A 125,959-nucleotide genomic window follows, 5' to 3' on the forward strand; every position below is an offset into this window, starting at 1 on the left:
TATACTTGCAAAGGCAAAGCATTATTTGGCCAGTGTGATCTTTATGGATCTTAATGGATATACTGTAAATACTGATAACGTTTGACTTACAGGTTATTTTCCACAGACACATATGGAAGTCAGTTTTTACTTAAAGTGTATGTCTGGGAAAAATTACAAATATAACATTCCATATATCCCTGCAATAAAAGTTTTATATATTTGGACGTGCTGCAAGTGCAGAAAATTACCTGTGGATCCTTCCAGCAATCCAATGAGCTCCTAACTTCCTATAGTGGACTGACAATTCTGCCATCAGGTTCACTGGTTTCCCAAGAATTGTCATCAGCCTTGCTGGACTACAGAGCACCCCCACCACGTAGTGCTTGATTTACACTGCTCTGTATTTTCTCTGTATATGCAGCATGCATGGTGACACATATAGTAAGTGTAGGTATAAATGGCCCATAGAGTTTCCTTTTGTCTTTCACACTAAACTGCAGTGCATAGATGTGAACCAGCCTAATTTACATTTTTTTACTGTAATACTATGGACTAGTGTGAACAGGCCCAGATATGTACTGCATAATATTTTTAAAATTTTGCCCAGAAAGTACAAAGAATAGAAAGGAGTACAGCTATTTAGGTTAAAGGACATTTATATTGTTTTGGTATATATATATATATATATATATATATATATATATATATATTTTATACCTAGGACTAAACGTAAGCGTTTAAACATTTTTTTCCATATAAATTTGACATCACATTTAAAGGCTAAGTTCCCCTTTAAAAAAACAATAAATGCACATTTTTTACAGGTAAAAAAAAATGGGCATTTATAATTTTTTTCTTAGTAGCCTGGAAAGCATTGCACCCATGATCAGCTGTCTGCCCACACCTTCTGTACGGGCAGGCAAGTATTGAAGACCAGAAAGGTCAATGAACTATGAGAGCATTCACCAGCACCCTTGCAGTTCATTGAGAACTACAAGCTGAATGCTGCAATGGAAGATGGTACTTGTAGTTCATCCATTCACAAAATGTGTGGGCGGGGCCCTGTATAGCCAGCACTGTATTTGAAGTGTGACAACAGATGTGGGGAGAAGCTCCTCTGTCCGCTGTCACAATGGGGGATCGGCTTGTTGTGCCGGGGTGGGGGGAGGGTTTGTAACATATTACTTTAATATGGGTGTAACATGAAGCATGCTAATAAAGGTGAGCTTATCCTTTAGGCTCCATACACACTGGGCGTTTTAATAACGCTGGTAATGTTAGCAGTGTAAAATCATGTTAAAAACTTGAGTTTTTCAGCGTTTTTTTAGAGTTTTTGTATCAGCATTTATCCACGTTTTTTCAGCCTCAAAATATATTTTTTTAAATAAAAAAACCCTCCAAAAACGCTGGTTTGCCACGTTTTACAGCGTTTTGCCTTGTTTTCAGCATTAGAGTGTTTTTACAGCTATAAAACTCCTACTAGTTCTATTTTTTTTTTCAAGCCAAAAAATATTCCAGCCAAAAAAATCTTGATTACAGTCTGTGTGCATGGACACATATGATAACATGCTGGGGAGTTTACTGGCTGTAGAAAAAAAGTGTCAAAAGCCAAAAAAAGCAGCTGTACAAATGTCCCGTGTGCATAAGGACTTAAGCTCAAATTAAAAAATATAACTGAATGTGTCAGAACAGTGGCTTATCCTGCTTCTCCCTCCTGCATGCTTGTTTTGGTTCAAATGGGTACATGTTATTTTATTGGCAGGAGAGAGTCTGAAGGCAAACAGTTTCTGTTGTGTTATCTCATTCCAAAGTCCATAATAATGTGTGAAGCCAGTGTTAATGGTGCACCTTGTAGGTGTAATATTTGAGATACCATGTTTTTATAAGACCACATTGTAAGACAACATAGCACTCCAAATGAAGTTCAATGCTGACATTATATTGATCTGGTCATTAAGTTAAAGTATGCTGCACATAGATCTTGATGTGCATACAGAACACACTTGCACCTTCATCATATACGCTGTATGTCAGGACTGCAAGAAGCATTAATCAAAGTAAGCACCTGCTTAGGGCACCAAGGGAAGGAAGCCCCACAGATTTTTGCATGAGCTATCCTGTCCTTAAAGGCTAATTGCACTTTAAAACAAAGTGCACGAGAAGATTTTTGAATGACCATTTGTATGAACATTTTTACGAGCGTTCATATGAAAATTGTTATAGTACTTTTAAAGACATGACAAATGTAAATTGAAAGTAATTTAAATTTTTGTTTGCTTTTAAAATTAGATTTTTGTATGAAAGTTATTTCCTGAATGAAAACCACATACATAGAAATGTCAAAAATTCCCATCCTGCTCTTTTGAATTTTCTCCTCACTGCTGTCGAAAATAAAATTTGACCCCAAGAGTCATTAAAAAATTGGACGAACAGTCCTCAAATGAAAGTTATCCAACAAAATTGTTGTATGGACAGCTTTTCTGAGATCTACCCACTGTGGCTTCCTTTGTTTACTTCCATCCAGCACTGCTGGCCCTCTCTCTCCTGGTCCCTCAAATGCATTAGAAACCCATAGACTTCTATTGGGCGCATCTACCTTTGTCTATCAATTCCCTCATCATTTCTAAATAAAATGCCTCAGTCAGTTACTTGATTTTGATCCATGCTAAATCTGTTATAAATAAATCAGATTAAAATGTTTTCATTTAAAGCAGAACTCCGGGAAAATTTTCTTTTTCCTATGCAGTGGGGCTGAGCCTGCATTGCATGGGTTAACTGCTCATGTTGTCCAGGGGTGCTCAGAAAAGCTATACTCACCCGATACTTTGATCCTCCAGAAAATCACGCTCCTGGCGTCTAGCGGTGGACTGTTCCTGTCGTTCTCAGATACAGAGCCGATCTATGGGTGTGATGATGCATGGGGGCAAGAGTGGCTGAGACCCATCTTGCTCGGGAGGATTGGTGGGTTAGGTAAGTATACTGTATCTCTACTCTCCTTACCCCTAGACAAAATCGAGCAGTTAACCCAGTGTAATGCGGGCACAGTCCCACTGCATGGGATTTTTTTTTTTTCTTTAATATAGCTGTGGGGACCTAGAAAAAAACTGAAGCAGGATTATACATTTTCAGACTTTTATCTCACTTTGAGCAACTAGTGAGCATTAATGTCCTGTCAGTTTGGCAATTAAGCAGCTGAGCTGAGCACCATATCTGGGCTGTGCTTAGGACAGGGGCGTATTTACCACAAGGCAAACAAGGCAGTTGCCTAGGGTGGCATTTCTCGGGGGGGGGCACTGCCCCCTTGAAGAAGGGACACTTGCAGCATGGGGACCAGGTGGGAGCCAAGAGAGGCTGTGGACTTCTTGATGGTGTATGCAGAGCCCGATTCTCGTTTCCATAGATGTCTGGAGTTGTAAAGGTGAGTGACTTTCTCTCCATGTGGGGGGGGCAAGTGTGTTGTTGGTCAACGTCAGGCTCTCTCCACGTGGGGGGGGGGGTCCTTTTTTTGTGTTGGCTAGGGCAGCACAAAACCTATATACACCACTGGCTTAGGACACCAGTTGCCCTTAATTCCACCCCAATGTATGTTCACCATCCTGGTTGTTCTACTGGCATATTTTTTTAAACTGGGCAAATTTGCTAGCAAAGAGATTACAGTGGTTTTACCTGCAGACTTTTTTGTACAGTTTAAAAAGAATTTGGGGAACTGTATGAATGTAATTTTGTACAGAGCATGAGCAGAATGAAGAGCATTACTTCACTCACTTCATCTTGTTCATGTACGCAATGACAACACTGCAAGATCCAAAGAGATCTCTCAGTTTAGGTATAGGATTTCCCTGAAAGCAAAAGTATTGCCTTCCTCGAGGCATCTATGCAGCTAGGGCTACTTTACCACTACTGCCATGAAAATCAAAAAGTGGGAGAGAAAAAAGGTGAGTAAAGCAGAAAAACATTGCACTCAAAAAAAATGTTAGGCGATTTTACATCACCATGCAGAGAAGCATGCTGGTGTGAAATTTAGGGAAATGGGTATTAGGACCATTTTAAACTCTTGCACTTCAGGTTTCATCCATCATTTAGCTTCACTCATGCCATCAAACCGTCCTAATCCTCAAAATGTGCAAAGATACATGCCATGTTACTAAAGACAACAGGAAAAAGGGTCAGCTGCACACTGGAGGATTGATGAATATAGTGTATATTTATTGATCCATAGGACACACAAAACACCAGGATGCATTTCACACGATGCGTTAAGCAGGAGATCGTGTGAAACGTGTTAACAGGTCCTGTATTCATGTCCTGGTGTTTTGTGTGTCCTATGGATCAATAAATATACACTATATTCATCAATCCTCCGATGTGCGGCTGACACTTTTTTCTGTTTCATCAGAGTTGGTTCTGGCCAGCTCAGTGGATTGTTTCAAAAAAGTCCTGGATTATTTCTTAGATACACAGAATATAACTGGATACTAACATTTATAGGTAAAGTTGATTCAGGGACTATCCGATTGCCTCTCGGGGGATCAGGAAGGAATTTTTTTTCCCAGCAGGAGCAAATTGGCTCATGCTTTGCTGTTTTTTTTTTTGCCTTCCTCTGGATCAACTGTGGGTACAGGATTATAACTTTTTTTTCTATGGTTGAACTGGATGGACTTTTGTCTTTTTTCAGCCAGATTATGTGTGTGGTGGTGAACCCGGGACCTGCACCTGTCGTGGATTGATCTGGATTGTTTGCCTGAGCGGTATACCTCTATTCCTTGTACTAAGGACACAAAGCAATGACACCATGCTACCAGACTGTAGAGCAGCGGTTCTCAACCTGTGGGTCGCGAACCCTTTGGGGATCGAACGACCCTTTCACAGGGGTCGCCTAAAACCATCGGAAAACACATATTTCTGATGGTCTTAGGAAACGAGACATCGCTCCTCTATCCATCTCCAGATGGGTCCGCCCACATGCAGATACGCCCACATACGAGTAAGAGAACAGTCAGCAGTGATGACACCTGACCCCTCTGTCCCAGTCTATCATCTCCCACAACATCTGCCCCACCCATTGTCTGCACTGCTCCCCCAATCATCGCTGAGTGGCGTCATCATCCAAGCTGTAAATGCGAGGCGGGGCTTATCGAGATTAAACTAGAACTTGACCAACCAGACGAGGTGACGTGTCAAAGGGAAGCGCCAATGAAGAAGTTTTGACGTCTTCAGATTGGGAGTGGCCTCTGTCAGGAAGTCGGCTAGCTGGGGACTGGGTGGAGGAGAGGGGAGAGCGGATCCAAGATGGCGGCGGTGTTGAGGTGAGAGCGGGTCGTGTGTGAAGAGAGCTGGCTGCTCTGTGTGGTGGGGATGGGGGAGGTGTGACGCCTTGTATAGCGGGAATGAGAAGAGCTGCTGCAGTTATGAAGTAGCAACAAAAATAATTTTATTGTTGGGGGTCACCTCAACATGAGGAACTGTATTAAAGGGTCGCGGCATTACGAAGGTTGAGAACCACTGTTGTAGAGGCTCATCAAAGGGTTCATAAAAATTCTGGAATTATGGGGATTCTTGTTAACCAGGCCAAGAGGAGACAATGGATCTGTACTGAAGAAATATATTTATTTAATTAATTTATATAGCACCAACATATTCTTCAGCAGTTTACAAAGAATACTGAACCATACATGTCTGTCCCTGCCCAAGAGAGCTTACAATCTATTATCCCTACCATATACCTATACATATACACACCAGGGTCATTTTGGGTAGAAACAAAACAATCTACCAGTATTGCTTTGGGTTTGTGGTGGAAACTAGAACGCATAGAAGACATTTACGAACACACAGTAAAACCAGTAAGGCCACATACAGACTGGGCTTAAAAATGCTGCTTTTACAGTTGTTGGGTGTTTTTTTTTCTGCTTTTAAAGGCACCGCAATGTTAGACCAAGTGTCTATGCACACATAGGTGGTGTATTAGAAGAGATTTTACAGGCAGAAAAAAACCCATCAACAGCATGTTCAGGAAAGGAGCTTTTGGGCAGAAAAAATGTGAAATACACAAAAAACACACCAAATGGTAGGCACATTTATGCATGTTAGTGCATATGCATGTTAATGCATTCTAATTGTCAGATTATTTTAATATTCTGCCAAACAGAATGCATTGATACACATACGCACAAACACGCAAAACACATATGAAATACACGACTTTTACTGTGTTATGTAAGCAGCCTAAAACTGTATGCAGGTAGTGTCCTTGGCAGAAATCAAACAGACCCCAAGCATTGCAATGCACACAGGTACTAAGCACATAGACACCATGAAATAACTATAACGTACAAAATAAATATCAAGATCTCAGTGGACTTCATCTGTAACACAATACTGCTACTACTATACAACCATAGAAACTGATATTATGCCGCAAAGCGTAAAGTAAATGTAAACCCAGTCTCTAAAATCTCATACAATCTTTCAAATATTGATGTCACTTTAAAAGTAACTTTCAATATTTTGAAATATGTAGCCTTCATTAAAGCTGAACTCCAGGCAGATATAACACAGTTCTGTAATCATATATGTATCATTGAAGGAAAAGTATGGAATTTGAAAAAAACAAACACATCCTCACCTGTATGCTGCAGCATCAATGCAATGTTGCAGCTGTCTGACGTTGCCTTTAAAACTGAGAACTGAGTGATCACATAACCGCTGGTCACTCAGGTCTCAGTCTGCTTGGAAAAGAGAGCAGTGACTGTCAGTTATGTCTCTCCACGAGGGGCGGACTGACCATTTGGAAACTCGGGCACTGCCCGAGGGCCCGGGGTCAGTAGGGGGCCCCATGAGATGCCCCTGGTACCTTTTTCATAGGGTTTTTTGAGTTCGGGCAAGGACACATGGGCCCCATGATCCCCTATTGCCCGGGGGCCCCAGGAGTTGTCAGTCCGCCCCTGCTCTCCATGTTGCTCTTTGAGCGCACACTGAAGCGTTGGGAGGGGGTGGGAACAGATCAGAGGCAGACAGGGGCGGACTGACAATTCATGGGGCCCCCGGGCAATAGGGGATCATGGGGCCCCTGTGTCCTCACCCACACCGAAAAAAGCCTATGAAAAAGCCAATGAAAGGTACCAGGGGCATCTCATTGGGCCCCCTACTGACCCAGGGCTCTCGGGCAGTGCCCGAGTGCTCGAATGGTCAGTCCTCCCCTGGAGGCAGAGCAAGCTGCCAATAAGGCAGCTGAGAGGATCCAGACAATATTGTCGGGATCCTTCCAGAGCCTGGAGTGGCTCTGTCACGTCAGCTGGTAGCAGGCAATAGCCTGCTATTAGCCAACTCTGTGTCACAGTAAGTGCACCTCTGTGACCCACAAGAGAAGTATAGCCCAAAAAGCTTTTGTCATACATCCCTTTCAGTGCGATGTTGCAGCTTTCTGACGTTGGCTCTAAAACTCAGAACTGAGTGATCACATAACCGCTGATCACTCAGCTCTCGGTCTGCTTGGAGCGGTGACTGTCAGTCATGGCTCTTTGCTCTGCTCTTTGAGTGTACACTGCAGCCCCAGGAGTGGGCTGACACAGCTGAGAGGCGGAGCCAGGTGCCAACCAGGCAGCCAGGTGGATCCCAACAATATTGTCAGGATCCTTCTATAGCCTGTAGTGGCTCTGCCACATCAGCTGATAGCAGGCAATAGCCCACTATTAGCTAACTGTGGGTCACAGGAGAGCAAAAGTAAGTGAAATCCTGTGACCCACAAGAGAAGTACGGCCAAAAAAAAAAAAAAGCTTTGACCATACATCTCTTTTCAATTTAATCTTTCAATTTAAGAAGTATAGGTACCTGAATTTGACTTAGTATTAGCCTCTTGCAGTGCCAGTACAAATGAGCTCAGAAAAGGGGTATAGGGGCAGCACAATGAACCAATCAGTTCAAGGAGCATGCAAGGAACATGATGATAGCAGGAGAGAGTAGAGCAACAAAAGGGATGAGATTATCATTATGTTGCTTCTACTGTCACTGTTCAGTCACAGAGTAGGGATGAGGAGAAGACCTGTAAGTAAAAGTGAAACTGCAGCAGAGATAGTTCAGGACCCCTCATCTGCTAGACGGGGCTGTGCTGTGAAGCAGAGCTTTATAAGTCCCTGGACTAGATGGTCAGAAATAGAAATCCTTTTAAAGGTAAAACAGCTCCCATATACGTAGTTCATCTGTTTATCTAGTCGTTTGCCTGCAGTTCAACTTTAAAATAATGGCCAGCCCACATGGAAGAAAAATATATTTGAAATATACTTTAAAAATATTCTTCCCAAATATATTGATATATATTTGAAATACTACAATTTTGGCTGTATTCAATATATATATATATATATATATATATATACTGTATGTTGAAATGCGTTTTTTTATATATTACAAAATAGATGAAAAATATTTTTTCAAATATTTTTTTTTAAATATATTCTTCAGATTTTTTTTGTAACATATAAAAAAGTCATTTTAACATATATATTTTACATATATTTGTAAATGCATTCCAAAAATGTATATTAAATGTATTTTTAAAGACATACAGTATATTTGAAAATGTATTTTAAAAATATTTTTTTTTTAAATATATTCTTCAGATTTTTTTTGTAACATATAAAAAAGTCATTTTAACATATATATTTTACATATATTTGTAAATGCATTCCAAAAATGTAGATTAAATGTATTTTTAAAAATATTTTTCATAAATTTTGTAATAAAAATGCATTTCAACATACAGTATATGTGTATATATATATATATATATATATATATTGAAATATATTGAATACGGCCAAAATTTTAGTATTTCAAATATATATCAATATATTTGGGAAGAATATTCTTAAAATATATTTTAAATATATTTTTTCTTCCATGTGGGAGTGATCCTGCAGTGAATAATAAATACATGCAGTCATTGTTTGAGTGCATGCACGTAGACAGGCAGTTGCTGCAAAGAGGCTGTAAGAGATTGGTAGCGCTGGGTTTCAACTAAGGATGGAAAAATGTGAAAACATCATACGTTAAAAACTACACAGTGCTTTAGCAAACTTGCTCATTTAGGGTTTACATCTACTTTAAAGTGTGTATTTGTTTTATAAAGTATGCATAGACGTTCAGCCAGTAAAACTGCTGGTACAATCAAATGTTCCCTCTTATTTCCTCTATAGCACAGGTGTCAAACTGACGGCCCTCCATTTGTTGCCAAACTACAAGTCCCATGCAGACTGACAACTCATGGGGCCCCCGGGCAATAGGGGATCATGGGGCCCCTGTGTCCTTGCCCAAACTCAAAAAAGCCTATGAAAAAGGTACCAGGGGCATCTCATGGGGCCCCCTACTGACCCCGGGCCCTCGGGCAGTGCCCAAGTTTCCAAATGGTCAGTCTGCCCCTGGTCCCATGAGACATTGCAAGATGGACAGTAACAAATAGGACTCCCAAAGGCAGAGGCATGATGGGACTTAGGGCTCGTTCACACTTGACTTTTCTCTAACGCCCCTATAGCGTTTGACAGGTGTTAGACAGGTGTTTAGGAAGCGTCAAATGCTCATCAAACGCTCCCCAAACACCCTATGTGCGTTTTTGAGGCATTTGATAGGCGTTTGCCAACCGTTAAAACCGCACCACAAACGCCTATAATGAAGTTTAATAGTATTAATCCTCCGCAACCGCCTCGCAACTGCCCCGCAAACGCCTACCAGGCATTTGAGCAGCGTCACCATAGACTTGAATGGGAGGCTTCAATGCCTATTGACTCGACATGAGGCATCAATTTTGCCTTGACGCGACACTAATGTTTAAGTGTGAATTTTCATAGGCGTTTCAGGAGCGTTAAAAGCGTTTCCCAAACACCTGTCTAATGCCTGCTAACAAAGCTAGTGTGAACTTGGCCTTGTAGTTTCGCAACAGCTGGAGGGCCGCAAGTTTGACACCCCTGCTCTATAGGGTCTAATGGTATTCATTCATAAAAATAGAGTGGTTTGGGAAAATATCACATTATGGCCTCTAGGACGAATGTACCTGTAGTTTCACCTGACAGATATCTATGTCAGAAGTTTTATATGAATACATCCCTAAGTGATCCCAAGTTACTATGGTACAACAACGGCACCTATATACACAGGCCAGCCATCCTCATTGATAAATCATGGTAAAAGTAATAAATTATACTTAAAATACACAAATACAGATGCCAAAATATATTTGCAAAATGTGAAAATAGACCGAATACTTTATTAATAATATAATTAATGTTAAATATGCATAAAATATATAACTGTATCAGACACTACAATACAACGTCAGCGATTGAATCTGATTGAATCCAGATTTAACACAGACCAACACTGTCACTAATTCTAGGTTAATCACATTTCAGATCTGCAGACCCGGCACAAATGAGCATAGTTAGCACTAATGTGTGAGCGGGGCTGTGTGCAGAGAAATGAAGGCCATCTCTAATGAGGACTGCAATTCATCAGGGTGCGTGGACAGGTTGTTATTATTGTGAATGTTCTCCAGACAGCGTCCTCGCAGGGTTTGCACCCGGTATCTTTTCAGCACAGTCACCAGTATTGCTTTCATCATCACCATAGCTATGTATTTCCCAGCACAGGCACGGGGACCGAAACCAAACGGCTGAAAATGACGATGTGGAACCTAAAAACAAAAGGAAAAACATGTTAGGAACTGGAAGAGTGCTCTGTCTCTTCAGCAGCAACTCTAGACAGTGTTCTGAGTGTTTATGGAGTTTTTATGTTTTTATGTGTCTGAGTGTTTATGGAGTTAGTAAAAACCTGAGAGAAAGAAAGGACTGCCTTTGTGTCTTATTTTTTATAGATCAGTGTCTGGAAATAAACTACTGAAGGTATTAGCACAGTGGCTAAGTGGGCAGCACAGTGGCTAAATGGTTAGCACTTCCGCCTGGCAGTACTAGGGTCGTTGGTTTGAATCCCAGCCATGGCACCACCTGCCTGGAGTATGCATGTTCTACCTGTGCCTGTGTAGGTTTCCTCCCACACTCCGAAGACATGCTGGTAGGTTAATTAGATCCTGTCTAAATTATCCCTAATATGTGTATGAATGTAAGTTAGGGACTTTAGATTGTACACCCCTTGAGAGTTAGGGACTGATGTGAATGTGAAATATATATATGTAAAAAGCACTGTGTAAATTGACAGCGCTATATAAGTACCTATAATAAATAAATAATTAACCTCCCTAGTGGTCTGATTATGTCAATATTTCTGTGCTCAAAATGGTACATTTTTTTGCATGGAAATATGTCGTTTTTTTTTATTGTAGGCCTGTAATTTTTAGGAATAACTCACTGAAATCTGTCCGAACAAGAGTCTAGTAAACATCCCGGGTATGATAAAAGTTGAAACACGAAATCATAAATTATAACATAATAAATATTCATAAAAAATAATAATATAATAATTATAAATTTAATTCAATAATGTAATCAAAGCAAAAACACTGAAATTTTAAATATAGCGCCAAGTTCGCACATCACTGAGCTCAGTCGCAAAATCATTTTCAGTGTCTGATGACGAATTTCCCCACGAATCATTATCTCTCAATTCTGCAAGTGGTTCTGATTTACTATCGCTGTTCTCTAGCTGATCTAAACCCGCTTTTGACCTAAAGGGACGCTTTTTGGACGCCATGGACTTTTCTCAGTTTCCAGGCAGAAAGAATAGTAAAAATGCAGGCAGGGCACAGGACAAAGCACTAGGGACAAAATGTATGTGAAATGGTTTGATCAGGGGCGGACTGACAATTCATGGGGCCCCCGGGCAACAGGGGATCATGGGGCTCCTGTGTCCTTGCCCAAACTCAAAAAAGCCTATAAAACAGTACCAGGGGCATCTCATGGGGCCCCCTACTGACCCCGGACCCTTGGGCAGTGCCCGAGTTTCCAAATGGTCAGTCCGCCCCTGGGTTTGATACAGTAATGTTGTACTATGTGATTTTAGTGTATTGAGTGAATGTCACTTTTAAAATTTTGGAATTTCCCGCCGGTTCCGTCCCCCATATGTCCCGTGCGTCCCGACGTCGCAGGGACCGGAACCCAGAAGACGGATGCTGGCATCGGCTGGAGGAGATGGCCGGGGACGCTGCAGGGGATACATCGCGGGAGCTCAGGACAAGGTAAGTGAAACAGGGATCCCAGAGCAACACTGCAGGGTATTCCCGAATGTAGCTCTGGGTTACCGCTTTTGGTACTGAAAGTTTACCCCGAGCTACACTCGGGAATACCGCCAGGGAGGTTAAAGTGGTTGTAAACTCTTACATATATGAAGTGACTGGCCTCAGGGGATATGCGGAGATTAAATAAATCCTCCTACATAAGTTGTAGCATTATAAAGTACACATTTTACACAGCATTTCTGAGATTCCAGCCGGCAGGGGGAGGGATTCTGACATGAAACACTTCATAGCACAGAGAGGAGAGCTGACTGTAATCTGATGTGAGTCAAGGGAAAGGACACCTCCCCTATACACAGTCTCATGGTGAACCATGCACAGCTGAGGCTGTCAATCACTTGCTGTGTGTGTTGGAGGGCAGTTGGGGCATCTCTTGGGAGGGTGTCAGCATTGACTCTTTTATTCTTCTTCTTCTTCTTATACAGGATTTATATAGCGCCAACAGTTTGCTCAGCGCTTTCCAATGTAAAGGGAGACAATACAGCAACAATACAGTTCAATACAAGAGGGTTAGGAGGGCCCTGCTCCTTGGAGCTTACAATCTAAGAGACTTAGACTCTTAGAAATTACTCATTCAGATAGCAGAGGAATAACAGAGCAGACAGAAATCACACTAGGTTCCTTGGATAGAGGCAAGTACACACTATAGAAGGATATGCTTTGTTATTTTTTTTTGTTTGTTTCAGGGATTTACAACCACTTTAAAGTTGAATTCCAGGTATGGTTTGTATTGTATAGTTAGATAAGGGCTGCCTATAGGTGGACCTGTTCTCTGTCTGTGCATCAGTAAACATGTCCCATAGCCGGTAACTTAGATCATTTAGAGCAGCCTTTCTCAACCTGGTTACCTTGGAGCAACCCTTAAAATTGTTATCAGGTCTCGGGGAACCCTCACTAATGTCAATTCATTGGTGGTTAGTGGGAATAATACAAAGGTTATTGGTGCAATGTGCTGGCTCTGCCAAGGGGCATTGGTCTCGGAACTATGCAGGCATCATCAAAATGTAGGTCAATCAGCCACAGTTCAAAGAACCCCTGGACACCACTAGAGGAACCCAAGATTTCCATGGAACCCTGGTTGAGAATTCTCTGTCAGTGGAAATATCTTTATCATAAATACCAGGAACAGCCCTAGTAAATAAAGGTTATTACACAATAATAAACAAATAACAATAATCTTTGAATGTGTTTTCAAATGTCAGATAATGTATTCCAATGTACATCTTTAACATAAAAGGCCCTTCACATTGTATTACCATTACTATTTTTTAACAAACAGTGTGATGTTGTGACAACAGAAATTAGATTTGTGATATATCTTCCCATATGGAGGAAACATATATTTGAAATTATATTTTTAAAATATTCTTTCCAAATATATTGCCATATATTTGAAATGCTACAATTTTGGCCATATGCAATATATTTCAAAATATATTTCAATAAATAAATAAATATATATATAAATATATATATATATATATACTACATGTTGAAATGCATTTTCATTACAAAATATATGAAAAATATATTTAAAAATACATTTCAGTTATACTGTATGTCTTTAACAATACAAATCTACATTTTTTGAATGCATTTACAAATATATGTAAAAATATATATTTTATAAATACATTCTTCAGATTTTTTTTAACATATAAAAAAGTCATTTTAACATATACTTTTACATATATTTGTAAATGCATTCCACAAATGTAGATTTGTATTTTTAAAGACACACTGTATATTTGTATGTATATTTAAAAATATTTTTTATATATTTTGTAATAAAAATGCATTTCAACATGCAGTATGTATATACAGTATATATATATTTATTTATTTATTTTCTTTTTAAACATATTGAATATGGTCAAAATTGTAGCATTTCAAATATATGGCAATATATAAGCATAAAATATCAGACTCCCTGGAATAGTCCTTGGAGGTTTCTACAATCTCAAAAGAGCCCCATTCATATGACACATAGGAGACACTTCAGTCAGAGACATGCATGTTCTACTTGAACCTACTACACTGCGGGGTGGATTTGCTAAAGACAAATAGACTGTTGCTCCAGAGCCTAGTAAATGAGATGAACTTCACTCTGCAAACAATACCCAATCACATGCAAGGAAAATTAAATATAACAGCATTCTTGCCTGCACATTATTGGATGATAAAAGTCAGCAGAGCTTCATCTCGCTTACTAAGCTCCTGAGCAACTGCACTTGCAAAGTACACAAACTATTTGTCTAGTAAATCCACTCCTGTGTGTTGTACATGGATGCAACATACAAGGAACCATGTTTGCATAGTATGCAGTCTGAATTTGTTCAATGAGGGATATTTTTACATTGTGTACAAAATTAATTGTTGTGGTTTATACAAAGCAGCACTTCTGCTAAATTGATATGCTGTGTAATAACTGGACTAACCAATTGTATAAAATGTAGGGAACACACTCCCTCTAATTGGTGAGTACTCTTCTCCAGTTTTGAAAGATATTATCCATGTTGAAAACCTAAGTCCAAATAAAAAAAGGTTCTATAAAATCAGTATGGGGACATTGCTTACAGGTCTATTGGTACACTGCAAGTGATTCTGAACAATGAGGCTGTCCCCACAGAGACTGGGTACACATGTGGAATATACTGTTCATGTATTTTACAACAGCTACTTCAGTGTTCAGTGGAGATATATTCTTCAACCAGTAGATGGCAGTGTTTGAAGGTGTGTAGCTGCATCTAAGATAAAACGATACCTTTTTTCTCTATAATAAAGTTCCTGTTTCCTGATAGCAGAGAAGCAACAGATAAACACATACAGTATAGACTGTGCACTGTCTGTTCTGTTGGGCTATATACAGAATCTCTAACAGGCACATTGGAGGAAGTTTACAAAACTGGAGCAGATAGATTCTGAAGCAGCTGTGCATAGCAACTAATCAGCTTCTACCTTCAACTTGTTCAGTTACACTTTGAAAATGAAAGATAGAAAATGATTAGTTGCCATGCAGAGCTGCTTCAGATTCTGTCTGCTCCAGTTTTGATAAATTCCCTTACAGAGTTTCCCCTCATAAACATATAATGTAGAATTCAAGCTTCTAAATTTTTAATCCTTTTGTTAGGTCAGATAGTTTTAACCGGTTCCCAACTGTGCTAAGGATGGCTACAGCATGGTTTTGTAATCCTGGGACGACGTCCATGGACGTCATTCCAGAACATGCCCCCTGCGCACCCCCAGTGGTGTGCACTCGGCACCGCCCGTGATCATGTGATATGGTAAACTGCAAGTCATGGCGGCCTTTTGACACAGCAGATCACCGGGTAAATACAGTTGCCGGTTATCAGCTGCACATGCCTTACGCTGTCACAGCATGAGGACAGTACTGCCATGAACCGGCAATTGTCAGTGAAGGGATTGGCACTGATCATCAGTGCCCTGGTGATCAGTGCCACCCACTTGTGCCCAGCAGTGCCATCCACCTGTGTCCTGCAGTGCCACCCAGCAGTGCCACCCACCTGTGCCCTGCAGTGCCACCCACCTGTGTCCATCAGTGCCACCCACCTGTGTCCATTAGTGCCACCCACCTGTGCCCCGCAGAGCCACCCACCTGTGTCCATCAGTGCCACCCACCTGTGCTCTGCAGTGCCACACACCTGTGCCCATCAGTGCTGCCCAGCAGTGCCACCCATCAGTGCCCATATGTGCCCATCAGTGCCACCCATCAGTGCTGCCCATCAGTGCTGCCCATAAGTGCTGCCCATCAGTGCCACCCATCGGTGCCCAACAATGCCAACCCTCAGTGCAGCATGATCAGTGCTGCCCATCAGTGCTGCCTATCAGTGCATCATCATCAGTGCCGCCTATCAATGTCGCCTATCAGTGCCTCCTATCAGTGCCCATCAGTGCTGCCTACCTGTGCCACCTCATCAGTGCCCATCAGTGCTGCCTATCAGTGCAGCCTCATCAATGCACATCAGTGATGGAGAAAAATTACCTGTTTGCAAAATGTTATAATAGAAACAAAGAAAAACGTGTTTTTTTTCAAATTTTGTGCTCTTTTTTTGTTTATAGCACGAAAAATAAGACACCCAGTGGCAAGTAAATACCACCAAAAGAAAGCTCTATTTGTGTGAAAAAAATGATAAAAATTTCATATGGGTACAATGTTGCATGACTGCGCAATTGTCATTCAAAATGTAACAGCACTGAAAGCTGACAATTTGCCTGGGCAGGAAGGGGGTATAAGTGCCCAGTAGGCACGTGGTTAAGTTAGCAAATGATAATGAGACTCATCAGCACAGTATAGACAGGGTTAATTATTATCATCATTATCTCCCCAACCCCCCACATAAACATTACAGAGAAATGAAAGCTAAATAGGATTTTCCAGTCCTGAAGTTTCCAAAAAAAAGTGTTTAAAATCAATTTTTAGATATCTATTTATTTTAATTTATGCCATATGAATGGGATCATGAACAAATATAAAGTAGGTGTTATCCCAATTTGGCTGCAAAAGTGGAAATACACTTTAAATCTCTGGTCTCATGTACTTACAGGAAAGAGGGATGCAACAGCAGCCAGATTATTTCAATTTTCTAATCAGTATTATGATATCTTTTACTATTACACAGAGTATGAAGTGATTGGAATTCTTCTTCCATAAAAAATAAAACTCTAAAAGTAATTTGTCTATCATCTCTGGTATATAAAAGCAATTAACTGATAAATGAAATGGCCTTTTATGGAATGTGCATTCATCCACATATTTATAATAAGGTAGCTAGTTATTAATGAAGGGTTTATCATTAAGATGAATGGAACACGAGCTACTTAATGTAAAGGTAAAGATAAAAATCAACTTCAAAAGTTAATTTGAGTGCAAATATGTACATGATAGCTGGTTTCATTGACAGGAGTTTTTTTTAGTCTCTGTATACTGGAAATCACAGGGAAAAAAGGTAATTTTCTTACTCGGGTCATGAATGTGCTACCCATAATTTCCAAGTTAGAAAGAAATCCACAAGATGTCCGATAGCCAGGATGGAAGATTTGGTTGTATGAGCAATTGGTCAGATTTGCAATTCAAACATAGGAACATAGAAGAGTGACAGCAGATAAAGACCAAGTGGTCCATTGAGTCTGCCCCCTTTTTTGTTTGTTTTACTTTATTTTTTGGGTTTTTTTTGTATGAGTATAGATCTTGCCCCAAACATGTCTCCACTCCACCCAAAAGGGGAAGTTCTGCTTTAAGGACTGCTCCCCCACTCCCCATTAAGGATTGAGACCTTTGGGGGGTGGGGGGGAGCAGGTACTCAATTTTGACAGGTACCCGCTCCCACTTCCGGTCCGATCACTGGAAACAGAAGGTGTCCTCCCTCCCTGTAGTCTTTTGGGACACGTGACAGGAAGCGCAGCGCTACTCACGCATACGCAGTGGGTACCCGGCTGTGAAGCCGCAAGCTGTCACAGCTGGGTGCCCACACTGAAGATGCCGGCCTCCTGGATTACAGGACGGCCGGTGAAATGGGCTGTGGGGGACACACCGCAGGACCGAGGGAGAGGTAAGTGGCTGTTTTTTAAAAGTCAGCAGCTACAGTTTTTGTAGCTACTGACTTTTATTTTTTGACAGCGTGAGTGGAACTCCACTTTAATGTCACTTATGGATGGCTGACTTGCTACCTCTACTGCAAGTTTCTTCCAAGCATTATCTACTCTTTTGGTGAAATAATACTTTCTGCAACTGCTATTAGTGCATGTTCCACTATACAGTGAGGAACAGAAGTATTTGAACACCCTGCGATTTTGCAAGTTCTCCCACTTAGAAATCATGGAGGGGTCTGAAATTCACATTGTAGGTGCATTCCACTCTGAGACACAGAATTTAAAATAAAAAATTCAGGAAATCACATTCTATGATTTTTAAAGAATTTATTTGTCTTGCACTGCTGAACATAAGTATTTGAACACCTAAGAAACAGCAAGAATTCTGGCTCTCAAAGACCTGTTACTGTGCCTTTAAAAAGTCCACCTCTACTCCACTCATTAATCTAACTTAGTAGCACCTGTCTGAGCTCTTTAAAGACACCTGTCCACCCCACAGTCAGTCAGACACTAGCTACCACCATGGGCAAGACCACAGAGCTGTCAAAAGACACCAGAGACAAAATTGTGGACCTCCACAAGGCTGGAAAGGGCTACGGGGCAATTGCCAAGCAGCTTGGTAAAAATAGATCAACTGTTGGAGCAATTGTTAGAAAATGGAAGAGGCTAAAGATGACTGTCAATCTCCCTCGGGCTGGGGCTCCATGCAAGATCTCACCTCGTGGGGTATCACTGATTATAAGAAAGGTGAGGAATCAGCCCAGAACTACAAAGGAGGAGCTGGTCAATGACATGAAGAGAGCTGGGACCACAGTTTCAAAGGTCACTGTCAGTAGAACACTACGCCGTCATGGTTTCAAATCATGCATTGCTCAAGTCATCACATGTCCAGGCCCATCTGAAGTTTGCCAATGACCATCTGGATGATCCAGAGGAGGCATGGGAGAAAGTCATGTGGTCAGATGAGACCAAAGTAGAACTTTTTGGTCTAAGCTTCACTCGTCGTGTTTGGAGGAAAAAGAAGGATGAGTTGCATCCCAAGAACACCATCCCTACTGTGAAGCATGGGGTGGTAACATCATGCTTAGGGGTGCTTTTCTGCGAAGGGGACAGGACGACTGCACTGTATTAAGGAGAGGATGGATGGTGCCATTTATTGTGAGATTTTGAGCAACAACCTCCTTCCCTTAGTCAGAGCATTGAAGATGGGTCGTGGCTGGGTCTTCCAACATGACAACGACCCGAAGCACACAGCCAGGATAACCAAGGAGTGGCTCCATAAGAAGCATAGCAAGGTTCGGGAGTGGCCTAGCCAGTCTCCAGACCTAACTCCAATAGAACATCTTCGGAGGGAGCTGAAACTCCGTGTTGCCCAGCGACAGCCCTGAAACCTGACAGATCTAGAGGAGATCTGTGTGGAGGAGTGGGCCAAAATCCCTGTTGCAGTGTGTGCAAACCTGGTCAAGAACTACAGGAAACGTTTGACCTCTGTAATTGCAAACAAAGGCTTCTGTACCAAATATTAACACCGATTTTCTCAGGTGTTCAAATACTTATGTTCATCAGTGTAAGACAAATAAATTCTTTAAAAATGATACAATGTGATTTCCTGAATTTTTTTTTTAATTCTGTCTCTCAGAGTGGGAATGCACCTACAATGTGAATTTCAGACCCCTCCATGATTTCTAAGTGGGAGAACTTGCAAAATCGCAGGGTGTTCAAATACTTCTGTTCCTCACTGTATATACATTTGGCATGTGATAGGAAGTATACTAACACTGGTAGCAATGCATATAATATAGGAGACCTACAGGATACACAAAACGAAATTCTCAATTTCGCTCGTTGGGCTGCTTAGGTAATAATATTTACTATTGTATTATTTTTTTTTAGAGTTTTTTTTGCCTGTATTTTAGGTAGTGTCATTCATCTAGGAGCATATCTATAAAGCATTGGATGTTATTAAAAAAAAATTCACTGGTGGTGAATCAATCACTGGTGAATACTATAGTAAATGTTTGGTGATTGCCGCATCCACTACTTTATAAGTATGCCTCTCAAGGCCTCTTGCACACTGCTGCCTAGAAATGCAGTATTTTTAAGCATATGGTTGGGGATTTTTTTTACTGATGTAAATGCAGGCCATTGTTTTCAATGCACCTGTACCCACAGGTACGTAATCACATGCTGTGTCTAGATCAGTAAAAATAAATAGATACAGAAATCTGCGCTGCTGGTCAGTATGCACATATATACACAAATACGCATATAGGACACACTCCATTGCTAAAACAAAGCTAGATAATATTTACATGTGTGTATGCATATGCGTAGATATGTGCAAATACACACAAACACACACAAGCCCTATACAGCCCATCCTCGTGATTTTTTTCTGTCAGGAAAGTCTGATGTTCATACATCAATAATGTGTGCAAGTACCCTATAGTATTTTTTGTGTTTGGGTATCTTTTTCTTTTGTGTATGTATAATAAATCTTCATTTAAATACTGATGCTTTACTTTTTTATTGTTCTTGTCTGTTTCCACTGACTCCAATGTCTGTTTTTAATTTGATTTTTGGCAGAACACATCCAAAGGAGAATCTGTATTTGAATCTGTAGAAACCTCAGGAGTTAATAAAAACCTCACTGCACCCTTAAAAACCATGAAGAGCAACCACCCCACTAAAATTATGGGAAATGAAAACACTAGATTTCACACATCTCCACAAATAACTCCTCTTAAACTGCTGAAATGTCATAGAGACAGCATATATATTCTGGTCGGTTCTTTAACATTAGCCGTTACTTGGCAAAGACAGCTTTAATAAAAAATAAACTGTTTGCCAGGAAATGTATTGGTCACAAGATTTCATTTTAATCTCTACATTCTCGTGGGGTTTCTAGATATAAGACCAATATGCTGGTTGTGTTACTGCTAAAAAATACATGATATTAAAATAATAAAACAAAACTAAAGTCTCATTTGGAAAAAAATGCCAGCACGTAGGTTTTTATGGCAGAAGAGATTCTGAATATCTCTATCAGCAAAACATCCCTTATCCCTGCCTGCTTGAAAAGTTCTTCTATTTGTACACTAAATGCCTGGATGCTCAGCTCAGTGTATAATCCTGGCATCTGTATCTGCCAGGAGTAAGAGCCAGCTGCCAGGACCTTATAATTCCCATGTATGTGCAGGAGTTACATCATCCATGACTGGTCAGTGGAGAGGAAGGAGACCTCTAGGCCCAGAAGAAGAATGGAAGAAGATGGCAGACACAGTGATAGAGCAACAAGGTCCTTAATGTGCATACCAACATATTATAAGAAGAGTTCAGGTGGTCCAAAAATAAGTAAAGTTCTGTTTTCAGACTATGACAAGTGACTTACTAAATCAGCTCCTATCTACTTCTTGGGGTTGATATACCAAAGGAAAATAGGCTATTTACTTTGCAAGCTAAGTTGCACTTTGAATGTATATGAGTGGATGATGGAAGTCAGCAAAGCTTCACTTCATTCACTAAGCTCTAGGGAAAATTCTCTTGCAAAGTGCAACTTCCATTGCAAGGTGAACAGGATATGTAACTTTAATAAATCAACCCCACTGTGTATTGTACCTCTATTTGCTACAAACATCCAATCAAATGTGGATATCCCCTCTTTGATCTTTTCAATCAACCCCATAATGCCAGATTTGGTCCATTTTTTATGATTTACCGTTTTCTCAAAGTTTTCCAGGCTGAATTCATTTGGCTTTGGGAAGAATTCAACTTTATGCATGCGGCCAATGTTCAGAATGATGTTAGTTCCTTTCTTCACATAATAACCATCAATCACATCGTCCTCCAGAGCTTTGCGCATGACCAAGTCTACCACAGGCTGGTACCTCATGCTTTCATAGATGAAGTTCTCCAGAACTTTCAGGTTTGGCATGTCACTACTCTGTACTTCCCGGTCACCTGGTGATACATACAGAAAAAGTGCTGACAATGTAATAACTTTCTTAACACCTACAGCATCCATAGCAAATCCATTACTAAAGACAGTCTGAGAACGTATTCACATTCAGTGGAATTTATAAAGTGTTTCTACTACACTCTTTAAAATTCCATCAAGCTTCCACGCAAAAAATGTCAATGCAAGTGACAAATTAATGTATTTGTTTGATAAGAAGTACAAAAATTTGCTGCCAGCACTGCATGTGGTGGCACACTGAAACTAGAGCGTCCATACGGCAACTTTGTCCTTAGTTCAGCTGAGGCTCTCTCCTTGTTTCTGTAGGTCTGTAGTTGGGTGGGTGGAGCCTGATGGAGATTCAGATACACTAGTTCCCTCTCAGGTCAGATCCCCTTGTGATTGACAGAAGGCAGTGGGCAAAACCATGCTAATACGCAGTCTGATCCTGACCATATTATCTACCCAGTGAGCACTGTCAATTAAAAATAGTGAGCAGACCTGATGAGGAATTAGTCCCTTAGCTTTCCCATCAGGCTCCATTCACTCAGCATCACTGGTTGCTAGAAACCTGCCGGATGTGAAACCTACAGAATCTTTACAAACAATAACAGGTGGGAAAAGTAGGAGTTAGTGGTGGCAAACATGGTGCTCAGTTACACAGTAGAATACCTAGACAGGCACTTTGCCTGTCTCTGTACACCTAGTTTGGGTTTTATTATTTCCAGTTTCATTATGTATTAACTGGAGGTAATTTTTTTTAATTTGGTTGCGACATAGTGACTTTTTTAAAAAGTGGCACTATTAAGAACTACATGAATACACTGAACAAGTTGGTAAAGCTACCAAAACTGGAGGCAGGGTTTTTTGAATATGGAAAAGCCCATTTTAAAGGCCATACCATCAGAAAAGTGTTGTAAGGAATGTATTAAATTTCCCCCATTGTTTCTGTGGAAGTGTTACAAAACAGTAACTATATATAACTATAAGCTATCATTATTAAAAGCTCCCTATGCACACAAACAACATTGCCTTTTTTGTAATTTTTTTACATGGTAATGGAAAAACTCTACTGTCATTCCTCTCATGTTTCTAGATTCAAACACATATAAAAAAAATTACCAATATCAATAATTCTTAAACATTTATACTAATTAAATGTTTGTATTGCTGTCTGTGTCCCTTTCCTGTTTACTGCCATCACCGAGCATGAATGTGAAATAAAATCCCATTTTTTGGGTTATCATCAGAACAGGAAAAGAGGGGAATCTTCCAATAGGGACACTAGTTCTGGTGACTCTGGTGAAAACCAGTGATTGCCTCACGTTGGAGGAATATAATATATTTCTTTTGAAGGAAAGTATCATCAATGGTTGGACGTTTGAGGATGACCAGTGGGAGGCTGCCTTGTATTCCGTACATCTTAGTTTGTTATTGGATTCCTATTGCATTTCTCAATTGTATATTCTACTTACGGTTCATTACGCTCCTGCAAAATTGTACATGATGGGGCTATGTCAGGACCCCCTATGTGGCAGATGCAAGTGGGACCATGGAGATACATATGTTGTGGAGATGTCCAAAACTTCATAGGTATTGGGAGGAGGTGGTAACTACCCTTAATTTTGTGTTTCAAACTAATTTAATTCTGGATCCTAAGCAGTGCCTCTTGGGTATTTTAGACTCGGTAACGCAGGATACATTTATATTAGAAGTCCTTTCCAAAGCCTTGTTACAGGCACTTCTGATGCACTGGACCTCGGATACTCCTCCCACTGTTGCTGACTGCAAGTAGCATATGGTTATTATTTTACGATATGATTTTTTAGTTTACCAGCATAGAGGGTGTTTTGGATAAATTTGAGAAACTTTGGGATGCTTGGTTGGCCACTCATGGTTTAGCCCCTTTTGATCTAATAATACATAGGCTGTTGTAATTACATTCAATTGTAATTTGATTATTACTTTCTCAAAGCTAACCTATGCCTCTCCTGCATTCCCTGGTGGGGGGCGGGGTACTGTCTTTTTCTTGGGGGTCTACTGTTGTGGGGATACGCCTATTGTCCTGTATATGAAAAAATTACCATGTCGTCTGACTGCATTGTAACATGTTATCTCTGTAATGTTGCAGAAACTCTTGGATTTCTTGTCTAAGTGATAGCACTGGAAGGTTTTCTTTATTATGTTGTTCGGTTTGTTAATGATTGAGTCTTTGATACCATTCTGTATATGCTTTGTCATTTTGAGATTTGTATGACTTCAACATTAATAAATGTCATTTGTGATTTTAAAAAAAATATATATCATCAATGGAGCAGGGATGGCCAAAACAACCCAACAGGGATCATAACCCTCTCCATCATGACCAACAATGCCACCATCAGTCCCACCCCACAAGCCAAAGTCCTAGGTGTCACTCTAGACTCAAACCTGTCCTTCCAACCCCATGTCCAATCGTTGGCAAACTCATGCAGGCTCCACCTCCGCAACATCTCCAAAATACGTTTGTTCCTAACCCCAGACACTACTAAACTACTCGTTCACTCCCTTATTATCTCACGTCTGGACTACTGCAACTCCCTTCTCACCGGCCTACCTCGTCGCAGACTATCCCCACTTCAGTCTATCCTGAACTCAGCGGCTAGACTCATCCACCTTACTAACCGCTCCGCATCTGCCACCCCCCTCTGTCATTCCCTCCACTGGCTCCCGATTGCCCAACGCATTAAATTCAAACTACTAACACAGACATACAAAGCCATTCATAACGCTGTCCCAAACTACCTCACCGACCTGATACCCAAATACCACCCTACCCATAATCTTCGCTCCTCACAAGACCTCCTACTTTCTAGCTCCCTGGTCTCCACCTCGCATGCCCGACTGCAGGACTTCTCCAGGACTTCCCCCATCCTCTGGAACTCACTACCCCAATCCATCAGACTGTCACCTACCCCCCTCACCTTTAGGCGCACCCTGAAAACCCATCTCTTCAGGGAAGCCTACCCCGCCCTCACTTAACAGCCGATCTCCTCCACTCCTCCTACCACTCCATCCCCCACAGCCACTTCCTCCTGTACCACTATCCCCTCCCTCCTAGATTGTAAGCTCGAAAGAGCAGGGCCCTCGAACCCCTCGTGTATTGTATTGTTACTGTATTGTCTCATGTACTGTCCCCCACTATAATGTACAGCGCTGAGCAAACCTTTTAGCGCTATATAAATACTGTATAATAATAATAACCCTCCCCTACACTATCCAAAATGAGAAAAGTGGGGTGAGGATCTTGTTCATCTGACAAATATGCACACTTCAAAAACCCAGATATTTTTACTTCCTATTTATAAAGATGTTCTCTGATCGTGAATACTTTTTTTTTTACTAAGGAGGGAAAGATTCTGGGACTCACTACTAACAGCTCCTCAACTTTCATGGATGGCATCAGTGATGTAAGGTGTAGATCTAAAGTAGAGTCTGAAATGAACCATGCTAAGAAAGATGGTCTTTGGTGGAGGTGCTCAGTTGTACCTTTCCTCTGTTGCATTACTAGATAATTATTTTTTACTAGAGAGATGGAAACATTCCTCTATGATACAATACATTTCCTTTAAAGAACAAAAATATTTGTATGGCTTTTATCCTTAACTGGGCTTACAATCTTTAAATGTATGTAAAGAAATGCAACAAGCTTTTTATAAACAGAACAAAACTGGACTTTTGTTACTGAATTGCATTTGAATGACAACACAAAGATTAGAAAGATATAATGTGACATAATGGCCACCTTGAGGCACTTATTGGTCATTAAATAGGACAAAGTCACTTTTGCAGCTTTTAGTGTTAAATTTAACATAGTTTTTAAATAAAAAAAATAGTTTTTTGATTTCCACTTCCAACAAACTTCTAAATGATGATTAGAAATGAGCAAACTGATCTTGTGAACTGAAATCTTGAAGTGGGACAATTCAAGGATACTAGATATCTGCACACATTGAATGATTTACAGCTTCCAGTACACCATTTGTATATTTTCATTTCTGTATAATTACATTTTTATATTTTATGATTTGTTTCTCCCAGTACACCATTTTTATAGTTTCCATATAAAAATGTGTACACTCTTTACAGGGAATGTCATCCCAGCAAACAATGTTTACAGAACAAGTACCCCTAAGTGTGTGGCCCTCTGATGTATTAATCAGCACCAAGCTAGTGTCTTCAGAGGAAAGGACCCAAAGAAGAAAATTAGAACCTTGGCCTGGGACAGGAAGACTGAAGGGCAGTCTGGTGCCCAGGAAGCAGTTTGGGAATATGAGGAGGGAGGCTTGAGGCTTCATGAGCTAATTTGGTTCACAGCTTTAGCCTCTGTTATTCCAATAGTTTGCCTGTCATTCAATGTAAAAGAAATCAAAGACTAGAAATAATGGAGTACAATCAGTTTGGAAAAATGATGCCATAGAGGGAACTTATCTATATGCATACATATTGTGAAGGTCAGAAGATTCTGAAAATATTTTTTGTACCTCTGGGACTGGGCAAAGGACAATGGAACGTCATCTGGGCATGAAAGAAAGAAGGGTTTTCTTCACTTTAGGAAGGGGGTCTTTATAAAAGGAGTGATCAAGCTGAGGAATGCACAATAATGTTTGGAGACACAATAATGAGACTAATAGATGAATATTTAGATCCAGGGAGTTGACAAAAAAAGCCACAGAGAATTGTCAACAGATGCCTAAGGGTTTTATTTTGCCTTCCTCTGGACCACAGCTGAAAGAGATGCAAGATGTGAAACCTGATGGACAGCAGTCATTTTTCAACTTTATTAGCTAGATAGCTATGCCTGAAAAAAACACTGCCCCCCTTTTGAATGTTTCAGATGCTGAAAGATAAAAATAAAACACCTATTGAAAAATAAAAGCTATTGTACTAAAAGGGCATTTTACAACCAGCAGACAACAATGAGGATAATATAGAAGGCTGAGATTCCCCAAAAAGATCTGTAATAAACTGAACTACAATTACAGAGAATGGGGTTCATTTACTTAAGGCAAATAGGATGTTCACATTGTAAGGAAAGTTATAATTTGCATGGAAATATTCCTCAGAGTTTAGTGAATGTGGTGAAAGTTCACTTTGCAAGGAATAGCTAATCATGTGCAAGATAAATAAAAAAACAACATTTTGCTTACACATGGCTGGATGAAGGAAGGCAGCAGTGCTTCACCTCATTCAGAAAGCTCTGGGAAAGTATAGCTCCTTGACATTCTTCTTCTCTCAACCCACTTCTCCGTTCTTTTTTCTTTACTTTTTCTTCATCCCCCTCTTTCCCTTTCCCTTTCCCTGACTTATTAACTGATAAAACTTGACAACAAATACTGTTACATGTAATTATGGGTGTTACATTTGTGGTCCTACTTTATAACCTATGTTATTGCTATCATTCTTGGCCTTCTCAAACATTTGGTGCTAAACTAAGTTGTGCCTCTCTTATGTTACTTTATATATGATTGGTAACACATATGACACTGAACTGCTTTCTTGATGTTCTAACAAACATTTATTAAAAAAAAAAGGAAAAAAAGAAAGCTCTGGGGAAAATGCCCATGCAAAGAAAACTTCCCTTGCAAAGAGAACAGTCTATTTGCCTTTAGTAACTCAACCCCAATGAGTTCTTATCCACAAAAATTGTGTTGTATCCATATATTTATGAAACAAATGAATGTTCTATTGTACAACAATGATAATCCTTACCAACAACAGCATGGATTTCATCCAGGATCATCTTTTCAGCCTTTGGATGCTGAGCGATCAGGGTTAGCATGAAGTAGAGCGACACGGACATTGTGTCTGGAGCAGCAATCAACATTTCTACAATGCTCTGGTTCACATTCTCAGCTGTTAGTACTCCATGATTCTACATCAGAAAAACTTCAAAGTTCAATAACACTTTATCACTGACACCTTTTATTAAATGAACAAATAAATTATAATACTGTATTTTTGTGTAGGATTTTGCTTGCACTCTCATCGAGGATTTCTTAGACAGAAATTATTTAAGTGATGGTCTCACATTGCCTCTTTAGCTGTGCTCATGGTGATTCAAGGAGGTAGCTTAACTTCACACAAATTATTCAGATTGAATCAAGTGGACTTAGTTACTGAGTGGATGGGATTTATGCTGATCTCTTGGAATACATTTGGGTTGATTTTCTAAAGGCAAACATGCTGTTCACTTTGCAAGGGTATTTTCCCTTATATTAGTGAATGTAAGAAAAAAATTCACTTTGTAAAGAATATTCAAAGGTTGAACATGATTGATAGTCAGAAGAGCCTCATCACATTTGCTAAGGTTGGGGAAAATTCCCTTTGCAAAGAGAAATTTAACTTGCAAAGTGAACAGACTATTTGCTTTTAGTAAATCAAGCCCATTAAATCATGTTTTTTTTTTTTACTTTTAAACTCTACACACCTGTGCAAAGATTAACTCAGAAGCAAAATCAAGATGCTCATCCAGTTTGTCTGAAGCTGAAAGCCCCTGCCGCTTCTGTTCAATGAGAATTTCAACAGCCTCTTTCAAGTCATTTCTAGGGGACACAAAAATAAGATTACTTTCAGAACTGGTGTAATTATTTTTAAATTGGTATAGTTACATTCACTGTGGGAAGACCTTTGTTTAGACACTAAGAACTCACGCTGATTTCTCATATTTCTTGTAGAGCCAGGAAAATTTAAAGAAAATGTCAGGCTTCAGGATAAGGGTTTCCCATGCATCAAAGTATTTCTGGATCTTCAGGACAATTTCATTTTCTGAAAAAAACCAACATGTACAATTAAACTGTGTGTAAGCCATGTCCAAACATTCACACATGCAATTTATTTTCTTATGTACAATATTGTGATCTCAGCTCAGGGAAATAAAATTAAAGACTATATCCTCTCCTAAATAATGGACATTGAGGGGAAATTAAAATTGCTTAAACGTATCTTTGGAATGAACAATCAACAAAGGAACAGATAACATATAACTAGGTATTCTTCTGTATTGATTTTGATACTGAATATGAATATGAGTTGCTGTCATTCTGTATGGATACTGCTAATTTTCAATAAAAATATGGGCATTGCAGTTGAAACATCTTTGCAAACAAACTGTGCAGAGTTTGATTCCACCAAATATCTCTACAATGGACAATGGACAATGACTAGGTTTTTAAAGGAGAAGCACAGCCAAAGCAGCTAGTTCTGCACTTCTGTCACCCATTTTCAGCTGACAGCGGGCTGAAGCCCACTGTCAGCTGACATCACAGAGCCGGTCCAGACTCTAAAAAGATCCTGACCATATGGTTGGGATCCATCCAGAATCCTGGACCGGAACCTGGCTCAGCCTCTTAGTGATCTGCCGAGAGCCTGAGCCAGCCCCTCCCTCCCCCTCCACAGCACAGTGCTCCAATGAGCGCTGGGGGGGGGAGCAGAGAGCTGGAGACTGACAGTCCTGGCTGTCTACTCAGAATGGAGGGGGAGAACTGAGTGATCACGGTCTTTGATCACTCAGTTTTCTGGACAGAGCCAGCAAGGGACAAATGCAGCATTGGGTCCTGCATCCACATAGTTGAGTATAATTTTTTTTTTTATACAGCCCGTACTTCTCTTTTAAAATATTATCATACCCAAAGTTGACCATACACTAGCAGACTTGTTTATAGATTATACTTATGATTTTCCAGTCATTACTGGGGTGAAATCATTGTTTGTTTTCAAATGACATTCATCAGGTCTCTGTTGGCTTTATGGTATGTGATGAGAATTTTCATATGAACATTCAGCTTAAGTCATTTTGATTGAAAATGAAGTCTAAAAGTAACCTGTAAGGTTTGGATATTAAATATCAAGGATGGTAAGCAGTCAGATTGTGGCTTCCCTTTTATATGTGTGGTATTTTAAAGTAGAAGCAAAGGCAAACCTTTTTGGATAGAGTAAGAACCCTGCAAGGTTCATTTTTACTGAGTCACATCGGGGAGATTTCCCATCACTTCCGGTCCCACAGCCAAAACAGGAAGTGACAGAAAATCCCTCCAAAGTGAGGAAATCTCTGGTTGTCATAGGGTTACCAGAACTAATGTTCCCATTGGAAGATCCCTACTATTCCTGTTCTGGGGACAACTCAAAATTCAGGATTTACTTTTACTTTCACTTTCGGTGATAATGGTAAACAGGTCAATAAGAGAAGGTGAATCTCCCCAACAGGGGCATAGACCACAAAAAAAAAGTTTTGCCTTTAGGTAAACTTTAAGTTTAATTCTATTGATTGTACTTCATTATAAAATGCGTGACTCTTTTTGTGATACTTCTAATTATTATTTTGTATTTTATTATCTTTGATACACTTTAGAAACCATAAGCATTTAGCACAAGTGGTTTTCTGAAGCTCTCTCTTCATTCTTGAATATATATTCTGCAGTGTTTATAAGGGGAACAAAATAAAATAGTTGAACTATCTTTCTTTCTTTCTTTCCTTCATTCTTTCTTTCAACTTGAAAATGTTCCCTTGCAGTGGGATTCACCTGCACTGCAAGAGTTAACTACTCATGTAGGTCTAGGGGCCATAAAAAGTAGATCTACTTACCTGATCTTCCATTCCTTTATGCTGTTAGACTGATTTTGGCAGCATCTTCTCCAGTGTTCTAAGGCACTGGAATCATTAAGACTGATGCAGGGCCCATAGCCCTCCATTGGATGTGAGGATGCCAAGGGACAGTCTATGGCTGGAGCGGAAGATCAGGTAAGTAAAGGTGCTTTTGCTTTGTCTAGACCTAAATTAGCAGATAACCCTTGCAATGCAGACGCAGCCACACTGCAAGGGAGACTTTTCAGATTTTCTGGAATTGGGCCTAAAGTGGGAGTAAACTTCTTTGGTTGATTTTTATCTATAGGTAAGCCTATAATAAGGCTTACCTATCTGTATAGTAAATATCTCCTAAACGTGCACCATTTAGGAGATGTTTACTTTAGAAGCAGCCATTGACATCATTGGTGCATGTGCTCTGAAGGAATGGCATACCCAGCGACTCCAGCATGAATGCCTGGGAGTGACGTCATCGCGACTTGGACATTTATACCTCCAAAGCCGCAAACCCGGAAGGAAGATCAGGTGAAGATGGAAGCACCTACAGTGGTGACAGCGTGCTCCCGGAGGTCTTCGTTTTCAGGTAAATCTATCATAATGTGCTAGTATGCGGTACATACAAGCACATTATGACTTAAACTTCCTGGGGCCCATCTTTTTTTACTACTGTTTTAATTTTTTTTTCTTCTTTTCGGTCGGCTAAATATTGCAATATTTTTTTTTTACATTCTTTGTTTTGCAAAAGACATGGGTTAGCAATCTTAGTGTACAGCCACTTTAATCAGCACAAGGCAGCTCAGACACAGCTGAGGGAGCATATACAGGCCAACAAAAACATTAAAACAAAGAGAAATAAAAAAATCAAAGACCTGAGATATAGACTACAATAATTGGATTTTTTAATATAACAAATTACATATAATATAGGCCTTAATTGTACATTTTTTATATAATTTTTAATAAATGACAAAAAGACAAGGTCCCCATATCGAGCAACCAAAGTTTCGAAGCTGGCTGCCTGCCAGGGTGACAAGCCAGATGCTCTTTGTCCAAAAAAACATTTTTGATGTTGACAATGCAGAAAAAAAAAAAATGAGAAAAAAATGTGGGAAGGGGGGAAAAAGGGACAAATGTGCCGGGAGGGGGGGGGGGGAAGGAAACCTCAACTTGCAGAGGATACCAAGGGTAATAAATGAAGGCCACACATTTTCAGCAGTTGTAGCACTAGATTATTTTTTTGCTATCTCCCCCTACCATCTGATGAAAAATGCCTGTTGTTTCTAGCAGTGAAAAATCTATGTAAATTTTATACACAGAACTATAAACGTCAGAGCATGCAGGGCCAGGCCAAGGCAGAGGTAGGTGCAGTGGTGTATTTTGTTTTTGTGCTGCCTTAGGAAAGACAAAAATTGGGTTTCCCCTTCCCCCTAAGCCCAATTAATTTTTTTTAAAAAAAAGAGGGGCGAGAGAAAGAAAGAGAGAGAAAGGAGAAAGCAGCCGACCATCCCCAGAGCCACAGACAGAGAGATGCGTTCTTCCAGCAATCCTCTGCACCTCTCCGGAACTAAATCAACCAGCCTTCCCCAGTGTTGTCCTTGTGTGAGAACAAGAGTCAGCCTCTACCTACACCCTCCAGAGGTCTGCAGCCTTTCGCCTATCCCATGGTGGAGCTCAGGCAGTGCCTCCACTGGTTCCTTCTTCTGTCACTTGCCATGTGAGTCTTTTCTCCTGGGAAGGGGGGGGCTGTGGCACCCCCTTAAAAATGCTGCCCAAGGCAAACACCTTGTTTGCCTCGTGTTAAATTCATCCCTGGGTAGGAGAGGCTCCCACCTTGGGTGCTCTGCTGGGGGACGGTAGATGGAGAGCATGAGCTGCTCTTGCCTTCACATAACCACAGCCATCTCCTGCATTGAGCAGGACTGAGCTGTCAGCTAATTAAATAAAAGATGGGAGGTCGAGCTACTACAGAATATCATCCTCAATCACACAAAAGTAAATATAAGACTTCATGGGTTGTAGTACCCTGACTTCAGAGTTGGAGCACACAGGGACAGGCCAAGGCAGAGGCAGAAGAGGCCCCCATCTTGGGTTCTCTGCTAGGAAGCGGGGGGGGGGGGGATGCGGATAGAACATGAGCCTCTCTTGCCTGCACATGGCCACTGCCAGTTCCTGCACTGTGTAGGACTGAGCTAATGAGATGACCACATGCCATTTCAATTTCACTTCAGACAGGGCTAGTATGATGAGAAAAGATAAAATAGGAAATTATTTCTATTCAGAAAAAAGAAAAACAATACGCATTTCAGGTTCACTGCAGATAATGATGAGCATCTAGCTATCTGCATGCAACAGCTGTAACTAATTACTATGTAACAAAATACTTATATTGTGTCTATGAATGAGACTCTTGAGGCTCTTGGACTCAGGCCAGGACCTTAACTATGAAACTGAGAAAGGGTCCCAGCATAGGGCACGCGTGGGAGACAGCTTGTTGGGATGAGGAGAAATGTACTGCATATTAGGCACTATGTGGAGGTTTAACTAATGTGAAATAAAGGCAAAAAAAATTACAGATATGATGCAGTCTGTCACCAGCATTAACCAAGCAGCTATTGTTTTTCTGAGAACCTCCTGTAACTTTTTTTTTTTTTTTATTTGTTGATCCTGCTGTTATTGTTCATTTTCCTTTAAAAGACCAAGCTGTGCAACCAAAGTGGAATTTAGAGGGTTGAGAGAAACCATTGACACTGACAAGGGTGCTTGGTCAGTTTTTATTCATGTATACAAAACCTTTATTTTATCCCAAAATTAAAAAGTTACTGTACCTGCTTAAAAGGAGACGTATAGCCAAAGCTATTTTGGCTATACTTCTGTAGGTCACAGGAGTGCAGTTCATTCTGCACTCCTGTGACCCATTTTCAGCCGACAGTGGGCTAAAGTTCGCTGCCAGTTAATGTCGCAGAGCCAGTCCAGGCTCTGAAAAGATTCTGACCATATGGTTGGGATCCACCCAGAAGTCTCAAGCGGCAGCTGGCCCAGCCTCTCAGTGATCCGCCGAGAGCCTGAGCCAGCCCCTCCTACCCTCCCACAGCCTGGCCCTCTGGAGGGGCAAAGCAGAGAGATGGTGACTAACAGTCATAGCGGAGAGGAGAACTGAGTGATCAGCATCATCCACCTAGGTGAGTATAAATGTGTGTTTTTTTTTACAAGTCCATACTTATTTTTTAAAGAGTGTTTGGGGGGAGTTAGACTTTAATTTGCTAGTCACTTATGTAAGGTTCTTCTAAATCTAATAGCCCATCTAACACAACCCTCTCCAATGCTGCAATGCTGTTGTCTAAGGGTGACTCTGTTGCTCCTCCATAGATAGAGAAGCCACCCTTAACACAGGAAGTGTATTACTGGTCAGATCAGCAAGTGAAAAAAAGAGTTAAAAAGATAACAAATACAGCCTTCATATTTAAGGATTGTTAAGCTGCAATATATTGAAATCTTGCTTTTTAGGTTTAATATTGCTTTAAAGTGTTACTAAACCCACAACCGTGAAATCAGTCCATATATGCAGTACAGCATGCTTGTTATACTTACTGTGGAACCTAAGGGGTTAATCCTCTGCAGAAGGTTGTTTGATCCTGTCTTCTCTGATCCTCCCTTTCTTCTACTGTCCCCAATCCATCTGCTGATAGCTCTAGGAGTCACTCTGCACATGTTCAGTTTAGTGTTTATTGATAGAGATTTGTTTTCTTTGGGATGGTGCCAATCAACACTGTCCAGACAGAGGATCAAGGGTTATGCAGCCTCATAGAACAGTCAGAGCAGAATGAAAACTCCTACAAGATTAACCAGTGCTCAGGCAGACACTGATAGAAGTCACAAGACTGCTATATACTGCTGATGAGAAGAAGTATTTAGCAGTTTATATTTACTAAAATAATTGCATTTCCATGTTCTGTGTACTGTGGGAGACCAGATATAGTGAATGCAGGCTCATGGGTTTAGTAACACTTTAAGTCCTGCAGGATTTACCTATTACATCTTTGTTCATTGAGTAGTTAAGTAATGGTAGATGATAATTTTACCAAGCAGTTTTTACTAACTCAATTACATAAAACATTTTGCCATAGTCAAAAAGAATATTTCCACCTAGATTTGACCACAGATTCACCAAAATAAGCTGCATTTGCCCACCACCAGCCCAACCTCTGAATTCTCCATGAAGATCCCAAAGAAAAAACGACACAATCTTTTGCAGTAGCTGGGCTGTGCAGCTCTATAAACTCATTTAATTGTCCACAATGGCTGTTAAACTGTTCACCATTTCAAAGAGTGAATCAATGACTTTAACATCGATTCCTAAGGAAGACCCACTGTGCTTGATCCCACTTGCTCCCTGCTGCACATATAAGCTACACCTTCACTGCTGCGCAAGTGAGCATTTTAGCATCATCTTTACACACCAACCTTTTTCTCCAACTCCCAGGGCTGTTAACAGCATAAATCCCATGAACAGCAGAGGCAAAAACTGACAAGTGAGATTTAATAGAAGCACACATATTTCAGTTTAATAAATATGCCTGTCTCCTTTGCATGTATTAGCCTGCTGCTCTGTATAATTATATTTATTAACCTTTAGTAATTTATTTACAGACAGTTTTTATGTTCCACATTTCCTCTTGCATCAATATGTCTAGAACATAGTGATGCTTGTAATGTTAATGCACTTTGCAACATGGAAAGCTCAAAATCACTATCCAGCCACTTGTAAAAGTAACAGTCTTTATTGGACTTCACAAAACAAGCAAAAGAAACAGCTTTCTTAAGAAAAAATAACGTAAACAATACATAAACCTGGTCTCATGCAAAACAATATGATGGCTCACCGCCAAAATACAATCCCATACCAGGGTTAAGGGTTCCTGTCTATTTCAGGGTTCTGTAAAGGGTGCAGGGGTTCAGAAAACAGACTCTCAGTTGCCAAACAGTCCACATGTGCTCATAACTGTGACCACTCCACTCTATCTGACAGATACCTGCTGGCTGTTTCCTCTTCTTTTTCTGGACTCTGATACAGACAGGTTACCTCTTTTGGGACCACAGACCCTGTAATCAGGGTTTGGAGGCTTTTTCCCAACCAAAGTGCCTCTGAGCCTCCAAATTCTGGGTTCCAAATGAGGACTTACAGATTCTGAAAGAACCATAAACCAGTCCTCTTCTCACCAACTGCACTACCCTGTAACCCCTCATCCTGCATGGGAGAGAACCCCTAAATAATTAAAACATCTCTTGAACTCCCTTAAAGGGACCACCGCCCAAATAGTGGTGCAATATATCTCCCGTCCAAAGCCCATCACTGTCAGTGCTTATTTGAAAAAAATCTAGGCACCTCCTTAACCTTGATCAAAAATATCTAGAGATTATGCATATTTTTAATATTTAGTCTTATAGCAGATTACTTCAATCCCATAGCTTAGTTTTCCACTCCTGCTATTCTGTACATGCACTGGCACCTGCCATAGAAAATGTTGGCCAGCACCAGAGACCCTGAAGACCCCCTGGAGATGTTCCATTATTTTCTAGGAAAGATACTAAAGCATGTCCAGAGCAGCAAAGTGTGAAAGCTGAGCTGTGAAACAGGCACACAATTATTGTGAGGTTCAGTACAGATGTTCTGGCTTACATACCATCTGTAGGAATTCCTAGGAAGAGGTTGTTAGAGGTGTCAAACATGATGAGTCTCATGAGCTTGAGCACATTTACGTTCCCCAGTTGATCAGTGACGTCAGACAGTTTTGCCAGGAATCGTTTGGTGGATTTCATACAGTGTTCTGTAGTCTGGATAAGTCCAGGTCCAGACAGAGCTGAAAGGAGAAGGCTAGAGAAGTAAGAAACTATTCTATGTAATTATTGCAGGTCTAATTGCTGTATACTTCCAAACCAGTTAGTGGATATGAGGCACTAATTCAATATACAGCTATACAATTTTCCATAATTAACTGTCTTTCCTGCAGATTTTGTTCATTAGTGGTTTTTCGTTAGCTTCATGTAACAAATTTTGTGACACACAGTACAGTATAAACAGTTTATAAACAAGCTATGTCTGTAATTCTGTAACTCTAATGGCTGTGTGTATTTTATAGAATGATTTAAATCAGTGAGAGACTCATTTTATATAGTTAACGTGCTGTATTTATACATCACCTATCAATAACCAGAAAGCCACTGTTGCAATGGACTGTGAGATCATCATACATACACTGTATTGCCAAAAGTATTGGGACACCCCTCCAAATCATTGGATTCAGGTGTTCCAATCACCTCCATGGCCAAAGATGTATAAAATCAAGCACCTAGGCATGCAGACTGCTTCTACAATCATTTGTGAAAGAACGGGTCACTCTCAGGAGCTCAGTGAATTCAAGCGTGGTACCGTGATAGGTTGCCACCTGTACAATAAGTCCATCCGTGACATTTCCTTGCTACTAAATATTCCACGGTCAACTGTTAGTGGTATTATAACAAACTGGAAGCAAGTGGGAACAACAGCAACCTGAAGTGGTAGGCCATGTAAAACAAAAGAGCAGGGTCAGCGCATGCTGAAGCGCACAATGCTCAGAAGTCGCCAACTGTCTGCAGAGTCAATATCTAAAGACCTCCAAATTTCATGTATCCTTCAGATTGGCGCAACAGCAGTGCGTAGAGAGCTTCATGGAATGGGTTTTCATGGTCGAGCAGCTGCATCCAAGTCTTACATCACCAAGTGCAATTCAATGCGCTGGATGCAGTGGTGTAAAGCACGCCACCACTGGACTCTAGAGCAGTGGAGACGTGTTCTCTGGAGTGACAAATCATGCTTCTCTGTCTGGCAATCCGATGGATGTGTCTGGGTTTGGCAGTTGCCAGGAGAATGATAGTTGCCTCACTGCATTGTTCCAAGTGTAAAATTTGGTTGAGGGGGGATTATGGTGTGGGGTTGTTTTTCAGGGGTTGGGCTTGGCCCCTTAGTTCCAGGGAAGGGAACTCTTAAGGAGTCAGCATACCAAGACATTTTGGCCAATTTCATGCTCCCAACTTTGTGGGAAAAGTTAGGGGATGGCCCCTTCCTGTTCCAACAGTGCACAAAGCAAGGTCCATAACAACATGGATGAGTGAGTTTGGGGTGGAGGAACTTGCCTGACCTGCACAGAGTCCTGACCTCAACCCGATAGAACACCTTTGGGATGAATTAGAGTGGAGACTGCGAGCCAGGCCTTCTCGTCCAACATCAGTGCCTCACCTCACAAATGTGCTTCTGGACGAATAGTCAAACATTCCCATAGACACCCTCGTAAACCTTGTGGACAGTCTTCCCAAAAGAGTTGAAGTTGTTATAGCTGCAAAGGGTGGGCCAACTTAATATTGAACCCTACGGACTAAGACTGGGATGCCATTAAAGTTAATATGAGTGTAAAGACAGGCATCCCAATACTTTTGGCAATATAGTGTATGTTTAGTAATGCTCCATGCACCTTGAAATAATCTTATTACACACGTTTGTTTGGGTGCATCATACTCACTAATTTAAACACTGACATTTTTCTGATAATATAGCATTTCCTAATCAGTTAGTATCAAGCCATGCAATGCAAATGAATATTTAGCAATACACAACTATACATTTCCCCAAACATGTAATTGTACAGATACTTAATTCAACTTAATTGAAGGGACCTAAATCACAGGCTGTGATATGTGAAATAACTATAGTTTAGAGTTCTCTATATATGCAAATGCTTCACTTTTGAGAATTTAAAAGTCAACTACAGCTAAACTTGAATTTGAATGGCAGCTCAAGCCAAACAGTAAAATTTGTAGCTGAACTGCTTACAGTGTATAAGAACTGTTGTGCCTGTCAAACAATTTTAACATAATCTTTTGATCTTACTGCCCTTGCTGTGCTCTGTAGCTTGGAAGCCTAATGAAGATGATAAAACTATGCTGAGCATGCAGTTTTATGCACTCCCATTGCCTCACCTCCTGTGGTCTTGTGGACTGCTAGTGAACATGGACATACCGGTGACACCTAATCTTAGCAATTGACCTCCTAAATGCTCATCAGTTTACAGGGAAAGCACTCTGACTACATTTTGCAGTGCATGAGTTGGCATCTATCTTGTAGTAACAGAAAATGTTTTGGGAATAAGAATATATGCCTATTCATAACATATCATTCAATATCTACATCCAAAATCAAAATATTATTCATAATTAAAAACATATAAGAAAGGGACTTTTTGTATACCATAATATTACACACCATGAGATTCTGTAAACTCATATTGAATGTATTGTTGTCATATTGAAAAAAAGTATTTACATAAAATATTGGTATGACATTTTACAGTATATCAGACACCTATTCAATTTTCTTTCAACATTACCCCCTTTGTGACTAAGGGTAAAAAAAATCTTAACACCTAAGCACAATTTTGCAGCTGTGACATGTGTTAGCAAAACCGTACATATCATCACTACTTTGTACATCTAGGTGAATTATACTTGTTTTTTTAGGACAAATTGGGCTTTCATTTGGTGGTAAATGGTAATGGATATCTCCTGATTTTTTTTTTCATTATTATCAAAGGAAATCTGCCCAAAATAGTAAAAAAAAACCTTATTTTTCTTTAAATTTAGATGTATATTTCTTGCTACTGCCATAACCTACCACCAAAGAACAACCCATAGTACAACCCAGAAACAAGAGTGCACAATTTTCTTTTTTTTATCCTGCCACTAACTGACACTAATACTAATTAAAAAAAAAAACCCTGACCAGAAAAAAAAAACACCCTGACCCTTGACATTGATCTTTGACCCTGATCTTGACCCAAGCACTAACCCTGGCACAAACCTTGATCTAGGTATTTTTGTTTATTTTTAAATTATTTTTATTTATGTATGTATTTATTTATTTATTTTTTACACACATTTGTTTTTTTTTTCCTCTCTGAAAGGATAGAGAGAGAGAAAACAAGGGAGGCTGGCTTCACAGTAACTGATCACTGTGGTAGCCAATCAAAGGCTATCACAGCGATCAGGTGACCTGGATTCAGGGGTTCTGGGTCCCGATCGTTAGAAAGGGACCTGGAGCTCTCATTGATACTCTGGTCTTTGTGCTGGAAGCACGCCATGCAGCGCTCTCCTAGCAGAAAGACAGGTACGCAAATTAGCGGCCCCACAAAAAAAAGCCCAGTTCTGTGAGGCTGCAAATTTACGTGCGGTTGGCATCAAAGGGTTAATACTCAAGTATCTTGCCACTAGTAATATAGTCATTACAGTGTTGCTGGATTCTCACATAAATTGCATGTGAAATAATTTAGTTTACTCTTACGTTAAGTAATGGCTCACATACAGCAGCAGCAACCCAATATGACTGATTTTCTTAAAAAAAAAAATCTTTGCAAAGACAAAAGACCACTGATTGTTTTTTTTTTTCGTGCCACAGATATAAGCCATAATAAACAGTGAAAATAGCAGAGACAATATAACCAACATGTATTGGAAAGTATATAATAAAGCTATCAACTTCATGCAAATTGCCAATCAGTGTTAAAACGACCATATAGTGGCACACTGTATTGTGTACAGAGTATAACATAATGTCAACCCAGAGTGCCCTAAAACACCTCAAACTACAAACAATTCAGAGATAGGCAATAGACCCCCCCCCCCCCCCCCCCCACAGACACACACAGCTCTTCTTTTTTCTTTGAAAAGATCAGTGTACCTCTGTCTCTTTGCCTCTTGCTGACACGCCCCCTGCCAAGCTTGTCACAGTGTATTTCTGTCTCTATCCCCACTTCTCTAAGCCCATTATCAATACATAAAATTTTGCTTTGTGTTTCTATTTTCAACTGAATGGGTTGTTTTATAGGGTAAAGGTTCACATATGCATAAGGCTTTATTGAATAGGGTGCAGTTTTTGAGGAGAGAGAAAGCAATGGAAAATTAACATCTTTTTTTCGGAGACCAAAAATAGAAATATGTAACAGAATTGCACTACAGGTACTATGTCAGGTCACAATTTCAGAGTTATTGAGCTGGCATCTTGCATCTAAAGACAAAAAAATTGTGTTTTATTGTTTGAAATTATAATAATAAAAAGTAAAAAATTTGACCACAACAATTAAGCCTTTTAGGAAACCCCACAATTGAATAAGAATATTGCATCTGGAAATTAAAGCAGTTTTCAGAAGTCATTTCTGAAGGATAGAGCCAACATTGTATTCCTGAGGGAGAGAGCAAGCAGATTGCATCTGAAAATAAAACACAGATTTACAGGGACTAAAGATAGAAAAATGTTACAGATTTACCCCATAGATGTTACATCTAAATGGATAGACCACAATTTCTGAGCGATTGATCAGACATTTTGGGGTTTATTTACTAAAGCTGGAGAGTGCAAAATCAGGCTCACTTCTGCTTAGAAACCAATCAACTTCCTGGTTTTATTGTCAAAGCTTCATTTAAAAAGCTGAGGTTAGTAGCTGATTGGGTTCTATGCAAAAATGAGCCTGATTTTGCACTCTCCAGCATTAGCAAATGAACCCCATTGCATCTTGACAGCAAAAATTTGTGTCTTTTTTTTTTAAATACTGAAGGTGGAAAATTTTCACACATTTGCACAACGGCTATTCCGCTTGTATGGACATGCTGCAATTTCTGAAGGAATGAGCAGACATGTTGCATCTGGAAATAAAAAAATAAATTCCTTTTTCACAGACTGAAGAAGGACAACATTTTCAGATTTATTGCACAGATTGTGATCCTTTTCAGACAGGATACATTTTCTGAGGGAGAGAGCAATTAGATTGTAGCTGGAAATATAAAATTGTTGCCTTTTTTCCAAGACTGAATGAGGACGGTAAATCTGACCTATCCACAACACAGATTTTAAGCATGTTTGGACAAGCTGCTAAATGTGAGCCAGAGAGCGATCAGATTGCATCCTATAGTAAAAAATGTATTATTTTTTTCCCAGAAAGAATAGGGAAGAAATATACAGATTTTCAGTATGGCTTTTATATTCTTTCATAAGTTTTTGACATATCTTTTGATAAACTGGAAATAAAAAAAACATTTTTTATTTTAAATTTGCAGGCAAATTTTTGTGATTCCAAGCAGACCTTTTGAAGCCTTTTTGGATGATCTGCAATTTCTGAGTGACTGAGTAGGCAGGTTCCATCTGGACATTTTTTTTTCTTGTTAGTCTACCTTTTAGACATACTAATTTTACAGAATGGCATTTCTCACTCTTAAACCTATGTGGATAGGCTGCTATTAAATAAATATTAAATTAGACTGTATTTTTGTGGAGACAATTACATCAATTTGCTGCAGAGTATCTCCTCTTCATTGAAAGAGAAACACATTTGTAGGTAGAGAGTTGACTTATTTTAAAGTAAAGTGGCAGTAAAGTCCTGTTTGTTAATTCAGGCAAGGCTTACCTGTAGGTACTGTAAATATCTCCTAAAGGTGCACTGTTTAGGAGATATTTACGCTAGGAGTGCCGGTGATGTCATCGGTGCATACACTCTGTGCTCTCAATGGACAGTGTGCCATCCATTGAGAGAGCTGTGCCACGGCCGAGACTCTGGCTAACATGCATGGGGATGACGTCATCGTGGCTCAGCCATTCAAGTGTCCACAGTCCACGAACCCAGAAGGAAGACTGGGTGAAGATGGATTGAAGCCCCAGGAGCCATGACTGAGCTCCACTGGAGGGCTTTGTTTTCAGGTAAGTCTTTCATAATTTACTAACATGTGATGCATTCTGCTACATTATGCTCTTAACTTGCAGGGAGAATATTTTTTTGTTTTATTTTTTGCGGTTTACTACCACTTGAAGTCAGAAATATTAAATTCAACTGTATATTTTCAAAGACACAATGTAAAAATTGGATCGATATACAGAATCTCACCCTTTTGGATGTAAGGCAACTTACACAGAGTAGGTGTATATCAATCCAAAATACTAAATCAAAATGTATTTGTACTGAGACACTATATAAAAATTTTACAGATTTGAAGGACAGGCAACTTCAGAAGCAGTCTTATTTCAGCACAGAATATCATCTTTCTTACTAAGAGGCAATTTCAGAAGCAAAGGTTAGGCATATTTCAGGTAGAAAGATTAAATTACACTAACATTTTTTCAGAGATGGTATAAAAAATGAAAAGCTCAAAATCTCATCCTTTTAAATAGGATTTAATTGCAGAAACAAAGAGAAGTTGTATTTCAGCCAAAAGTATTCAATTAGACTGGTATTTTTTTTTACACCAAATCTAAACATTATACAGATTTGCTGCACAGAATCATATTTGAGAGGGAGATAGCAGACATACTCCATCTTTAATTACAAAAAAGCTGTGTGCTCCTTGTATCAGCACAGATTTTAAGACTGCTTTTTATTCCACAAGTTTGAAAATAAATTAGGTGTGCCACATTAAAAGTGCAATTGCAAAGGACTAGTGTAATGGGACCAGTATGAGACAGTGGTGGTGGAAGGCCTACAGTGGTGGCAGTAGACTGGTTGAAGTGCCAAGCCAGCAGTATAAAGAGGTGTTAATGGTGAACAGTGTGTGCTCATGGGGCAGGAGATGGCAATAGTAGCAAGATGTGGTAGTTATTTCAGGCCTGTGGTGAAAGGAGACGCTTATGCTGTTCATTAAAACACTATATTTTGGGCCTTAATCTAGAAAAAGTAATATGTAGCATTTGCAACAGGGGCTTTGTCGCTATCACTGATCTAGCACTGATACATTATCACAAGGTCAGCCAGTCAACTAGGTCTGGGAACAGACAAAGTTTTTTTTCTGTAACGAAGACTCCCACAGCACTAACTTTATGTTCAGAAAGCATGCTGGCTTCTGGGAAGCCAAACAGCTTGATTTTATACTGAGAAAACTCTGGCTAGTGGTCCATCCTTATTACTCAATAATCAATGGAATTATCTGTTGGAAGGGTGTCAACATCTGCCCTTGACCCCATTTTATTGGCCACCATATGATGTATTGCTGCTCTAGCTGTTGTCAACAGAGATCTCTGGCTACTGAGTATGGAAGAATGTTTTTAAAGCCTAATTTAGGCTGCTGCCACCACCACCACCATTGCTCCTCCAGTCACCAACAGGAGGATCCAAGTCACATTGCCCATGAAATGGTATACTGCCAGACTCTAGAAAGAGGTTAACATGTTCCTCTGTAGAAAATAAATAATACGTTCAGTGCTTAATAATCAATTAAAGTGAAAAAACAATGATCATGTGAATATTATCAGTGTCCATATACACAATTCAGTGTTCAGAAAGTATTTGTTGATCCACCACCCTCAAAGAGTGTTCTTGATAGCAGTAAGCCAAATACGTAACAAAAATACCACCACTCTCTCCCAGTGAATTTCAAACTCACCGGAACTATCGGCTGCCACAACGGCAGCATAAATGACTGTAAACCTCAGCCAGTCTCAGATTCAGCTAGTCATTGCAATCAGTGTAAAAAGAACATCCTCTCTAGTGCAGGCTCTAGCAAAATAAGGCTCACTAAGCGCAAAAAAGTGCTTTCCATAGTGTAGTATTTATTACAAAAACTAAATGTGTACAAATAAAGGCAAACACAAATATGCCAGCTTACATTTGTGGCCACTGCCAATCCGGGATCGTGCAGCGGTGTGACATCAGCACTGTAACTCCTCCCCAACGTGTTTTGTCCAGTAGTACGTTCCCTTGCTAGCAGCTTCATTTTGGCAGTCAGCACGGATATCTGGTTTTTATGTTCCTCTGTAGCACATTCTACTGGTCAGGGCAGGATGACCTCTGTGAATTTCCATTCATAATGTAGATTCAGGTGGGTGGCTTTTTTTTGGTGCCATGATTCCTGGGGTCTTTTCGCAGGCACTGTAGCATGAAGGAGTCCATCTGCCACAGATTACCAGAGGTAGACGGACCTAAGTCCTCAGGGTCACTGAGGACAACATTGTCCCACAGTTAGTTAAGGATGAAACCCATCCTAGGATCTGCCCCTTATTCTCCTCCTCCTCAACAGCACCACAACAACCATAATCCTTCTCCTCGTGCACCTCCTGTGCCTGCTGTGATCTCACAGGGATGGAGTCATGATAAGGCAAGCCCTGAGATACCAGAAAGTCCTCTTCCACCTGCTGCTTTGCCTTAAATGCCAGTCTATTATTCCACACACTATCTGCCTCAACAGGAACATCACAGGAATAGTGACACTGACACCTGCATTGTTGCTCACTATTCAGGTTGCCTCCTCAGATGGTGACAATACAAACTATGCTTCCTGAATAAAGAGCCATGGGAGAGAAAAAAACAACTCCTCTGAGCCTTTCCTTATGTCACGTATCTATTCATCCCTGGTCAGAAACCTGTAATATAACATTTTATTTACTTATAATTTTTTTATAGGTCACTGCTGAAGCTAATGTTCCTTGCGTTGAATAAGCCCAAAACTTGTACGTGTAATGCAACTTGCAGCATATATCACTTTAGTTTGAAAGAAATGTTATCATGTAGCTCTGGTAAGGTGACAAAACCTCTTGGTAATGAACAATCACTGTATGCTAGTAATCAAGAAAATGGGTAAATGTTCTGTTGTGAATATATTCCTTGATGTAAATGCTTAGAAGTGACAGTACACAGCTTTTGATCACAGATCACAAGACTCTGCTGATTGCAATATGATTTTGTGTTCACCAGTGATTTCTGTTAATCCCCTTATTGTCCAAGAACGCCTTAAAGAAATTGAGAAAAATCATTCAGAATATATGAATGTGTTGACGGCAGAGTTCTTACTCAAGCTGTATTATGTGAAATCAGAAGTTGAGAAGTACATCATTGCCTACAATTGTGTAACATACTGAAAGGGGATTTATCAAGACACAAAACACATTGACTATGCTAATGTTTGCCACTGCATTGATCTCAGAACATTCATCAAGTCTGCTGCTAAAAAGTGAATACAAAGTAGGGTGGAAAATGAATATGAATGATCAGATGTTAAAAAAACTGCAGAAAGTATTTTACCCATGTCTTTATATGAGTCAGAGTTGTCTTCTCAGCTTTTTGCTCTATAAACTGAGTATAGTTGAACCTCACCCTAGGTTCACACCTAAGCGGTTTCTGCAGTGTTTTGCGTTTTTCAGAAACGCACTACAGTCCATTTATCATGACTTCCTATAGGACACGTTTGCATCTCAGCATTTTTACCTGGTGTGTTTTTTGGAAAGGGTGAAGCAATTTTTTGAGTGCAAAAAGTTTTGTTTTTAGTTCTATAGACTTCAATGGAAATTCTGCAGAAAAGCATGTAGTGCATTTTTGCTGCGTTTTAGTGGCGTTTTGCATTTTAAATCTGCTTAGCAAGAAAAAAAATTGTACAAATTAAACACAAAATGCATAAAAAATGTGGCAAAAACGTAAGTGCAAAAACGCAACGCAAAATGCAATGCAGAAATGGATCAAATCAAACTGCATAGGTGTGAAGCTAGGGTAAGAGAGTATTGCATCTGAAGATGATACATCTCTTTAGTCAAGACTACAGTAGGCAAGAGGAAGGGCAGTGCTTGGAGTAAAAGAACATATGACCCTCATCGCCATCGACTAAATTAAAAGCAATTATGTGCCCCTATTGAGGAAATCTCCCTTCATTTCCTGCCAGTAAAGGAAGTGATGGGAAATCTCTTTAACAGGGACATAGATACAAAGCAAAATTATTTTATTTAGCAAAATAAAGTGCTTTCCTGTCCTGGTGACAACTGAGTCCCTTATTTCATGTCTGGTGGTGCCACAGATGTCTCTAACACCTCACAGACATTCTAACACTTTCTACTGCCTAAACATTTTTTCGGTGTATATACAGTGCTCAGCATCAATGAGTACATCCCTTTTGAAAAGTAAGATTTTAATCAATATTTCAATGAACACAATAACAACTTCCAAAATTATGACAAAACTGAGTTTTATAGAATATTTGTTTCGCTCACTTCATGAAAGTAAAGTTAATAATATAACTTAGATTACAAAATCTTCAGTTTTAGTCAAATTAGTTGATGCAAAAATGAATACACCCCACAACAAAAACTACTACATCTAGTATTTTGTATGACCTCCATAATTTGTAAGGACAGCACAAAGTCTTTTAGGCATGGAATTAACAAGTTGGTGATATATTGCAACATTGATCTTTGAAAAGCCAGTGACTGCTGGGCATAGGATCCCATAAACATGCACATCATGAATTGGGGAGGGGGGCACAGTTTGCCATTTTTACCCTGGTCGCTGGTTGTCCCGGCACTGATTTTACTGCTTTTCTTGTTATAACTAACAAATTCCATATAAATTACTTACCACAAAATTATACTTTTGATTTTCTAAAAGGGGCAGTATTGGGAGGTGGGTAGGAGGTGGAACCAAGGGACACTGTTCAGAGGTGGGTAGGGAGCAGAAACAAGGGGGGACTCAGAAGAGGGGAGTACCTGCACCTATTGTTTGAGAACAAAAACCCATATATACATATATATATATATATATATATATATATATACACACACACACACACACACACACACCGTATAGTATATACACAGTGCTCAGCATAAAGGAGTAAGGGAGTATACCCCAACAAACCCCTTCCCATTTCATGCTGTCAGCAATAGCACCACATGGAAGAGAAATTTCACAAGGCGTGAGAAAGAAAACAATTTCTTTACACAAGTAAGGTGAAGGATACAAGAAGATCATCAAAGCTTAATGTGATATTAACATAACAAACATATCAATCATACTTACCTGCTCTGTGCATTAGTTTTGCACAGAGCAGCTCAGATCCTTCTCTTCTTGGTTCCCCTGCCGATGCTCCTGACCCCTCCCTCCTGTTGGGTGCCCCCACAGCAAGCAGCTTGTTATGGGGGCACCCGCTGCTCCGTGTGTCCATTCACGCTTGGAGCCATGGCTTGGCCCTGCCACCTCTCATATTGGCTCATTGGCTGTGAATGACAGCAGCAGAAGCCAATGGTTCCCGCTGCTGTCTCAGCCAATGAGGAGAGGGAGTCCCAGGATTGCCAAGACTCCACTTCACATCGCTGGGTTGAGAGGGGGCTTAGGTGAGTATTGGGGAGCCTGGGGGGGAGTGCTGCACAGAGTAGGTTTTTTTACCTTCGTGCATAGAATGCATGAAGGTAAAAAACCTTGTGCCTTTACAACCACTTTAACTTATCAGTCAGAATACTGTTGCAAAAGCGATACAAAAATTTAACAAAGATGGAACTGTTACCATCTCACAGAGATATCCAGGCCATCTACAGAAGTGAACACGTCGACAGGAGTGTCTTCTGATGAGAAGGGTTGAAGCAAATCGCTTCGCAAGTTCACTGCGGTTAGCTAAAGAATTAGAAAGCCAAACTGGGGTGATTGTTTCCTGTAACACAATATGGCGTACACTGCAGAGGAATGGCATGCATGGGTGTCGTTCACAAAGGTAGCCTCTCCTTAAAGCTCATGCACAAAAAATTCCACCTAGACAAGCTGAGCATCACTCTCCATCCAGCTTCCATACTCTAAAAAGAGGTTGTTCTTGAAGAATGGAAGAATATAGATGTTGCAATATGTTGCCAACTTGTCCATTCCATGCCTAGAAGACTTGGTGTTGTCCTTACAAATCAATGCGATCATACTAGATGTAGTAGTTTTTGTTGTGGGGTCTATTCATGTTTGCATCAAATAATTTGACTAAAACTGAAAATTTTGTAATCTAAGGTATATTATTAACCTTACTTTCATGTAATGAGTTAAACAAATGTTCTCTAAAACTCAGTTTTGTAAAAATGTTTGAAATTGTTCATTGAGATATTGATTAATATCTTACTTTTCAAAAGGGGTGTACTCATTTATGCTGAGCACTGTGTATATATATATATATATATATATATATATATATATATATATGTATATGTATATATATATAGAGAGAGAGAGAGAGAGAGAGAGAGAGCGCGAGAGTGAGTATCTCACAGAAATGAGTACACCCTTCACATTTTTGTAAATATTGTATTACATCTTTTCATGTGACAGCAACACTGAAGAAATTACACTTTTCTACAATGTAAAGTAGTGAGTGTACTTGTATAACATGTAAATTTTCTGTTCCCACAAAATAACTCAACACACAGCCATTAATGTCTAAACCGCTGGAAACAAAGGTGAGCACACCCCTAAGTGAAAATGTCCAGATTGGGCCCAAAGTGTCAATATTTTGTGTAGCCACCATTGTTTTCCAGCACTGCCTTAACCCTCTTGGGCATGGAGTTCACTAGAGCTTCACAGGTTGCCACTGGAATCCTCTTCCACTCCTCCATGACGACATCACAGAGCTGGTGGATGTTAGAGACCTTGCGCTCCTCCTCCTTCTGTTTGAGGATGCCCCACAGATACTCAATAGGGTTTAGGTTTGGATACATGTTTGGCCAGTCCATCACTGTTACCCTCAGCTTCTTTAGCAAGGCAGTGGTTGTCTGGGAGCTGTGTTTGGGGTCGATATCATGTCAGAATACTGCCCTGCGACCCAGTCTCCGAAGGGAGGGGATCATGCTCTGCTTCAGTATGTCACAGTACAAGTTGGCATTCATGGTTCCCTCAATGAAGTGTGGCTCCCCAGTGCCGGCAGCACTCTTGCAGCCCCAGACCATGACACTCCTGCCACCATGCTTGACTGTAGGCAAGACACACTTGTCTTTGTACTCCTCACCTGGTTTCCCCCACACACACTTGACAGCATCTGAACCAAATCAGTTTATCTTGGTCTCATCAGACCACAGGACATGGTTCCAGTAATCCATGTCCTTACTCTGCTTGTCTTCAGAAAACTGCTTTCTTGTACATCATCTTTAGAAGAGGCTTCCTTCTGGGATGACAGCCATGCAGACCAATTTGATGCAGTGTGCAGCGTATGGTCTGAGCACTGACAGGCTGACCCCCCACCCCTTCAACCTCTGAAGCATTGCTGGGAGCACTCATATGTCTATTTCCCAAAGACAACCTCTGGATATGACGCTGAGCATGTGCACTCAACTTCTTTGGTCGACCATGGCGAGGCCTGTTCTGAGTGGAACCTGTCCTGTTAAACCGCTGTATGGTCTTGGCCACCGTGCTGCAGCTCAGTTTCAGGGTCTTGCCAATCTTCTTATAGCCTAGGCCATCTTTATGTAAAGCAACAATTCTTTTTTTTCTTTTTTTCAGATCCTCAGAGAGTTATTTGCCATGAGGTGCCATGCTGAACTTCCAATGACCAGTATGACAGAGTGAGAGCGATAACACCAAATTTAACACACCTGCTCCCCATTCACACCTGAGACCTTATAACACCGATGAGTAACATGACATCGGGGAGGGAAAATGGCCAATTGGGCCCAATTTGGACATTTTCACTATATATACAGTCAGGTCCATAAATGTTGGGACATCAACACAATTCTAACATTTTTGGCTCTATACACCACCACAATGGATTTGAAATGATATGAACAAGATGTGCTTTAACTGCAGACTGTCAGCTTTAATTTGAGCCAAATACTTCAGAACTCATTGGACGCCGCTTCACAGTGCAGATGGACAATGACCCAAAGCATACTGCAAAAGCAACCAAAGAGTTTTTTAAGGGAAACAAGTGGAATGTTATGCAATGGCCAAGTCAATCACCTGACCTGAATCTGATTGAGCATGCATTTCACTTGCTGAAGACAAAACTGAAGGGAAAATGCCCCAAGAACAAGCAGGAACTGAAGACAGTTGCAGTAGAGGCCTGGCAGAGCATCACCGGGGATGAAACCCAGCGTCTGGTGATGTCTATGCGTTCCAGACTTCAGGCTGTAATTGACTGCAAAGGATTTGCAACCAAGTATTCAAAAGTGAAAGTTTGATTTATGATTATTATTCTGTCCCATTACTTTTGCTCCCTTAACAAGTGGGAGGCACATATGCAAACTGTTGTAATTCCTACACCGTTCACCTGATTTGGATGTAAATACCCTCAAATTAAAGCTGACAGTCTGCAGTTAAAGCACATCTTGTTTGTTTCATTTCAAATCCATTGTGGTGGTATATAGAGCCAAAAATGTTAGAATTGTGTTGATGTCCCAATATTTATGGACCTGACTGTATATATATATATATATATATATATATATATATGTTTTTGTTATCAAACAATAGGTGCAGGTACTCCCCTCTTCTGAGTCACCCCTTGTCTCCACCCCCTACCCACCTCTGAACAGCGTCACTTGGTTCCACCCCCTACCCACCTCTCAGTACTGCACTTTTTAGAGAATACAAAAGTATAATTTTGTGGTACTAAGTAATTTATATGGAATTTGTTAGTTATAACAAGAAAAGCAGTAAAATCAGTGCCAGGACAAAGTCATCCAGCTCCCAGGGTAAAAATAGCAAACTGTGCCCCCCCTCCCCCATTTACAATGTCCATGTTTATGGGATCCTATGCCCAGCAGCCTTGTCAAAGTCACTGTGCAGCTCAGTTTTAAAACTGGCCACATGCTTCTGTTGATGGCTGTCCACTGCCAGCTCTCTCCTGGACACTTCTGCGCTAAGCAGTGTGAGCTGTGTTCACTCTCCCCCACCTACTTCCTGCTAATACAGCACCTGTGTGTCTGCAAACACTACCGCCTGCTTGTTGATACAGGAGCATTGCTCTAGCAGGAAGGAGTAGGGGGAGTGAGAACACAGCCTGCATTGTATCCTGTCTCTCTCCTCTCCTCACTGCTCCCAGCACTATGCTGACAAGAGTAGTGATGCCGTTGTCACTACTCCTGTCAGTTTTGTAACAGGGTGCTAGCACCCCCATCCATACAGTAAACCATTGCACCCAGAGCAGCCACCCCTCCTGCCCACCCCTTGTCCCAGCCATTAGTAAAATAAATCCCCTAAAACCTACAACAATGGCTCACCCTCAGCAAAAATAAACTCCCCAGCAACAATAGCTCCCTTCCCAGCAAAAGTAGATCCTCCCAGCAACAATACACTTTCTCAGCAGCAATAAATCGCTAGCAACAATAGACCCCCTGCAATACTCCTTTAAACAAATCTTGCAGTGAGGTCTGCTGATATACAGTTGTGTTCAAAATAATAGCAGTCAGACATCACTAACCTGATCAATCACTGCTTTTGGTAAAAATTATATTTTTACATGGCAAATAATTTACTAGCAGGTGTAGTAGAGTAATAGAAATCCAACAGACCCAACAGTCATGACATGCATGCTGCTGATTCTGTGTAACTGAATCACTAATTGAAAGGGGCATTTTCAAAATAATAGCAGTGTGTAGTTCTATTAGTGAGGTCATTCATTCTTTGAAAAACAGAGCCCAGTGCAGTCCCAGGACAGAGACAAGACAGATTGCATTGTGTCCTGTTGGAATGCTCTGAAAAATCAGGACATATTTCATTTTTGTGCAGTGCATTCCAACAAATGTTACTGCATTGCAATCCTCTGCCACAAATCAAGTTCAGTGAAGTATCAAGCAGGGGCGGACTGAAAACTCATGGGACCCCCGGGCAATAGGAAATCATGGGACCCCTGTGTCCTTGCCCACACTCAATCCACACCCAAAAAAGCCTATGAAAGGTAGCAGGGGCATCTCATGAGGCCCCCTACTGACCCAGGGCCCTCGGGCGGTGCCAGGGTGCCTAAATGGTCAGTCTGCCACTGGTATCAAGTTAAATAAAGTATAAAAGAAAAGCAAACACTACGATGCATTTCACAATGCAGTGCCAGTGGACAACACACAGCAGCGTTATGCTCACCTTAATGCATGCCTACTGGTGAGAATGAGCCTTCAGAGTGAAAATAAATCCTAAAAATTAATTTTTCTTGTTTGCTACCCTTTTGGCCTGTTCATTTCTAAAAGTGTTTTGTAATTACCCTCCCCCCGTACTTATTTTTGGACTTCAGAATGATTACCCCTTCGGCGCTATATAAATACTGTATAATAATAATAATATTGCAGAGATATACTGTATGTGTTTGTCCTGAAATATACTTTTTTTTTTTTAAATCCAAAAAACTTTTGTTGTCAAGATAAAGAAAATGAAACAGTACTTACAGAATCTACAATGACATTACTGCATCAACAGGATTCCACATAAATAGAACAATGTGGATATGCAGATCCCATAATGGACAGAATAACAGAACTAGTAATTAAATAAAACAGAGACCACAAGGATCCAAAGCCTTCTTGACAATATCATACTTTTCCCTTTTTCCCTTTTATTCCTTCACGTCCAAATGTAAAAATAAATGGGGGAAAGTTCAAAACATGTCTTACAAACAAACATAGTTAGTCTGGCTGAAAAAAGACAAAAGTCCATCCAGTTCAACCATAGGAAAAAAAAAGTTATAATCCTACACCACAGTTGATCCAGAGGAAGGCAAAAAAAAACAGCAAAGCATGATCCAATTTGCACCTGCTGGGAAAAAAATTCCTTCCTGATCCCCCGAGAGGAAATCGGATATTCCCTGGATCAACTTCACCTATAAATGTTAGTATCCAGTTATATTCTGTGTATCCAAGAAAGAATCCAGGCCTTTTTTGAAGCAATCCACTGAGCTGGCCAGAACCAGCTCTTGAAGGAGTCTATTCCACATTTTCACAGCTCTCACTGAGAAGAAACCTTTCCGTGTTTGGAGATTACATTTCTTTTCCTCCAGACGTAAAGACTGCCCCCTTGTCCTCTGTGTTGACCAATAACAATAAAAATAACTACATCAACAACAACAATATCTAGTTCACCTGAGACATCTCATCAGCAAAAAATGGGAGATGCACATGAACTCCCCAAGGGGGAGGAGTGGAGCCACACACCTGATATAAAATATCACACCTGCAGAAGTCGGTCCACTATCAATTGAGGAGGGGCGAGCCCAGGTGTATCCAGCCAACCCTGACATACCTGCTGGAACTTACGACAAGCATTGCAATGTTGAGTTTTTCCCATGGGAGTAATGAACTAACATAATCTATCCATTGCTTACTAGTCGGAGGAGCCGATGATAACCAGTACCTTGCTATCAACTTCCTAGCCAGATATAAAAGTCTAGATACCATAATATACCCTCTAGGTTGGAGTAGTTCTTGGTCCAGTGCCCCCAACAGGCAATGCAAGGGATCCTGGGGAACAGTATATTGCGATACTAGAGAAATAAACTGGAGAACCTCACTCCAGTATCTATATAGCTTGGGGCAGCAGCAGAGCATATGAATGAAATCACCCTGTTGGACCCTACACCTCGGACAATCAGGCGAATCTGGCCTGCCCCACTGGCCTGAAATATACTTTAACCACTTTCCGTCTGGCCCATGTATATAAAGAGCCGGACGGGAGCAGTGCAGGATCAGGTTGCCATTCATAAATGGCGCCTGCCATTTTAGCCTGTGCCTGCTCCCTGGGAACGCGAGGCACCACAATCCAGTGCCCGCTGTGTCTGGATCACTGTATGGGACCTCTGTGTAAGGTCCCGATCATGTGATCACTGATTAGCCAATCAGTGCTCAGATGAATAGTAGTAAGCAAGATATCACTTCTGACATCATTGCTTACTACGTGTGAAATCTGTGAATGATCACCGAGATCACATGGTACAAGGCTATTCACAACAGTCTTGTACCATGTGACAAGCTGTGACCAATAACAGCTCACATAGTATTTCTCAATGGCTGCAAGAATGCAGCCAGAGAGAAAGAGAAATGATTGCTTTTACAGCCTTTAAGCAATCAGTGTAAAAAAAAAAACCCCCACAAGTAGTACAGTGTCACTATGGTGACACTGTACTGCTAGGGTGACAGTATGTTAAAAAAAAACATAAATAATAATATAAAAAAAATTAAAATTAAAAAAAGTTTTAAAAATTATAATTTTTGGTTATAAACTAATTTGGGTTATTTTTTTTTACTAAAAAGATAGCTGAATAAATTCTGGCCAAGATTTATAGAGAAAGATTATTTATTTGCAAAATTATATAACAAAAACACTTTTTATTCAAAATGTTTGGACTTTTTCATTTACATAGCAAAAAAAAAATCCCAGTAGTGAATAAATACCACCAAAATAAAGTTTTATCTGTCTCAAAAAAATGCTAAAAAATTGTATATGGGTACAGTGCTGCATGCCCGAGAAATTGTCATTCAAAGTGTGACAACGCTGAAAGCTGAAAATTGGCCTGGACTGGAAGGGGGTAAAAGTGTCCGGACTTGAAGTGGTTAAAGGATAAGTTCACCTTTGGGAACATGTTACATGATTCACTCGTTTTTAGGGTGGAACATGTAACATGTTCCCATAGCTGCAGCCGCGCCCGCTGCCCCCCTCCCTCTGACAGATAGTACAGGGAAAAGTTTCCCTGTTCTATCTGTCAGATTTTAAAACAGAGGCTCCGCCCCCACACTGCTACGTCATTCATTCACGGGCTTCTGTGGATAAATGAACTGCAGGTCCTGGCAGCCTTAGCGGCTGTGGGCTTTTAGTTCTCAATGAACTACCATGGCACTGGGAAGTACCGTGGTAGTTCATTGAAGCTTCCTGTCAGTATATCTGCTTGACCAGGGGTGGACTGACAGCTCATGGGGCCCCTGGGCAATAGGGGATCATGGGGCCCCTGTGTCCTTGCCCAAACTCAAAAAAGCCTCTGAAAAAGGTACCAGGGGCATCTCATTGGGCCCCCTACTGACCCTGGGCCCTCTGGCAGTGCCCGAGTTTCCAAATGGTCAGTCCGCCCTTGTGCTTGACCGTACATCCCGTACGGCAAGCAGATATTCTGACAGGTCTGCTGGAGACCTGCATGGCATCTGCGAACTACTGATTGCTGGTGCAATGCTTCCCAGGCTCCTTTGGACAAAATGATAAATGCACATTTTTTAAAAATTAACCAGGATCTCAGAAGCAGGCAGACGCCATGATGGCTGTGGGCAACTGAAGCCCGCAGGTATTTATTTCCTGGAATCATGCTGCTGACTATCCCAGCATGAACCACTCGTTCTGGCACATGCGCAGTACAGACATTGCTCGGCGCAACGTGTGTAGTATAGGTTGCCATAACAATGGTTGAAACAGCTCTCATTCGCGTCATTTTCGGTTTCCAAATCCCGCGATTACAGGAAACTAAAGAACTCCTGAGATACAGGAAATGATGTCCCAGGAGACCTTGCAAATTGCCTTACGACTTCATCACCTTGGCGGTCGGGACCAGAACTGCAGGGTTGCAGTGGATTAAAAGGTATGTATAATAAGAAAAGAAAAAAAAAAAATCCAACTTGTTCTTTATTTCACAGGGACTACATAATAAGGTAAAGTATTAAAAATGGGCAGAACTCCGCTTTAACCTGCAAAATATGCGCATTTATTATTTTTTGTCCAAAAGGTGAACTTATCCTTTAATGAATATATCAAACGGCGCTGTACAAACATTTGCCAGCAGATGGCAATCTAATACCCTTTCAACTAGCTCTTGTTTTGCAGACCATGTTAAACAATGGAATTGTACGACTCCAACATCTGTACATCTAAAAACAGCTGTGTGACTTCAAACATCTCAAATATTCCTATGTGCTGCAAATGTGTTCTACAGTCAACGCGCATTTACTATGATCTGTGATTAGTTCTGTTTCAGTGAAGAGCTTAATTATGGCATATTCAAATGATTGTAAATGACTAGGGGGTATAGTTCTATTGATGACAATTATATTTCCCAGCATTGCACAAGTTTATCACTTTTAAAATGTAAATACTTTTTCTTGTGGCAGCTGATTATAGTTAGCCAGTGGTAAGAACCTTGGGCGCACCAGAGGCATCCAATCACATCCAAGAATAAAGAGAAAGGACGTTACTGAACGGTGTATTCTGTAAAGCAGTTCTGATAGCAATGATGATGTGCAACCAGGGGTGGACTGACCAAATGGAAACTCAGGCACTGCCCGAGGGCCCGGGGTCAGTAGGGGGCCCCATGAGATGCCCCTGGTACCTTTTTCATAGGCTTTTTTGAGTTTGGGCAAGGACACAGGGGCCCCATTGTCCCCTATTGCCTGGGGGCCCCATAAGTTGTCAGTCCGCCCCTGTGTGCAACTCATACCAAGCAAAAAAAATGATTCACGATTGGCCATTATTGATACCTGCACTTTAAGGCTCCATGCATTTTTTTTTATAAGCTCAAAAAACACTAGAAAAAAAACGCTGGATGAAAAATGCTGATAATAGCATTTTTGTGCCAGCTTGTTGTAGCGTTTTTGCAGTGTTTAGAAACATTTAGGACTGTTATCGTTTTAAGTACATGAAGAAAAAAAAACACTCAAAAAAGCTGTTAGGAGCATTTTTAGTAGTGTTTTCTTGCGTTTAGAAGCATTCAGCGTTTTTTTTTTTTCAGCTGGGAAAATGCTCCCAAAAACTCTACAAATAACAATTTTTTCCCTACTCTTAAATGTTGAAGCTTGAAAAACACTTCTAGCATAAAATAGTGTGCATGGACACATAGGGCTCATGCACACAGGACGTTTTTGCAGCCACTTTAAGGGGTGCCAGGTGTTTTTTTTTCAGTTCCAAATGACCGTCCATATTATCCCATGTGTCCATGCACACATAGAGGTTGATTTACTAAAGGCAAATAGACTGTGCACCATGCAAGGTGCAGTTACGCTCTGCAACTGCAATTGCTCCAGAGCTTTATAAACGAGGTAAAGATTCACTTTTGCAAGGAATACCCAATCACGTGCGAGGAAAATTGAAAACAAGCACTTTTGCTTGCACGTGATTGGTTGATGGAAGTCAGCAGAGCTCCTGGTCATTTATTAAGTTCTGGAGCAGGGGCGGACTGACAACTCATGGGGCCCCGGGCAATAAGGGATCATGGGGCCCCTGTGTCTTTGTCCACACCCAAAAAAGCCTATGAAAAAAACAATGAAAGGTACCAGGGGCATCTCATGGGGCCCCCTACTGACCCTGAGACCTCGGGCAGTGCCCAAGTGCCCGAATGGTCAGTCCGCCCCTGCTCTGGAGAAACTGCTCCACTTTGCAAAATGCACAGTCTATTCACTACCTTTAGTAAATCAACCCTGGAGACTTTTAGAAGCTTTTAGTGTCAAGGGCTTTTAGGAGCTGTAAAAAAAACACCCACTGCCAGTATGTCCAATAGCAGCAGTATTTCATAAAAAAGAAAAAGGCTTGACACGTCTTAACGCTAGGCAGGTTCAGCACTTGAGCGGTAATTCATTTCAATGGCCAGAATAAATTATTATTCTGGCCAATGAAATGAATTAATGCCCAAGAGCTTGACGCCTGTAAACACCCCTAAACGCTTGTAAAAGCGTTACACACTTTTACAAACATCAGGCTTTTTTTCTGCCAAAGCACTGCTGCCAAGTGGAGCAGCGTTTTTATAATGTCCTGTGTGTATGATGCCATAGGATAACACTTGTAGCTTCTAGGAGCAGACAAAAATGCTCATAATAGCTTCTAGGAGCTTAAGAAAACACTAGTGTGCATGGAGCCTAAACATCTTTGTTGTACCTTGATCTCCCTTATTTAATATATGCCTGACTGCATTGATGAGCAGTACACTACTAGCAATGATATGTATACATATACTGTATATAGAGGACACACCGGCCTAGTGCATTACCATAAAAAATGTTTAATAAGAGATACAAATAGGTATTGTACTCACAAACAGACAGTCACATAACACGGTTTTGACCAAGCTGTTCTTTTATGATGTGCCTTTGACTTTACTGTCATTTGTGAGTACAATACCTATTTGTATCTCTTATTAAACATTTTGTATGGTAATGCACTAAGCCGGTGTTCCCTCTGTTTGTTCTTTCTCCATTCAGTATATTTGGATTTCCCCGGTCTGTTGAGGGCAGCAAGGTGTGCATATTCCAGGACATTCATGATGTGGTCCTAGCCTACATTGAGTCCATCCCCAAGCGCAGGACCACTTGTGTTTGCTGGTTCTTTATATACATATATATGTCACCAGATATCCAACCACTTACTGCAAGGTAGAGGGCATAAGTGCCCATTCTGCCCTCCTACATCTCAGGCTCTGAGTAGATTGATCCACCAGCCAGAGGTAATCATACAGCAGTTTCAGATAAGCCATAACAAGGTAACAATATATTTTAAAAGCTAAGTCCACCTTTTAGCAAACAATATTAAAAGCACATGCAGTATGTTTGCAGGAATACAATATTACATTCATTACTGTTTTGCATAGGAGCTTGCAAGCATTGCATCTGCGATTAGTGGATCGTGGGTGCAATACCAGGCTCCTGCAGACTCTTCCTCCAGCTCCATGCCCATACCAATGTACAGGCTTTCAGCTAGAGAGCAAAGGACTACAGGGGCAGTGATCAGTGCACTTGTGTTCCATTGAGAACTCTCTGCAGTTCATTCATTCAAACATCTCTGTAAATGAACAATGCAGGTGATTTTCAAAAGTGATGGCTGATTTGGGGGAGATGAACCCCCCACCCTGTAACATGTAACCTGGTGCAACTGGTGGACTTAACCTTTAAATAATTTTCTACCTATTCTGTGTACAGTGAAAGAAGAAACAAATATCAACCAGTATCAGAATTCACTGTTCACAATATGATACTGATTGGTTACTATAGGTACTATATGTTGTTAATTCATTAATTTAATGCAAATGACTTGGACTCTTTTATCTGGTTTTGGTGTGGTGCTCCTTTCTGTATTTCTGTGGAAACTGTACATATTGGGGCCAGGGCTGTGGATAAGGGGGTACCATCAGTCCTCCTGTACAGGGCCCAGGTCAGCAGTGGGGCCCAGGCAGCTTGGTGAATTGGATGTGGGAAGGGAGGTTGATCAGCACGGGGGGGGCAATTACTGGAACCGATTCCATGTATGGTTCTCTTTGAAGCAGCTGAAAGCCACCAAATCTGCTGGCTTTCAGCTGTTTCAGAAAGAGCCATACAGTGAATCGGTTCAATGAGTAATTGGTACTGATCACTCACTGTATTCATTCATAGCTGAAGCACAGTAAAATGTGATTTCTTTTTTTTTGGGCGGAGGGGCCTGTCAGGTTGGCTTTATGGGGCCCCGTGGTTTCTAACAGCAGCCCTGATTGGGGCTGATTACTAACGGCAAATATTCAGGTTACTTTGCATTAAAATGTTCTTTTAACTTAGTGAATGTAGTCAAAATTCAGTATTTTTGCTTGCACATGATTGGATGATGAAAATTAGCAGAGCCTTATTGCAATCTCTATGCTAAGGGAAAATTCTCTTGCAAAGTAAATATCTGAATTGTCTTTAATAAGCCAACCTGAGTCTGGTTAGGTGTTCAGCTATGCGATGCTCCATCTGCAACTGCCAATTGTTTTCTCTTCTAATTACACATAGACATGCATGATTTTAGTGTGCCGGTCCAACAGTGTGCTTAACAAAACAGCCTGACCACCAGTTTCTATCAGCCAGCAAAATAAAACCTTTTTTTTTAATTTTCCTGACTTTTTCCCAGAATAACCACAGTCATGAAGATCTTTGTGTGATGTTGATAAAACAGAGACGCTCAGACGTCTTCTAATTTCTATAGGTACCTTTAGTAGTCGCCTATTAATTTGTCCTTACCAAAGAGCCACACCAAAGTGAGCTATGAGCCAAAAAAGTTATACAAAATTTAAAGATGAACTTCAGGAGGATACAAAAAAACATAAGTTTTCAGTTCTGTAACCATTACATCACTGACGTATTTTTAAATGCAAGCAGTATGTATCTTAATCTGACCTGATAAAAACCTCTTGCACTCCCTGTACAGCAGGGCAGGCATATGAGAGGAAAAACAGTACAAGGAGTCAATCAGTTTATGTGCTGACAAAAAGCATGTTGACAGAAGGGGAAAGCAGATTGACAGAAAGATGAGCTCATCATTGTGCTGCTTCTGCTTTCACTGTCCAGTCACAGGTTTGGGACAGGTCCAGGATGACCTGGGCTCAGAGGAAGTGGGTTTAATGGTGCTAGTCATCTGACTGAGGACATCTAGAGGCAGAATAAAGTACTGATGTGGAAATCTCTAGATTCAAGCACAATATAGCAGAAAAAGTGGGGTTAGTAATTTTATCTAATGCTATTCATTTTTAGGTTGTTATCTTTGGCTGGAGCTCTGCTTTAATAAAAAGAGACATACATTTAAGAAAAAAAAAGGAACATTTTTAAACTAGGACAGAAACATACCTCTGTTAAAGAAGGGCCGAATCACCTTCCACAGTGATGGGTTGCTGTTAAATATTATCCCATTTTCATTCATCCCAACACACTGTAATCCAAGTTTACTGCCAAATCTTGAAACATAATGACTGTGCTTCATCACATGACATGTTGCTGAAGAGCTATGGACAAGGATATAGAATAATGTAAATATTAGAGGCCTTATAGGAATTTAATACTGTCATGTGTACTAGCATGCTATAGGGCACCTGATTTTCCATGGGAAAACATTTTAAGATTCATAGATAGTTGATAAAATGAAATAAAATGTATTGTCTATGTTCTGCGGCTGTCTTTCAGGATGGTATACTGTATGCATTTATAATAGGTAAGTGCAAATTTACTGCAAATCCAAATATTGCCATACACAGGAATTGCAGTGATTGCAGCAAAGACAAGCACATTTTCCAGCTCCTGCAATCTAAGCATACACATTTTGTGTATTATGCAGCTACACTTCTATTTAAACAACTGGTTTATTTAAAGCAGAACTACACTACATTTGAGTACCACAAATTACTTACAACCCCCAAACATTATATATTTCTTAAATAGAGGCCCTGAAGAATAAAATGGTTGTTGTTATGGATGCACCGATATCAATTTCTGAGCAACGAGTACAAGTACCAATACTTTTTTTAAGTACTCGCCGATACCAATTACTGATGCATTTTGTTGGCAATTAGGGAGATCAAGACGAAGAGGAGGAGGAGTAGGGAGGCTGGCCTTCATCATCTATCAGTGTGCTGTGTAATATTAACATCTGGCTGAGACCAAGTGATAAAAAAACAAAACACTCCCAACATTCAGCACTGCTGGCCTGATTCATGGCAGGGGCCTGCTGATCGGCTGTATCCATGCACAGTCCAGAGCCCTGTGTTGACAATCAACACAGAGCTCTGCACAGAGGGAGTAAGAAACAGCGAGATCTGTTAGTAAAAGCAGCACACATTACACAATGTTATGCACACATTTAACCCCTTGATTGCCCTAGATGTTAACCACTTCCCAACCAGTGTCATTAGTATAGTGATTATTTTCACTGATCACTATATTAGTGCTACTGGTGATGTCAGTGGCAGTTAGTCACTGCCCGCTGCCCACCGCACTATTGCAGTACCATTATAAGTTGCTGATCACCGCCATTAGTAGTATAAATAAAAAAATCCAGTATATATACCATAGTTTATAGATCCTTTAACTTTCATGCAAACCAGTTAATATGCACTTATTGAGATTTTTTTTAAAGACATATAGCATAATACATTTTGGCCAAACTTTAGGAAAACGTTTTATTTCTTTTATTTTTTTATTTGATGTTTTATTACAGAAAGTAAAAAATATTTTTTTTTCAAAATTTTTGGTCTTTTTTCATTTATATCACAAAAAAATAAAAAAAACCCAGTGGTGATCAAATACCACCAAAAGTAAGTTCTATTTGTGTGGGGAAAAAAAACGATATAAATTTAATTTGGGAACAGTGCTGCATGACCGTGCAATTGCCAATTCAAGTGGCACAGTGCTAAATAACAAAAAAATGGCCTGGTCATGAAGGGGGTAACCACCTGTGGTGTTTATTTACTTACCTTTTAGAACAGGATGGGAGGAACCATAGCCACCAGCAGGGGCAGTAAGCATTCAACTAATCAGATGGCTGAATGCCTGATGGGTGAAAGCTTGCAGCAGCTGGGGGTCAGAGAAGTGTCAGTTTTTTTATAATGTATGTTTTTGGAAAGTTAAGTACATAACCACCTCTTTTATATGTGAGCTTTTTGATAAAAGGAATATGGTCACTATAATAATCCTTGATTCAGTGAGTTTATAAGAGTTCATAAACACTTGTTTGGCATTCATTTAGTTTCCCATATTGTATTAGAAAGGTTTGTGTTGGTATTAATATTGCTTTCCAGGGCAACAAAAACAGAACATATTACTGTAAATCATTTGATATAGTCCAGGCAAGGAGCTGCACACTGTGTAGAATATCGATCGCATCAACTGGTCTGGTGGGCTCCATACAATCCAAACCGAATTAGGACCGGGAGCAAGATGCAAATAGAAAGGATTTTTTTTTCATTTAAAAAATTACAGTTTCAGGTGTTCCTGTCCTTTCTCAAGTTCAGGCTGTGTCAACAATTATGATACGTACTCATAAGCAGCAGAGAACAAGAAGCACATCATTGCTACAAATTCACTAACCAATCACCTTCAAATGCACAGGTTTGCATTTGGAGGTGATTGGATAGTTTGAATTTGTAGCAATGATGTGCTTCTTGTTCTCTGCTGCTTATGAGTACGTATCATAATTGTTGACATAACTCTTAAAGGCAAAAATGGCCAAAATGTACCTAATATACTATTTGCATCTTACTCCCAGTCCTTATTTGGTTTGGAATATATATATATATATATACACAAACACTATATTGCCAAAAGTATTGGGACATCCCTCCAAATCTTTGGATTCAGGTGTTCCAATCACCTCCATGGCCACAGGTGTATAAAATCAAGCCCCTAGGCATGCAGACTGCTTCTACAAACATTTGTGAAAGAACGGGTCACTCTCAGGAGGTCAGTGAATTCAAGCGTGGTACCATGATAGGTTGCCACCTGTGCAATAAGTCCATCCATGGAATTTCCTTGCTACTAAATATTCCACGGTCAACTGTTAGTGGTATTATAACAAAGTGGAAGCAACTGGGAACAACAGCCACTCAGGCACCAAGTGGTAGGCCATTAGATTGTAAGCTCCACGAGCAGGGCCCTCCTATTCCTTCTGTACTGAAATGTATTGTAATTGTACTGTCTCCCTTATATTGTAAAGCACTGTGCAATCTGTTGGCGCTATATAAATGCTGTATAATAATAATAAAATGATAGAGCGGGGTTAGTGCATGCTTAAGCACACAGTGCGCAGAAGTCGCCAACTGTCTGCAGAGTCAAAGCTAAAGACCTCCAAACTTCATGTGGCCTTCAGATTAGCACAACAGTGTGCAGAGAGCTTCATGGAATGGGTTTCCATGGCCAAGCAGCTGCATCCAAGTCTTACATCGTCAAGTGCAAAGCATCAGATGCAGTTGTGTAAAGCACGCCGCCACTGAACTCTAGAGCAGTGGAGACGTGTTCTCTGGAATGGCAAATCATGCTTCTCTGTCTGGCAATCCGATGGATGTGTCTGGGTCTGGTGGTTGCCAGGAAAATGGTACTTGCCTGACTGCATTGTGTCAAGTATAAAGTTTGGTGGAGGGGGTATTATGGTGTGGAGTTGTTTTTCAGAGGTTGGGCTTGGCCCCTTAGTTCCAGTGAAGGGAACTCTTAAGGCATCAGCATACCAAGACATTTTGAACAATTTCATGCTCCCAACTTTGTGGGAACAGGTCCATAAAGACATGGATGAGCGAGTTTGCGGTAGAGGAGCTTAACTGGCCTGCACAGTCCTGACCTTAACCTGATAGAACACCTTTGGGATGAATTAGAGTGGAGACTGTGAGCCAGGCCTTCTCATCCGACATCAGTGCCTGACCTCACAAATGCACTTCTGGAAGAATGGTCAAACATTCCCATAGACACCCTCCTAAAACTTGTGGACGGCCTTCCCAGAAGAGTTGAAGCTGTGATAGCTGCAAAGGGCGGGCCAACTCAATATTGAACCCTATGGACTAATACTGGAAAGCCATTAAAGTTCATATGTGTGTAAAGGCAGGCATACCAATACTTTTGCCAATAGTGTGTGTGTGTGAGTGTGTGTATATACTGTATATATATATATATATATATATATATATATATAATATTTATTTATTTTTCAATTAAATCTCTTGGATTAATATATCTTTGTCATGTTCTACTTCACGGAAAATAAGCTCCTGTATTATAAATGTACCTATTGGTAGGCCAGAATAACATAATTTATACCAGATGGGGAAGACCACAGGGCTGCCCTTGTTTGATCCTCCTGTCTGCTTTTTTGCAATTCTATCTGAACAGTTCAAAAGGAATTTTTTTTAGCATACTTTAAAGAAAAAGGGTGGAAAAGAAATGATCCAATGTAAAGTACCCAATATAGGCATTGATCAGATATGATTTAATTGTAGATGTAATGCAATGCAACTGTATATATTTATCCGTCTGCAGGGGGAGCTATTACTTTGTATTTATTGAACCATAAGGTCTACTCTATTTTTTCCTGCCTTTATGGTTGGCATTTGTTTTATTTTTACAAACATATTAACAGGATTAGTTAACACTTTCATATAATCTTTAACAAGGTAATATAATTGCTAAAGTATTTTCCAATGTGCTTAAATCTTCAGCATTTATTTAAACAATACCTGGTAACTCTGCCTCAAAGATCCTTGTTCAGCCCCTTCCTAACATGGGGTGAGAATTGTTCTTCTGCATTGTCACTCTCTCACATACAGTTCTAGTGGAGGCTAGCCATTATTATGCCACTGTCACCATCAGGAAACACATCCTGAGCAAACACATGCAGCCTTTAGTATAGAAAGTATGTGTAGATGTAGTATATGTAAGTGGCTGTGAAGAGGATGGACAAGAATAGTAGCACTATAATGCAAAAAGATGAAAAGTAAAAACAAAACCCCAATATTTTAGATTTTTTATAGAGAGAAAAAGACATGTCAATTTTTTGATACACTGTACTTTAATAAATTAAAGCTGAACATCAAAAATGAAAAGAATAGACCTGTAAGACCTCATGCCAGTATAGCCATATTAAACTAATTTCTAAGCTCAAATCCTTAAGAACTTGATAGTGAGTTATTTAATTTCATTTCCATATTCCCACTTCTGCATATATGCTATAGTTTATCTCCATACGGACATCATAATATATTGTATAGATGCATTTCTCCACCTCCACAAATTCCCACAAATAATCTTCTTAGGGCTGTGTACCATAAACATGTCTTTATTGCACTGAGGCTTTCCACAGCTTCCTCTGTTATAGGTTCACTTATGAACCCCAGCAGGGTGTTCATGGCATTCAATCTAAGCTTGTACTCTTCCTTACCACCCCTTAGATAATGTATAGAGCTCCTGGCCTGAAGAACATTGCAAATAAGTATGTGTGGAGCAGGGGCAGACTGACCATTTCCAAACTCGGGCACTGCCCGAGGGCCCGGGGTCAGTAGGGGGCCCAATGAGATGCCCCTGGTACCTTTTTCATAGGCTCTTTTGAGTTTGGGCAAGGACACAGGGCCCCATGATCCCCTATTGCCCGAGGGCCCCATGAGTTGTCAGTCTGCCCCTGGTGTGGAGGGGACCAGGGTAGAATGGATTATGGCAGACAATGACATAATGAAGGTGCTTACAAATACCAGACTTCTGCTTTAATTGTCACCCAGTTAAGGTTTAGATTTACTTTAAGCAAAAATGCAAAGAATAAAGAGGTGCATTGTGAATTACAGTATTATATAGTAACCAATCAGTTTTAATTTTACTGCAGTCAGAGTTGCACACTGTAACTTCTCTTTACTCAATCTTTTGAATCAGCAGTACTGGTTTTGGAATGTATTATACAGAGATGGTATGGTCCATGACTTCATGGGTGCACCACATCATCATGAAGCAATTGCTTTTTTTTGGAATAAAAAAAAACTTAATGTTTCTGGGTGTGTGTTTGCTTTTGCCATAATGTGTTGGTATGCCCATTGTGGCACACTTATCTTGGGAACGCATTTATCTTTACCTGGTCTTCTTCTGAGTATGGGGATTTCCTCCTTCTTGATTAGCCATGTCATGATACCTTTTCTTCCAGAGATGACAGGCCCAGACCCCTATCAATGCTCTGTCTGCCAAAGCCAACAGCCCATGCTGTTTGTTTAGGGTCCTGTGTTGTTCCTCTTCGGTCATTGGGCAGCCAGTGATGATGTGACAACTGCTCATAAGCACAGGAGCAAAATCATCCCCAACACCCAACTACCTTCTTGGTATACCAAGTAGGAGACGGAATGTACACTGCATGTCCCATGAGCTGTGCAGTGTACACAGAAAAATACAAAATTGCTAGGAGCAAAGGAATTTTTTTTTCCCACAAAAAAAATTTTGCATCTTCGGTCAAAAAACTGTAACTTCTAGCAATATTTACTTTAGCTCTGCTTTAGGTCCCCATCTGAGTGATGGTCGTGTACATCGCCCCTTTCCTCCTCCAACATGGCACCTTGCAGAGTACCGGGACACTCTGTCATTAGAATTAATGACCTGACATTAGAATTAAAATGCTATTGTCTGCACTATGAGAGTAGAAGTAAAGTACCAGCCTGACATCTTTAAAGATAGAAAGTGGAGTGGGAGTAGGTGAGCAGGTAAATTAACACTTGGGGGTGCTGCGCTAACCACCAATGCAGGAAGAAGGGTGGTAATTACTGCCACTGACCATTAATGTATGAGGTGGTTTCAAAATGTTTTGACACTAGTTTTGTAACACGCCAACAGTTGGTAGCACAAGGCTGCACTCAAAGTCACAGGGAGCACCGACATTCATAAGTCATTGTGCCAAAAAACATTGTCCTGTGTAAATCGGGAGCTGTGCAACTGGTGCTATTCTGACCACGTGCGTTACCAAGGCTGCTATTTCACCATGGACAGCAAGTGAGAACAAAGAGCAAATGTGAAATTCTGTGTGAAACTGGGAAAATCTGCTTGACATGATTCGGCAAGTTTATGGCGATGCTGCAATGAGTTGTTCGAGGCTGTGTGAGTGGCACACGCACTTCAAGAGTGGATGTGTATGTGTATGTGTGTGTGCGTGCGTGTATGCATGTCTGTGTGTGTGTGTGTGTGTGGGGGGGGTGCTTAAAAGCAGTGCAACTGACAACTAATGCAAGGGGTTAACCCTCACTGCCACCATTGTGAGGGTTGTTACTGCAGTCACTAACAACAATCTTGGGAATATTGCATTCATTGATATCAATGTTGGAGGTTATTAATGTGTGAATGTTTCTTGTCTTGAAAAGACACTAACACATGCATAATAACCCAGCCCGGGGTCACAGTTTGGCATTTTCATCCAGGCACTCTATGGCTTTGTCCTGGCACTGTATGGGTGATAACACATTTTGGAGTAAAGGGGAACATTGTTAGCCTGCCTAGGGTCCTTTTTGGTTATAATCTGTGCTTGTGATATCTTTGATCTCAATGATGTCAGTGTAATGTCAGAAGCTGTGTAGCAAAGGGGGAATTTAATATGTTATTAAACCACTCAGGGTCTCAGGATCCTGTAGAAGACACACTGTAATGGAGGCCATGAACTGTATTTTCAAATCTAAATATTTACCATTTTGTAACAAACTGTTACTGTATGTAACCAGATTAGCTGCTGACTTTATTTTATTAAAACTGTATACTGACATTATTATGGATCGGCAATAGACACATCAACTAGATTAAATACATTCAAGACATATACTATATTGCCAAAAGTATTGGGCCAGCCCTGCAAACCATTGGATTCAGGTGTTCCAATCACTTCCATGGCACCTAGGCATGCAGACTGCTTCTATAAACATTTGTGAAAGAATGGGTCGCTCTCAGAAGCTCAGTTAATTCAAGCGTGGTACCATGATAGGTTGTCACCTGTGCAATAAGTCCATCCGTGACATTTCCTTGCTACTAAATGTTCCACGGTCAACTGTTGTTATAGTGGTATAATAACAAAGTGGAAGCAACTGGGAAAAACAGCAAGTTATCCACAAAGTGGTAGGCCATGTAAAGTGACAGAGCAGGGTCAGTGCATGCTGAAGCCCACAGTGCACAGAAGTTGCCAATTATCTGCAGAATCAATAGCTAAAGAACTCCAACTGCACAACAACAGTGCGTAGAGAGCTTCATGGAATGGGTTTCCATGACCAAGCAGCTGCATCCAAGCCTTACATCACCAAGTGCAATGCAAAGCATCGGATGCAGTGGTGTAAAGCACGCTGCTACTGGACTCTAGAGCAATAGAGACGTGTTCTCTGGAGTGATGAATCACTCTTCTCTGTCTGACAATCCAATGGAATTGTCTGGGTTTGTCAGTTGCCAGGATAACGGTACTTGCCTGACTGCATTGTGCCAAGTGTAAAGCTTGGAGGAGGGGGGATTATGATGTGGGGTTGTTTTTCAGGGGTTGGGCTTGGCCCCTTAGTTCCAGCGAAGGGAACTATTAAGGCTTCAGCATACCAAGATATTTTGGCCAATTTCATGCTCCCAGTTTTGTGGGAACAGTTTAGAGATGGCCCCTTCCTGTTCCAACATGACTGCGCACCAGTGCACAAAGCAAGATCCATTAAGAAATGGATGAGCGAGTTTGGGGTGGAGAAACTTTACTTGCCTGCATAGAATCTTGACCTCAACCTGATAGAACACCTTTGGGATGAATTAGAGCGGAGACTACGAGCCAGGCCTTCTCGTCCGATATCAGTGCCTGACCTCACAAATGTGCTTCTGGAAGAATGGTCAAACATTCCCATAGACACACTCCTAAACCTTGTGGACAGCCTTCCCAGAAGAGTTGAAGCTGTTATAGCTGCAAAGGGCGGGCCAACTCAATATTGAACCCTACAGACTAAGACTGGGATGGTATTAAAGTTCATGTGCATGTAAAGGCAGGCGCCCCAATACTTTTGGCAATATAGTGTGTATGTATGTATGTGTGTGTGTGTGTGTGTATATATATATATATATATATATATATATATATATATATATATAAAAACATCTACTAAACTGCATTACTGTAAGTTTGGCACATAGACATAGAGGCTAAGGTTCACTTGAATGATTGGAGCACCCTTTTCACAAGAGCAGCATGCAAACAATAGATCTGACTGCAAATATACTACAGAATAGTGCTCACCAGGATTGGCACTGATGAAGAGTAACTCACAGAAGGGGTCCAAAAACAATAGCATGCTGGCAATCACTCCAACCTGTGACAAGCTTATTGCTCTACTGCCCATTTCACCCTTGCTGCAGACCAATTGTGTGGCAGAACCTCAGACTGCCTGACAGGTTTCCTCTACTCAGTGAATAATAAGAGTCAGGGTTTTCATATTGCTGTACAGTATCATACCTACTGTAGCTTTTACAGATCTATTGTTCTTAATATGAAGGGGGTCCAGCACAGCAAGGCAGAATCAGTAAATTCAGTCTAAATATTGCAGCAAGAGTGTTCATATTTTGAGGATCCATAGTCCTCTATATATGTGATCTCTCCAGAGCCTGTATGGGACATTTTTGTAGGATATGAGCACTTTCTCTCTCTGCAGCTAGTGCCCAGGAGTAGGGATGAGCTGAACATATCTGGGTTTGGTTTGTATGAGGTTAGTCAAACTGTGATGACTATATTGAAGTCAATAAGTGCCAAATCTTTAAAAATCAGTTCTGGCTGTTTTCATGGCTAATATTCAAGGCAATGCCAAAAAAAAATTCATTAAGGGATGGACATTGCGCTGGGGGACATGTAGTAACACAGTTTGTTAAAACAACGCTTGGCAGGAAATAACGATTTTATTATTGTTTAAAGTGAAAAAATAAAAATGCCCAATTCCTATAAATAAATTGTTCGGAGGATGCCCCAAACCTGTCTGTGAAGTGGTGCACCTGTACAATGTATGCAATGTACTACAGCAAACGTCGCTTTTAGAAAGAAATAAAATTGGCATTTAAAGTAGAAGGAACCGCTAAATAAACAAAGTTTAAAGCCTTGCCTCCTCATTGCTGATAAATATGCTGCATACTGTAATATTTTTTTTTTCACTTTTTTTGGAGCAGACATGTGATCGCATAGCTCCGTCTGCTGTGTGTCAGCGAGAGTCTTGACAACAGGCCATTTCCAGTGTGCTTCCCACAGCTGAAACAAACCTCTTACTGACATAGCGTGATCACATGACTGCACCAAAGAAGAGAAAAAAGGGTATTTACACTGTAAATAGTATGTAACATGTATATCAAACGTGGGGAGGCAAGGCTTCAAATTTTGTTTATTTTAGTCTTTCCTTTAAATTGCCAGTAAATTATATTTCACTGGCAGATTGGTTTTCTTTATAAAAACAGCACAGGGACCTCCAAAAATACATTCTGGTATGTTTTTGGGGGGATCTTTGGGGGGCTCCTATGCCAGTTTTTTTTACAAAACAAGAAATAAGAAGCCAGAAGTGAAATGTTAATACTGGCAAATTATTTTTTTCTTTCTAAAATATCACTTTTGCTATAGTACATCCTACAACAAGAATGACCAAATAGAAAATTTACATATGTATTTGCAAATGTGTGCTAAATAAACTCCTGTTTTTAACGCATACTGTTAGACATGTTAATTTGGTTGTTGGAAAGCTGGCTGGCAAGTTGAGCTGGGAACTTTCTTTTCTTTTTTTTATTTGATATTTGTTTGTTTGATGGCCTACATTTGTGGTGCAGATGACATGACTTAGTCTGCTTATGTTGGCATTACTTGTGTGGTCCGTTGACACAAAAATCCAGTCAACTATTAATGCAACCGTTCATTTATGATGTTATGTAAGAAACAAAAAAAAGCTATTCCAGGCAACCAGTGAAAGCAGTTAGTGAGCTGTTAATATCCAGAAAACACTGAAAATGTGCTATAATCAGAAAGGTTACTAAATTACCTTTAAACCTTTAGAATTCACTGCAGACAGAATCCAGAGGCCACAACACTGGAACACTAGAAGTGAGATTTCTGAAGCCTCCACAGTACAATCACATAGCACATGTTTTATTAAGTACGCCGTATTACCATTCACCAATCACATGCAATACTGGTTTCGATCTGGTTAGTGACTGAGCAACTTCTGTGTACTGCAATGTTTTACATCAGGCTTTCTGCATGGAAGGGATGACATGGAGCCTGTAGTGGTTATGTCTGGGAACAGATCTCCTGCATTACAAGTGGGGGTTCTCAGACCTTCAGATTACTGACAACAGGGAAGGTGGTGGTGGACTACAACAATGTCTCTATGAAGAATTGAAAGTACTGAACAGGGTGGCTGTGTCACCTGCACATCATTTTCACGGCTTCATTTTCAATTTTCACTAAAGTGTATGTGATAAAATAATTGAGATATTTCCCTTACCTGCTGATTATTAGTGTTTCCTCACCATTAATCCAGACTCTTACAAACTCTCCATACATGCTATTGTAGTAATTTGAGGCACTTCCAATTCCTGCCCAAAGGAATCTTCCATAGGTAATCAGAGGTCCCAACCCCAGACAGTAGGAAGGACCTGGAAATATATGGACAATGTTTACACATATTATCATGACACCCACTCATTACCAATAACAACTGTAGATTTCTTTTCATCCTTCATTTTTCTCCTTTTAATGTCCTCACAGTCAAGTGAATGTTTCACATTTGGCAAGTGATACTGGAGAGCAGGAGAACAGGAGGGATCCTTTTTGCTGCATCTGTGGCATTTGTATACCCTGTCCACTGCCTTTAAGAGGGAGGGGTTGGGGAGAGGTAAAAATGTGGTGTGACCATATGTTTTTACCCCCTCTCTCCAACCATGGCTGCAAACAAGCCCCAAAACAGTCAGTTGATATTGTTCAAATATTTCAGGCCCCCCACAGCAATCTGAAGCACTCAGCTGGAGATGAAATCAGAGTGATCTCAAGAGGGTACTGCAGATGGAAACAGAGATTTAAATTAACAACTTCCCTGCCCAGGGAACATGCTAGACGGGTGTTAATTTAAAGTAGGGTGACAGGAAGGGGTTAAAGCGCCAACATTTTGTTTTCCATACGACTGGAAAGAGTTAGAACCTGCTTTGCTATAATTTCCTATCAGTTGAATTTTTTTGGATGGTGACACAGATGACAATAAATACCAGACAAAGGTTCCTTCTTCTATTAAAAAAGTTTTGCTATCTATGTCCCCTTTGAAGAGATCTGTAGATATTCTCTAGACAGTAATTAAAAAAAAAACACTAAACAAGGCTCTTCCCGTTCCCCACTGTGTCCCAAAAGTAAAGAAAAAGCATGTGGCTAGAGTTTGACTTTACCCATGAAATTTGTATGGATAACATTCTCAAACCACAGCTATCTGTTTGATTTTGTGGTTACGAAGAGCACAAGCACTGTTGACAAAGGGTGGACATGAGCCAGCTCTTGCTTTCTGTGACTTTTTTTATCAGGAAAACTGTTCAGTATTATGTAAGTAAAGGAGCTGGAGTTTGGGTCTCCTATTTCCAATATTAGGAGGGGCATTCAAGTCAAAACGGGACTTCTGAGTTTATATAATAAAAGAACAAATTTCAAGGAGTGGAAACTGCCTTTTTTTTCAACATACTCCCAGATCCCAGAATTTAACTAATGCCTGGAAAGATTCAGCACAGAAAGATTTGTCAGTACACTTGTACCATCCTAGTACAGCCTGCTTCACTTTGTCATCATTGTGTTCACCGTACCCTCAGAAAGATTTGTCAGTTCACTTGTACCATCCTAGTACAGCCTGCTTCACTTTGTCATCATTGTGTTCACTGTTCCCCCCAGAAAGATTTGTCAGTACACTTGAACCATCCTAGTACAGCCTGCTTTACTTTGTCATCGTGTTCACCGTACCCCCAGAAATATTTGTCTCTTTGCAATCTCATGACAGGTTATCGATCGATTATCCAGGATCAGGCGTTCTATGTGCTGAATGTTCACAGGAATGACTGCTATTTGCTGGGAACCACCATGACTGGGATAGTCGCTGACGGACATATGGGCATCTTTGAAACCTTTACACCATTCAGAAGTCTTACTGTGGCTGAGTGTCTCATCACCATACTGTGCTTGAAGTCTTCTCTAGATATCTGCGGGTTGATAGCCTTCATTCACAAGAAACGTCATCACCACATGCTGCTCCATGCACGCACTAACACTGTTGTCTGCCATCTTGATTAATGGTCTCTGGACTGGCCCGCCACATGTGCGCCGCCTATCATTAACAGGACACACTTTGCACCTACTACTGCGTGTATTACCTCCATGCTAGCCTCCCTTTTTACACCTGTAAAATTAAACGTCCCCTCGTACATACAGATGTATCCACCTCCTCCCATGCTCGCCTCCAGGACTTCTCCCAAGCTTCTCCCATCCTATGGAACTCCCTACCCCAATCTGGCTGTCTCCTAATCTTTCCCCCTTAACGATCCCTGAAAACCTTTCTCTTTAAAGCAGCCTATCCTGCTTCTACCTAGTAAACCGTCATTTATTTCCTCCATCAGCTCATCCCCAACAGCTATTACCTTTTGTATCACTCAACCCCTCCTCCTAGATTGTAAGCGCTAACGAGCAGGGCCCTCTGTTTCCTCTTGTACCAAATTGTATTGTAACTGTAATGTTTGCCTTCATTTTGTAAAGCGCTGCGCAAACTGTTGGCGCTATATAAATTCTGTATAATAATAATAATAATAATATAATTGGATTGGTTGTTATGGACCTTGGATCTTTTTTTATGATGCTTTTCCATTTAGCATCCTGTTTTATTTTGGTAGAATAAAAGAATCCTTAAGTGATTTAAAAATATTCTTCCAACACCAGCTACACATACATCTACATAATTTCTTTTAGGTTGGAATATCAATGATTTGCTTTTATTTTACCCATGGTTGTTGTTTTTTTTCACATTTGGTCTCTTGTGAAAAAGAACTAAAGGCAAAACTTCTTTTTTTCATCTTGGAAAAATTAAGGGAGGGTTATAAAACCTGTTTTTTTTACATCTGCTGCCCTCAATGTGCGTACAATATAAGGGCACTACCTCAGATGGATACATATATACATACTAGGGCCAAATTAGATAGGAGCCAATTATCCTACCAGCATGTCTTTGGAGTGTAGAAGGAAAATGGAATACCCAGAGGAACTACATGTAAGCACAGGAAAAATATGAAAACGTCATGCAAGTCTTATTGGTTGGGATCCAAACGAAAGACTCCAGTTCTACAAAGCGGGAGTGCTAACTACTAAACCGTTGTACTTGGCTGTACAGACTGCACATTCTACTTTAGATTTACAGCAACTTGGAAGTGTGAGTGCTTACCTGATCAGATATAAACTAAATGGCTTGAGTAGGTAGACTTTTATTATATATACCACATAGAAGAAAAATATACTTGAAATACATTTTAAAAATATTCTTCCAAGATATATTGCCATATATTTGAAATGCTACAATTCTGGCCATATTCAAAATATATTTCAATATATATATATATATATATATATATATATATATACTGCATGTTGAAATGTGTTTTTATTACAAAATATATGAAAAATATTTTAAAAAATACATTTCAAATATACTGTAAGTCTTTAAAAATACAAATCTACATTTTTGGAATGCATTAACAAATATATGTAAAAATATATGCTAAAACAACTTTTTTTATATGTTAAAAAAAATCGGAAGAATATATTTAAAAAATATATATTTTTAAAAATATATATTTTTTAAATATAATCTTCATTTTTTTTAACATATAAAAAAGTAATTTTAACATATATTTTAACATATATTTGTTAATGCATTCCAACAATGTAGATTTGTATTTTTAAAGACTTACAGAATATTTGAAATGTATTTTAAAAAATATTTTTCATATATTTTGTAATAAAAAATGCATTTCAACATGCAGTATATATATATATATATATATATATATATATGTGTGTGTGTGTGTGTATGTGTGTGTGTGTGTGTGTGTGTATATATGTATATATTTTGAGTATGGCCAAAATTGTAGCATTTCAAATATATGGCAATATATTTGGGAAGAATATTTTTAAAATATATTTCAAATATATTTTTCTTCCATATGGGTAGCTTTTTCTAAATTTAAAGGAGATGAAATCATTTAAGTTGTAAAGCATGTAGCCAGTTTAACAATCGAAGTCATCATTGATATTATGCTGTTTCTCAATAAATCTTCATTGCATATTTTTTTTCCTGAAGCATGGTGCAAAAGGTAATGAATGACATACACAACAACCCCCTTAAAGCAAAACCAATGTGTGCAGCAACCATTTAACAGCTGACTCAAAGATTGAGAAGTAGAATTTTAACTTATCCCAGTAAAGTCGTGTTAATTTCAGTCATCCAATCGCATGCAAGGGGAATTGCTATATTTTCATTCTTCTGGATATGATTAGGTATTTGAAGAGAATGCAGGTTTGTGGTACTGAAGTAAAAATTAAATGTCTTTAATAAATCAACACCAAGCTAATAAAAAACAAATCCTGAGTAAGGTGCATTTTGGTCCAAATTTCCCTCCCTCCCTTGCACTGTTTATTTAATTTAGAAAATAAGTGATTGGACAGGAGATAAATTACTTTGATGTTTTCAATGTAGTCATAACATATGGGATACATTGATTTTTTTGTCATTTAGTTCTTTTAAATGTAGAAAAAAAAAGATTAACTGACAATCAGTTTAAAGCATTGACATTTGATCATTGTTATCATCATTTATTTAACTTCTTAATTTTGATCACATAAAAAAAACAGAAAACGTTTGTCTGGCGTTATCTTATTGTAGACATTCCCAAATACAATAAGGCTGGATCCACACTTTTCCTGCATGCTTCTACATTGCATAATAAAGCATTAAAGGATGAGTTTACTTTTTGTAACATGTTACATGTTACACCCATATTCAGGGTGTAACATGTTACAAATGGACTGGCCCCTACACCTCCTCTCCCCGATCCGGTTGTGACAGCTAGCGGGGGACCTCCCCCCCCCCTCGCTAGCTGTCACAATTTTAAAAAACTGTGGCCATGCGGGGCTGTCAGCTTGTAGTTTTCAATGAACTAGCACTGCGTTCTACAGCGCCGTAGTAGCTCATTGAGCCTTCCTGTCAGTAAGTATCTGCCTGCCCATACAGTATGTACGTGCAAGCAGAAATACTGACAGGTCAGAGGGAGACCTGCATGCCACCAGAGATCAGTAGATAATGCTTTAGAGGCTGCAGAGGCCTCTGGTGCAATGCTTTAGAGGCTGCAAAAAAAATTATTTTTTGTTAAAAGGCGAACTTATCCTTTAAGAACTGAACCCCAATATGCCCTACAATAGCTTCCAATGTACCCATTCTAAAGTGTACAACAATGCACATACCGATGCAGGGTCATGTTTATGTGTTGAGATGCTCGGCCAGCCTATTAAGTACGGGGTTTATTATTGCTCCTGTTGACTCACGCTCAGGTATAAATGGGCTCCAGGACATTAACACCCCCATTACATCAAACCCGACTTTGAAATGGTGCGACTTACAGTGAAGTTCAAAGTCGGGTGAACTGCTGATTTCAGGTGCGATTTGAAAAACATCTGACACAGATGTCTATGCAAAGGGCACCAAAAGTACTGCATGTACTACTTTGGAAATCGGTGCAGCTCCGACCAAGTTGGAATGTAAGTGTACATGTTCCTGCGTTAAAAATGGCTGTGTGTATAAGTGGGTGCTGCAGTGACTGTCAGCTGTAACCAAACAGAATCAGCAAGGGAGAATGTCACCAGCACACCCAGGATCATCAATATGGGCCCAAAAGTTTTAATGAATGATCACATGGTTACAGCAAGGCAACATTTCGAAGTCTTGCAGGACCCCTTCACCAGTCACATGCCTGATGAAGGGGTCCTGCGAGACTCCGAAACATTGCCTTGCTGTAACCATGTGATTATTCAGTAAAACTTTTGGACCCATATTGATGATCCTCGGTGTGCTGGTGATATTCTCCCTTTCTGACTAAGTCAGAACCGCACCGATATAACCGCTGTAATTGCGGACAAAAGGGTGCGACTTGGCATGCAATTTGCAAATTGCATGGCATGTAAATTGCATGACAATTCGCATCCAGTGTGACCGAGGTGTTAGGGGTTGATTTACTAAAACTGAAGAGTGCAAAATCTGGTGCAGCTGTGTATAGTAGCCAATCAGTTTCTAACTTCAGCTTGTTCGATTGAGCTTTGACCAAAAAAAAACAAAAAAACTGGAAGCTGATTGGCTTCTATTCAGATCTGCACAAGATTTTGCACTTTCCAGTTTTAATAAATCAACCCCTAAAAGTACTTAAAACATTCATGATTACAAACTTAGCCCAATCTGATACTGAAACTTACCAGCTGTGGAGGAGTTCAGGGGTGCGCTCTATACACAGCACCGAGTTCAGAAGTGCGCTACATACATAATGCAGGGTTTCAAAGTGCGCTATGCATACAATGCATGGTTTAGGAGTTACATACTCAGTGCAGAGATCAGGAGTGCGCTACGTACACAATGCAGGGTTCGGGTGTGCGCTACGCATACAATGCAGAGATCAGGAGTGTTCTACGTACAAGAGTCCTGGCTTGTTTCTAGAATGTGCGAAGACACTAAGGAGTTGATTTACTAAAACTGGAGAGTGCAATATCTGGTGCAGCTGTGCATGGCAGCCAATCAGCTTCTAACTTCAGCGTGTTCAATTAATCTTTGACAATAAAACCTGGAAGCTGATTGGTTTCTATGCAGAGCTGCACCAAAGTTTGCACTCTCTAGTTTTAATAAATCAACCCCTAAAATTACTTCAAACATTCACAATTGCAAACTTAGCCCACTCTGATACTGAAAACTGAAAGTGACCATGTGTGCCCTCGATCCCCTCATGTTTTGCATTGTATTGTTGTTGTTCTGTCACATGTTCTGTCCCCCTTTGTAATGTACAGCACTGAACGAACTATTGGCGCTTTATAAATACTGTATAATAATAATAATGTGTGTAACAAGAACCTTTTTTAAATACCATTTGTGGTTGTTTCCATGGAAGTCGGAGAGAAAATTTAGAAATATGATTCATGTTGTTTCTTTATCTGACCAATCAGGTTGATTTAGGAATAAAAAAATCTTCAATAAAGCTGCGTTCAGTTTGAATACCCAATTGTGCCAGGACTAAATAAATAAAAAAAAACTAATTTGCTTTTCACATGATTGGATAACTGAAGTATTGAAATGATCATTAAAGTAACTATTTCCAACTCTTTCAGTAAATCATCTTTGTTCTATAGTGTTTGACCACCTTTATCACCGGTGCACAATAATGTACTGTGTTAGATAATAATGTACTTCAAAAACTCCCAGGTGATCAGTTATAGAGACTGGAATTATAATAGGAGCTCTCCTGTTTGCAGCATCCAATACATGTAAAAATAAAGGGGCTAAATCAGCCCATCACTCAACACAATAAATACATATGTGGAAAGTCAACGTCATTTTTATTTAACAATACCCTTATTAAGTGTCTCATTACATGTTAATAGAAAGCTCTCAGTCCTATATAGCTTTCTCCATCAAACACAAAGTCAAAAAAGAGAATTAGCAACAAAATGGGGAGATTTACCAAAACTGGAGCACTCATAATCTGGTGCAGCCGTGCATTGCAGCCAATCAGCTTCTACCTTCAGCTTGTTCAATTAAGCTTTGGCAATAAAACCTAGAAGCCGATTGGTTTCTCTGCAGAGCTGCACCAGATTTGCACTCTCCAGTTTTAGTAAATAACCCCCAATGAATTTCGTTAGACATTAAATAGCTTAGCTATATTTCAACACTTTTACATAACTAATTCTCACATGATAAAAATGTTTTAAATATGAGATACTGAATGTACTTGTGATGACCAAATAAAAAATGCATTTAAATACAAAAAAAAATCAGTTATATTTTAGAAGGACTTGTATTTATTATTAACTTACCCGGTATTGAAGAAATCTCTTCATAACTCCAGATGACGATCAACAGAAACACGAAGGCCACCACAGAAGCCGCTGTAGCTGGGGCCAGGCTGGGCATAACCTCTGTGATGTTATACTGCATAGTGTTCAGAGCTTCCAGAATCATCTCTCCTGAGCCGTCTCTTCTTTTAGGTATCGTGCAGAAAGGAAGACCTTTAAAAACCCAGGTGACATTAGACATGAATATGCGACATCAAGGGCCACTTTGTTGGCATTTACCCTTCTCATGTTTTGGGAATCAATTAGATAGTGTGCACAATTAGTCAAAACAGAAAGATAACAGTTATTCATCAACTTTGTGCTGCTCAATTCACTTTGATAGAGCAAGTGCCAGCTGTTTAGGAGGAATGCCCTTGACGGGGCAGCTACAGTAGCTTGACATTTACTTTTTAGGATATTTTGCTATATATTTTATGGAATATATAATGTTGACAGCATTTGATGATTCATGTAAAAACGTTTTGAACAAATACATTTATTGACTGGCTCTTTTGTACATCAATTTAAATTAATTTGCTTTTATTTTCTGCCTTTGTTCTGAGCTGTATAGCAGTGCATGTCTGATTAAAACAACACATTTGAAATACTACAATGAATTGTGCCTGTCACTACCCTTGATTCACTAGATCACATTAGTTAGCTATAGCAATTTATTTTGTATTGTACCCAGAAACTAATTAAACTAGAACTAAAGGCAAATCCTTTTTAACCCTGTCACACCTAAGGGTAAAACAAATCTTAAAGCGTAAGTAAAATTTTACAGCTTTGGCATGTGTTAGTAAAACCGTACATATCATCACAACTACTTTGTATATCCAGGTGAATTATACCTTGTTTTTTTTTCAGGACAAATTGGGCTTTCATTTGGTGGTAAATAGCAATGAATATCTCCTAATACTTTTTATTAGCAAAGGAAAACTGCCCCAAAATAGTAAAAAAATAATAATTTTTAACAAATTTAGCTGTGTGTTTCTTGTTACTACTATAACCTACCACCAAAGAACAACCCAAAAGAAATTCTCCAGCTCTTGATGATGGCAGTGATACCATATGTGTATGTTTTTTGTTTGTACCCGTAGTACAGCCTAGAAACAATATTGTGCATTTTGTTTTTTGTTTTTTTTTACCTAAAACACGCTGACACTAACTGACACTGATACCATTAAAAAAAAAAATTCATGACCTTGACCCAAACACTAACCCTGGCACTGAACTGCATCAAACCTTGATCTAGGTATTTTTTCTTTATTTTATTTTTTAATATTTATTTATTTATATTTCTTTTTTACAAATAGTTGTTTTTTTTTCTCTCTGTAAGAAGAGAAAGAGAAACAATGTATCTCTTTCCTCCATTCAGAGAGAAAAAAAACCAAGGGGAGCAGGCAGGATAGCCAATCAGAGGCTATAACAACGATCATGGGACCTGGAATCAGGAGTCCCGGGTCCTGATCATTAGAACGGGACATGGGGCTCTAAGTGACACCCCGGTCTTTGTGCTGAGAGCGCGCTGTGCGGCATACTCCCAGCACAAAGACAGGTACACAAATATGCGGCCCCACGGAAAAAAGCCCAGTTCTATGAGGCCACATAATTGTGTGACGTTGGCATCAAGGGGTTACTATTGGATAGAGTTAGTGTGTGTGTGGGCACTTGTGTGAGTGTGTGTGTGTGCGGGGTGGGTATAACCCCTGTCAGCATTTTATTGCTGTCTGTGCCCCAGTTAAGGAGCATTACTTTCTCTATATGTCCTGTTTTCATTTGTCACTAATAGTGAAAATGAAAGAAAATCCTAAATTTTGGATTGTCAACAAGAACAGGAATATACCCTGGTGACAACCTTGGATTTCCTCTCACTTGCTGTTTTGACCGGAAGTGAAGGGAAATCTCCCCAATGGGACACAGATGACAAAAAAACTGTCAGGGGTTATAGACCATCCTTACTTTATCCAAAATATTTAAAAAAGTTTTGCTATTTCTACTTGACGTGTAGTTATGAAAAGTGAAGATATAAGACAATATTGATTGTACCATCAAAACATTAAGATGTACAGTACCTCCTTAAGGTGCCAGTCCTCAAGAAACACCTATGATCTACTACTAAACCATGTTCACTTCATGTCTAAAATTCTAGATTCTCATTGCTCCTGTGCTCAGTGCCATCTCTTGCTGCGGGCAAACCAGGAGCCAGCCAAATGAGCCCATTCCTGCTCCATCTATGGACAACATAGAAACCAAGTTGCACGCCAGTGACATCACTCACTTCAATTTTACTCAGCCAAACAATGCACATCAAAGTCCTTGCCTTAAGGACCTCTCCCTAAAGCATTTCACCCATCTGGGCTCAGTTGAAGTGAATGACATCATCAAAGTGCAACCTGATTTTCATGACTGTTCATGTTTATTTGATGTTTAATTTAGATAAGAATTCTGAGTCAAAGACTAGCAGTTAAGCATGTGAGGAAGCTGATAGAATAAGCCTACATTTCTGATGAAAAACACACATTGATATACAGTATATGTACACACATATATATATATATATATATATATATATATATATATATACTGTATATAATGAGAGAGGTGGCCACTGGAGAAGATAGTTCAAATTGTGAAAGTATTACAGTCAGGGGTCAGACTTGGAGACCAGTAGCAACAACAGCAGAGAGGCTCCCACTGATCAGTTGGATAAGTAAACTCACAGGCTCACCCAAGGTGTGGGGTCTAACCCATATTCACCAGATTCCCTGATGGTGGAGATGAGTTTTGCTGCATGTTAGTACCAGGTTGCGGTCCTCAGGATTGCCCCACCTGGAGGTGAGCAAGCTGGGGTCCAGGAGCAGATGTAGCAGGTAGGAGTCAAGCAGAAGCATAGTTAGTAAATAAGCCAACGATCGGTAATAAGTGGTTGCAGGTTGGGATCAAGTGGAAGCATAGTGAAGGAACAAGCCAAGGGCAGTAACCAGTGGTAGTGAAGATATGGACAGCATCAGTAGAGGCAAGAGCAAGATATTGTCTGGAGGAGAGCACAATATTATGACAAAGAGGAAAGGCTTGATTTAAATAGGAAGTTCATGGGAGGAGGAAAAAGCTAAAGAGTCACCAGAAACAAGAGACAAGGCAGGACTGACCAAAGGATCAAAGAAGGTGTTTTCCAGCATCTTAGGTGGCTCAGCAAGAAGAGCTACTGGACACAGCAGAGGATGTGGATTCAGATCCCAAGCCTGACAGAAATACAGATGAATAATTATTTTGCTGTAAAAGCGGGAGTGATTGAAAGGGGCAAAGCCTACTCAATGTAATAACTAATGCCACTTTCCTTGTACCCACAAAATAAGCATTAAAGTGTTACTAAACTCACAACAGTAAAATCAGTCTGTATATGCAGTAAAGCATGCTTGTTATACTCACTGTGGAACCTAAGGGGTTAATCCTCTGTATTGTGTAAAAAGGCCATTTGATCCTGACTTCTCTGCTCCTCTTGTTCAAATGTCTACGTCTTATCTCCTGATAAGACAGACTGAATCGTAGCCATTCTGCACAAGCTCAGTTTAGTGTATATTTTGCTAGAGAGGTTTTTTGTTTTCTTGGGAGAGTGCATGTGATCAGCACAGGGCCAACCAGCACTGTCCAGACAGAGATCAGGGGTTTTGCATCCTCCTAGACCAGAAAGAAAAATCCTCCTACAAACCAGTGCTTTGCTGGACACTGATAGAAGTCACAAGACTGCTCTAACTGCTGATGAAAAAGGATATTTAGCAGTTTATATTTACTAAAATAATTGCATTTCCATGTTCTGTGTACTGTGGGAGACCAGATATAGTGAATGCAGGGTCCTGGGTTTAGTAACACTTTATTTACTATGCCCCAAGCTAGAGTCTCACAGACTCACAAGCACCTCAAGACAAAATGTTATAACCATGGAACTCTTCTAATTTATATACTTTACTGCACTCAAAACATTAATATAGAGTTAACACTTTCCTATTATCGAAAACCTTTAATAAATAATTGGGGACTGCTCAGCAACTATCTACGCATATAAAGCACAACTTTCATGCACAGAAGTCAGGTGTATATAATATACAGTACATTATAGCTTATAGAGTTCAGTGCTCAGAAGTATGTACTTCAGCGTACAGCACAGCGTACAAAGAGGATTGGTCAAGACTGTGTAACATAGGGCACAGTGAGTGAAACAGTCAGGGGTATGTAATGCACAGCAAAGTTTACAGGTTGCAGTGGTCCAGAGTATGTAACATATGGCACAGCACAGAGTACAGTGGTCAGGATTATGTGACCAGCATCACATCTTACAGAGTGGAACAGTCCAGAGTACGTAACACACCTTACAGTTTACAAAATGCATCAGTCAGGTCTATGTAAAATACAGCATCGTGTATAAAGCTCGGTATCCAGATATGTGTAACAATCAATGCACATCAGAGTCAAGAGTATAAAATTAAAATCCCCCATGTGGCATTAATGCCCCCATCAATTACTTTAGTGGTCAGAGCAAATGTCTCCATTTTAATGAACTAGAATCTCAACCAGTGTCCCTGTTGTGGGGATTTTCTCACTTCCACAGGAAAGAACTTTAGGGTTCAACTAGAAACAAAAAGCAGCACTTCTACCACCTTAGTTAAACATCCATGGCTGAATGGCCAGTGCTCAGACCAGGATTGCAGTCCCTTGAATAACTGAAGAAATGAAGATCGTCGGCTTTATTAATACATTGATGTATACAGCCCAAATAGTCAACATGTCATGAGTAAGGAAGTTATGGCGGAAATGCATTGACTGTTTGTACTGTATACACCAATGTCTTAACACAGCTGATGTCTTGCTGCACTTGACCGTGATGCCAGCAATCTTCCTTTCTTTCGGAACTTTAGGGTTAATCTCCTTTTGAAAGAAAAACGTGAAAGACGTTCTATGTGATCTTTCACTGTTTAAGAGTAACCAAATGTTTTGGCTGGAGTTTTAATTTAAATAATTTAAAGATGAAGACTTTCCTAAATTAAATGAAAGAGTTTTTGTATGGCAAGAACATGAGAATATTTTCAAGTAGATTGCTACTTGTAAGCTGCAGTTTTTTTTTTCATTTTTTTCTTGTTCCAACAATAAGTCAAATCGTTATTTACATAGCCCTCCTATTACTTTTTTTCTAGCTAGCATGAAGAAGAAGCTTAAGCCTGCAAGTTGTGCTTCTTCTTGAAGAAATGTGCCTGTGTGGGTTTCCTCCCACACTCCAAAGACATGCTGGGAGGTTAATTGGCTCCTGCCTAAACGGCCCTAGTATGTGTATGTAAGTGAGTTAGGGACCTTAGATTGTAAGCTCCTTGAGGGTTAGGGAATGATGTGAATGTACAATATATATGTAAAAGTGCTACATACATTGGCGGCACTATATAAGTACCTCTAATAAATACATAAATAAATGAGTGACAAAAAGACAAGTCAATATTGTTCCAAAAGAGAAAGTCTCACTCCTCAAGATGCATGGTCATTCTATGTTTGGCAGTACAACAGAACAGAATTATATAATACAGCTGAGGTAAATGCATGATTTTGGGAAGGGGATACCAACTGGGGGGAGACCAATTTACAGTCATGTACAACACTGATATAATAGTGCATTGGTACCCAGACTGGAAACTTTCAACCTGGAAGAAAGTAAAAACTTCAAGCATTTTTGCCTTCTATAATTGTTGCTTTACCATTTTTACAATTTTATTGGGTTTAAGAATTTTTTTAAATTAATTTTAGAAGTGTTTTACAGTGAAAGTCTGGGAACCTGAAGCTTCTCCTGCACCTGGATGTTTGTATTTACAAAATATAGAAAAAATTACTAAAACAATGTTAGCCTCCTGCGAGCCTTTGGTATACTCCCTATTCACTCCCTCCATCATTGTAACACCGGCAAAGAAAACTGGTACATTTTTTTTCATAAATCCACTAATTAGTATATTGCACAAAGCAAAAAAAGAAAAATACTTCAAATGAAATACATAAAGAAAATAAATTGCACAAAAGCAATTTTAGTAACCTAATCTGATGCTTGGAAATTTTTCTCATGCTGAATTCTAGAAAATAATTCTATGAAACTGTCATCACTCTCCTGGTTATATAAAATAATAGGATGAGAGCGTCAATCTCACAGTGCCAGGTTTATCCTAATAAAAGCAGGAATTTGGAAGACAAAGGTACATGATATAATTCGTGAAATGAAAGATAAGTCCTGCCCTGGTTTTATTTAGCTTTAAAATGAACATAAATAATATAAATTCTGATAAAATAAGAAGATCATACACAAACACAATCTGCAATGACTTTCATTGCATTTTGTAGCTATGGGAATAACGCAATTATGGCACACAATATGAATCATTATCCATCAACCCAAGCCATTTTTTCTTCTGGTATAAATAACATTCTACAATGTACATGTTCTCTTATTTTTCTAGCTGCAAGGTTTTACAATAAAAAAATGACTTATGAATAAATAATGTTAGTTGGTGCTCTTGTCTTTCTCTAGTGTTTACAGAATTTGGTAAAAGCTTTACAAACCAAATTTCTAGTGCCTTTTTATTATGCAATCAATATTGCACTGTATAAAGTCCCCATTTGCCCATACTGGCTGTTCTTGATGGAGCATTGGCAGTATCTTATAAGAACAAATCTTCTTTTGTGACCAGCTACCCCTTAGTTTGTGGATTTCAAAACAGAATTTTCCAGTAACTTACAATTTTTCTAACTTCAAGCAAGAATGTGAAGTAGCAACCCAAAGGATACAATAAAACCATTCAGATACCAACATTTCATTAAACCCCTATCTTGGAAAATGCTGGTCTAAATTATCATTAATTTGATAACTATATGTAAATACCCCATTTAGCTAACCTAATACATTTACTTGTCATTTCATTACAAAACACACTAGTGTTTCATTTTCCAGTTACAAACAGCAACAATCCAACTCATACCTGTGTCTTCTGTGCACGTCTGCATCCTCTGAGGAACCCCTGAAGTTCCTACCCTTTTAATACATGAACTGAGAGTTGGGAAAAAACATTTCTGACCAGTACTGATTGTGAAAAAGGTGCTTCAAGTTGCTATGAGATCAGTTGCTTGGATACAGATGATTTATTTCATAAGTGTCATTACTACAACCAGCACAAGTTTGTAACCTGACCGTGTTCCTGAATCCCTTTCCAAATTTCATTAAAGACCTATATATCTGCAAAACAAATAAATGTATCTAAAATATTGGTTTTTCACTTGGTTTCCTTTGTTTGATCTGATAAAAAAAAGTATGGCTCCATTGGGTTGGAGTAAAATGAAATATGCATAATAAAATAATATTAAAATGGAATAGCAAGTAACAAATAATAGCCAAGAAAACCAAAGTCATGCCCCACATGTAATTATCATATACTTAATTGTTTTTTAAAATATTTTTTTACTTGGTATAGTCAGCACTAAAACTAAAATGTTAGTATTGTAATATATATTTGTAATTAGGTAGATACACAATATTGAATATTATTGAATTCATTTTTCCTATTTGCCACCTGCAACAAAAAGCTCTGGGCAAGGGCATCAACTTTCTGGATGCGTTTAATAGCTGGTGGGCTGAGCACAATGACTGCTGAGCAAAATAAAGCCACCTACAGTGGGGCAAAAAAGTATTTAGTCAGCCACCAATTGTGCAAGTTCTCCCACTTAAAAAGATGAGAGAGGCCTGTAATTGGCATCATAGGTAGACCTCAACTATGTGTGACAAAATGAGAAAAAAAAATCCAGATAATCACATTGGCTGATTTGGAAAGAATTTATTTGCAAATTATTTTGGAAAATAAGTATTTGGTCAATATCAAAAGTTCATCTCAATACTTTGTTATATCTCCTTTGTTGGCAATGACTGAGGTCAAACATTTCCTGTAAGTCTTCACAAGGTTGCCACACACTGTTGCTGGTATGTTGGCCCATTCCTCCATGCAGATCTCCTCTAGAGCAGTGATGTTTTGGGGCTGTCGCTGGGCAACACGGACTTTCAACTCCCTCCAAAGGTTTTCTATGGGGTTGAGATCTGGAGACTGGCTAGGCCACTCCAGGACCTTGAAATGCTTCTTACGAAGCCACTCCTTCATTGCACGGGCGGTATGTTTAGGATCATTGTCATGTTGGAAGACCCAGCCACGTTTCATCTTCAATGCCCTTGCTGATGGAAGGAGGTTTGCACTCAAAATCTCACGATACATGGCCCCATTCATTCTGTCCTGTACATGGATCAGTCGTCCTGGTCCCTTTGCGGAGAAACAGCCCCAAAGCATGATGTTGCCACCCCCATGCTTCACAGTAGGTATGGTGTTCTTTGGATGCAACTCAGCATTCTCTCTCCTCCAAACACGACGAGTTGTGTTTCTACCAAACAGTTCTATTTTGGTTTCATCTGACCATATGACATTCTCCCAGTCCTCTTCTGGATCATCCAAATGCTCTCTAGCAAACTTCAGAAGGGCCTGGACATGTACTGGCTTAAGCAGGGTGACACATCTGGCAGTGCAGGATCTGAGTCCATTGCGGCGTAGTGTGTTACTGATGGTAGCCTTTGTTACGTTGGTCCCAGCTCTCTGCAGGTCATTCACTAGGTCCCCCCGTGTGGGGTTTTTGCTCACCGTTCTTGTGATCATTTTGACCCCACGGGGTGAGATCTTGCGTGGAACCCCAGATCGAGGGAGATTATCAGTGGTCTTGTATGTCTTCCACTTTCTAATTATTGCTCCCACAGTTGATTTGTTCACACCAACTGCTTGCCTATTGCAGATTCAGTCTTCCCAGCCTGGTGCAGGTCTACAATTTTGTTTCTGGTGTCCTTCGACAGCTCTTTGTTCTTCACCATAGTGGAGTTTGGAGTGTGACTGTTTGAGGTTGTGGACAGGTGTCTTTTATACTGATAACAAGTTCAAACAGGTGCCATTGATACAGGTAATGAGTGCAGGACAGAAGACCCTCTTAAAGAAAAAGGTACAGGTCTGTGAGAGCCAGAAATCTTGCTTGTTTGTATGTGACCAAATATTTATTTTCCACCATAATTTGCAAATAAATTCTTTCCAAATCAGCCAATGTGATTGTCTGGATTTTTTTTCTCATTTTGTCTCTCATAGTTGAGGTCTACCTATGATGCCAATTACAGGCCTCTCTCATCTTTTTAAGTGGGAGAACTTGCACAATTGGTGGCTGACTAAATTCTTTTTTGCCCCACTGTACCTCCTTTTAGCAAAGAATGAATCACCTGACTTGGACAGGCTGCAAATAAGTCCAAGTATAAACTTTAATTTTTGTTGATTTATATAAATATTTTTCGCAAAATGTTAAATTATTAGTCTACAAATAAGCATACAGACAGTGCTGAACTTTCTTTCTAAGAAAATCCTACAGTTCTTGCAAATTGAATGCCATGCATGCACCCAAAATGACATGTTTATTTGTAAAAAAATATATGTTCATACAAATTAATAAAAAATAATAAACATGTAAGCTTATGTCATGTTAATAACCTGTAACACAAAATTGACGAAAAACAATTACAGTTCATTAAGTAAACTATTCTAAATGTTTAACCCTTGGCCTTTAAAATGCTTCTTACTGTATAAACTATTCATGAAGCCCAGAATTTTTTTTTTTTAATTGGAATATTTGCAAGGGTAGTATCTGCGTTGTCTACTCCAATTCAACCAGCAAGATGTTTTATCATTCATCCTGTAATTTTCCAGCCTTCTTTTACAAGATTTTTACTGTCTGAAGATAAATATGAGAGAATACAGTTATATGAGTTAGGGTAGGGTGACATAATAACAGAAATGTAATGTTTGCATATTGTAAGAAAAAAATATCTAGAAATCAAGGAGTTATGAGACCATAAAATAACAAAGAGACCCATATCCAAAGCATAAATGCAGATGAATTCAAGGTCTGGCAGTAATTCAGAATATTGCCACATTTCTCATGGGCAATGATATAGTCCAAAGCATATGAAAATTCAGCTTGGTCATTTACAATCAAAATTTATAGTAATGTCACCTAGATATGTTCTAGGGTAAAACTATAATTATTATAATTAGAGATGTTTGCAATGGCGAGGGGGGATGAGAGAGGAAGGTGAGGTTGGGGGTATCGGGAAAGGAAGGAAAGAGGAAAAAGAAAAGAGAATTGAGGTTTACAGAGAATCTCGGAGGGATGCTCCCTACCATAAACAACTTGTGGTTGTATTAAGTCAAAAGTGGTACGTCAAAGTTTTGTGGGCTGCTATAGTTCACCTAGGGTTACATATTTTCTTTTGCAGGTCATTTTTCATTGATCATTGTACCAGTAAGTGTTTTACTTCATTAAAGTTGTGAGTGGGATTTTTACATGATCTTACTATGGTTTACTTAGTAGTCATGAAGATATATGTGATCAGGGATTTCTGGTTTATGGTTGTATTTTCCATAGGAATATGTAGCAAGACTTCTCATAAATAGGCTACATGAGAGTACAACATTAATTAGAGTACAGTCAAATCCAAAACCTATATTATAGGGCAGGTTCTCCAAAAGTGTGTCAATGTATCTAATTGGGTACAGCCCCAAAAACAGTTGGGAGTGTAGGTTGGTAAACTTTTGGATAACAGAGGAGGTATGTAATACCAATAAAGGAGAACTTTCTAGGATTCTTTTAGATCTAGCATATTTTTCAGGTATTTAGCTGTTGCTAATCAGACATGCATCCAGTCTCCTTCTTTTAAAGTTGAACCAAGCTCTTCAGTCTATTTAGTTTGGTGTATGGCATTGTTACGTGTATAGAATACACTAGGAGTTGACTGAATAGTAGATAAAAGGCCAGATGAATGAGGGTCAGTTCTGCATCTACTTTTTAAAGAGGTGTCAGAAAATGGTCTGTGCACTTTAGTTAGAAAACAGTTTTGCAGTTAGACATTTTGACTTTGTGAGAGTTTTAAACTTTTGTAAAGGTTTTAAGTCCCTAGGTTAGAGATAGAAGTGAGGTGGAAGCCTACTGCATCTAGAGCGAACCATAAGGGTATTTTGTTTCTAACTTGTAGGACAGTTAGGGCGATATATTTGCCACTCTATAATAATGAGAGAGATTGGAGACTCCCAACCCTTCATTTAGCATTGGACAACACATAGTTTAGGTCTAGATTGGATTAGATACTTGATCGTATCTCATTGATATCTAATGGCAGGATACATAGGATTCAAGAGGGAATGCAGACATTTTATTTGAAATGTTCAGAACCCCATATTATAATAATTATAATACCTCCTGGTTTTCCACCTCCATCATAAAGTCGATCTCACTTCTGATACCTGAGGCATAAAGCAATAACTAGCTCCTTCATAGTACTAACATGATGTTCAGTTTAAAAATTGATAACTCATGGGCCAAACAGTTCTGCACTCATATGCCTCTAGGCCCGAGGCACTTTGGATGTTATTGTTAATCCCAGGGCTACAATTTTTGATAGAATGTAATAAATGCAGCTCTAGTTGAATACATTTTTAAATAAACTCTGCATATTAAAAATACATCTCTTCTGACCTGTATATTAACCAGTATGTCCATCAACATATTGATGAATAAAATATACATTTTACATACTGTGGAATACAAGTGTGATACTATATTCTTATTGTAGTTAATCTCACATCTGATACTTTTCTTACATTTGAATTAATTCTTTCCAAGCAGCATCTCTTGTGCATTTATTTGGAGGGCTTAGAGAACACCTTGTTAGTCATCTAATTATTTTCCACCCAAAATTAGTAAATCCATGTAGCTGATATAATGACTGAGTTTTATAGTTTTAGAATGGAATTTGCAGATGGATGGACAGTATTAAGCCAAACTCGCTGAACAACACATTTTAGCACATTAGTATTTTTTGAAAATCAGTCAATACAATATAGCCCTTAATTATGTGTTAAAGCAGTCAATAGGGTTGATTTACTAAGAACAACACAGGACTCAAAAAATTGATCTCACAGATTTCTACTAGTACCAGCACTGAACTCTCCACATGGAGTAACAACTTACAGTGGTTCTTAAGCAGTAATGGACACAATGTCCATTGTTGTTCAGCAACTGCTGCCAAGTTGTTACTCCATTTGGAGACTTCAGTACTGGTTCTAATAAAGATCTGTGAAAGCACTGCTTTTTTATTCCATCCATGTTTTATTCTTTGTTGAGTCCTGATATAGAGGGAGTGGTGTTGCCCAAAAATGCATTGGAGGTTTTTATATGATTTATTTACCAATAATTAAACTTATCTTTGACTCTTTCATCTGGTTTTGGTTTGTCACTCCTTTCTGCATTCCTATGGTTGGAGCTGCATTTGGTTGCCCATGGAGGGAAACCTTGCTGTGTGGGGGGCCTGCCTTGCTAGAGCTATTGAACTAGTTTCCTTTCATCTGAATACACTTGCAGGTCTAAAAGTTTCCAACACTTTTCTGAGTATATTGTTCTGGAGAACACTGTATGTACTCATTTGTCCACCATTAGTTTTCAAGCTGCTGGGTTGTTTTCAGCTTTTCATCACTCTGGAAGCCATTTGTTACAAGGTAACTGCATTCCAATGTATAGCCAGTCCCTCCCAACCCCAAGCTTCAGTATCTATATGATGACCAAGGCTGCAGTGTGTAACAAAAAGGCATTCCAGTTTGCACCAAGGATTTCCCATTGGTAATATTGCATTCAGTGCAAAGTTTTGGGATGGCACCATATGAAAACATTCTTGCTTGCTCCCGTGTAAACTGTTGCCAGTGAAACTTACTTGGAGCATGCAACTGCTCTCTGACCTCCCAATTTATGAATACACTTTAAATAATCTAATTACACACTGCAAGCTTCAAACGTGTCTAGGTAATTTTACAAAACAGGGAGTAAATTATGAAAAGGGAAAGGGGTGGATTTAATAGAAAAATACTTTATGTGTATGGTAAAATTAGGTATTTATGTGTTTAAAAGATGTCAAAATTCAACCTATGGCTGTCCCATATGAGATGGAACTTTTTGTGATTGCATAAGGTGCACATACTGTAGCTAAAGTTACCAATATTTGCAGCACTAGTAAGTTGGAGTCTTCTCCCTATGCTGCCACATAGTGATCTTATTCTGAACAATGAAGCTGAGAGTTTTTTAACATTACAGTAGTGCTTTGCATAAAAGTTATTACATAAATAAAAAAAATGTGTTCAAGCACAATTCATACACGTAATCCAAACTCATCTCCGCATTATCTGATTTTTAGTGATAAAGAGGAACTTTGTTACACTACTGTGCTTCTACTTGGGCGTTAAACATTTTTCAGATTACATTTTGTTTCTGCTGAACAAGAAGACTAATTATCTTCATTGTTGTATGTAAAGTTCCAAAAATTCTTTGCATAAAGAGGCTCGAGGACTGGTCTTGTGGCATGTCTTGACAATATTTGATTTGAAGACATTTCCCACACATTGAGCTACTGGCACAAATGTAATGTTATTAAAACAAGGGTGTCTCAATAATTAACCACTTTTGCCCTGGCACCACAGGCATGAGTCAAAGGCAGGCTTGTCCAGTGGCTTGATGTTTAGAATAATTTATGTCAGATGAACAAGAGGACTCTAGCAGACAATAACCAACATTATTCTTCTTTGTTGCAGTTGTTTTATGTATTTTAGTAGAGGCCAATTGCTTACATGGGAAAGGGCTGACATTAAGAGCTTTTCATATCCAGAGGGAGTAATCCAGAAAATATGTTTCTTTTTTTCACACATTTCATATTTTTAGCTATGACAATGAGGTGACATCATAGAGAACAACCACCACAATATATTCCTTTGTATCTTGAATTTATGTTCCTTGTTAATTAAAATGTACATAAAGGCAAAACTTTTTTCTTAGCGTTGGATAAATTAGTAAGGCTAGACTTCTGTTTTTATTACTGCCTGAGTCCCCTTGGGGAGAACCACCATTTTCACTGAGACAAAGATTGAGGGAAAAACCTACATTTTAGAGTTGTCATGAGAATAAAAGGTGAAGGCAATGAATCCAAAGGATAAAATGTTTCAGTGACATCTGGCTAAGAAGGAAATTCCCCTCACGTTGGAGAATTTACCTCTTACTTCCGGTTGTCTCCCTGAGACAGGAAGTGAAAAGAAATCACAACAATCACAAATATTAACATAGGCTGTATTTTGCAGTCACCACTTTGAGAGAAAATATAGTGTTTCCCACAGTGACTGGCAACAGCTATTTTTTTTTCACAGTGCTCAGAGCCAGTCACTGTGTCCCTGGATGATAGCCACACCAGTCACAGTGTCATCAGACCAGTGTAGGCCATCAGCAATGTTTTCATTTGGCACCCTTGCCAGTTTCAGCGTCACCAGATCAGTGCAGCCTATAAAAGTGTTCCTAATCACCACCAAACCAGTGCCAGTGTCACCAGACTAGTACAGCCAGCAACAGTGTTAATGAGCACTAACCACATCAGTGCCGGTGTTTTCAAACCAGTGTGGCCAGCAACAGTGTTCGTGATCACTGACACACCAGTGCCAGTGTCACCAGACCAAAGCAGCTAGCAACAGTGTCCTGATCACTAGCCACACTAGTGCCAGTATCACCAGTGTAAGCCAGCACAAGTGTTCTTATTACCACCACACCAGCAGATTGTCATCAGAGCTACTGTAAGCCAGTAACATTGTCCTGGTTGCTAGTCACACCAGAACAGTGTCACTAGAGCCAGTGCTCTAATCCAATCTAGTCATCATTGTTAGCCGGAACCCATGTCCTGATCCCAAGCCAACACCAGAACCAGTCCAAAAAATGAATACTAGTGGGGGGACCTTTTAAATGCTGAGAGCTGCTGGGAGGAGACCTCACAGTCAGATTCAGATTTTGAAAACATGTGAAAAGCAGAGGCTCGTGAATTAGGTGTACTATGTCATCAATCACTGAACATCCTGCTAAATTGCAGCAGCCGTGCGTACATTCTGGTGAAGTGACAAGTGTCAGCAGTGCAGTACATCCTGGTGGAGTGAAAAGTGGGGTGTTACAACATCAGTCTTAAAGAATTAGGGTCCATATTAGTTCCCCAGAGGCTCTTTCAAATAATTTGTGGATAACCTCTATTTGATTAGTACCTGTCATCTCCCCATTTACAGCCCAAACAAATATTCAGGTGGAAACCCATTAAAACATGAAATATAAAATTTAATTGTGGAGCAATATAACCCATATGCCCAACAGTTCATCACTAGTAATCCCAATTCCTTTTATGCTTGATTAAGTGGAAGCTTATCATTGTTTCCAAATTTAAAACCTTACCCTAAACATGACATCACTAAAAATAAACAACTGCAATTCTATTGGTCCATACACCCAACTCACCATATGCAATTATATTATCCAGGACATGCTATAAATAAATAAAGTTATTTTTGCATTGACAATTTCCCATATCCTTCCTGAAATCACTTCACATATGATAGGCTCCACAAAGTAAGCCACTTTTTCCCCACAATGTTTCGATAGCCACTACAAAAATATCTGCATAGATGAGTCCCTCGTACATTTTACAGACATACTTAACATCAAACAGTATTTCCCCTGTAAATGTGCCAGGTGTGCGGTGAAGTTATATACAGACTTTGTCACAGGACCATAGGGTACACATATGATTTCTGCATTGAAAAGAGAGATAGCCATCTGGAGTCCCTAGTTGCCTATCTTATATGGATAGCTGTGGAAGGGCAGTGTGGGACCTTATGACACTCTTATACCATTACGGATACTACCTCTATGTGGACAATTTCTGTTCCAACATGCTACTTTTCAGACACCTTTCTCTAGCAAACTGTAGCCTGTGGTACAAGGTGACCAAATTTCAAGGGTTTTCCACAACGATTTGTTACCACAAAGCTGGAAAGGGGAAATGAGCAAGTTTATACAATGAGGAACATCTGGCAGTGAAATGGAAAGATAAGCAAGGTGTTTATGTCCTTTCCTCAGTAAAAGCTCAGGGAAGGTCTGGTTCAGACCTTTTTGTTTTAGTGAATATAGTATTGATATGGTGGTGTAGATTTCAACAGCCAGATGATGAAGCCCTACCTTGCAACGCCTCACTGGTACAAAAAAGCGTCCATCTACTTATTTCATTTGGTCATGTATAATTCATGAGTCATCTAAATGTCCACAAGAAGACCTGGCTCCTTCCCAAAATATGAAGAAGAAATTGTAACAGCTGTAATATACCAGGAAGGCCCTGCACCTGAAAGCCTTTGGTGTAGTCAGCAGGTTGCATGAAAGATACTTCCCTGATCTTCTCCATTCTGCATAAACAGACCAAAGAAAATCAAAATATGCTGTGTATACAGTGATGATGGAATAAAGTGTGATACACGTTACTATTGTCTCCACTGTTCCTTAAAACTTAGCCTCTGCTTCCATTGCTACCATAACTCACCTTAATATTAGTGAAAGTATGGTGAAGGTGTTTATTGTGTGTCTGGCTAACTGTCATTTTCCTGTATCTGATCTCCTGTGTACCAACACATTGGGTGTTTTTTTCAATGTTTCTGCCTGCTGCCTGGACTGACACTTTACCCCCATACTGATCACACGTCTGCCTGCTGCCTAAACTGACATTGGCCTGTTTATTGACCATGTTTATGCCTGCTGTCTGGACTGATCCTTTGCCTGCATAGTGACCACATATCTGCCTTCTGCCTGAATTGACCTTGGGCTGTTATTCAAATGATTTTCTACCTGCCATCAGAAATAATCCTTTACCTATTTGCTGAAAATGTCTCTGCCTGCTGCACATACTGACCCATCTGCATGTCCCACTGACTATGTTCCTTCAATACACCAGTCCCAACCGTCCTTTTCAGACAACTGCACTGCACTATGGCTCTTAGAAAATATATAGGGGTGCCTGCGTTTTAAAATGTGGTCATTTTGAGGATGTTTCTACTATTCTAGCTCTCCAAGGCCTCCAAAAATGTAATAGGTAGTCAGGAAATAAAAAAACATAATTTATGCCCCTTGAATGCATGAAGGTGCTCCTTGGATTTTGGGCCCCTCTAGGCAGCTAGGCTGTGAAAAAGTCTCGAATGCATGGTATCCTCATACCCAGGAGAAGTAGCAGAATTTGTTTTAGGGTGTAATTCCCAGTATGCCCACCCAGTGTGTTAGAAGCATGTTTGTAATAAACAACTTTGTGCAAAAAAAACATTTTCTTTTTTCATTTTCCAAACGTGTGGCAAAAAATATGGTCTTCAAAAGACTCGCTATTCTTCTTAGTAAATACGTTGGTTGGTCTGCTTTGCAAAATATTGTCATTTTGTGGGTGTTTAACCTGTCCTGGCTCTTTAGGGCCTCTAAAAATATGATAGGTAGTAAGGAAATCAGATGTGTAATTTACAGGTGTGGCCCTTGAAAGCCTGAAGGTGTTACTTGGCTTTTGGAACCCTCTAGGTTTCTAGTCAGCCATAAATGTGGCAAAAATGACCATTTCAAAACACTCACTATGCCTTTTTCTGAATACCTTAGTGTGTCTACTTTCTAAAAAGGGGTCATTTGGGGATGTTTGTATTGACCTGGAATTTTAGGGCCTAAAAAAATGAGATAGGCAGTAAAAACATCTGTGTTGATAAATTATTTTTTTTTCAAAATCAGCAGTCTTTTATCCTTTATATAGTAAAGATTAAAAAAACACAATGGTAATTAAATATCGCCGAAAAAATCTTGGTCTCAAAAAATATATAATTCATTTGGGTACAGTTTTGCATAACCAGGTAATTGTCAGTCAAAATGTCTAAGTGCTGGAAACTGAAAAAATGGCCTGGACAGGAAGGAGGTTTAACATGCACATTTTCAAGTAGTCAATAGATTCCATTGCACCATTAATTGTGGTTATTTGGACAACAAAGAAACAGGGGGTATGATCTACGCTGATCATACAAGTAATACATTTGTAATAGTCATACACTTAAATCCCACCTCCAGCCAACTCCCTTTTTGTTTACATTTTGGGTAGTCTAATTATTGGACACCTGAGTATGCCAGGAAGTGGTTGCTTTTTGTGTCTCTATCTGGGAGATTTACCCTGAGTTCCTGTCCTGGTGCTGCGTGTAAAGGGACATAAAGAGATCTTTGGGAAATCTGTCTCGGGGGCTTTGGTAGCCTTAGTTGTGGTTATTTTTTTGGTAGTATTAGGACTACAGTTAGGATAGAGATAGGTTATGGTGGTTTTGAATTGAGTTTGAGTTTCTTTATTTTTTTTTTTGGTGTTGGGTTGGGTTTGAGTTTCTTTTTTAGTTTTTGCTTTATGGCCTTATTTTAATATATGTAAAAACAGGTGGCCTACTTATTGTTCCAATTCTCATTAAATATATTAGTTGGTCTACTGTTCTAGAGGGAATAATTTTTGGTATGTTTTAATATTCTTGTTCTTCGGGGTCTCACAGAATACACTATTATTTCAGTGTATACCAGCAATGGAAAAATGTGTTAAAAAAAAACAAAACACACTCCATCACTTTTTGGACCTTCTCAGTCAGACTGATAATAATTATCACATACTCTTGTTGAAAAAAAAATACAAGCCCATCTAGTCCAACCAATAAAAAGGAATAAATAAAAAAATAACACAAACATATGCCATGCAGGGTCATTTTGTTGATGGTAGTAATGTTTAATTTATTCTAGTCTGAACTTGTACAATTAGCTATAAGAAAGAATTTTACTCAAAGGCAACAGTTATACAATTTAATTTGGAGCAAAAATGTAAATAATTTATAAATAAATGTATTTTAGTGTCTCTTATTATAAATGGGCTGCACTTCGCATTTTTCTTGATCAATACACAGAGCAGTTAAAACGTTATTAGCCGTTATAATTTCACACTGCAAGTTTGCAAATTTTGCTCTGATCATTTAAGTGTGAAATAACCTCTGTCATGAAAGAAGTTAGATAGCTGGCAGACGTAAAAAATGAACTTGTATTTATATACAAAAAATGTATATTTTTACTTTGCAGAGAAGCCAGGCTGTGTCCCACAACTACACTGTGACGTATAAAGACATGTTTATTTCCCTTGAAAATATGTAATAGACCTAAGCATATAGTATGATGTCTTTTATAACATAAAGTAAAAGCATTTCTTTGTGTTTTCTCTTTGAGTTAATGGTGATGGGATAAACAGTTGCAAAGACCTCTTTTACCATTATTCCAGTAAATGCTAAGTCATGTCTTCCCTCAACTCAGTTAACGTCACATTGAGGGGGACAAACGCATCTTTTAGATGATCTATTGCCATAGTTATTGTTCCTCAGTTGAAGTATTTTGACATTTTGACTATTTACCCCTACACCATCCTCTTCAGCAGAAAGACGCCTTAAAGACCAGCTAGAGAACAATCTTCTATTATCTCGTCAAGGATGAAAGAGAAAAGCTTCTTCCCAGCTGTTGACAGAATAGTGCACTAAAGTCAAACATCTGTGTGTCCATCTGTTGCTTATCATAGCATTCACAAAGATTTGACAGTATATCTAAGACCTGCAGGTTTACTAATCATGGATGACTATAACTTTGTTAAAAACGCAAATAGTTATAGTTGCTTAGTAGTTGTCAATACAGTGATGCAGAGCCTTAGAAAGTGTACATACACGGTACATGAACATTGTGTACTTCTTTAGTAAAGAGGAAGGAAGAGGAGGTAGGGTATTCTCTTGTATTTGGTGGCAGTGAGACTGATTAACCAAATGAGGCAGTATAAATGTCCATTTCATTTCGATTAATTTTTCAGATGAAAATTTTATTTTTGGAGATTCGGATGTATACAAATCTCCAAATGGACATAGTATTAAATGTCAGTTAATCCAAAAAATAATTATAAACAAAATTAACAAATGGATTTGTTTCATTCATTTCATTCGAATGATGTCTCATGATGCGATAGTAGGTTGGGCCCATGGGGAAATGAATTACATTTTCAAATTTGTTCCATAATTCGGATTCAGAAAATGAATGGATCCAGATTTTGTTCCATTCGTTAATTCGGATGCACATGACACCAGTCAATATTGTCCAATCAGCTCATGCCATTGCTCCTGATTGGTTGGACTAGCGTTTGAACATATTGAATCTATCTAATTCAATGATATATCGAATATTTACTGCAACATTTTTTTTTAATCCACCCAGAGCAACGAATATAGGAAACAAATGCCACAGATACAAAATGAATCCCGAAAATGAATTGGCTCAACACAACGAATATGACGAAATAAAATTCTTCCATGAATGAATGTATCCTAAACAAAATAAAAATAAAATTTCCGGCATGCTCCTATCTATGAGGCAAATCAACTGCCTCTGAACTTCACAATGGATTTGCAATTACAACATTTCCACTAAAACTCTATTTTCTTGATTTTGAGACTTTAAACAAATCGTATTTCTGTTAACATATTCTGAGCATAAAAAGAAACAAATACCACATAAGGATGAGCATAGCAGAAAGCAACTCAATAAGACCACCTATTACTAAACTCCTTCGCAATGTCCTGGGCGAAACTGGGTCAAGTATCATTTTATATTGCCGTCTATATCTGTTCCTTAATGTAGAAAAGTAAGTTTTGAAATAAGGGAGAACTGAGGTGGATAATAACACAGCTTGGGATTAGATGCAGTGAAGAAAGAGTTGTCAGCTGAAACAGGAAATGAGAAGCTTAGTGGATTTCTGGCAGGATCAGCCATTATTTTTTTGCATTAAATAATTTTAGCCACTTTTCTTCAAGAAGATGTACCCCCTTCATGAACAGGCCATTTTTTGCGATACGGCACTGTGTTACTTTAACTGACAATTATGCGGTCATGCAACGCTGTACATAAATGAAATTTATGTAATTTTCCCCCCACAAATAGAGCTTTCTTTTGGTGGTATTTGATCACCTCTGTGTTTTTATTTTTGCACTATAAACAAAAAAAAAACAACAATTTTGAATAAAAAACAATGTTTTTTACTTTTTGCTATAAACATATCCAATAACAAAATAAAAAAAAATCTAATTTCCTAATAAATTTAAGCCAAAATGGATTTTGCTACATGTCTTTGGTAAAAAAAAATCCCAATAAGTGTACATGAATTGGTTTATGTGAAGGTTATAGCGTCTACAAGTTGCAGTATATACTGTATACTGAAATTTTTATTTATTTATTTATATATTTATACTAGTAATGCAACTTATAGTGGGACTGTGGCGGGCATTCTGACACTTGGTGGGAACTGGATAACTGCCTCTGACATCTCCAGTGACACTAATAAAGTGATCAGTGCTAATAAAAAGCACTGACAGTGTACTAATGACACTGGGCAGGAAGGGGTTAACATCAGGGGCAGGGGCAGACTGACCATTCAAGCACTCAGGCACTGCCTGAGGGCCTGGGGTCAGTAGGGGGCCCCAGGAAATGCCCCTGGTACATTTTTTATAGGCTTTTTTGGGTGTGGTTTGAGTATGGGCAAGGACACAGGGGCCCCATGAGTTGTCAGTCCACCCCTGATCAGGGGTGATCAAAGTTTTAACTGTATATTGTTTTTACTATGTTTTACTAAGTGAATGTTTTTACTAGGGGATGTGCTGCTTTCTATCTCTCTGCTTTCTGAAAATGAATCGGTTCAATATAACAAAACTGATGCAACAAAATCGTTCAATGAACTAAATCATCCGAAATGAAAATTTTGAACATGTCTATGTGTAACAGTCATTTAAAATCAAGCAATCAGCAAAAACACTTAGTAAAAAAGTAGGCACCTGCCTACATGTACAGTATATCCATTACGTTTGTCTAGTCCAGGTCAAATTCTTATTTTGGTTAACCAATTCATCTATCTCTAATATGGGAAAGGTGGGGGAGGGGACAGTCCTCTGGATCAATATTCACTCACCTACAGTCAATGTGTGCACATTTTTGTAGTTACCTATGGTATAATAATGTTCAGTGAAGAGGTCAGACATTATCTGAAACAAAAGAATACAAACACAAGGCCAAATTTGTAGCCAAATCTGTTAGATCAGGCTTTCAAAGTCTAAGGCCAGACAACCCTTTTATATAATGTGCATGGACAGCCTTAGGAAGATAAATAGAAATCATACCATTGTTGGTTTCACTAACTGAAGCACAGAGCAACTGACTCGTCAAGATCATTGGAAATTGAAGACCAGGTCACAGTAACATCAGAGCCATGTTGGGTATATTACATAAAAATCTTTAACAATACTTGACATTTCATGCTTGTAATTAGTTGGAGTTAATCTTGCAAACCGCAGCAAGTAAAGTATGTGCAAGAACTTACAGTTGACATCAATATTTTGCACATTTCTTTCACAGTAAGAATTTTCATTATATCCATTTCATATTCCTTATAATTCAGTGCAGTCTGTGCTAGCAATTAACAAACAGAACTAAAGTGGGCTTCTCAAAGGAAAGATGACCTGAAAACTGGTTGGCCTGGGATACAGAAATCAGAAAACAGAACATGAGTGTTGACTTTTCAGTGTGTGTCTCTGGTTTCTACTCTTCAATACAAAAAAAAGTGTGCAATGAATGCCTGTTATAGTCTGCCTTCTACTTTCTGTAAATCATAGTTTATGTTCCTATAAAGGTTCTCTTTAAAATTCAATTATAAAACTGGATAAAAGTACAATAAAATAGGTTATTTATTAAAATAACAGCTAAAGCTGCGCATTGACCTTGGATGAGAGCTGAGAATTAAAAAAAAATTAAAATTTTCAGCACTAATGTATACATACAAAATCATTTCCATAAGACATCAGCATGCATATGCATGACCCAGGGTTAGGAATCTGCCTGAGTTCAGTTCACAAACAGTATTCAATTTGAAGGACTAATAAGCATGCTATTGTAAAAATAAAACAAAGGGCATAGAAAGCTGGGCTCTGCCATGGGGACATGCACTAATTGCAAAATAAAAAAAAAAACATTTTCAAACAGTATCTCTCTCAGTACAAAATTGTCAGCTCTTCCTAAAAGCTCAAAAACATGAAAATATGGCTGCTGTGAGACCACCCCTTTAAGAGTTATCCATTCCTTTAAATTATTGGTTCTTGTGACTCAGATGACCAGGGGCAAATGCTCTGCTGGCTGTTCCTTATTTCTGGCAGCAAACCTGCAAAGTTTGCAGCTAAAAGTTGGCAATTCACAAAGTTTGCAAATCCCAGGGATTCGCCATGAACCCAAACCCTATCTTTAGTTATGCCTTATCAATGTAATTTATTAAAACTTCTTTAGTCACGGACTGGTCAGAAATTCCTAAGCTTGATGGCGCTTCAAAGTGTATAAAACCCAAAAACAAAAATTAAAAATATATTGTAGCTTAGTCTCTAGGTAAGGTGGAAACAGTCATTTTCTTTTTAGGCTTTTTCCTTTATTTTTATCTGGTAATCCTACAAATCACAAACTTCCTGTCCCTGGGTGATTATGCTCACTCCTGCACTGTATCTATGACTGGAGCCACAGTTGTCACCCAGGCTGGATGGCTTTAGACATGTCTTCCTCTCAGGGGCAGACTGACAACTCATGGGGCCCCCGGGCAATAGGGGATCATGGGGCCCCTTTGTCCTTGCCCAAACTCAAAAAAGCCTATGAAAAAAGGTACCAGGGGCATCTCATGGGGCCCCCTACTGACCCCAGGCCCTCGGGCAGTGCCCGAGTTTCCAAATGGTCAGTCCGTCCCTGCTTCCTCTCTTCATCTCCATTGTGTAAGGCCTGCAGGGATTAGCAGTTTATAAAAGGAAGAAAACATTGTTTGATATATCAGTTCAACTCACAAGTAGGAAGAATAAGACACCGCATTTCCGGCAAGATTAACAGGTATTTTCTGTACTTGCTGACATTAGCATGTAGAAAATAAAATAAATGCAGCCGCAACATTTAAGGACTGGTACATTGATCTATACTATTTTTTGTTCTTGAGTTTAGATATGCTTTAGGCTTTTAAAAAAGGTCTCTTCACCAGGGGCGGACTGACAACTCATGGTGCCCCCGGGCAATGGGGATCATGGGGCTCCTGTGTCCTTGCCCACACTCAATTCACACCCAAAAAAGCCTATGAAAGGTACCAGGGACATCTCATGGGGCCCCCTACTGACCTCGGGCTCTCGAGTTCCCCAATGGTCAGTCCGCCCCTGCTCTTCACTGTACCTATTATAATATTTTCTACCCCCTAAACAGTCTGAGTATTATCCACATGTGTCAATGGATGTAATATACTAGAAGACCGACATCTCTAGTGATTGGATACCTTGAGTTTACATTTTAACTAAGATTTTTGTTTCCAAAACAGGGGAATTAATTACAGGTGTACCTCGGTTTATGAATTTAATGCGTTCTCCGGGAAGTTTCGTATTGCAAAAAATTTGTAAACCGAAACGTGGTTTCCCATAGGAATGCATTGAAAACCAATTAATCTGTTCAGAAAAAAAGTTAAAAAAAAGTCTTTTATCTGTACAAAACTCTTTATAGAGTGCACTTTAAAGGCATGGGGCCGGCGCTATAAACCTCCCAGGCGTAATGCATCCTGGGAAAACTTGCTTCATATTGTGAAAAAAATTTGTAAACCGAGTTATTATTTTCAATGGATTTTCATTCGTCAACCGAAATTTACGTTAACCGAGGCGCTCGTAAACCGAGGTACGCCTGTATTAAATATATGTTATTTGGCTTCTAAAACAGGTTAGATAAAGTTAAAGTATTTCCAAAGGGTAAACATTTGTTTACATTAATGCATTCCCTATAATAAGGTAAAAAAAAAATCCAGTATTTGTATAGCCCCCTCACGCCCTAAATATTGGAGTCATCATTCAATCCAGTGCTGTGCCTGTCTGCAAGATCTCTCTCCTCTTTCTCCTCTCTCTCCTCTCTCACAGGACAGAGAGGCAGCAGTGGGAGCCATTGGCTTCTGCTGCTGTCAATCTAATCCTGTGAGCAGAGAGCAGGGAATGGGACTAAGCAGTGCTTTGTGTGTCTATGGACACACAAAGGCCAGGTCCAATTATTTATTTTGGGACATGTCCAATTAATTCTTTCTTATGATTAAACACCAATCTGGGTGTGGCTACAGACAGGGACTGGTTAGGAGGCTAGCACCATTAAATAAACTATAAGATGTGAATTCATCATTGTGTGGCCTCACTTTCTGTGGTTGCTGTGCTATATTGAGAGGGGCAAGCTTTCTGAGGTCAGTTTGGTCAGTACCAGGATTTAGGCTGTACCTTTAAGGAAGAGCAAAACTCACCTGAGACAGCTCTTACCTGGAAAGATGTTACCTTTTGTACCCCTGCTTGCCTCAACTTGTATCTGTACAGTGAATTACTTACTTTAAACCATGCTCTCTTCTCGTTGTGATTGTGTACCAGTCGGACTCTGATCTACTTGTGCGTGACCCAGCTCATCTTGTCTATGTTTCTGCCTCACCCTATTGTGTTGTCAGACTTTCTGTTACTACTTGGCCTGCTCTAACCTGCTCCTCTTTTCTACCATTCTTTGCAACCCTTCTGACAACTGCAGTAGTGCACCACAAGTACCAGCAAGCCTGCTCTGCTTACTGTCCTGCTTGCGGTATGTGCTATTTATTATTGAACTGTCTGCATATATAGCACATCTGAGTTGTATTCCCTGCTATATAAATGTTGGCCTGCCATTTTCATGAGCCATACATTAAAAGGGAAAGCAACCTACACTCAGATGCTCAAATGTTTGCCCAAGAACTTTGCAGGTTTATCCCATCAAGCCCAGGAACTGGCCGCAGAGCTCACTAGGGTGCAATTTCCTCCTACTACCACCTGCTAATATTTCACCTGAATCAAAGATTCTTTTGCCTCATCAATTTTCTAGTGTCCGTAAAGGTTCTGCAACTTTAAGAATAGCTGCAAACTATATTTCAAGCCATCCTTTTCTGGCTTTGAAACACAGAGGGTTTAAATCATCATCTCATTATTGCAGGGAAAACCCCAGGTCTAGGGCTTTAGCCTGGAACCAAACTATCTCAAACTTCTAACAGTAAAGACCTTCTTTGATGCCCTGGTCTTGCTATGTGATGACCCAGATCATGCTGCTACTGAATCAGTCCTATGTAACTTGCAGCAAAGGGTCACCTTCGCTGAGATTTACTGTTGAGTTTCACAGATGGGCCCCCAGAATCTGGATGAAATTATGCAGCATTCTATAGAAAATTCCAAATTGGCCTATCTGAGGCAATAAAGGGTGCTTTGGTTAACTACCCCTACTCAGCTTCACTGGGGGAGGCCAAGACATTTTCCATCAGAATTGGCTACTGTCAATGGAAGAGGAGACTGGAACTTGGCTCAGCTGAGGCAAAACCTGTGCCTTCCTTGACACCCAATTCCACCCCCTTCAGTGCCATGTCTGAGGAAGATTCTATTCAGCTTGGTTCCCCATTTATCTGTTCAGGAACTCACTCGCTGTTGCGACATGGGACTTTGTTTGTATTGTGGTCTCAGGGGTCATATGCCTCACTCTTGCCCCTAATGTCCAGAAAAATCTAGGACCCTACGTAATTGAGAAAAGGTTGCCCTAGTTCTGTTTTCAACTCCTCAAAAGGGCAATCACCTAAAGATCCCTGCTGTTATCCACTATGAGACTGGATATCATGAGCTGCAGATGTTTATGGATTCTGGAGCTACCTGAAAATGTATGTATCAATCTCTGGTCACCCGCTTAAAAACCTATGTTTTGTAAAGACGTTCCCAGGAGTGTTGTAAGGATGATGCAGCAGCTGCAGGTGCACTTCACATTTCTCAAAGGGCCTATACGTTTCCTGCATCTTTTCTATTTTGTCTTCAGAAGCTTCACTACAAAATATAAACAGCAATAATAATTACCATTTATTCTTTTCTTAATTACTGGTCAGTAACTGGACTGGTCAGTCCTTGGCTAGTCTGCAATTTCGACCACAAGCTACATTGTCCATGAAACCTGTAGTGCAATATGAGATGAGCTAAAGGATGTGCAAATGAAAAAACTGACAATGAAGGGATGGTCCAAAATATTACATCAATTCTGGGAGCACTGCAATTTTCCAAATTGTGTGGGAGCAATTGATGGTATGCACATAAGAATCATAATGCCAATATCATGTGGCAGCAGGTTCTTTACCTGTAAACAATATTTTTATTTTATTTTATTGGCAGTGAATGATGACAATTATTATATTCTTTCTATTGATGTTGGTTCATAAGGGAGTAGCTCATACGCAAGTGTTTTTGGCCACTTGGCATTTACACAGGGATGCTGCAGGAAGACAGAATTGATGTGCCTGTAAACTGTCCACTGATGGGAACAACAGGTCTTGCTCTACCTGGAATTCAGCTTTTGTCTACAAATATCTATATTTAATACAAAAACAAATTTCCATTAACGATAATCCATTAAAGGAGACTGATTCCCAAAAAACAACCAAGAGCATCATGTGTAGTACTTTTACAATAACCTATTACTGATACCATATCATATTAGTAGAGTTTGTCTAAATATTTACCAAATATTATAGGCACGCAAATCAGAATGGGGGTTTTGGCATGTGGTTTTATTCTATACACCATTCTCATAGTTTTCTTAAAGCAGATGCAAAACCTCAACTGATTGGCATTTGCTAAAGCACTGTGTGCTGCAAACAATGCTTGCTTTTACATAAATATTTGTTTTCACCTTTGTTGCATCTTAGTGTTGCTGATCTCCTGCTGCTTTTTTCGCAGTCACAACCTTTCTACATGCATGTGCTTCATGGATGGCTGCATGGCATTTCCCATATTAATGGTGGACCATACATATGCAACGTGTTGAAACAGCCACTGGTTGCCTCCATTAAAAGTAACAATGCAGAACAGCAGTTGGAAGACAGGGGACATAGCACTGTCACCCTATAAATGGAAGTGTCTGAACAACAGTCACTTTTCTGGCAGGATCACCACATATTATTACAATAAGAGCTACAGATTTGAACATATTGGAAATCACTTTTGAAGTGATATTAACATGGTAAAGCTTACATTATATTTTTGTTCTTGGGTTTACATACTTTAAAAATGACTATGGCTAACTAGCTTTAAAAAGAGTATCTCTTTACTTACCTTTTATCTTTTTATTGTTTCATTTGGCATCATACAGAGAAAAGCATTTACAGGCTAACCATAATTAAATTAAAAGAATTTAGAGAAAGCATAGATCAGGGACTAGTGATGGGACTGCAACAAAAGCTTGAAGATGATCTGATTGGGAAATGCTGTAGCAACTGTGTGAATTTAGCATTAGAGGCAGTTTTGGCATAGTACAGGTATGACTGGGCAGCGATGAATGGAGGGAACAAATTAATGGATAATTCATCAGGGAACTGGCAAACAGTAAGACAATGGGCAAGCATTAGTCTTTAGCTGACTAAAAGAGCAACTGTGATCACTGCAATCAGAAGCCTGGCCAAAGTGGTATCAAATGCATTGTCAAAGTTTTATTTTTACATTTGTTTCCACATGCTTTAGTAATGCTTCTATTACATGTTGTCTATTACATCATCATATCAATTGCTGCCAAGAATAAAAGAGAGGTTTAACATCGTATTTAGGTTTTCTTTTGCTGCACAGAAAATAATCTCATACGCCGCCATTTGTTAGCTCAATATCTGTTGTACATGTTTACATTGTTTTTGTTGCTATGTTTTTCAGTAGAGCACAGCATGTTCCCTTGGCCAGCTGTATATCATGCAAGATACAAAGGAAGCAAGCAAGTGCATAATGAACAACACATGCAGAATGAAAAAAGAGCAGGCTTCATTGATTGCAGTGACATTCATAAAGCTGTAATGTTTCTAACAAAAAAAATGAACAGACTATTTAAGTGCTCTAAATCCTTGGAAAAAGTCATATAATTTTTACATTGATGTTCAATGTGTTCTTTTTTGCAAGTTTAGATTTGTTATCCCTTTCTTCTGTTAAATTTATCTTGGAAGCATATTGTAACAAAAATAATTTCTCATCTCAAAAGTAATATTGATAAAACATATCAAATATATTGTTATTCCTTATGTTAGTAGCAACATTATCATTTTTAAAGTAACATTGTTGTAGGTCAAAACAGATGCTGCACATGATTTTAATTGCTACAATTTCTTGATATTAACATTCAAACAATTCATCTTATAAATCAAATGGATAAAATTGTGCCTATGTTTATATAAACAATTAGCATTTATAGTTTAGCTGGCTATTTTTAAGGGTCATTTTTTCTGAAAGGATTTTAGGGCATAATAACCAATATAATAATATAATAATTTTTATGACCACAAAATATTGAAATACTGTCTGATAGAACACATTGTAGTAACCTCTATATCCTAGCTGGAAGGTTTTGTCATATTTACAAAATGTACATGTGCAGTATTATCTGATTTTGACCAAAGACATAATTTATTTCAAATACAATATGTTGTATTTATCCATTGCTACATAAAAATGTATTATAATGTTTTTAAGAAGTATCAGGTTTATATATTCTGATCAATTAAACAACACATAAATATTATCAAATATAGAGCAGCTTGGGATATATAAAACACATGGTTTGTTATTGTTAATTTTGAAGGGGAATCTGGGTCAGTTATATGGATTGTGAGTTCCCCGAGGGAATGTGGGCTTTAGCAGTAATCCAATAATTGCTCACTACCCTTCGACATCTGTCAAGTGCAATCTTTTAAGGTGCCTATTTTTAAACAATGATATTCCATGTCAGATGAAAGACTACATCCAGAAAGAGCTGTGGACTGCCACATTTAAATTCCATGTCATCCAGGATTAATTAGCAAAACATGTACTATAATCTTTTCATAGCAAGATTATTGTTATCATTGCTAACATCATTTGCAGTGAAGGTACATTAAATATGTGGTTGGTCCAAAATCCCACAGTAGGCATAATATACTTTTTATGACCCTTACTTTATTATTAGAGAGTGTTATGAATATTAAATATGGATGTAGCAAATGTATGAGTTTTGTAATTTTATTTATTTCAGGTACTTATATAGCGCCGTCAATTTATGCAGTGCTTTACACATATATTGTACATTCACATCAGTCCCTAACCCTCAAGGGGTGTACAATCTAAGGTCCCTAACTCACATTCATACATATACATACTAGGGACAATTTAGAGAGAAGCCAATTAACCTACCAGCGTGTCTTTGGAATGTGGGAGGAAACTGGAGTACCCAGGATAAACCCACGCAGGCACAGGGAGAACATGGAAACTCCAAGCAGGTGGTGCCGTGGTTGGGATTCGAACCAATGACCCTAGCACTGCCAGGCAGAAGAGCTAACCATTTAGCCACTGTGCTGCCCGAGTTATTTGATTAAATAAGTTTATATAATTATGTGACTTGGAAGTCAGGATACATGACTTGTAGAATTGTATGCATAGTGAACAAATCTAGATACATATTTTGTAGAATGAAATAAATTCACACTTTTGCCATTCCACATGATTTCAAATGATCTCAGTGTTTGCTATATATACACTATATTCCCAAAAGTATTGGGACGCCTGATTTTACACTCACATAAACCTTAATGGCATCCCAGTCTTAGTCTGTAGGGTTCAATATTGAGTTGGCCTACTTTTTGCAGCTATACCAGCTTCAACTCTGCTGAGAAGGCTGTCCACAAGGTTTAGAAGTGTGTCTATGGGAATGTTTGACCATTCTTCCAGATCAGCATTTGTGAGGTCAGGCAGTGATGTTGGATGAGAAGGTCTGGCACACAGTCTCCGCTCTAATTCATCCCAAAGGTATTCTATTGGGTTGAGGTCAGGACTCTGTGCAGGCCAGTCAAGTTCCTCCACACCAAACTCACTCATCCATGTCTTTATGGACCTTGCTTTGTGCACTGGTGCGCAGTCATGTTGGAACAGGAAGGGGCCATCCCCAAACTGTTCCCACAAAGTTGGGAGCATGAAATTGTCCAAAATGTCTTGGTATGCTGATGCCTTAAGAGTTCCCTTCACTGGAACTAAGGGGCAGGCCCAACCCCTGAAAAACAACCCCACACCATAATTCCCCCCTCCACCAAACTTTACACTTGGCACATTGCAGTCAGGCAAGTACCGTTCTCCTGACAACTGCCAAACCCAGACACATCCATCAGATTGCCAGACAGAGAAGTGTGTGGTTGGTCACTCCAGAGAACACGCCTCCACTGCTTTAGAGTCCAGTGGCGTGCTTTATACCACTGCATCCCACACTTTGCATTGTGGTGATGTAAGGCTTGCATGCAGCTACTTGGCCATGGAAACCCAATAAATGAAGCTCTCTACACACTGTTGTTGTGCTAATCTGAAGGCCAAACGAAGTTTGGAGGTCTTTAGCTATTGACTCTGCAGACAGTTGGCGACTTCTGTGCACTGTGCGCTTCAGCATGCGCTGACCTCATGCTGTCATTTTACGTGGCCTACCACTTCATGGTCGAGTTGCTGCTGTTCTCAGTTGCTTCCACTTTGTTATATTACCACTAACAGTTGACTGTGGAATATTTAGTAGCAAGGAAATTTCACGGATGGACTTATTGCTCAGGTGACAACCTATCACGGTAACACGCTTGAATTCACTGGGCTCCTGAGAGCGACCCATTCTTTCACAAATGTTTGTAGAAGCAGTCTGCATGTCTAGGTGCTTGATTTTATACATCTGTGGCCATGTTGGTGATTAGAACACTTGAATCCAATGATTTGAAGGAGTGTCCCAATACTTTTGGCAATACAGTGTATGGACCCTCACTTTATTATCAGAACAGGCGTAAAAATATAGATCACATGAAAACAACAATATCAACACTATCTGAAAAACTATTTTATTTTTCAAGGTTCTATTAAAAGGAAAGGAAAAAAAGAGAAGTGAAGATAAAAAAAAACTTATAATTTATTTCAATATTAGGGGTAGTTTACAAATATTAGTGTCAAAACACTATACCATGACACCACCATCCCCATGTAAAACTCTTGGCTTGATAGTCTTACTATGAATGTTGTTTTCAGTCTAAAAAGTATATAATACATGCCCTCTAAAAATTTCCATTTCTTCTACTTTTTGTATACATGCCCCCAACAGGGTTAGGCTTTCCACTTGCTACTTTCAAACAAAGCCCTAGAGTCTTTTGACTGTTTAAACAATTACCTTTATCCAATTTATCAAGCAAACAAAAAGCCTGCAGTTTTTTGGGTGTTTTTATAGGATCCTTTGTGACTTCCTATATGATATGTTGCACCCAGGGGAACCTCTGGCAGATTGGATACTTCTGGAAGGATTCCAATTTGGAAATTATGGTGCTTACAGTGGCCTTAGAAATGGATTTTTAATACTTTCATTTTGAGATTTTATATAACATTTTCTGTTATCTTCGGTAACTTATTTTGACCCTGACATTTTGTGCTTATTAAATCTCGAGGATCAAAATAAATGAGATTTATATTGGACAGCCTGGCTATAAACCTAGGCTAGCTGTCCTCAGTCACTGAACTCCATTTATCTCTTTAATTTAGCAGATTTAGCTAAGGGGGATATTGATCGCTCATTAAGTGCCATTTGGTATTTGATCTTTTTTTTTTTGCATTTTTCATTTTCTAAATGGTATAAGTAAATGTGTAAATATGTTAAGCCAGATTTTGTTTCAAGACCTGAAAACATGTTACAAACTTCAAAGGAACAAAATAATTGTACACTGCTCCTCTCTCTTTTCCATAATCAAGGAATCTTTGTTACAGGTCTCTAATCCAGAGTTGTACTGAAGGAAAATTGCATTACTAGATTGAACTCAGCAAAAACAGCACTCATATTTATCTGCATTTCATGTAGTTTTTAGAACAAGATCAAATGAGCCTTCATTAGAGTAAAGTGTATTTACAGTAAACCCAAGAACAAAAATATATTGCAGCTTTCCAGTCCTAAAATGTGGTGGATGCATTACTTTTCCTTTTTCAGTCTTTTTTCTTTTCACCTGGTCATTCTGTGAGAAACACATATCCTATCCTACAATGACAATGCTTAGTCACCATACCATGTCTATAGAGGAGCCATGCTGTGACTTTAGGACAGCAAGTGTTTTAGGACTAAGGAATATCTACCCTTTTTCCATAAAATAGGGGAAGGTGTTCTGTTGTACACAGTGAGGTGTACAGAAATGTAGACAGTCAGCAGAGGGAATGTATACATCTCAGAGAATTTCTGGCATGATCAATATGGAATTTTTTGCATTTATCAATCTGATAGAACAAAACACTTTAATGGTATATTTAACAGATCACATGGGAGCAAATAAGAGAAATTAATTGTTAGGGTTTACATACACTTTAATAAATAAGTCAAAATAAATGAATATCAGTTTTCAATTAACCTAATCAATGACCGACCTAGTCATGTAAAAGAAACATTCCAGTACAGTACAGTATGTATGCAATGCTTATCACCCAATCAGGATAGTGCCTTACTGCAAGTCTCTGTCCTTTGACCTGTGGATACTAAAAGTTGTCAGCAGGGGCAGACTGACAACTCATGGGGCCCCCAGGCAATATGGGATCATGGGGCCCCTGTGTCCTTGCCCAAACTCAAAAAAGACTATGAAAAAGGTACCAGGGGCATCTCATGGGGCCCCCTACTGATCCCGGGCCGTCGGGCAGTGCCTGAGTTTCCAAATGGTCAGTCTGCCCCTGGCTGTCAGTCTTATACCAATGCTCCAATATAATACATATCAGTTTCTTTTGGTCAGATTCAGAGGTGTAGTTTTGTGATAACCATCAGTAATGTATTAAAGAGGAGCTTCTGTCATTTTTGAAAAAATTACAAATACTATAGCTGCTGACTTTTAACAAAAAGATACTTTCCAGCCCAATGATCCAGTGCTGTCGTCACCCTGGCTGGCTCTTCACCAGTCTTCAGGTCTCCTGTACCACCTGAGATACCGACTGTGACTTCCTGGTGTCTCAGAGCTGGCTCCTCACTGCCAATGCATGAGATGCACTGTGCTTTCTGATTGGCCCCGCAGGTACTGGGGACCTGTGACTTGCCTAGGTGAACAAGGCGAAAGTGGGAATGGGTACCTGTCAGAAACTGGAGAAAAAAATTTCCAAATCAGCCAAAGGAGAGGAAGAAGAGTATCGCTGGAACATCACCTGTTAGGTGGACCCCTGTTACCAGTAGAAATCAATTGACCACTAGATCTAGAAGATTTATAGTTAATACTATTACAATAAAAACAAACTATATCTAAAGGCAAAACTTGGTACAGCTTGGATAATGTAAGGAAGGGCTGTTAACTCTGTAAGTTTTTTTCCTTGTCTGTAGACACAGCAGGAAATAGGAGGAATTACTCAGTAAGAATTGCATCTCTCCCCATACAAGCCAACAGAAATGCAACAGCAGCTTAAAGCAAGTTGATGCAGATTTAACACTAGCCCTCCAGAGGATTTCCCCCCTTCCTGACCAGGCCATTTTTTGCGATACAGCGCTATGTTACTTTAACTGGCAATTATGCAGTCATGCAACACTGCACCCAAATGAAATTTACGTCCTTTTTTCCCACAAATAGACCTTTCTTTTGGTGGTATTTGATCGAATGTGCATTTTTTATATTTTGCGCTATAAACAAAAAAAACAACAATTTTGAGAAATAAACAATATTTTTGACTTTTTGCTTTTAAACATGTCCAGTAAAAAAAAATGTAAAAATCAAATTTCATCATAAATTTAGGCCAAAATGTATTCTGCGATATGTCTTTGCTAAAAAAAAATTCCAATACATGTAAATTAATTGGTTTAAATGAAAGTTAAAGCATTTACAAAAGGCACTATATATATTGCATTTTTTTTTTAGTAAGCGACTTATAGCGGGACTGCAGCAGGCATTCTGACACTGAGGGAACTGACTTGGTCTCACTGACATCCCCAGTGACACCAATACAGTGATCAGTGCTAATAAAAGCCCTGACATTGTACTAATGGCACTGGGCAAGAAGGGGTTAACATGTGGGGCGATCAAAGGGTTACCTGTGTGCGGTTTCACTGTGGGCTGTATGAGTGCTTTCCACTGTAAGCACACTGCTTTGTATGGCTCTGCTATGCAGAGCCATACAAAGCACTGTGTAGGAGCTGACAGGGGAGAGATCTGTATTGTTTATACACAGGTCTCTCTCCCGGAGATACTCTGTGATCACTGGGAGTTGGCGTGGAATCACCAGGCAAGATCTGGTGATTGACAGTCAAGGCCATGCGCCCCCTACCTGGAACTGTGAAATCACATACAGTGGGGATCGAAAGTTTGGGCACCCCAGCTAAAAATTTGCATTAATGTGCATAAAGAAGCCAAGGAAAGATGGAAAAATCTCCAAAAGGCATCAAATTACAGATTAGACATTCTTATAATATGTCAACAAAAGTTAGATGTTATTTCCATCATTTACACTTTCAAAATAACAGAAAACAAAAAAATGGCGTCTGCAAAAGTTTGGGCACCCTGCAGAATTTATAGCATGCACTGCCCCCTTTGCCAAGCTGAGACCTGCCAGTGTCATGGATTGTTCTCAATCATCGTCTGGGAAGACCAGGTGATGTCAATCTCAAAGGTTTTAAATGCCCAGACTCATCTGACCTTGCCCCAACAATCAGCACCATGGGTTCTTCTAAGCAGTTGTCTAGAAAACTGAAACTGAAAATAGTTGACGCTCACAAAGCTGGAGAAGGCTATAAGAAGATAGCAAAGCGTTTTCAGATGTCAATATCCTCTGTTCGGAATGTAATTAGGAAATGGCAGTCATCAGGAACAGTGGAAGTTAAAGCAAGATCTGGAAGACCAAGAAAAATATCAGACAGAACAGCTCGCAGGATTGTGAGAAAAACAATTCAAAACCCACGTTTGACTGCACGATCCCTCCAGAAAGATTTGGCAGACACTGGAGTTGTGGTACACTACTCCACTATAAAGAGATACTTGTACAAATATGGTCTTCATGGAAGAGTCATCAGAAGAAAACCTCTTCTACGTCCTCACCACAAAAATCATCGTTTGCACTTTGCAAATGAACATATAGACAAGCCTGATGCATTTTGGAAACAAGTTCTGTGGACCGATGAGGTTAAAATTGAACTTTTTGGCCGGAATGAGCAAAGGTATGTTTGGAGAAGAAGGGGCACAGAATTTAATGAAAAGAACCTCTGTCCAACTGTTAAGCATGGGGTTGGATCAATCATGCTTTGGGGTTGTGTTGCAGCCAGTGGCACAGGGAACATCTCACGAGTAGAAGGAAAAATGGATTCAATAAAATTTCAGCAAATTTTGGATGGTAACTTGATGCCATCTGTGAAAAAGCTGAAGTTAAAGAGAGGATGGCTTCTACAAATGGATAATGATCCTAAACACACCTCGAAATCCACGGGGGGATTACATCAAGAGGCGTAAACTGAAGGTTTTGCCATGGCCTTCACAATCTCCTGACCTCAACATAATTGAAAATCTATGGATAGACCTTAAAAGAGCAGTGCCTGACAGACAGCCCAGAAATCTCATAGAACTGGAAGACTTTTGTAAGGAAGAATGGGCAAAGATACCTCAAACAAGAATTGAAAGACTCTTGGCTGGCTACAAAAAGCGTTTGCAAGCTGTGATACTTGCCAAAGGGGGCAGTACAAGATATTATCTCTGCAGGGTGCCCAAACTTTTTCAGTCGCCATTTTTTTGTTTTCTGTTATTTTGAAAGTGTAAATGATGAAAATAAAATCTAACTTTTGTTGACATATTATAAGAATGTCTAATCTGTAATTTGATGCCTTTTGGAGATTTTTTTATCTTTCCTTGGCTTCTTTATGCACATTAATACAAATTTTTAGCTGGGGTGCCCAAACTTTCGATCCCCACTGTATATATCTGTGATTTTGTTCACCCGTGCCACCCTGTGACAATATTTCTGCTATAGGGCAGCGCGGAAGTGGTTAAAGGAGGTTAAGTGCATCTGTCAAGGCATTCTAAATGATTTCAGAAATGCCTCAAATGCAGTCTGAATAAAGAAAGGGGCTTTTGACAATCTACACAAGCACTTAGTTGTCACTACAAAAAATTTTCCTTTGGAAGATTTATCCTCCATTCCTGCTCCAAAGACAACTCAAAATTTTGGATTTTCCCTGACTTAGAGTTCCGGAGACAATTGTTGGTTGAATCTCAACGTTGACTGGAGAGGGCTAATGATTTTGGGAGAAGAATTGAAATGAATCTTAATTTGACTGCATTTGAAACACAATGAATAATAATAAAACCTAATAATTTATTATTAATATTTTTACCTGATATGGTTTTTAAAGACTTTTTAAGAAAAAATGCGCATCAAGTAATTAGCATAATTATGTAACAAAGACAACATTTGTGAACTGAGACATTCAACAAACGTCTGGCATAAATGGAATAAAATGTGCACATGAATTCATTTCTATTTGCTATCCAGTAGGGATGAATCTATAATTTTCAGCATTAATTATGGGAGCGCATGAATACACAAGTCTGTTTAATTCCTACTATATGCTTTGTAGAACAAATGGATTTATGATCACTATAGGATTGCACACATAGACACCGGATGCAGACATACTACTGAGGTTCTGTTCAGGAGAAGAAGCTTTTTACAAATGTTAGCGTCACATTAATATTTCCATATAGAGCTCTATGGTCTGTATCATGCAATTCAGTAACCCAAACATGTGTGTACTGTATATGTGTACTCTATGTATAATATACATTCTAATAAATTCTAAAAAAAATAAAAAACCTATTTCACAGTTTTGCAAACTAAATTTGTAATCATTATCCGCCGCCTTTGTGGCATCTCTGCGTATTTCTATTTGGTCTGAAATGGTCTATTGAAATTTCCACCCAATGCTTGGAAATTTTTTTGTCAGAGCCTGCAACATTAAATTAGAACTAAAGGCAAAAGTATTTTTTTCACTTTGGATAGAGTAAAGAAGGATTATAACATTATAACACTATCTGCTTTTTTGTCATCTGTGCCCCATTGGGGAAATTTCCCTTCACTTCCTGTCCCAGATCCAAAACAGGACGTAAATGAAAATCCCTCCAAAGTGAAAGAATCCATTGTTACCAGTGTCACCAAATCTAGTGTCCCTATTAGAATTTTTCCATTCTATTCCTGTTACAGTGAAATCCAAAACTTGGGATTTTCTTTCACTCTCACTTTCTGTGATAAATGTAAACAGGACAAATAGAGAGGGTGAATCTCCACAATAGGGGGAAAAGACACCAATAGAAACCTGACAAGTGTTCTAATCATTATCCACTCTAACCAAAACTACAAAAAAGAAAAAAAAGGTTTCAATGTACCTTAAGCAAAGCCTGTGTTTTTGTTGCATTTATTATGCATTTTGAAAGTAGCATTTTATCAGAATGCAGGTTAACCCACCATATTAATAAAACGTATGTTATATTATAAATTAAATAATTGGATATTAAAAATAAAATGCACTGAATTGCAAAGTGAAATATTTCCCATGGGACAGCTTTTAATCTCAATTAAAATGTATGTAAAGGCAAAAGTTTTTATTTGGTCTTATAAAGGAGGAAAGATTAGACCCCCTGACAAGATTTTATTGTAGTCTGTGCCCCCAGTGAGAAGATCTGCCCTTCTGTTTGTCCTGGTGATGAGTGGCATCAAGACAGAACATAAAAGAAAATCCTAAATTTTGGAGTTGTCAAAAGAGTAAAAAGCGAGGAGATATTTTCGGATGGGGACAAATGTTCTGGTGACAACTGTCTATGATGGGAATTCCCCTGCATTCTAGACCAGGTGAACCCCGATGCTTTTGTTAAAGAGGCAGTGTCTAGAGCCTTATTTCAGGCTCACAAAGCGCTCTTGCTGCACTGGAAGAGCTCTTCACCCCCATTCACTCAGGATTTGATCGCCATTGTGAATACCATTCTGTGCTATGAAAAACGTATATACCAACACATGAGATGTCTGGCTAAATTTGATAAAATATGGGGTGGTTGGCTGTGGGTACCTGGCCTAGTCCCAGTGGAGTTAGTGTTACCAAGTCTGATAGGCTATGGTTGGGCTCCTTAAGTGTAAAGATTTCTCCCTAATATGTATCAGACTTGAATTTGCCCCTGGGTACTACTTTTATTGGTATGATGGTCTCCTCTCACCTTGTCTGTTGGCCAGTGGAGAGTGAACATGCTGAAATAACATTTGTTTTTCATTCTGTACTATGTGTGAGTACAGACTGTGCATCTATATGCCGACTGTTCTTTATGCTGATTGCTGTTATTGTGACACACATACTCTAGAACATGTTTTTGTTTTGTTCAATAAACTTTATTTATGATTTTAAAGAAAGTGGGAATTCCCTGAACTTTGATGAGATTTCCTCACACTTCCTGTTGCATTTCCAATAGAGCATTTCCCAGCAGGACACATAACCTGATAGAGGTTTTAACTCTTCCTTACTCTATCCAAAAGAGAAAAAATGGCTATATTTACACTTGCTTTACTTGATCTAGAAGTCCAGCAGTTAGGTTCCCCAATAAATGACTTATCCTATCCATTCAAATATAATAAAAAACAAATGTGCAATGTTAGAATTGTACTAAAGGGAAATAACACTTTTTTACAGCCTGAAATTGATGCAGTGTTTTCCCACCCATGCCTTGTGATTTCATTTATTTCTTCATTGTAGCTTTCCCTGTGAAATTTTTTGTGTACTGCATTTACATTTAGTTCAGGCTAGCTTCAATAAAGGTCAACATGTGAAAACAATAAATTGTGAAACTCACATAGAACAAAAAAGACACAGATTATTTCATAAGGGTTGATCAGTCATAACATTTTTTACATTAGTCCTCAATGTACTCAAATACCCCAACCATTAATAACACAATCCACATGAATGGTCTCAAGACACAGACAACAATGAGAAGACTGTCACAATATTTGTAATGTCCCCAAGATTAACTGTTACAATTTCTGCACAACCCCAGTGTCAATCGTGTTAGAAAATAAATGCTGAACTCCAGGCAGATGTATAATAAACTAATTAATGCAGCTCTGCATTTATTAATAAATGTATTTTTAAATCCAAGACATGTATGTAAATGTCTCAATATAATTTAATATTAGCGTCTTGCAATCCACTGTAAAGCAAGGCTCAGAGAGTGGGAGGGTGAAGCAACAAAAAGAGGCAGTCAGTTGTATTGGTATGCTCATGTGCTAACAAGGAGAATGCTAATATAAGGTGATAAAGGTCATTTGTCAGGATCCTGGTCTGAACCTGGAACCACTACTGAGTCTGGCTGTGGCTCTTCTCATTGTGCCACCTGAAATGCTGGACTTTCTCTTGTCTGGTCCCGTAGACATTCCTGCTTTATACCTTGTTTCTGTTGAACCCAGAACTGTGCTCCTCCTGTTAACTTGTTAAGACATGTCGTTGTACTTCCTGTTTGCCAGATTACTGTGATCACTCCAACCACTATTTTGCATACCTGCTGCTGTCCTAATCTTCACCATGACTTGTTATTGATCCTTGACTTGTTCTTCAACTAAGCGTCCACCTGATCCCCACCTGCTATTACTCATTACTAACCTTTTGGCTTGTTCATTGACTATGCTCCTGCTTGTTTCTCATCTGAGTCATCCTCTACCTGACCCCCACTTACTCTCAATTATTAAGACTTCCACCTGGTATTAGAATGCAGCAAAACCTATCTCCACCATCAGGAGCTCTGATGAAGACCAGCTAGTGTTAAGACTCTGCAGCTCAGGTGAACCCACGTCATTTGCTAGAGGAATCTGCTTCTGTATTTACAGCTGACTACTACATGAACATCTCTATCGCTATAGCCACTGGCCTCCGATCCTGATTCCAGATCACGACATCATTATACAGTCAACAGCTGGGGGAAGAACAAGCAGTAAGTGTTATTTAACTGCAGAATAGAAAAATAAAGACTCCCACCCAGCCTGTTGTGTGTCAGAACTGTCTAAAGCTCATAATTTAATAGACAGAAATACAAATCTTTGGCAGGTAAAACAGCTCCCTCGTGGCGGCCATACACTTCAATAAATGATCGATCTCTTAATGATTGTTCTCTTCCGATAGTAATATTTGATTTATAATGAATAACCCATTCAAAAGATATGCCACAGACAAGAAAGTTTCCACCAAGTAATCCCATAATCTGATTGATCAAAGTGTGATCATATTCATGAACAAACTATCAATGTTGCCATTCGATGCAAAACTATCAATAATTTTCTGGCCTAACCAATCTACTCAGTTTGATCAAATCCAATCCAAACCGAGTCTAAATTGATTAGAAGGGAAGTTATAACTATTCAATTGTTTGCAGATTCAATTGTGTTGATCAAATCACACATTGATCAGATAATTAAAAAAGAAGCATGTATGGCCATTATGAATTGTGTTGTGTATTTAGCTGTTCTCTTAGCTTTAAGTACACTGCTCAAAAAATTAAAGGAACACTTTGAAAACACATCAGATCACAATGGAGAAAAATATAATTCTGGATATATATACTGATATGGACTGGGTAGTGTATTAGAAAGTAAGGATGCCCCATTGTTTCATGGAAATAAAAATTATCAAACTGCATAGGACTGAATTCACAGACACACCGAACATCAAAGTGAAAAATTGATGCAGCAGGCTAGTCCATTTTGCTGAAATTTAATTGCAGCAACTCAAAATAGTACTTAGTAGTCTGTATGGCCCCCACGTGCTTGAATACATGCCTGACAATGTTGGGGCAGATGAGACGACAGATGGTGTCCTGGGGTATTTCCTCCCTATCTGGTCTAGAGCATCATTGAACTCCTGGACAGATTGCGGTGCAACCTGGTGGCGTTGGATGGACCGAAACATGATGTCCCAGAGATGTTCTATTGGATTTAGGTCAGGCAAGCGTAGGGGCCATTCAATGGTATCAATGGTATGCCAGGAACTGCCTGCATACTCCCGCCACATGAGGCTGGAAATTGTCGTGCACCAGGAGGAGCCCAGGACCCACTACACCAGCATAGGGTCTGACAATGGGTCCAAGGATTTCATCCCGATACCTAATGGTAGTCAGGGTACCATTGTCTAGCATGTAGAGGTCTGTGTGTCCCTCCATGGATATGCCTCCCCAGACCATCACTGACCCACCACCAAAACGGTCATGCTGAATGATATTACAGGCAACATAACGTTCTTCATGGCTTCTCCATATTTGCTCAGGGTGAGCCTGCTCTCATCTGTGAAAAGCACAGGGTGCCAGTAGCGGACCTGCCAATTCTGGTGTTCAATGTCAAATGCCAATCGAGCTCTATGGTGCAGTGAGCACAGGGCCACTAGAGGACGTCAGGCCCTCAGGTCACCCTTATGAAGTCTGTTTTTGATTGTTTGGTCAGAGACATTCACACTAGTGGCCTGCTGGAGGCCATTTTGTAGGGCTCTGGCAGTGCTCATCCCGGTCCTGCTGATGGGTTAAGGACCTTCCACGGCCCTGTCCAGCTCTCCTACAGTAACTGCCTGTCTCTTGGAATCTCCTCCTTGCTCTTGAGACAGTGCTGGGAGACACAGCAAACCTTCTTGCAATGGCACGTATTGATGTGCCATCCTGGAGGAGTTGGACTGCCTGTGCAACCTCTGTAGGGTCCAGGGGCGGACTGACAACTCATGGGGCCCCCCGGGCAATAGGGGATCATGGGGCCTCTGTGTCCTTGCCCAAAGTCAAAAAAGCCTATTAAAAAGGTACCAGGGGCATCTCATGGGGCCCCCTACTGACCCCGGGCCCTCGGGCAGTGCCCGAGTTTCCAAATGGTCAGTCCACCCCTGGTAGGGTCATGGTATCGCCTTATGCTACCAGCAGTGACACTGACCCTAGCCAAATGCAAAACTAGTGAAAAACAGTCAGAAAAGATGAGTAGGGAAAAAAATGTCAGTGGCCTCCATCTGTAAAACCATTCCTATTTTGGGGGTCATCTCATTGTTGCCCATCTAGTGCACTGGTTGTTAATTTCATTAACACAAAAGCAGGTGAAACTGATTAACAACCCCCTCTGCTACTTAACTGACCAGATCAATATCCCAGGAGTTTTGCTAGGAGTTTAATTGACTTGATGTTATACTCTGATTAAAAAGTGTTCTTTTTTTGCTCCATTTTTTTGAGCAGTGTATTCCCTTTCTTTTTACTAAAATGACTGAATATTGTAGGCATTAAAGAACATTGATGCTGAGAACATGTATAACTTCCTCCTAATACCATATAGATTTATAGATGCCCCGCTTTGTGTAGTCACATGACACAGTTTTGTTTATTGCTATTTATAAAGAAGTAACTCTTTTGGTGCACATGAACTGGAATCAGCTAAGGAGGGTCTATGCAATGAATAAAATATAAATGAATGCTAGAATTGACAGACTAGTGTGTTTCTTGAAACAATTTTGTAAAGTGTATTTAAATCCTAGCAATGAACCTCTGTTATTTCCTCCCTTTGGGTTTGTTAAATAGGGTATATCTGGTTGATTATGTTGATCCTGCCAGAAATCATGTAAATTGATAAATTCCTGTGCTCTTTGCCTCTTCTGTAATATTGTTAGTTATCTTTGTTTCTCTCTTTCTCTGTAGGACTATAAACCACCTTTTGTTTAAGGGATGGAGATAAGGGGACGTGTTCTGTAGCCCTTACATATCTCCTGGATGATAGGGCTGCTCTTCCTTAGAAACAATATAGTGATTGGGTGCTATTATTGTCAAGATCAACTGAAAAAAAAATCTGAAAAAGTAAAACCAATTCAGACATCACACCTACACTTTAAAAATAATCCCTGACAATAAAAATCAGGCTTCATCATTCTTTAGTGGGAACTAAGCTCTCTCAATCAACATTAACCATTTTTAATCCTTATGATACTAGCATTAGTAAATAGATAGGAAGGTATATATATATTTTTGCATTTATTTGTTTTAAAGTTTTTTTTACATTGGATTCCAGGAAGTAAATGCCACATGATTAATTTGCCCTTACTCAAGGTGGCCATGGCTAGAAATGGGGGTTCAAAGTGATTTCTTAACAAAATAAAGAATGACATAGAGTGAGACATGGATGGATGGGTGCGTTTACTTTGAATATTAAAAATGAATTAAATTGTGTTTTTTCAGTTTGTGGTGCTTACATACAGTGAAGTTCCACTTTAATAAGACTAAATGTTATTGGAATTTTAGGAATGATCCAAGGATACACAGGGCTTGAAATTCATCAGTCACTTAAACCCTGAGACAAGGTTAATGCATTATATAGTATGTCCAGATTACTATTCTATTAATGTTCTAGGAAACCCTTTGTTATACTAGAAACTAGAAACCCATGAGTTGCAAATTGTACCTAAGCATCACAATACTGGCATGACTAACTAAAGTGTGAAGTGAGGTGAAGTAAGGTGAACCTAGAGCTGATATACTAGAAACAGTGAGGTTCATTTCAAACTAATGCTTTAATGAATCAGGTCCTTTGTGTCAACTTAATGTAATCATCCCACATAACCGTCCATAAACTTGTTTTACCCTAGGTTCACACCTAAGCATTTTCCGCAGCGTTTTGCAGAAGCTCAGTACAGTCCAATTAACATGCTTTCCTATGGGACATGTTCACATCTGCGCATTTTCACCCACTGCGTTTTTTGAAAAGGGTAAGAGACTTTTTTGAACACAAAAAGTTGTGTTTTTGGTTCTATAGACTTCAATGGAAGCGCTGCAGAAAAGCATGTATTGAGTTTTTGCTGCATTTTTTCTGCATTTTTTCTGCATTTTAAATCTGCCTAGTAACAAGGAAAAAAATGTATTTGAAAAAGCGCAAAATGCATAAAAAAATGTGGCAAAGACGCAACGCAAAACGCAATGCAGAAACGGCTCAAATGCAACCTGCATAGGTGTGAACCTAGCCTTGGGTAACTTTTCATTTTATTCATTTATGTTTTTAATTACGTTAAGTTAATAATCAACAGGCTTTTTTGACAGGGCAGACGTGGATAGGCTGGAAATGTGTTATAAGGAGACTAGAGCTCTATCAGCTGGCTTCAAGTAAGAATATAAAATATTTAAGCAACTTTTTAATTTTTGTTAAAAAAAACTTTTTAACGTGATCTTTTTAATCCTGTATAATACTGTATATGCAAAACATTGTATAATGCTAGTAAGAGTGAAAATACATACACATAATGCATTAGTCTGGCCCTGAGACCTGTGTAAAAGTCTGCTTTTATATAAATAACCCTCCTGCCACCCTGGGAAAAAGTATAACTTCACTTTAGCATGCAAACTATTTAGTCAGTTTTCAGAAAATGTACTGGTAATGATGCCTGATTCTTAGTATCTTACAAAGTGTCTGATGTAGCAGTATTAATGAATATGTATAATTATAATTAAACATTTATCGAAATAAAAATATAATGGTGGCTTAGAAAAGTGAGAAGCTGCCCATGGTGACCATGTATAAAATATCAGTCCTGACTATGCTGCCCTTGTTTTAAAATCTTGCTGTTTGTAAAATAAAAGCAAGGCAAAAGGTGAAAAAGTGAGAAGCTGACCATGGGGACCAATCATATTTCATCTTTAATTCTTTGGGAAATAAAACAAAGCTATTGATTGGCCACCATGGGAAAAGGCTTACTTTTTAAAATTTTAAAATTTCTTATAAACAGACTTAACCTCTTGGCGCCAGCCGAATGCAAATATGCGGCCTCCCGGCATCTGGGCCTAGACGCCGAGCGGCTGCACATTTGCGTTCTATTAAAAAAACACATATGTGCTGAGAGTGTGCACCCTGCGCGCTTCCAGCACACGCGTTCTGTACTCACGGAAAGGTCCCAATCTTCTCTTTCGATCGGGTTCTTTGCCAATCACGTGACCGCTGTGACAGCGAATCACGGCGATCACATGACCCTAAAACCCTGCCCCACCTCCTGGCTTCTGGAACCCTTAAAGGAGCGGGAGGTGCCGGTGCCAAGGGGTTAAGATGTTTAAAACAAAAGTGGCACATTAGGGAACAATATTTATCAGCAACTGTTATTTCCCATCCTTGCCTAGTAAAGAGTAATAACTGCTTAAACAGATGACATAAATATTAAATATTACAATTTTTGTATAGCTTAGGGAACAAGCCTATATCATTACAAATGTTCTTGGTATGAGATGTGGAGAACATAAATTTCACAATTTAAGTGAAGCACTCTTTTAATATGTGGTGCAGTAAATACAGAAACTACTATTAGGAGCA

At 39.4% G+C, this 125,959-nt stretch overlaps 1 protein-coding gene across 1 annotated transcript; it reads right to left on the reverse strand.

Annotated features, from left to right (window-relative positions):
• Nucleotides 1-10,220: 10,220 nt before the first annotated feature.
• Nucleotides 10,221-79,660, reverse strand: CYP19A1 (cytochrome P450 family 19 subfamily A member 1). The gene is made up of 9 exons (XM_089690555.1): nucleotides 79,473-79,660; nucleotides 71,836-71,986; nucleotides 60,710-60,864; nucleotides 36,090-36,266; nucleotides 28,478-28,592; nucleotides 28,255-28,369; nucleotides 27,537-27,699; nucleotides 21,549-21,790; nucleotides 10,221-10,666 (listed from the first exon to the last, which is right to left on the reverse strand). Exons 1-9 carry the CDS (start codon nucleotides 79,615-79,617, stop codon nucleotides 10,421-10,423), a joined length of 1,509 nt encoding a protein of 502 aa, XP_089546681.1. The 5' UTR covers nucleotides 79,618-79,660; the 3' UTR covers nucleotides 10,221-10,420.
• Nucleotides 79,661-125,959: the final 46,299 nt, after the last annotated feature.

Source organism: Staurois parvus, unplaced genomic scaffold, assembly GCF_062004578.1.
Source record: "Staurois parvus isolate SC_StPar_1 unplaced genomic scaffold, SC_StPar_1.0 ptg000533l, whole genome shotgun sequence".
In the NCBI taxonomy this organism is placed as follows: Eukaryota; Metazoa; Chordata; class Amphibia; order Anura; family Ranidae; genus Staurois; species Staurois parvus.

Excerpts from the sequence above, each read along its gene's own strand:
- CYP19A1 (XM_089690555.1), bottom strand. The coding sequence starts at position 79,617 with ATGATTCTGGAAGCTCTGAACACTATGCAGTATAACATCACAGAGGTT. Across the intron at positions 28,593-36,089 it reads CCTAGGAATTCCTACAGATG|AAAATGAAATTGTCCTGAAG; the intron begins GTATGTAAGCCA and ends GGTTTTTTTCAG. Across the intron at positions 21,791-27,536 it reads TGAAATCCATGCTGTTGTTG|GTGACCGGGAAGTACAGAGT; the intron begins GTAAGGATTATC and ends ATGTATCACCAG.